Raw genomic sequence first — 144179 nt, forward strand, 5'->3', positions numbered from 1 at the left:
TTCCATGAGCAAACCTTTCCATGACAATCTGACATTATGGGTCAGATACATAGACGATGTTCTGTGCATTTGGAAAGGCAGTAAGTCACTCCTTCAAGACTTCCACACATGGTTGAACTCAAAAAATTCCCATATACAATTCACAATGGATTCCAGCAAAGCTCAGATTCCTTTTTTGGATATTTCTATTTATGTGGAGCAAGATCACCTTTTGACCACCCTATTTAGGAAACCCACGGAACGTAACTCCTTGTTACAATATGGGAGTCACCACCCTCGAGGCCTTAAAGATAATCTTCCTGTTGGCCAATTCCTTAGGATAAGAAGAAATTGTTCCACACGTGAGAACTACCAAAAAGAATCTGAAATCCTTAGTGAGCGTCTCATTTCACGTGGATACCCATCCCGAATGGTCAGACGGGCTAAGAAAAGGGCTTGGTACAATCCACGGGAGTCTCTATTAAAACCAGACAAGAAGGATCAATCAGAAGCAGATCGGATCATTTGTGTCACCACCTTCTCCACACGGAGCAATGAAATCAAACGCATCATCAACAAAAATTGGTCGATTGTATCAGATGAGATCATGCAGACCCAGCCCCCTCTTCATTCTTTCAAGAGAGCCAAAAACCTCAGGGACATGGTGGTACACTCATACCTGGAACCAGTAACCCAACCTACTCTCACAAGCCTCTGGAATTTACCACCATTACTGGGACACCACAGATGTGGCAACTGTACCGCATGTGAAACCACCATCCAGTTGAAGACCTTTGATTATGGTGAGCGGTCCTACAAACTAAAACATCACACCAACTGCAACTCTAGTTGCGTAATTTACATTATCCAATGCCCTTGTAGACAAGTGTACGTGGGACAAACACAACAGAAGATTAAGTCACGCATCTCCTCCCACTCCAGCAGGTTACGCTGCAATGTGGCTGGTGCTCCCTTAGTTGACCACTGGCAAAAGAAAGGACATGTTGTCTCCGATCTAAGATGGTTTGTAATAGAAAAGGTCTCCTTGGGAAGAAGAGGAGGGAATTTACCATCAGTGCTTAACACTCGTGAATCCAAATGGATGTCCCTCTTAGATTCAATTAAACATGGATTAAACGAGCAAGATAGCAGTCTAGCTCAGTTGGCAGCCCTGGGTTAACTTAATTTACCATATATGACCTAATTTAACTTTACATTATTGTCTCACTTTGGAACAGGTCTGGTCTATTCAAAACGTGTATGTGTAGAGCGCTTGTCAATGCAACTCCCTCTTCAACCTCATGCTTGAGAGTTGCAGGGCGTATACCATTTACAGTATCTAATGAGCGTACTCCTGTTTTCAGCACATGAGCATAATGGTAATGTTATTCCCCATCCAGCACTTATGTGCGACTTATGGACCCAGTGTTTCCAGCACACGAGCATAATTGTAATGTCATTCTTCATTTAGTACTTATGTGTGTTTATTAGCCATAGAGACCAATGAACCCGCCTTCAACCTCTTGTTAGAGAGTTGCGCGGTAAGCCTTAAATTCCAGGAGTTATACTGTTACTTAATTCATCCACCAATCCGCCTTCAACCTCATGTGAGAGAGTTGCGCGGTAGGGATTAACAGACTAATGCAATCCTTTTTATAATTTTTCCCAACTTTTCACTAAGATGCTTACAAATGTACATAGAGCTAACGTGCGTTAACAGACCAAAAATTTGAGTTTAAGTCATGACTCGTTCTGTTTGTCAAACTTTACCGTGGAGTACCTCTCCTGTTTCCATGATCGGCTTGACACTATGTAGCGAGGCCCCGCCCACCCGAACTCCGCGTAGCAGTTCTTGCGGAGTTTCGGACCTGCCAGCAGCATAAACGGTACGTGACCACAATGCGGCAAGGCGTTTCAGCTATTGGGTTATCTAATCGGCCCTTCCAGCCCCTCACCAGGTCTTGTACATCTCTTTCAGACTTTTGATCGAGCCCGTCGCCTCGGCCAACGAGCCCATCGGGCGTTAGACCCAGAACGCGTGTACCGTGTACCTGAAACGGACCGGCTTTTGTTTTTCCAAAAAGAAACACATAATAGGTATGAGATGCAGCCGATGCGCTGTTTGTTTCCCATAGCAGTCATTTTGTCTTATTGAGTAAGTCCCATTATATTGCGCTGCACGTACCCACAACGATTCTTCATGTTTTCCCCTTAAAGAATCTTGATCCGGGTTATCGACCTAACCCCGACCTAACATACAGCGTATTCAACTGCTGACGACTAATATCCAAAACTGTGGGCCATTACCCATCTGCTGCAATTCTTTATGCACAGGTATGCTTTTATCTCTTGAAAAAATGTTTGACGCCTACCCAGACTTCACGTCTGGGTTTGACAACTTTTATAGTCATATGTGATGCATTACCGGGTTCTCCTCCCCCATAGCTCTTACTACCCTAGTTCAAGTTTAATTTTAATCGTACATGGCTTCCACCCCGATGTACATATGAGGCTCTCTATCGCATACTCCCGCAGTGGGGTTATCCTTAGAGATCATCTTTTACATGGTTCCATTGGCTCCCATTTTGGTTTGGTCTTTTAACTACGTGACAGAAGTACAGGACCAAGTCTCATCTGACTGGTTTTCCTCCCTTTCTTTTGCTCCTCTGTAGCTCATGTTGAGATTCACACTCTCCTGGCGAGTGACCTGTGACCCAACCACAGTCCATCGCTGTTCCGCATCGCAAGCCAAGTAGGCCACGATTCCATGGTAACCCCTTTTTCATTCCTACTCCCATCATAGTCTGAATGCACTGACTATGTTGTACCACTATTTAATTCATTTAATTTATTGTTACTAATTTATCCAACAGGACTGCCCCACACTCCCCCCACCTTCCTAGTCCTGATGAAGACCCCACTTAAGGACTGAACTGAGCCTACTTATAGGGGTCGAAACGTCGACGGTGTCTTCTACTCAACTTCCGGCACTTGCCCTTTACAGTTTAGTTCTGACTTGGTGTCCGTCGAAAGTTTTGCTGTGAAAATCATTTATCATTTTATGCCTTTATAAATTATTTGGCTCTTGTTTTTGTAATTGTTTTGATCCTGTCTATATTGTGTGTACTCATCACCCACAACTGTGTTCATTCATTCCCCACTAACCCTTCCCTCGAGCACTCCCTTTCACCTCTCCCCCTTTCCTATCGGGGCACAATTTAGTGACAATTGTATGAAATTCTTCTGAAGTATCATTTCAGGGTATTGTGAATAAATTACAATACACACTTCTAAAAGTGAAGAATGTTTTTCTAGTTTTCCTTTCTAAAGTGTTTGAATTATTAATTGTTGGTTGTGCAATACAACCTTTCTCCCTGACGGGGACCCCCTTTGCATGTACTACTTACCGCCCAGGTCCCCGTGACTGCTTGGGTTAAACCCTTCTTCTTGTAATGTCCTCTGAGCAGGTGCTGACCTGCGAGGTTTTTTCTTTTGTAAATTTAGTTTAGATAGACCTTGGTTGAATCAGAATTATTGTCCTATACAGAGGAGTACATTAACCAGTTAACCAAAGACTTATCTAGCACCTTCCTATCTACATCTGTCCCTTTAATTGACCTTTCACTAAATGACAAGATATCTCGTCTAGTAAGATTAGAGAAAAAATTAATCAGAACACGACTGCATGGGCACCTATTCACAAGATACCTACAAGAAAACATAATACCTGTAGGTTTACAAATCAAGATCGAGCCAGCGATTTTTGTCGATGTGCCCAAGTTCAAAGAGGGGTTCAGTTACGTGGCCAATAACTGCTCCCGGCACTGGATGGTGCTGGGGGTTGAGACGGCCGCGGAACAAGTGGTCTCTCTGAGTAAGGAAATCGCTGATCTGAAAGCAGAGATTTTGGGTGACAACACCCTCACCAAAGCCAAGGAAGCCGTCGACAACTTAGAAGCTACTATCAAAGAATTTGATACCACAACCCAAAACAAAAAGTTGGAAAAGTTGGCCAGAGACCTAAGACTGTTTGCCAAAAAAACTGTGTATCCGTACCTGCAACCTGATTACTACAAGCAAGATAATCAGGGTCGTTTCACCAACCGCTCCCGCGGTGGCTATAGAGGACGTCGCAATTTCACGACTTTTTCAGACTCCTCTTACAGTTCAGGAAGTGACGCGGAAGCAGGTCCCAGCACTTCCTACAATTATCCACCACAAGAATTCGGATACCAGCAGTTTCCTCCCCAATTCCAGCAGCCTTTTTTATTAGATCAAGGCCGTGGGCAATGGCGGCCCCCCAGAGGTCGTGGCAACCAGTGGACAAGAGGCCAAACGCGAGGCCAACAACAACAGCCTGGCAGTTGGCAAGGGAACAGAGGCAAACCACAGAAACAAGTGACATTCCGCACCGAACCCCATGGAGAAATCTCGACCAGGCGAAACACTTACAGGTGGTAAACCACCCCATGGTACAAGAGCAGATTACGCCACCGGATTTGACCAGTCCACCGCCGAACCCAGTGATTAACATCTCCCAATATACTTTATCTGCTGAGGAAGTCAATGTTCTAAGCAGAGGCGTCTCTTATGTCCCCACTGCCCCACCCAACAAATTTCTCCTCAAAACCGAATTATACCGGTTCTTCCGAAAAATCAGACTTAAGTATTTCTTTCGGAACCAAATCATTCGACCACGGAGTTCCACCACAGGTCTCAAAGAACCTTCAACCTTTTTTCCACCCACGTACGCCATGAGCCATAAGATTTTGGCGTTTGAAGAAATAGTGACTTCTGCAGTCGATCAAGTTTTGGATCAACGCAAATTTGTTAGACAAAATTTGCCTATAATGGAGAAAAAAGCCCTCACAAACTTGTGTCAAAATAAAGAAGTTGTCATCAAGCCCGCCGACAAAGGCGGGGCTATCGTCATCCAAGATCTGTGCAAATACAAGGAAGAAATTTTCAGACAACTGTCGGATGGAGAGAGTTATCAGTTACTTACCACCGATCCTTCACGGGAACTTGCCATTACCATCTTGGAAGCTACCCAGAAAGGACTAGACGCGGGCTTTCTCAGCGAGCAGGAATTTAAATTCCTTAATCCAAAATTTCCCAGACTTGCCACTATATACACCTTACCTAAGGTACATAAGAACTTAGCCATTCCCCCTGGCCGTCCCATTGTGTCCGGCTGCGGTTCCATGTTAGAGCCTTTGTGTCAATATGTTGACTTCTTTCTCAAACCAATTGCCTTGAGCACTCAAACATACCTCCGAGACACAACACAAACCATAAAACTTATTGACAACAGACCATTTGATCCAGCAAGCGAATTCTTGGTGACATGCGACATTGTTTCGCTTTATACAAGCATTCCACAACTCGATGCCTTGGAAGTGATGAGACAAGTTTTGGAGAAACGACCAGCACCTGTCCAGGTTCCGACTGATTTCATAATTGATCTGCTCAGTATTGCCATGCGAAAAAAAAATTTCATTTTCCAAGATAAGTTCTACCTGCAGACCAAAGGGGTAGCTATGGGGGCTACTTTTGCTCCGAATCTGGCGATCATTTATATGGATAATTTTGAACAGCAACACATCTTTTCCATGAGCAACCCTTTCCATGACAATCTGACATTATGGGTCAGATACATAGACGATGTTCTGTGCATTTGGAAAGGCAGTAAGTCACTCCTTCAAAACTTCCACACATGGTTGAACTCAAAAAATTCCCATATACAATTCACAATGGATTCCAGCAACGCTCAAATTCCGTTTTTGGATATTTCTATTTATGTGGAGCAAGATCACCTTTTGACCACCCTATTTAGGAAACCCACGGAACGTAACTCCTTGTTACAATATGGGAGTCACCACCCTCGAGGCCTTAAAGATAATCTTCCTGTTGGCCAATTCCTTAGGATAAGAAGAAATTGTTCCACACGTGAGAACTACCAAAAAGAATCTGAAATCCTTAGTGAGCGTCTCATTTCACGTGGATACCCATCCCGAATGGTCAGACGGGCTAAGAAAAGGGCTTGGTACAATCCACGGGAGTCTCTATTAAAACCAGACAAGAAGGATCAATCAGAAGCAGATTGGATCATTTGTGTCACCACCTTCTCCACACGGAGCAATGAAATCAAACGCATCATCAACAACAATTGGTCGATTGTATCAGATGAGATCATGCAGACCCAGCCCCCTCTTCATTCTTTCAAGAGAGCCAAAAACCTCAGGGACATGGTGGTACACTCATACCTGGAACCAGTAACCCAACCTACTCTCACAAGCCTCTGGAATTTACCACCATTACTGGGACACCACAGATGTGGCAACTGTACCGCATGTGAAACCACCATCCAGTTGAAGACTTTTGATTATGGTGAGCGGTCCTACAAACTAAAACATCACACCAACTGCAACTCTAGTTGCGTAATTTACATTATCCAATGCCCTTGTAGACAAGTGTACGTGGGCCAAACACAACAGAAGATTAAGTCACGCATCTCCTCCCACTCCAGCAGGTTACGCTGCAATGTGGCTGGTGCTCCCTTAGTTGACCACTGGCAAAAGAAAGGACATGTTGTCTCCGATCTAAGATGGTTTGTAATAGAAAAGGTCTCCTTGGAAAGAAGAGGAGGGAATTTACCATCGGTGCTTAACACTCGTGAATCCAAATGGATGTCCCTCTTAGATTCAATTAAACATGGATTAAACGAGCAAGATAGCAGTCTAGCTCAGTTGGCAGCCCTGGGTTAACTTAATTTACCATATATGACCTGATTTAACTTTACATTATTGTCTCACTTTGGAACAGGTCTGGTCTATTCAAAACGTGTATGTGTAGAGCGCTTGTCAATGCAACTCCCTCTTCAACCTCATGCTTGAGAGTTGCAGGGCATATACCATTTACAGTATCTAATGAGCGTACTCCTGTTTTCAGCACATGAGCATAATGGTAATGTTATTCCCCATCCAGCACTTATGTGCAACTTATGGACCCAGTGTTTCCAGCACACGAGCATAATTGTAATGTCATTCTTCATTTAGTACTTATGTGTGTTTATTAGCCATAGAGACCAATGAACCCGCCTTCAACCTCTTGTTAGAGAGTTGCGCGGTAAGCCTTAAATTCCAGGAGTTATACTGTTACTTAATTCATCCACCAATCCGCCTTCAACCTCATGTGAGAGAGTTGCGCGGTAGGGATTAACAGACTAATGCAATCCTTTTTATAATTTTTCCTAACTTTTCACTAAGATGCTTACAAATGTACATAGAGCTAACATGCGTTAACAGACCAAAAATTTGAGTTTAAGTCATGACTCGTTCTGTTTGTCAAACTTTACCGTGGAGTACCTCTCCTGTTTCCATGATCGGCTTGACACTATGTAGCGAGGCCCCGCCCACCCGAACTCCGCGTAGCAGTTCTTGCGGAGTTTCGGACCTGACAGCAGCATAAACGGTACGTGACCACAATGCGGCAAGGCGTTTCAGCTATTGGGTTATCTAATCGGCCCTTCCAGCCCCTCACCAGGTCTTGTACATCTCTTTCAGACTTGTGATCGAGCCCGTCGCCTCGGCCAACGAGCCCATCGGGCGTTAGACCCAGAATGCGTGTACTGTGTACCTGAAACGGACCGGCTTTTGTTTTTCCAAAAAGAAACACATAATAGGTATGAGATGCAGCCGATGCGCTGTTTGTTTCCCATAGCAGTCATTTTGTCTTATTGAGTAAGTCCCATTATATTGCGCTGCACGTACCCACAACGATTCTTCATGTTTTCCCCTTAAAGAATCTTGATCCGGGTTATCGACCTAACCCCGACCTAACATACATCGTATTCAACTGCTGACGACTAATATCCAAAACTGTGGGCCATTACCCATCTGCTGCAATTCTTTATGCACAGGTATGCTTTTATCTCTTGAAAAAATGTTTGACGCCTACCCAGACTTCACGTCTGGGTTTGACAACTTTTATAGTCATATGTGATGCATTACCGGGTTCTCCTCCCCCATAGCTCTTACTACCCTAGTTCAAGTTTAATTTTAATCGTACATGGCTTCCACCCCGATGTACATATGAGGCTCTCTATCGCATACTCCCGCAGTGGGGTTATCCTTAGAGATCATCTTTTACATGGTTCCATTGGCTCCCATTTTGGTTTGGTCTTTTAACTACGTGACAGAAGTACAGGACCAAGTCTCATCTGACTGGTTTTCCTCCCTTTCTTTTGCTCCTCTGTAGCTCATGTTGAGATTCACACTCTCCTGGCGAGTGACCTGTGACCCAACCACAGTCCATCGCTGTTCCGCATCGCGAGCCAAGTAGGCCACGATTCCATGGTAACCCCTTTTTCATTCCTACTCCCATCATAGTCTGAATGCACTGACTATGTTGTACCACTATTTAATTCATTTAATTTATTGTTACTAATTTATCCAACAGGACTGCCCCACACTCCCCCCACCTTCCTAGTCCTGATGAAGACCCCACTTAAGGACTGAACTGAGCCTACTTATAGGGGTCGAAACGTCGACGGTGTCTTCTACTCAACTTCCGGCACTTGCCCTTTACAGTTTAGTACTGACTTGGTGTCCGTCGAAAGTTTTGCTGTGAAAATCATTTATCATTTTATGCCTTTATAAATTATTTGGCTCTTGTTTTTGTAATTGTTTTGATCCTGTCTATATTGTGTGTTCTCATCACCCACAACTGTGTTCATTCATTCCCCACTAACCCTTCCCTCGAGCACTCCCTTTCACCTCTCCCCCTTTCCTATCCGGGCACAATTTTGTGACAATTGTATGAAATTCTTCTGAAGTATCATTTCAGGGTATTGTGAATAAATTACAATACACACTTCTAAAAGTGAAGAATGTTTTTCTAGTTTTCCTTTCTAAAGTGTTTGAATTATTAATTGTTGGTTGTGCAACACAACCTTTCTCCCTGACGGGGACCCCCTTTACTTGGGGTTGATGTGGACTTGGAAGTGCAGGTGCTCGGCGGTAGCGAGGGTGTCATCGGTGTTGGTCGTGATGCGGATGGTGTTCCTTAACTTTACTTTAACCTTAACTTATACTTATGGCAGAGGCATAATAATAATATATCTGCGAATGACATTAAGACCTAATGGAATCAAAGAACAAACAGCAAGATATCATATATCTGAGTTTCAAGGCTTCCGTTTGTTTGAATGCCCAACAGCGGTTTCCATATCTTGTACCAGTGGTGTCTCCAGATGTCTTACTAGATCCCTGGGATTTGTGAAGTAGTGAGTCTTGCCATACTCGAAGATTCTAAACTGTGCTGGGCCAGCGAAGGAGAATTGGGTGTTTTTGTCTCTCAGTTTGTCTCTGAGGTGAAGAAACCCCTTTCTCATGTCCACCGTCTGCTTTGAGTAATCCTACGAGAAATTTATCTGGTGGCCTTCCCAGGTAACTTTGTGGTTCTTCCTTACAAAGTTCAGGATTAGCTCCGTTTGTTGGAAGCGTAAGGGTTTGCAAATTATTGGCCGAGACACTTTCCTGTTCAGTGAGGTAAACGTCGGAATTCTGTGTGCCCTGTCCATTTCCAAAGATTGAGGGAATTTAATGCATGTTATCATGGGTATCCAGGATTCTAGAAATGCTCCGCATGATTCTGCACCATCTTCTGAGCCCTCTGGTTTAGCGAAAATGCATATATTTCCCCTTCTGTTGCGGTCTTCCAATTCAGCTGTGTGCCTTTTAAGCTCGGATGTAGTGGCTCTGAGATCCTGTATTTCTTTACTGGTCTGGGAGGTGATATTCTCCACGTCGCTTATTTTCTGCTCTGCGTCTGTGAGTTTAGAGTTTATCGTATGCATGTCTGCTCTGATGGCGATGAGCTCCAATTGCAGAGTCAGTGTTTTGCTTAGTGAACTTTGCCAGGTCATGGACATCCGCTAGCTTCCTGAGGATCATGTCCATAGTGCTGTGTATATCCGCTTTAGCTTTGACCGGAGAGTCTGAGATCGCCAGGTCAGCTTTTGATTTTTTGTTCAGGCCTCTGGGTTCATAGCCTGCCATTTTGCATCTGGTTTTACACAAAGGTAAGGGTTGTGGCAAAGAAAATATGCACCTGCTTTAACCTGTGGCTTGAGAGTAGTGGTGATGGTGCTTTTGAATCCAAGGAACACAACCCTGTCTGTTCCTTCAAGGGTAAAACCCAAATCGCAATGAAAAATAAGGAATCAGCACCCATCCAAGAAGTATTTTTTTCATTAATTTCAAAGGTCCATAATGCATATGAGAGTAAGCAAACACGGCTCGCACGAAACTCCTTGCGTATCAGTTGATACACCGAATAATCGTATTTTCATATTCCTTACAGACGGGATGAAATTGTATAATTTTCTTATATCGTTCTTATTCAGAGCTTGGCAATAATTTATATCAAGACTCCAGAGAAATAGATTAAAAAAACACGAATGAATAGATGTCCAGCTTCACGTCCCCTTGACAATTATCACAGTAGACAACAACATACTTAATACTGATCCTCAAACTTCTCTTGTGTCCTGAAGTTACATTACGGTTTGAGACACATTTGTGATCATTGTTCCTAACCTGTTACAAGATGGCCGCCGTATTCTATACAGTTAACACAGCAAATTTTTGCCGCCTTCTAGATAACCAAATTGAATTCAGGTGTGCTTGATCTAGATAAGCATGGAGTATAAAAGGCAGGAGGTTAGACATATCACTACCGAGATGCTGTCCTACCTGTGATGTGTAAACTTGCGCTGGCCACCATGCCCTTCTCTGGTAAGTCCTTAGATACGTTCTTTTGGATATTAGAGACACATTAAATTACTTATGATGTGGTCTCTTCCTTTCTTTCTTGTATTTTATTACATGACTGAATCTTTTAACATTTTTATATGAAATAAAAGGGATTTCTGTTTAAACTTTAAATCTTAGGTTCAAATACATGCTTTGCATTTTAATATTGACTTACAACAAGATAATCACTAAATTTCTGTCCCTTTAGTTTCACTCTTTCTAGTGATTTCTTAAGTTTGGGTTAGCTAAGCACTCAGGGATACAGAGTATTCACTAGATATTATGAATGAAGATATTATATGCAACACTAGTGACCAATTATGTTTGTTATAAAAACATTTAAAAAAGTACTACTTGGCAGTTCAAATATACAGCATTTGACCAAAAAACTTTTTTTTAAAATTCTTATACATTCTATTAGACAGAACTGAATGACTATTGAGATTAATTGAACTATTATAAAGTAATGGGAATACAGATTTGGTTATTTCTCATTTCTTCTTTGGTTTATTTCCAGTTTAACAAGATCGAGTACGACAAGAACAGGTATTTTTTATTTAAGAAATGAGATATGGGTTAAGGGCCTATATGACTCCACAAGTCCATTACTTAGAATGTATGTATAAAGTTCACATTGGTAATACAAACATTATGTTTATCTGCAGCAGCACAGGCCCAAGGAGGTTATAGACAGGGACTACTGAACCTGCATGAGCTACATTTCTGTTAATTCACATCTCCAAGATATAAAGATAATAAATGGACGGTTTTTAGAATAAAGAGTTCAAGGAAATAAGACACTTGTATGCAATAGTCAGATCGCTTCTTTGGAATATATATGAGTAATGGTATATGTAATGGGATATGTCCATGAGCATGCCCAACACAGATTGCAATTTTTAGATTAGTAGTTTCCATATAAATAGATACTTACATGAAATATTAACAATGTGTGGTTTTAAAGCTGGAATTAAAGTTTATGGTTGCCTTTTGATCAAACTGCATATCAAATATAACTGAATATTATGTGTCCTTTTAAAAACTAGATTATTCTGCTGCCTCCAAGAAATGAGTTTAATCTACTGCTTTCAAGAAACAACAGCAAGATGTACTGACTGTTGACTATTACTCATTTTTGGAGGTATGAATCTGATTGATGTTCTCTGAAATTTTCGATCTCCCTGTTTCTTGGACCACCAATCTTCTAGATAGATTGTATTTAGTATCTAGAGTCTCCATGGTCTAGAAGTACTACTGTAGTTTAGTTCTTGCGCTTGAAGAACAGTGCTCCCTTCTGTTCTTTGATTCATTTAGAATTTATTATCCAGTCAGGTATCCTTTCTAATATAAGCACTGACCAACTTGGATTATTCCTGTAAATATAACATGTTTGGGTATTTTAATGTATATCCGATGTTTTTAATTTTTGTGTATATATAGATGTGTATTAGTGTATAATTGTTGTAAATGTTTCATCCTTAGCCCTGAAGAAGTCTCAATGTGTGAGACGAAACGCGTCGGCTAAGAAGAGAATCCATTTGTGTTCTTGGATTTTTTCCTGACCTGTATTATTAAAATAAAGAACTTTGGAAAAGAAAAATCTTACTGAAATCTGGATTCATTTATCACAGGACTCTCATATGCATTATGGACCTTTGAAATTAATGGAAAAAATACTTCTTGGATGGGTGCTGATTCCTTATTTTTCATTTTGCATCTGGAACTGGGTGGACTCACACTGACGAGGATCCCCTTACTCCTTCCCCACAGGACGAACAGAGTTCCTGGCGCTCAACCACGGGAGGAAATCAGAATGGCTCCTTTAACTGGTTGTATGACCCGGACGAAGGTCCCTCCCACCGTGACGTATGCTTTGGGGCATTGGATAAGAACCCGGATATCCCTGAAACAGCGTGTGACATCACCGGAGGCGGAGAAGGGAGGGCGGAATAGTACGCGAAGGAGAACTGGAGAGTGAGTGGAGTCGAGGACGCCGAGCAAGGAAGAGAAGCAGACGTGCCCCAAGGAGAAGTAGACGTGCTACAAGGCGAAGCAGACGAGCCAGGAGGCCAACAGGACCGCGCTGCGCCGTGCCACACTCCCGAGGGAGGAGTGTGGCTCAGACAGGTACGGGACAAGTTCGCAAGTTGGGTGGGACGTCGGGGTGTAGTCCCGCGTTAGTAAAAACACCTTGTTCCCTAGTGTTCCCGCACCTTCCTGGACCCTATAGTACCCTCCCCCTCACCACGACTCACAGCAGCGGTAAAGCGTCACACCAGAGGTGTCCCTCACATCCCCGGTTCCCTTGGGTAAAAAGTTACGAGGACAGAAAATAATCAGTCCCTTTCTTTTGTTTGTTTCCTTTCCGGACACCACAAGAGCCACCCCACCCGAGGAGCCCCATCCACGGGCGAGACAGACTCCTATACAGCACCTGTCCCAATAGGCACCACGGATCCAGCCGAATTTGCCAAGGAAAGACTGACATTTCGACAAAAGAAACTGTATATGAAAATAAAACCTGCTTTACCTAAATCTCATTCCCAGCCCATTACTGACTCCCCGTTACAGTCACGTAGCCGCAGAGTGCAGAGCTGTAGTGCTGTACTGACCTTATGCAGCCGCCATGTCTCGGACAACAGGTATCGTGCAGACTATACAGACAATATATTGGGCTAAATCGTCAGTTTTTGTTGGCTCTATATTGGCAATATGAGGATATTTCCTTTGTAGAGTTGGCTATGCATGTGTAGGTGTATTTAGAGTCGTAGTTCGAGATGGCAGCAGGATGTGAGGGCTGAGCTAGGTATGTTCCCCTTTACACGTGGATACCGGCCAACTGCAGCATATGAGGCACTGACATTGGGCTGACCTTGAGGTGTAAAATGTAGGTCTTCTTTGTAGCCAGGGATTTAGGGCATTACAGCTTCAGCTTCAGCCCAACATCATATGGGATTTCTTCTATCAGACTCTGCAATGTGGGCCGATACGGGCCGATTCAGTTAATTAGGCGCCATTTTGAGGGCATGCTCCGTGTTATAAGCCAACTAATTTATGCTCAGAGACAGTTATTTAGTAAGTATTTGCCACACACAATGCAGCGTGTTGTAAAGATGATGCAAACAGATGACAGGATACTTTGTGGTGGTTACAAATAGATTTAATGCAGGACACAGCCGAGTACAAACCTCGCCAGCTGACCAGACCACCAACTGGCACTAGTGGAATTCTCCAGCACATCTCCCTCCTTTATAGAAAAGAAAAGAAATAAAGGAAAACAACGATTACAATACAAGAGACTGCAACGACAACCACAAAGACAAAAGAGTATTCAGAGACACAAGATGAAGAGTGAAGAGTGAGATGAAACAAAACACTCAAACAACTAAACAACACCTACCCCGTGTTGTACAATAACAAGATACACAACACCAATTAAGTACCACACCAGGTATCCGAAATATCATTACACTCCATCCTCCTCCCTTAGAGGAACCGGGTAGAAACCCTATTAACCAAAGGTAGGTATAAACATAGACCCTTGGGAGAAACACAACATACCCCAAGAAAGTTAAAGAAACCAAAAGGTTTTTTTTCCGGACACACTGACACTGTAAAGATGACTTCTCAAAATAAGGAACAACACAAAGTACTAAGCCTGGTAAATAACACAACTTTCCTAAAACAGGGTACACCTCAGGATAGACAACCTGGGAACTGACATGGGCAATGACTAATAAGAACAGCACTAACACTACCACCCATTTCAGAAAAACTAAACCAGTCAACCTGAGAACTAATATAGGTATAGATTACTCACCAACTTCACACCCTCCAAAGTAGGCTACACCACACGACAGCACAGGATGGTTAACTTGGAGATTGACTAACTTCCAACACTATTTCTCCAAAGAAGGGTACAACACATAGTTCAAACCCTGAAACCAAACCTGCCCTACAAAGGGTATACCATGGGTACCAACAGGCCCCACCCCCTCCCCAAAGAAGGGTACACCAATGGGTAAAAACATCGCCATAGGAAAGTACAACAACAACAACTCTCAATACACTTTCCTCACTAGCCCCAATAACACACAACAGGTTGCACAGGGTTCACACCCTGGAACTTATACACCAACATGCCCTACATAGTGTATACCATGGGTACCAACTGGCCCCACACCCTCCCCAAAGAAGGGTACACCATTGGGTAAAAGACACTGCCATAGGAAAGTAGAGCCACAACAGCTCTCAAAACACTTTCCACACTGACCCCCAAAACGCTCAAAAGGTTAAACACACCAGGAAAAACACATAAGCCCTCCTAGATATAGTACATCGGGGGAAATGGCCCTGCAGACTAGAATGAGGCACCAGATGTCAGTGCAACCTCATAATAAAGAATCCAAAAGGAGAACAGACCCATGAAACCGTCATCACATACCTGGTGTTGATCAAGTTCAAGCATTCTCATATCACAATCATGCAACATTTACTAACAAATTCGGTGACCTAACTACCAACAACACAACAAAACAGGGTGACAACAAACATAGCACAAGGTTCACACCTTGGGATTTATACTCCAACACGCCCTACATAGAGTATACCATGGGTACTGACTGGCCCCACCCCCTCCCCAAAGAAGGGTACACCATTGGGTAAAAGACACCGCCATGGGAAAGAACAGCCACACACTTTCCACATTGACCCCTAAAATACAAGCTAATGAGCTGCCTAACAACAAGACACATCATTTATACTCCAACACGACCTACATAGAGTATACCATGGGAACCGACCGGCCCCACCCCCTCCCCAAAGAAGGGTACACCATTGGGTAAAAGACACCGCCATGAGAAAGAACAGCCACACACTTTCCACATTGACCCCAAATACAAGCTAATGAGCTGCCTAACAACAAGACACAACAGCTCGTAGTCCTGGTTCCTCTCAGAACCTCTCTGTAATAACTCGCTGTTGCAAATTCTTAGACCTGGAAGATCTTGAAACCCTTCAGTCTCAAATTTACCTCTTGGACTCGTTCCGACACAGAATCCTCAGCTTGCTTCAGTGACATGCTTCAGGACTCACAGTCCCAATTCAGATTTTACTAAGTTTTGAAGTCACCATCAGTACAATTTCAGTCCCGGCCACTTGACGGCAAACTTTGTCCTCTCCCAGCTAGACACTGAAATCCAACTGAAAAAGGCCACAATGCTGAAAAAAAACTGTTTGAAAAAGAGCAAAGGTGGGTCCAAAGACTAAAAACAGACAGCGAGGGGTTAATCGACAACATTCCCTGCTCAACCTGAATAGTTAAACATCGGATTACTGAACTGCTTGTTTGGACTAAATCACTGGCCCTTTGCAGGACATTTTTAAGGGACCACTCATGCACATTTGTAACTAGCCATTTAGGGATCAAACTGGGGAATCAAGCTTTAGCCTATGACTCTATGATAATCCCTTGACCCAACAACAGTAGGGCAAGTAGGCTCATGCACTATGAGGGAGGCCCAAAACGAGTGCATATAATCCATATGATTCTGCACGTCTATTTTTTACCTCCATTTTTACCTCTACTTTTCACCTCTGTAACAGAACTGAGCAAGCTAAAAATATCCGCCCTGTTATTGGCCATAATCAAGATGTACATGAGGATTCCTAAATTTGTGAATATGAATTAAGGCGCAATGACTAAAAGAGGAATGGTCACTCCCGCCATTTTTTAATTAGTAAAAACCTCTAGAACGCAAATAAAACAAAATATTTGAGCGTTTCAAAATACATTCTCTCCTTGCCATAATCGTATGTTTTAGAGACAAGACTGAACACAGACAGTCTGTCTTCCATTTCACACACACGCGTCTTAACAGAATCCGGAAGAACCTCCCCATTTCCGGGCCCCATTGGCAGTGTCAGCACAAGCAGTGACTCACGAAAGGACCGCAGGTAGCGAGAATCAAAAGCTGCTCACTGCGACGAAACCGTAATGTATCACCTACCTTTACTTAAACACTGTACATATTATTTCAGTAGGCTCCTAGAAATAATGAGGGCACTGATGATACACGATTTCAGAAAAACGAAGGTATGTGTTATTCATCATTGGGTATGTGGCGCGGCCATCTGGTAATTATACTCTAGTGTCATAATAGTTGAACGGGCAACCAGGGACATTTCCTGAGCCATTTTGGCATAATTAAAGTTGAAGCCATTACTACACCCTGTACCATCTAAACGCGCAAGAATTAGGAGAGGCATACTAGCACAATATGGAGCGTGATGAAAGGCTCACAATCATCCCGTCACACCTAATCCATACTACCAGAAACTATTTGGGGGGCACATAACCGCATGAGTGAGCAAGAAAGCGAAAAACCCACCTGACAGAAAATTAAGACACATATTGTTAGATGCTTGACCACGGCAATATGAATAGAGTTTAAATGACCCTGAAAATGAATCATAGGCGCATCATAACAGAACAAAGAACTAAAATGTACCTCTGAATGAGTGAAACATTTTTTGCCAATGAGAGAAGATACATAACTCGCACTGCTGATAGAAGGATTAACACATGGAATGAGTGAGTTTACCTTTCATGATGGTGGTGTGTGTTCAAAAAAGTATTGCCATTTTTCAGTTGCTATACAGAACTGTGCATCACAGCACAAGATGCTGAATGTATACGTTTGTCCTACAATTATCACCCCACTACCCCGCCCCCATGTATGTTTGTTATTTATGTATTACAGGTACCTACGAGACCTATCTAAGAGAAGGGTTAATATATTCATTCTCTCATTCCTTCACACGAACACACAGTCCTGTTCGAAGGAATTCACATGCACAGAGATACCCTTGGTCTCTACACTCACTTCACTTGGTCCTGAAGAAAGCCCATCTGACCCTACCAGGCGTACAAGGGCTGAAACATGTCGACCTCTTTTTTTAAATAATGATCATCAGTGTGTGAGATACTTAATTCATCTCAGTACACACGCCTCTAATTTTTTTAAAGAAGACTCGAACCCAGACTCATTAAAATACACTTATCTGGTTGTACGAGCGTATTTTAATCACCTTGACTTACCCAACCCATCACTGATCACTACTGCGGTAACCAGGGTGTGACGGGGCGGGTATCCTGGTAGAGGAACAAACACCGGAACTGGACTGGTGGTCCGCCACCCCACTTTTACCAACTTCCATTCCCTCCCTACAGCAGCCTGACTCATACCCACAGGAGGAGTGGGCGGTAAGAGACCCCGAACACTGGTGGCTAGACGAGGAGGTGGAGGATCCCTTTAAGAGGGAGTACACAACAGACGAGACCTCGCCCCTACAGAGCGTCACAGCGTCAAAAGGGGGAAGAAACCAGGAAGCGACGGACGGCGTTTCCCCGGAGGAGAGAGGAGTATACCGAAGCGCAGAGCAGAGTGAGTAAGAGACCATCTCGGAACTGACCCTGAAGTCTGGAGCAGGACCGGAGAAGCCAGGAGGCCACCGTTTCCACGTGCCGCCCCGCCACGCTCCCACAGGCGGAGCGCAGCTCCAACAGGTACGGGGCAGGTTGGCGGACTGGGTGGGACGTCGGGTCCAACCTACGGAGTAGCCTGTAAATTTGTATAGCCCCGTGTATAGTCTGCTGACCCTCTCCCCTATCCTCTCACCAGCACTCCTACACTTCGGCTGTATAGTATCACCAGAGCACTCGGTTACCCTCACTCCCGGTTTGTGTTTTTTTTCCTAGTCCCAAACCCTCCACTAATTCGTCCCTATCTTTCTCCTTTCCTTACGACGGCGGCAACTGGACATCTGGGGGAGGAGCTGCCACCTGACCTCATCGCAAGCTGGAGCCCCTACGGAAACCTGCCCTTGACCCGGCCGCCTTTGCCCGAGAGAGAATCACCAGCCAAAGAAGAAAGTCTTACATCAAAATAAAGCCTTCCCTTAAAACCTTCTTCAAGGTCTCAGACTCAGTTTCTACTTCCCTTACCCCTCCTGCCTCTCCGTCCGACACCAACCCGGGACAAGTGGTGTCAGATGTGGGATCACCATCACAGTCCGTCTGCAGCAGTGAGATGGACGCCCTGATACAGCACATGATTAAAGGGCAGAAGAAACTCGAGTGGGCTGTGGAACGGCAGCTGTCCTCGGCACAGGCGGATAGGGAAATGTTTAAGTCCACCATAACCGCCCACATCGAGAGCCTGAAGAATGTGCAGCCTCCAACCTTATCTACTCATGTAGAGACTCGAGTACACACCCCTTACCCCTCAGGCATTGCTCTCCTAAAGTACGGGCATGGCGAAGACCCAGATGCCTTTATGATGAACTTTGAAAGAGCCGCCCGCGCTTTGGGATGGCCCGAAGAAAAGTGGCCCTTCTTCCTTGCCCCCCTCCTCACGTGTGAGGCGCAGTCTGCCTATCAGGCCGCCAATCCCTTGGGGAACACCCCCTATACGGTAATCAAAGAAGTCATCTTGGACCACCTGGGGCTGGAACGGGAGGCCTACCGCGTGCGGTTTAGAAAGGAGAGAGGGGTACCCGGGGAGAACCCCAAAACCCTCTTCTTTCGCCTGAAGATGGCCGCCGATAAATGGTTGAAGTCGGAGTCTTGTAGCAAGGAGGAAATATTGAACAAGGTTTACTTGGAACAATTTATGGATGCCCTCCCCTATGCCTCTCAGAGGTGGCTGCGCCAACATTCCGGACTAGACATAGAACAGGCCATTGCAATGGCCGCTACATTTGCAAGAGCCCAGCCCAGGAACATTGTCTGGGAAAGCGAGAAAACCAGCAAACAACCCTCTTTTCCTAAAGCGGACAGGAAATTTAAACCAAGTGGGGAACAGACGCGACCCAGACCTCCCGGAATGATTATTCCCATGGTGAAGGGGCCCCATTGCTTCGAGTGTGGGGAATGGGGCCACATCGTTCGGACGTGTCCCCAAAAACGACCTACTGAGAAACCAATGGAAGTGGGGTACCTGCCCAAGACTGTCCTATACTCCGCCGAAATGGGTGCTTCATTTTATGTACGTATGAGGATGAATGGCTACAATGTGAGGGCCCACCTAGACTCAGGGTGCCGACAGTCCGTAGTGCAGGAGCGCTTTGTCTTCCCCAACCAGTATGTTCCAAAGACAATGGTACACATACGCTGCATCCATGGGGACGTAAAACCCTACCCCCTGGCATCAATAATCCTAACTCCCCCCGACAAGGGTCCTTGTACTGTCAGGGTGGGGGTGGTGTACTCCCTTCCCGAAGACGCGATCCTCGGGGTGGATAACCCCGAATTCCTCTCCCTCTTTCAAAACACCCTCAACCGACACAGACCAGAAGGAGAAGGGCCCATTCCGGCGTACCTTACCCCCGAGCCATGAACAGCGGACCGCAGTTTCAAATTCGCCCAGGGCGAAGACAGAACTTTATATAACACGTGGGAAAGTGCCCATGCTCACCAGGGGACACAATCACAGATCTATCCCAGGTTTATCATTAAGAAAGACTTGCTATACCGGTTATCTCAGGAAGGAAACAGCCCCCAGTTGTTAGTCCCCCTACCCTTCAGGGAGCAGGTGCTCTTCTTTGCACACACCCACCTTACTGCTGACCATGCCGGGAAAGAAAAAACCACAGAGAGTATAATAAGACATTTCTTTTGGCCCGGTATCTATAAAGACGTACAAGAGTACTGCGCAAAATGCGAAATCTGTCAGAGGCGAAACACGCTTCGACCCAGCAGCCCCGTTGCAGCCTATGCCAATTATAGGGGTCCCCTTTGAGCGGGTGGGTATGGATTTGATAGGCCCCCTGCCTAAGTCATCAAAAGGGAATCTTTACGCTCTTGTTTTAGTGGACTACGCCACAAGATTCATTGAGGCCTTTCCCTTAAGAACCCCCACCACGGCTGCCATCGCCGGAAAATTTGTAGAGTTGTTTTCCCGAGTTGGCTTTCCTAAAGAAGTGCTGACAGATCAAGGCACACCATTTACTTCTAGATTGATGAAGGAGGTATGCAAAACTCTGGACATAAGACACCTGAAAACATCGGTATACCACCCCCAAACGGACGGACTGGTGGAAAGGTACAATCAGACCCTCAAGACTACCCTGAAGAAAATGTTGACGTCCGAGGGTCCTGACTGGGATCGGCTGTTACCACTGGCCCTATACGTATTGCGTGCCCAGAAGCAGAGTAGTCTGGGATGTTCGTCCTTTGAGCTCCTGTACGGACGCGTCCCTAGATCGCTGCTGGAGATGACCAAAGACATGTGGGAATCGGAAGAGGCTCAAGACCAAACATCCGTGCTAGAATATACTTTGCAATTGAGGGCTAAACTAGGTAAACACCCCTTTGGTCTAAGCTGCAATAGACCAAAGAGGAAGGAGCTACTGTTGCGATCAGCGATGGAACCTTTGGAAACTGTGGACTAGCGTAAAGCTTCATGAAAGATTTAGTTTAAACGCAACGTGCAGGAGCGGCAACCACGGGCGATCATTCTCCCCTCCGGCACCGGTAGTTCATACGTTCAAGCAGCGCGATCCCAGAAAACGAATTGAACACGACATTAACAGCCTAAGAGCCAGAACCCCGGAACATTCTTCCCCAGTCCACCACCAGCCTTAGTTCAGCACACCCCTCAAAATATTTCCACCTTGGAATACAATTGTTTGTTGGAGCCACGACCCAACGTTAGAGTTATTGTATGGTCCTGAGGAGAACCCTGCCAGTCACAGGGCTCGAAACGCGTCGACCGACCAGGTCCCGTGTCATTTCCCTAATTTATCTGTAATTTCTTGGGGAACACGTGGAAAGACTTTTTTTGCTTCCAGTACAAATTACCACAATTAAGTGTGAGATAGGTCAAAGAACGGACTATTCTTTTGTTGAACCAAAAAGTTAATTTTGACACTGGGACCATTGTGTATGTGTTGCATGTGTTGTATGAATGGATGGCCAAGAATGCGTTGTATGTAAGTTGAGAATTCATTGTACATACCATAGTGTCTGTTTAATTGTTTTTCCATGTTTGTATATAATATGTACATAAAATGTTTTGTATTCCCGTGCACATAATCTCAATGATGCAGAACTAAAAAAGGCATATAAGTGTAAAATAAAAATTTGCAATTCATAAAGCAAGTGTCCATGCCATAGTCTTGTACACTACAGACTCAAACAGGTTGTGATAATAAGTTTCCCAGCACTGGCAGATGTGTTGTTTATTATAGTTTCTATTGGCTTAGCCTTGCTGAGTTTAGGAGCCAAGACCCTTTCTGTTTCCTAAAAAGTCAAGAGTGGCCTTTACTAGTGTCAACTATTTGGGGTATGTATTGGGAGACGGTACCATCGCACCCCAAAGCGAGAAAGTGAAGGCTATTGAAAAGATGCCCTTTCTAGCAAATAAAAGAGACCTGAGAGCCTTCTTAGGACTCATCGGCTATTACAGAAGGTTCATACCTAGTTTTGCTGAGGTGGCCCCTCCCCTGAAGGACCTCCTGCGCAAGGATGTGAAACCCCGAGAACTAAGCTAGCCATCCCAGGAGGTGTTAAACGCTTTCAGGAACCTAAAACGCACCATGACAACAGCCCTGGTTCTATTATCCCCTGTCTTTAGTAAACCGTTCATTCTCGCCACTGATGCTTCTAATGTGGGAATAGGGGCTGTTCTGTCTCAGATGGGTAAAGATGGGCTAGAACACCCGACCCTATTCATCAGTCGGAAACTGTTTCCAAGGGAGAGTAGGTATTCCACCATAGAAAGGGAGTGCCTGGCCATTAAGTGGGCGGTAGACAAGCTGCAGTGCTACCTGGAGGGAAGGCCATTCATCCTCCATACTGATCATGTCCCATTAAAATGGATGCACCGAAACAGAAGTCCTAATCCCAGGGTACTCCGATGGTTCCTGTCTCTCCAACCATACTCCTTTTCCGTACTTCACAAAAAAGGTACAGAAAACGGGAATGCAGACTTTCTATCAAGAGTCTTTCCTCTCCCCGATCGGGAGAATCCAGGGGGGAGGTGTGTGACGGGGCGGGTACCCTGGTAGAGGAACAAACACTGGACTGGTGGTCCGCCACCCCACTTTTACCAACTTCCATTCCTTCCCTACAGCAGCCTGACTCATACCCACAGGAGGAGTGGGCGGTAAGAGACCCTGAACACTAGTGGCTAGACGAGGAGATGGAGTATCCCTTTAAGAGGGAGTACACAACAGACGAGAACCCGCCCCCTACAGAGCGTCACGGCGTCAAAAGGGGGAAGAAACCAGGAAGCGACAGACGGCGTTTCACCGAAGGAGAGAGGAGTATACCGAAGCGGAGAGCAGAGTGAGGAAGAGACCATCTCGGAACCGACCCTGAAGTCTGGAGCAGGACCGGAGAAGCCAGAAGGCCACCGTTTCCACGTGCCGCCCCGCCACGCTCCCACGGGAGGAGCGTGGCTCCAACAGGTACGGGGCAGAGTGGCGGGCTGGGTGGGACATCGGGTCCAACCTACGGAGCAGCCTGTAAATTTGTATAGCCCCCGTGTAAAGTCTGCTGACCCTCTCCCCTATCCTCTCACCAGCACTCCTACACTTCGGCTGTATAGTATCACCAGAGCACTCGGTTACTCTCATTCCCGGTCCATGTTTTTTTTCCTAGTCCCAAACTCTCCACTAATTCGTCCCTATCTCTCTCCTTTCCTTACGACGGCGGAAACCGGACATCTGGGGGAGGAGCTGCCACCTGACCTCATCACAAGCTGGAGCCCCCTCGGAAACCTGCCCTTGACTCGGCCGCCTTTGCCCGAGAGAGAATCACCAGCCGAAGAAGAAAGTCTTACACCAAAATAAAGCCTTCCCTTAAAACCTTGTTCAAGGTCTCAGACTCAGTTTCTACTTCCCTTACCCCTCCTGCCTCTCCGTCCCACACCAACCCGGGACACAGGGGTAACCCTCCGGCTGGAGCATGCATAACCACTGACGTGATGATTATGCACACACGTGCCTAAGAAGCGGAGAATCAAGATATACCGCTCCCACCCTAGATCTGACACGTGCATGAGGGTTTTTTAATTGGGACATATCGGTACGCTACCTGCATACCCAGGTTAAAGCAGGACAAGTGATCCATCCTCATTTTGATTATTTGATTCTGATAACAAGGAAGCTGAATGGATGACGTTTTCCTTCTCCCTCTACAATTTATTATCTGTAGCCCTTAGAGACATCCTACTCAGAGCAGCATGTCTCATCCAGGGCCTGAAGAAAGGTGATGAAATCACTCCTATCCTGATAGAACTCCATTGGCGTCTCTTGCCAGCTCATACCATCATGTAAAAAGCCTTCACAGCCAGCACCTGCCCTTATCTTGCAGGCAAGCTCCCCATCTCTGGTGGTTCTTGGCTCACTTGCTGCGAGGATGCCATCAGACTACAGACTTAGAAGTGTAAAAAAGAAAAACAACAAAGCAGCAGATTACATTCAGTACACTGCAGCAAATGGATTAACACTCTGTAAATCTCAGAAGCAAGTTTTTAAGTGTGATGACAAAGTTTAGGGGTCTCTAAAAGGTGTGAGACCAAAGTAGTGTAACAGGAAATTGTTTGCAATAAAAGTGACCTATGTAATATGCGCATGCCTTAAAACATGTGAATTGGACTTATATGTTTGGGCCTCGTTTTTTTTCTGTTAGGGCCTCCAGATACATCACACAACAAGACAGGCCTATTGGTTGTATCCAGGCGCGTCCCATTCTTCTTCTCCATGCTTTCTTCCACAACCTCACTCTATACATAAATTACCAGTAGCAGCCCGTGCAGGTAAGAGCTGTGGGGCAGAGTGTGGGGGGGGGGAGAGGGAAGTCATCAGTCGCTGACGAGGTAAAATAAAATGTAAAAATAGAAACACGCTTACCTTGTGCTCATGACCGCAAGGTAAGTGGTTTTCTTTTTTTAAATTTAATTTTCCATGCCTTCGAGGTTTGGTGGATTCAAACCTCCCAATGTATAAGGGAGAGTGAGAATGTCCCATTACACCTGCACCTGCTTACCAGCCCATGCCAGGGCCACCAGCAGGGCATGCAGAGTCCAGAAAACCATACTGAGCAGTAGCATAGGAATTTTGGCAAAAAAAACAGGAAATGAGGCAGAATCACCATCTTCATGATGGTGATACAACCACAGAGGGAGAGGGGCAGGTAGATCCAATGAACTATTGCCTCTGTGAGGTGCTGCACTGCTGTTCCATAGTTTTCTTACATCACTAGCTCCGAGGCCATGTGGACGTGTATGCGCAAATATCTCACCAGATCTGTTGTCCACTAATGGATACTCCAGTTGTACTTGGCGTCGTGGTCACAGTTAGGGGAAATACAAGAGATTTATTCCAAGTGATTTGCAACCCAAAATGACCACCAAATAGGAAGTCCTCTCTGAGAACCAGGTAGAGGTTATGTTCCAGGTTCTGGACATACAAAAGTGTATTGTTCACATAGGCAAACCAGTGGTCGAAGTGGGTGGGATCGTCAGGGCATGGAGTGCACCTACTTGTTTAATTTAATAGATTCGGTTCCCCTATTTTTTGTATTTTAAACAAACGTCCCAGGACAGCAGCAATAGCCAAGGCCTATATATAAGGCTCAGAGTTAATGGCAGTTTGGGTACGGGCGAGACGGGCAGAGAAGAAAAAGGACTCTGTCTTTTCCTTCTTGCCCAGAGAAGACAAGGACCGCCTGCACTTCTCCTGCTATGCCGCTGGCAGCTGCCTCCCCCCTTCTTTCTTACTCTTCCTCCCTCTCTTTCTATGTCGCTCCTACTCACTTATTGAAAACCATGACTTCAAGAAACGGTTATTACTCCCTCTTTCCTCTGCTTTCGTTTGTGTTCCTCCATGAATTGGATCCCCTAAAAAAAAAAAAATTTTGGTGGACATGTCGTCTTTTTCTGCCATTTTTCTATTCCAAAGTGCAGCCTTGGGACGGAGAGAAATAAAAGGCTCAAAATGTAAAAAAAGAACTAAATAAAGCAAGATAGAGTGGTCGCAGAGTGGCCAGATTGATTTTATTCACACCTAAACAAATTAGCGCCAATTTACAGAGTTTGCTAGTGAAGTGCTACTTTTTTCTTGTCTGTCTTTAACCCTTTACTTGCTGCCGTGGGCCAATGGCCATCGCGAGCCCTACCTTGGTAGTGCTGCGCACGTCTGTGGGCCAACGCGGCCCGCCCACATAATGGAACGCCATGCACTGTGGCTAAATTACCGCCGCTGTAAACGGGTTAAACAAATTTGTTTTCCCTGGGCGGGGAAATGCACCATTCCTGGAAAAATTGTACAATACATGCTTGACGGGTGGATTGGAAAACAAATTGTGTGCAGCAGCTCAGTGTTCAGGGATGTGGTCTTTTTAAACCATGCTGCTTACGTTTTGTAAGAATATAAGCAATGGACATTAAAACGGGCCCCTTCTGGGCCCTTTAATCATGTCTTTAACTTTTCAGGAAAAGCACTCACTGAGTGAGTGAGTGGATGGATGGATGAGTGAGTGAGCAACGGTGGATGTATAGATGGATGAATGGATGGATGAGTGAATGGATGGATGGATGGATGAGTAGATGGATAGATGGGTGAAAGAGGGTGAATGATTGGATAAAAGGGCGGATTAAGGGTGGATAAGTAAAAGATTGGATGGATGAATGAAAGGGAGGATGGATGAAAGGGTGGATGATGGATGCGTGAAGGAGGGATTAAATGAAAGGGTGGATAGAATAAAAGAGTTAAAGGGTTGATGGATAGATGAGTTAAAAGATTAATGAATGAGCAAAATGGTGGAAAAAAAGATGGATGAGTGAAAGGCTGGATGGATAGGTTTGGAGATGGATGGATGGATAGGTTTGGATATGAAAGGAGGACAGACGGAATGGTGGAAAACTGAATGATGGATGAAAGACTGAATAGACGTCAAAATGTAAAGGTTAAATGGTGGACATCAGCAGGTAAATGTTAGGATGAAATGATGAATGAATGGATAGATTGATGGAAGAGACAACAGATATCCTCTGGGGAGGGTCATGATGATTTGCTTTATTTGCTTCGTGCTATAAGAGCTTTGGTTCAAAGTGGGGGTATTTTCTGTTTCCTCCTACTCACGTGCTCAAAAATATATAGTATTTTTTACAACAACAAAAATATATATATAGTATTGTGCCAAACAACAGCAATTAACAGTATGGCATTAAGAAGGTGCAACTATTGCAAAAAAAGGAAATGTTAACATATTAATGCATTGCTCTTTAATATTGTGTAATGAGGTAACCTGATTTGTTTATATAAGCATATTTATCATGTGTTTTAGTACGTGCTGCATCTAATATAGGAGTCGTTAAGTATCATCATGTCTTGCCCTTAGCCCCGCCCCCTCACTACACCTCTAGCTCATTTTAATGAGTTAATGAGTACCTGCACTTATTTTTTTCCCATTTAAAGCACTGGCCCCACTCAACAGGATCGATTTATTTTTCGGCGGCCTGAAAGGCCGCTGTAGCCCGCACGTCAATAAGGGACGGCATGCCACAGAGGGTCCAAAGATTGTATATAAGAGACCACCCAGGTATTAAGTCAGCCTACTCGGGAAGGGACCAAGAAGCTTCCCTAACAAGATATATCGTACAAAGCTTTGGCTCTAAATCCCTAGGTGTCATTCTTGACAAAAGACTCAACCTAATCTCCCACATCAACTCTATTGCCAAGAACGCACAATACCAGTTGTGCCTCCTGTGGGGGATCCGTTAGTACTTCCAGGAGAAAGACTTTAAAACTTTGGTACAATCGCTGGTTCTCTCAAGACCGGATTATAGCAATTCTCTCCTGACAGGCCTACCTAAATCCCACCTCTCCCCTCTCAAATCCATCCTCCATTCAGCAGCTCGCTTCATTTCAGGGTCTAAACGAAGCAACCACGTCACCCCTATCCTTTCCGCTCTTCGATGGCTTCCGATTGAAGCAAGATCCATTTACAAAACTGCCTGCATCACGCATAAAGCCTTACACACGTCCTCCCCTCATTACCTGGCAAACAAATTGAAATTGTCCAGAGGCTCTCGACTCTCTCGCAATGCGGAAAAGCTTCTGCTTGAGCCCCCCCATCTTCAAAAGGGAAAGATCGATGGCACAATCCTTCTCAGGCAATGCGGTGAGAATCTGGAACTCACTTCCTCCATTGCTCCGTGCCGCCTCCTCTACCCGGATCTTTAAAGCTCATCTCAAATCTCTCCTCTTCCAAAGACACTTTCAGAACTAATTTTTTCATTCTCAGGCCCGTAATGGTGATGTATTTATATTTGTATTGAATATGTAATGTTAATATAATGTTAATGATTCCTGTGTTGCGCAACTTGGAATGTATTCCGTTGCAGAATGTTGTCCTTTGAATGTTTGGAGTCTTCTTCTGTCTGGTGTTCGATGGGTTTCAGCAGTTGCCTGTTGGACGCCGGACTGAAGAGGTACTCCTCCTGTGGGTGAATCACCTGTTAAATAAAACTACTTAATTCAACTATATTTGGACTATTTAGGTGATCTTCTACATATTGGCGACGATCGGAATATTTTGGCAGTGTTTCACCCACCGACCCATGCAAAGCTATAGATTTTTGGCTGATTTCAATGGATTTGCCTCCATCTGGCTACTTCATTATGGCGTTGTAGGAACATTTTGGAGGATCTTTGTCTGTATTGTACACATTCAGACTCACTACGACAACAGTGTCACTTCAACCATCTCTCAGTGGGAATGTTCCGAGGTGGTTGTGATTGAGGCACGAAGTCTAGTGTTGATCTACCTGCATTCGGAAGGGACTTTGCCATCTGCAGTATTTTTTTTATTGTTTTGTGGTAAATAATTTATTACCCTGTCATAATTTCTATACATTAATAAGGATTGCTCATAAAATGAAAGGCAGAGTCTGTGGTGTCCGGTTCAAAAGGGCTTTAATACAATAGCTCGAGCTAATGGAGAATCTGGTTCCATCACCACTAAGGTTCAGGAAGGGTCGTCATCTAAATCTTTATTCACATAACACATTATATATAGTTAAACCATACAATTGCATTGAATAGAGAAGGCGGAGCGCTCCAGGCGGAGCAAGTGAAAGAGAGACATAAGAACACATAGGCGTAAAAGAAGGCGTGTAAGGAGGCGTATACGTGGGTGTGTTCACTTGATGAGTCATAGGTGTGTCATAGGGGGGTGGATGCATAGAGGAGGTCTGCAGGGTCAGCAGGAACCTTTACCCTACTTGTGCGCGCAAAACTAGTCATGACGTGAAATTGACGTGTAACTGGGGGAAGCTGGGGGGAGCTGACTTTAGCACTAGTAGAGGAGTCTGGGATGTCAGAACGACCTGCACCTTTGGCACATCTGATATCTTGTGTTTGGAGGATGTATTGTCTGAAGTAAAGGTCTCTCGAGCAAAGGCTGTTCATCACTAAATGCTAGTGTGTGCATATATTTCTTCGTGCATTGCGTGGGGCCATGGGCCTCCTATGGAAACGGGTTCTGTAAATCACTTGAATGGAGACAGAAAGGCTAGGCCCTATCTTCTGCAGGCAGAATATGTTTACCTCTTTCACTAGACTGGAATGTGTTTTTTGCGGAGCTGAGCAGATAACTGTAGGCAAAATACCGTCTTGGCAGGCCAGGCTGGGCACCTCTCGGCTGAGCAGGAAGTAAGGGAGAGGTCAGGGATGCATAACTAAACTGCAGCTTTCAGAGTCAGAAGAGGTTTGGAGCCTGAATTCGGGACCTGGCTCGTCTGTGCCACAAAAACATGTGCATCTCGACTTTTAAACGTGTACCATGTAAATGCATTGGCAACATAGGCTTCAGTGCAGAATTAACGTTTCATTCATGGAGGGCCTAATAATTGACATGCTAACATTGGACGGAAATGCAGAGGCATTATTATTACAGGCATGAGAAGGGAATTACATGATGGCTTGGACATACATGGGGCATAGGTACATGGATAGGGTGCGAGTGGGGGACACACTGGCCACGTATAATTTCTATTTCCTCATTCCCTCCTTGTCCCCTACTGTGCCCTTCAGGACAGATCTATATTCATGAGACCATCTATTTGTTCATACAACATCATTTGCTCGTCTTTTTTCATTTGTGCACGGGAACGTGAACGTGGACGGGGAATACAGGCCGTGGCACACAAGCCCCAAATCGCTGGGCCACACTGCAGACAGAGACAGCAACTGAACACTACGAGCAGTATTATTCCTAGAAATGACAGTACTTTCCATCCCCAGGCTGATATCACACTCCAGAGCCAACCGGACCAAGTCCAGGTGCCTGGATTCTGGTGTATCTCGTGAGCTATCTTATGGAGCCTCGTTATTGCTGCATACACTGATGGAGCGTTATTAGGAATAAACACACAACAACTGGAGCCGATCACTCTACAAGCCCCGCCCCTATCTGCCAGGATGACGTCAAGAACAAGGCGGTTCTGAAGAACAACAAGTCTCATAGCAGACTGCTCCTCGATCAAGTTTCCTAAGGCAGAAGTAGTCTCATTCACTACTGCTTCCAAAGTTCTTGTCAATCTGCATATTAATTTACTATTTTGGACAGGACCTATGAAGAAAAAGAATCCTTTATTGAAATCTGAATATTGCTCCCACGCTGTCTCAGTCTGATCGACAACTGGGGAATCGGTCTCCCTCTTGTGTCTAACATGTACTAGTCGTGAATCTCGATGATAATGGGATGGTGCTAGGAAGACAGGTGGCAATAGGAACGCTATATAACACGTCCCACCCCAGTCTAAAGGCAGACGTACATATATTGTCTGACCGCAAATGAAATAGGAATGACGGGAGGCTTTGAAAGTAGACTTTCCTTTATCATTGAATTCGACCACAGTATTACAATCACTGTGTCCCAAGTGCACTGAACCATTCTTTCTAATGCATAATTCACCTTTTACTGGTAAAACTGTTATAAACGGTGAACCTGTATTTGTCTCGGACAAAGATGAGTCATAAGGTTAAGAATCATAAGGTTAAGGGAAACATTCCCTAGTTTGTATACTTCATTTTCTAGATCTGTTCCTTTCCTTTGGGGAAAACCATCTTTGTCGGGAAAACATGCCTTATTCATTACTATATTCAGGTCCCCCCAAATCCGTTCACTCTGGGAGTCTGTGAACTTTCTGTCTTGTAATGATGACATTAAAGCAAACCATGCTCCGCACGAACCATTGTGCGAAAACGGATAAGGAAAGAGGGGCAGAACTCCCTGCATTTTCTGATACGGTGGGAGTCGGCCACATATCCAGCAATTTGTTACATTGCTGGTTTGGTGAGAATGGTGTAACATGCGAATAAAAGTATTGTTGCGCAGTGCTAGTCGATATGACAATTCATGGGGTGGCAGATCACTGAAGGTGTGCTCTACAGTGTCATTGAAAGAAGAAGGTATGTGTGAACCAAGAGGAGGAAAGAAGACATGTAGCGTCAAGCTTATACATATAATCGATATACTTAGAAAAAACATAATGATCAGAGATACTATGCATCTGCTGCGTACGTTTTTGCAGTATTTTTCTTTCATCTCTCTCTGCCTATCTCTCTGTCTATTTGGGTCTACGATCTTATACATGTCAGGAACCTGTCTAACCGCTTCACCCGAGGGGGACTTAAACAATTAAACGCTGTCTGACTTACTAGAGCGTAGTTTCAGCTTGTACTCCTGTTGCGGAGTCTTTTCTAGCAAAGGGGGTTTTGAGTCACTGATATCAGGGCAGTCCTTAGAGTCTTTTACCGATCCAAGTCCATGGAAGCATTTCACGTGGTGGGCATGGAGCCAGCCCTTCCTCCCCTCGACCTTGACGGCGGTCCTCGTCGTTAGTAATACCAGCTTTGGTGCGCGCCAGCGGGGCTCGAGAGGACTTGAACGATCAAAATTCCAGACAAACACAAGGTCCCCCGGGACAATCGAGTGGTCTTTCACCTGGGTGTTGTCGGGGAAGGCAGCTGCAACCTGTGAACGACAAGAAAGGAGTGCAGACATCAAGGAAGCCAGGTAATCTGTCAGCATATTACTGTCGACATCAGTGATCTTTTTTGGCATAGGCGTACCCCACATATTCGGCGGTCTACCAAATACCACCTCGTACGGGGATAGTCCGGTTCTGGAATGAGCTACCATACGCATGTAAAAGAGGGCAACCGGCAAGGCTACCATCCAATCCACGCCTTTTTTTGCACAGACCTTCGCTAGCTTGGTTTTAAGTGTCTGATTGTGTCTCTCTACGAGACCTGCTGCCTCTGGGTGTCGTACGCAATGGAATCTCCACGGGTACCCTAACAGAAGAGATACTTGTTTCATCAGTTCAGAAGAGAATGGCTGACCGTTATCTGAGTACACGACACGGGGCAAGCCGTATCGCGGAAAGAATTCTCGGACCAACTGCTTGGCAGTGGTCACAGCAGTGTAATCTGGGACTGGGTACGCTTCTGTCCATCTAGATAGTGCACATACAACTACGAGGACGTACTTGTATCCTCGACATCTGTCCATCTGAATATAATCCAATTGGAGGGCTTCAAAAGGGTGGTCAGGAGGATGAAATCCACCTTGTTCCACGGGAATGCCTTTGCTTGGACTGAACTGACAACAGATCATGCAGGTACGCACTTTCTGTTTTGCTGCTGCACGTAAATGCTTGTTGAACCAGATATTCTGTACACTGTCTAACATGGCCTTTTCTCCAAAGTGTGCTGGACTATGTGCTGTATTTATGATAGCTTGAACCATGGAGTCAGGGAGAAACCATGTGGCTTTGCCTTTTGTCATCCAACCCTGGTCTGTCTGGACCCCTCCTTGTTCAGTCCATTTCTTGATTTCGTCTGTAGTGGCATGTGTCTGTATGTCGAGTACATCTTGTGAGGGATCCCTGACTGTCATGCAATTTGTCAGTGATGGTGCTTCTGTCTTTGTCGTGTCAGTTGGAATGTCCGTTTGAGTCTGGGCTGTAAGTTTAGCTGTTCGATCTGCCAGGTCGTTACCCTGGGAAATGGTGTCAGTGACTTTAGTATGTGCTTTGCACTTCATGATAGCTATGGCTGTAGGCAAATGTATTGCATCTAACAGAGCCTGAATGAGGGGACCATGCTGAATTTTGGCTCCATGAGAGGTCAGAAAACCTCTCTCCTGCCAGAGGACTCCAAAGTCGTGAACGACTCCGAAGGCATACTGTGAATCTGTGTATATGTTTACTTTCAAGTTCTTGGCTCGTATACAGGCTTGGGTCAGAGCGATGAGCTCTGCTGCTTGGGCAGACAGGGTGTCAATTTGATGTGTCTCTATAACTTCTGTATCAGTGGTCACTGCATATGCGGCCACTAACTCTCCTGTGCTTGTTCTCATACATGAACCATCTACATAAAGTGTCAGGTCTGGGTCTGGCAGTGCAATGTCTGTCAAGTCTTGTCTTGGCTTCGTCACTGTGTTAATTACTTCCACACAGTCATGTGGTGCAGGGTCTGCTGTGCTCGGGGGTAAAAGTGTAGCAGGGTTCAGGGTATTGCATCGTCTGATCTCTATGTGTGGCTGGAACAATGTCAGTTCATATCCTGTCAGTCGTTCTATAGTCAGGTGTTGTGTCTGAGTCCTGTTTAAGAGAACTTCCACTGAGTGTGGAACCTGCACTGTCAGGGGATGTCCTAACACGATGGAATCGCTTTGTCTGATTGCTAGGGCTGTTGCTGCAACTGATTTTAGGCACGCAGGCAGAGCCTGGGCCACTGGATCCAATGTACTAGAAAAGTAAGCACACGGCTTGTGTTTTCCTGCTTGATCTTGTGTAAGGACAGATAATGCTGTGCCTTCGCGTTCAGTGACAAAAAGTGTAAAAGGTTTGTTGTAACATGGTGTCGCTAAAACAGGTGCTTGACATAGAGCTTTTTTCAATTCATCAAATGCAAGTGTATGTTCTTGAGTCCAAGGGAGGACAGTCGAAGTCGCTGCCTCCTGTGTTGTCAACTGTATGAGTGGTTTGGCTAGATATGCATACTGGGGAATCCATTGTCTGCAGTAAGAAGTGAGGCCAATAAAGGCCCGTACTTCCTTTTGTGTCTTGGGCTGTGGAAGGTGTGCGATTAACTGAATGCGGTCTGGTGTCAGCTGTCTACCCCACTTGGACTGCAAGTATCCAAGGTACACCACTTGCTGGGCACAGAATTGTAACTTTGAAGGGGACACTTCGTGCCCCTTTTCTGCCAGGAAGTATAAGACTGTCAGTGATGCACGTTCACAGTCTCGTTCTGTTCGTGCTGTGATCAAAAGATCGTCAACATATTGGAGCAGTGCAGTGTCAGTAGGCATGTGAATGCTGTCTAGTTGTTTTTTCAATGCTTGACTATAAATACTAGGACTTTCTGTGAATCCTTGAGGAGCCCTCGTAAATTTGAATCTGCGTCCATTTAAACAGAATCCGAAGAGGGACTGGCTTTCTGGATGGATTGGAACACTAAAGAAGGCGTTCTTGAGATCGATTACAGTAAAGAACGTCGCTTCGGAATCAATTGCAGTCAGTAATGAAGAAATGTCTGGGACCACTGGGTACTGCGGTATGATGCATTTGTTCAGTTCTCGGAGGTCAATCACTAGTCTGTAGACTGGTGGTGCATTTGGGTCAGTTTGTTTAAGAATCGGAATGATAGGAGAATTACATACATTGGAGTCAGTTTCTACAACCCCTCCCTGTGCAATGAGTTTGTCAACAATTTTCAGTAATGCTACTACAGCATCAGGTGGTAACTTGTATTGTTGGATTCGTGGCAGTACAACTCCTTGCTTGAGAGTGACACGGTGTGGCGTAATGTGCATGTAACCTACATCAGTCGGACCTTGTGCCCATAAATGCTGTGGTACATTCTGGAGCCTGGGATCAAAATCTCTCAACACATAATGTCCTTTGAAATCACGTAAAAACAATCTCACTCCTTCCGGAGAACAACAAATCACTGCCGCTAGTTCTTTCAAAGTCTTTATACCAAGCAAGTTTTCTGGACATGACTTAGTAAGTAACAGGTCTGTAGTGCGGGACAATGGACCGACTCCTAGGGAAACTGGCTTTGACACTTCGTTAACAATAGGCTTTCCTGAAAATCCCAGGGAAATATTCTGTGAGCCTGAGAGGGGTGCCCCTGGAACCTCGTCATGACTGATGGTAGTTCTGCTCGCCCCTGTGTCAATCAGAAATTGTCTGTCTTTTCCCAATACACGACTATGTACATAGGGACCCTCTTGATCTACAGGAACCTCAATAAGGGGCAAGCCAACCTCCCTCTCTAGGCTGTTTCATGAGTACTGTTGATAGTCTGGATAGTCTGACTGTGCGTACTGTTACATTTGTTGCGTGACATGTTGTGTGGCAGCTATTGGTTGGGGTACAGCTACTGTCTGTTGCGTGTTCTGTGGCATTTGAGTGTTCTGCGGGATGTTATCCTGTCTAGGAGGACGCGGTCTTTCTTTCGTTTTGCCTGTAGCTATATTGTGTTTCAGGACAGCACATTCATTTACATAGTGACCTGGTTGCTTGCAATAATTACAGTTCCCTTTGACAGGTGCCGTGCCCTTTTTATGGCCATCGGCTGGTACTGATTGTGCAACTAGTACTTTCATTTTCGTATCTTTCATGCGTCTCTTTTCGTGTTCCTGCTCCTCTCTAATTCTGTTCTGGTGGTACTGTAACATTTGTAACATTTGGGAAGGACTGTTTGCTTGCCAGGTACTCTCAACCTTCTGTACTCTATTTTTGATCGGGGGTAAGGAATTCTCTACTAATTTGCTCACAAAAAGATGTGGGTACGATTCACTATTTGTCTTCAGGCCACTATTAATAATAAAACATTTTTCGAATCTAGAATAAAAATCACAAGTGTCTTCATCTGGTTTCTGTTTACAGGCTGAAATAGCATCCCAATATTCCTTTTTAGTACCTAATAATCTCGGCAAGACCTGTATCAATAGTTCGGGTAGTTCTTTAGCTTTGTCCCCAAGACCAACACCAGGGCCTCGTCTTTTATCTTCATCTTCCAATTCCGTCCAACTTATCTTTTTCTCTCCCACCTCCCAGTCTTTTTCTTTAAGCTTTTCATAAATGCCTGCAGGCAATAGTACTTTCAATAATTTAATGATGTCAGCGTATGTGTAATCCCCTATGCGGAGAATGTCTTTTAATTCACGGAGGAACCCCCCGGGTCTTTATCATGACAGGGCAGCAATTTTTTCATCTCCAATATCTCTATTTTCGTCAAGGGTGTGTAAACGTATACTCGTTGAAGCTCATTGGTTGCATTTCTAACGGGATGTACCTCTCGTAAGGGGTTCTGTCTGTCTATGTGGAAGGTCTTTCTGTCGCGGTGTGGGGCAGGAATCAAGTGTGTGGTCAGAAAGGTCAAGTACTTATGTCGTTGATCTAGAATGACATTAATTAATTCGGTACCTAGGCCTCTCCATCTCGCTAGGAGTAAATCGTCCAGTAATTTATACAAGGGACCTGGATCAGAATGCTGGCTCTCGTACAATGTGATTAGATGTTGAACCATATAAATACCAGCTAAACGCTGTTCTTCCAGAGGAAGGCTTAAAAATGTTTGCGCCACTACGTCATCATTATATATGTTAGGATTACAAGCCCATTGTACTGCTGACCGGGCTAGTTCCTGTTCATGCATAGTACAAAGTTCACCGCCCCCTACTCGTTTTTTCAGTGCATTTTCAGTAGCTTGGAATAGGTGTTCAAGGGCATATCTTTCTGGTATGGGAGGGAGGGAATGTTTACTGTAATCTAGGCCTTTAGGCCTGTCAAACTGTCTCGCCCTGCCTACGTAATTCATTTTATCCATTTCCTCTGTTTCTGGCTCATCCTCATCTGTGGCTACTTCGTCCTCTTTCTCGGCTTGCTCTTTCTTGTGTATGTTCAGAATTTCTTCACGAATTTTCCTGTACATACATTCTATCTTTGACAATGTATCATGTTTACCGGCGGCTATGTTGTCACTCCAATTAATCATACCTTTAGTTACTTCTTTATTTGGCTGGTCTTGTTCCCTGATCAGGCAATTAATCAAAAATCGTAAAAGCATGCATTGGATCTCCACCTTTCTATGTGCCATGGCCTCATGTATACTCTCGGATCCCTCCCCCGTTCTAATGAAGTGGTATATTCTGTCTAAATGTTCCTTCATGTCTGGTAATGTGATCAAATAGTCTGCAACGCGTCTTAATCGTACTGAGTACAGGAGCATTGAGCTTCCACCTGGTACTGGATCATATATACAATTGGAAAGCGTCACAGTTTGTCTAAGAGGTGTTGTTGTCGTTTTTGGCGTTCGTTGTAGTGCTAATTCTCGTAGTGTTCGTGATGGTGGTGGTGTGTGCAGTATGTCTCTAGTGGGCCCCCCTCCCGTTGCCCCTTGACTTGAGTCGTCTTTCACTGTCATTGTCACTACTGGTGCGGGTTGATCTTGTGCTACGGGTGGTTGGCGAAAAGGATTGTTAGGGTTGTTGACAGGAGGAGGAGGTGGAAAATCTGCGTTAACATAATCCGGAGCGGCGTCTTCCAAATAGGAGGAAAGAAAAATGTCCGCTGCTGTCTGTTTATGACTATGGACTTTAGTCGGGATCAATGGTGGCAGCAAATTACTGGGTACTTCCGGGGTCACTTTAGGTAGTCCCACGGTGAGGACGGGATACATGCCTTTAATAAGGGCATTTCTTTGTCTATCTACTTGTTCTGCCTTAACCCGTTCACCTTCTTCCTTTAGCTCTTTTTCTCTGGCTTTTTCTGCTGCGTCTTTACTTCTCTCTGCTTTGTTTATTTCTTTCTCTGTTCTCCTATGCGCTTCTTTACGCCATAACTCAATGGCATCTTTCTGGGATTGTCTAGCTTTCTTTTTCCACAGTGCTTCCTCTACTCTCATGATGCAATCAGCATCCCATGTCCCTGAGGCAGGCCATCTATATTTCTCTTCCAGATCCTTCGTGTAATCTACCCATAAGTCTAAGAACAGTATGGCATCCAGCCCGTGCTTTTGGTACATAAAATGGCCAGGAGTGTCCCTAGGCGGGACGGGAACTGCTTCTTCGAGTATCCCTTTCCTGGTCCCTATCTGACGGTATTTCGGAAACAGGGACATGGTTGAACTAACTTGAACGAAAACACAATAAGCACAAGAATAGACTGAAAACAATCACTCATACCACGACATTAAAACATTAAAACCAGATACATCCTAACTAGTACATAGAAAAAACACAATCCTGAAAACTCGTTTTACTTTATGCACTGCTAGAACAATAGAGCCATACCGGTCTCATAAAGAGACACGTCTTTACCGCATCCACCTAAATGGACACCTCTTTACCGGATCAGTGTACCCAGACCCGTCTTGACCGGGCTCAAATAAATGAACCCGTCTCTATGCGTTCCCAATAACGGTACTCACCGGGAAGCAAAAACTGAAGGCCTCGGAAACTCGATACTGGACTGGACTGCTATGGCTTCTGGTACTGCTGCTGCTGCTGCGCATGCGCCTCGGAACAGGTGGGCCTCGGGATACCTCGGACCTTGCTCTCTCAGCTTGGGCTCTGGTCGGGATGGTCCGCAATCCTCACCGCCTCGTGTGGATGCCTGGTCGCAGTCTCCGTCTCCTCCGTGGGCCTGAGGGAGTAGGCAGGAAGTCCCGCTGTCGTGTACACTTGAAGTCCGTCACGGCTATAGAAGGGGTCAAGGGGCTGGACCTACATCGCCGGCGCGTGGGGAAGGGGACTAGTCCCTATTCGGGCGCCAGATTAATGTGGTAAATAATTTATTACCCTGTCATAATTTCTATACATTAATAAGGATTGCTCATAAAATGAGAGGCAGAGTCCGTGGTGTCCGGTTCAAAAGGGCTTTAATACAATAGCTCGAGCTAATGGAGAATCGTGTTCCATCACCACTAAGGTTCAGGAAGGGTCGTCATCTAAATCTTTATTCACATAACACATTATATATAGTTAAACCATACAATTGCATTGAATAGAGAAGGCGGAGCGCTCCAGGCGGAGCAAGTGAAAGAGAGAGATAAGAACACATGGGCGTAAAAGAAGGCGTGTAAGGAGGCGTATACGTGGGTGTGTTCACTTGATGAGTCATAGGTGTGTCATAGGTGGGTGGATGCATAGAGGAGGTCTGCAGGGTCAGCAGGAACCTTTACCCTACTTGTGCGCGCAAAACTAGTCATGACGTGAAATTGACGTGTAGCTGGGGGGAGCTGACTTTAGCACTAGTAGAGGAGCCTGGGATGTCAGAACGACCTGCACCTTTGGCACATCTGATATCTTGTGTTTGGAGGATGTATTGTCTGAAGTAAAGGTCTCTCGAGCAAAGGCTGTTCATCACTAAATGCTAGTGTGTGCATATATTTCTTCGTGCATTGCGTGGGGCCATGGGCCTCCTATGGAAACGGGTTCTGTAAATCACTTGAATGGAGACAGAAAGGCTAGGCCCTATCTTCTGCAGGCGGAATATGTTTACCTCTTTCACTAGACTGGAATGTGTTTTTTGCGGAGCTGAGCAGATAACTGTAGGCAAAATACCGTCTTGGCAGGCCAGGCTGGGCACCTCTCGGCTGAGCAGGAAGTAAGGGAGAGGTCAGGGATGCATAACTAAACTGCAGCTTTCAGAGTCAGAAGAGGCTCGGAGCCTGAATTCGGGACCTGGCTCGACTGTGCCACAAAAACGTGTGCATCTCGACTTTTAAACGTGTACCATGTAAATGCATTGGCAACATAGGCTTCAGTGCAGAATTAACGTTTCATTCATGGAGGGCCTAATAACTGACATGCTAACATTGGACGGAAATGCAGAGGCATTATTATTACAGGCATGAGAAGGGAATTACATGATGGCTTGGACATACATGGGGCATAGGTACATGGATAGGGTGCGAGTGGGGGACACACTGGCCACGTATAATTTCTATTTCCTCAGTTTGGAAGATTGGAAAATGGATTGTCACTGAGGATCGTAGCGGTTGTCGTTTGGTGACTGATGTGCTATGATTACTATCGAACCCATCTTGTTTTGATTTAAAACAGGCACCTTACCTGACTCACGACCCTCTGGATCTTTGGTGAACGTTCCATTAAATGGAAGACGCTTGAATTCGAGGAAACTGTGGACGCTGGGGTTCTTGGAATGCTCATCACATCTTCTACGTGATTGTTGTCAGCGTCATCACGCAAGATTGGACTCATTCGTCATCGGACGATGGAACATCTTCTACATAATTGTTGTCAACGGCAACACGCTTGATCTCATTCGTCATCGGACGACGGACTACAGACTATCTCTGGTCGAATTCAGAAACATGCTTTTTCACGCCGAATGCCATCCGGATAAGCGTAAATGTGTGACTCCATTTTGTTTTTTTGATTTCCGATTTTCTTTCTCTCTGGTCAGTCTGCTTGGTTCAACCTTCGTGTGTTACATCCCTTGCTTTATCGGATGATCGATTTGAGATTTATATTATTTAGTCTTTAAAATTTCAAGTAAGACTTCTTGGGTTTAATTCCTATTTTAAATTTAAACAGTTGAATACACATTACAAAGCTGAACTTGAGTTCTATTGGACACATTTAAGGGAAACTATTTAACGCCCATCTGTATGTGAGTGAAATCATATTGAACTCGATGAACTCAAGTACTTCTAGGTTTATTTAAAGAAAACAATTTATGATGCATTCATCTTTTCAGGCTGTGTTTCACAGATCTCTTTAAGGGCATTACAATTGAAGGTACTTGTTTTAAAATTAACAGTAATAGGGATTTTTTTCTTCTCTTTTATATCATAATGTGCTCTGTACGAGAAGTTACCCAACCACCCCCATTTTTGGAAAAACCAGGTGAACCTGTGATGCTATGGGCAAAATAGTTTGGTTTATTTGAAAATCACATTGTAGCTATAGATGCTGCGGAATATTCTCCTCCTCGTAAATTCCCATTATTATTTGGTAGCTTAGGTTTGGCCGCTCAACGCATTTTTAATAGTCTTACACCTATTCCTCCTCCTTCTGGTCAATCTGGGGACATAAACAAAAATAGAGGGAGAAGGAGGTTAAACCAGACCAGGTCGGCCTCCAGTCAGTATATGCAATACAGGAACCCTATGTGAAGGGTCCAGAGACCTGGTAGGTATTGTGTGGCTACTGCTTACTAAGTCAGTGTGTACCAAAAATATGTAAGAAAGAAAAATTTCTTTCTAGAGTCCCCTCACTCACCGGGGTTGCCCCACGGTGACATGCTTCATCATTGGGGCCATCCCAGTTCTCTACGAAAAGGGGCGTGCTGCGACAAGGCGACTACGCTGGAGCACTGGTTTTTGTGAGATGACTATGTGTGGTGCAAGTGTGGTGATGGTGGAGTGGGTGTGGAATTAAAAATACCGTGCTAGTGGGCCTCAACAATTTATTTTGCTCCTAGTGTGGTATAAAGATTAAAAAGGGGTAACACTGTATTCTAACTTTTACTGAGCTAGATCAGTGTTATGGTCAACATGTTTCAAGCTCCCCCAAGCTTTTCTTCAGGACCATACAGGGTCCAGCCCTGTATTGCCACTCCTGTTTTCAAATGAAAAAAGTGTTCATAAAAACTAATTATTTATATTAAACGCAGCTGTTAATAAAACATGCGTGTAGTTGTACATACGGTTTGTCTTTTACTTGGAACTATAAAAGAGTGTTTGATTACACCCCATGGTCTTAGGCAAGGGCAGGAACGCCTCGTGGAAACATTGTTCCTATCGGCAAACCCGCTCGGTACTACCTGATGCTTCCTCACCCGACCGCATACTGGTTTGGTTTATTTGAAAATCACATTGTAGCTATAGATGCTGTGGAATATTCTCCTCCTCGTAAATTCCCATTATTATTTGGTAGCTTAGGTTTGGCCGCTCAACGCATTTTTAATAGTCTTACACCTATTCCTCCTCCTTCTGGTCAATCTGGGGACAGACAGTGGAATGTTTATCTGGAAGTTATCGCCAGATTGAAGAAACAATTTGAAGAATCTCCCAACAGTATGTTAGAAAGACATATATTTTATGAAAGGAAACAGAAAGAGGATGAGAAAGTAGAGTAGTATATTTCTGCGTTAAGGGTCTTGGCAATTTCATGTGATTTTGGTCCTCTGTTAAACAATTATATCAGAGATCAATTTGTTTTCAATTGTGCTTCACCAAAAATTAAGAAAAGGATTCTCAGTTATAAAAATCCTTCTTTATCCGAAGTTATAGATTTGTGTTCAAGTATAGAAAGATCTATAATTTCTACTAAGGTAATGATGGCAGATTCTGCTCCCAAAGTCAACATGGTTTCTGAGGAAAATGAAGACGAAGGATTATATGCGTTGGGTTGAAAGGATAAGCATGATAAATCCTTGAAGACAACTCAATCCAAAAGTCAAAGTCAAAATTACTGTTATAGGTGTGGCTCTAAATTTCACATTGGGAATTTTAAGGGGTGCCAGCTTTGAGTAAACGTTGCACCATGTGTAAAAGAATTGGTCATTTCCAGAAAGTTTGTAGGTTTCAAAAGAAGCCAGTAAAGGTTAATTGCGTTGATATGGATGAGTGTTCAGAATCTTTTGACAATCTCTTATTGACTCTAGATTCTGAAAAGGATCCAATTTTTATTAAGGATCCTTTATGTGACGCTACTATTAATGGCACAGAAATTCAAGTGATGGCAGACTCAGGATCTCCCATCACCATTCTCCAAGACATAGCATTTTATGAAAAATGGGGCAAAGAAGTTGAATTGTGTCAAATGGATGTGAACCCTAAGGCTTTGGGAGAGAAAGATATTGGCATGGTAGGATTCTTCATGGGAAATTTACAAGTACTAAAGAGATCAATTTATACTAAGATTAACGTAGCAATAAAAGGGAAAAATATTGTAGGTTGGAAGGACTTAGCGAAAATGGGTTTGTATCTAGTACCTGGGGATGTCAATCCTATTAAAGTAAGAGAATTTCCTATTTGTTATGTGGAAGATGCAAAAATTGATCTTTCAGATCTCTTAAATGAATTTTATTTTTTTTTTAACATACATTTTTATTGAGATCATTGCAGAGTCAAAATCCAAGTACATTCGACATGGTCAAGCAAAGTCAAGATACATTTACAACATAGAAAAATCATTGCACAATTCTATCCAGTTCTCTAGTCCGGTTCATGGTCAGTTCCACCGTGGGGGATTCACAAAGTTCACCCCGGTAGATGTTCCAGTGGCTTAAAAATGTTTTTGATAAAGAGATTAGACTGGTGAAAGGCATAGAACACAGGATTAGATTGATTCCTGGTGCAATGCCTGTGGCACACAAAGTTTGCCCGGTACCTTTGAGTGTGAGAACAGAGTTAAAACATTTTTTAGATGATTTATGTGACCAAAAAATTATTCAAGCTACTGAACCTTCTCAATGGGTCGCCCCCATTGTCGTTGCTCGAAAAAAAAATAACGAGATTAGGTTGTGTGCGGACCTTAGAGGTCTTAATAAGAACATTAAAGTGGACTGCCATCCCTGCCCCAGGATCCATGAGATGTTGGCGAATTTAGGTGTGGCTAAATGGTTTTCTTTAATAGACTTGAAGTCTGCTTACCATCAAATTCCCTTGTCTAAAGAATCCCAAGAACTGACTACCTTTATTACCCAGTTTGGTGCTTTTAAATTTCTGAGACTCCCTTTCGGGTTAGCATCGGCAGCCAGTGTCTTTCAAAGACCTTGTTCAAAGACCCTTATTGGAGTTCAGGCTTACTTGGATGATATTTTGATTTTTGTGAAAAACCTAGATGAACATAATATTGTTTTGAGAAAAGTTCTGTCTATTTTAGGGGAAAGAGGTATGACTGTAGGAGAGGATAAGTGCAAATTTGGTGTTTTCTGAATTAGAGTACTTGGGACACACAATTTCTGTAGCAGGGATTAAACCAAAATTCTCTGTGGTTAGGGCACTGAAAGAAGCTAAACCTCCTGGTGACAAAGACACTTTACGTTCGTTCTTTGGCCTAGCTGAGTACTATCCCAGGTTTGTTGTGAACTATGCGTAAGTGGTGGAACCACTTCGCATGTTACTCAAAAAGGGTAAAGAATGTGTTTGGTCTAAGGAGATGGAAGAATCGTTTCACAAGGTGAAAGAGCTGATTATGTCCGCTCAGGCACTCCATGCTTTTAGAGATAATTGCATTTCTACTATTTATGTGGATGCAAGCATGAATGGTTTAGGGGCAGTGCTAAGTCAAGAAGTGGATGGCAAAGAACAGACAGTGGCTTTTGCGTCTAGGTCACTTAAGCAATTTGAAAAACATTATAGTACTATTGAGCGGGAGGTGTTGGCCTGTGTTTGGGCGGCTCAAAAATGTTAAATGTATATTTGGGGAAGGAAATTTGTGATTTTTTCAGATCATAAGCCTCTCTCCTTTATTTTTAGCAAAGTTGCTGGGAATAACAGTCTCTCTCCAAGGTTAACTAGACTTGTGTCTAAACTTCAGGAGTACAATTTTGAATTGAAACATATTGCGGGAGGGAAAAATTTCCGTGCAGACTGTTTATCCAGAATGTTAATGAACAAGGATGATGAAGATGATTTGGTGGAAGAGGATGTGGAATGTGTGACTATAATTGACGCTATTGAGGAACGGAGTTCAGTGATCTCAGAAATGGAGTGGAGAGAAGCATGTTTGAGAGATCCCATTTTAACTAAAGCGGTGGAATTTTCATCGAAGGTTTGGCCTGATGTTAGAGATTTATCTGGGGAATTGAGAAATTTTGCACAAGTTGGTGACAAACTTTCAGTTAAGGATAATATTCTGTTGAAGGGTGATAAATGTGTACCCGCAAATGATCTAAGGTATACCATTGTGAAAATGACTCACAAGGGTCATTTGGGAGTAAGCAAAACAGTGATGAGAATCAAATTTCATTACTGGTGGCCAGGTTTAGACGTTCAGGTCAGGTCAATGGTAAACAATTGCGAAGAATGTTTGGTATCAGACAAACATTGGAAAACTCATTATTCTCCTTTGCAGCCTACCCAATTCCCTGGTTCAGCTTGGGAAAAAGTAGGGCTTGATTTTTCTGGCCCCTATAACGTATTACCAGAAAACATGAGATACTTAATTTTTGGCAATTGATTATTTTTCTAAATGGATGTATTACAAATTTGTGGATGCTCCAAACTCTGATAGTACTATTTCATTTTTTAAAAGGGTGTTTTTATTGGAAGGGGCTCCACAAACGCTAGTAACAACCAATGGTACACATTTCGTCTCGGATAAAATGCGTAGGTTTCTGGATTTACAGGACATTAAACAACTTAGTTGCGCTCTACTCCTCATCTTCTAATGGATTGGTGGAACGCGGTAATAAAATTATGAAAGAAGGTATTCAAAAGGCTATTGCTTCTGGGTTGGATGTGAGAAAGTTTTTGGAAGAGGTAATTTGGAATGACAATACTTCCCCACATTGTACAACCTCGGTTACACCTTTTGAATTGTTAAGAGGGAGGAAAGTACATTCAAACGTATTCTCTTCCTGGTTGGACAGGAGGAATCCTGGGGATAAAAGGTATGATGCCTTGAATTGTCAAATACAGTTAAGCATAAACAAGAAATGATGAAAAGAAATTTCGATAGAAAAAGCAGTTTGAAAGATGTGCAAATTTCAATTGGAGACTGGGTGATGAATAAAAAACCTTTTAAGTTTTCGAAGGGCAACTCTATTTTTATATACCCAGTTCACGTGGTCAAAGTAATGTAAAGGAGCTGTGTTTTGGGGGGAGAAGGGTTGGTGGAATTTCAGACAAGTGGTAAAAATGTCAGATGATCAAGCCAGTTTGGTTAATAAAGTGAAAAACAGGTCTAGTCAGGAAAATTGTGGTTGGACACACTGGTTACAAACTGAAAACAATCACAATAGTGAAAATTCATGTATGTCTAATTCATCTATTGCTTCTTACAGCCGGAGTGGGAGAGCTCTGAGAACTCCTGCGAGATATAATGAATTTATTAGATATTTACTTTTTTGGGGTCCTTTATGAAAAGAGTAAGGTGATGTATTTCTATTTGTATTGAATATGTAATGTTGATGATTCCTGTGTTGTGCAACTTGGAATGTATTCCTGTTGCAGAATGTTGTCCTTTGAATGTTTGGAGTCTTCTTCTGTCTGGTGTTCGATGGGTTTCTGCAGTTGCCTGTTGGACTCCGGACTGAAGAGGTACTCCTCCTGTTGGTGAATCACCTAGTGAATACAACTACTTAATTCAACTATATTTGGACTATTGAAATGATGTTCTGCACGGCCCCTCTTGGAAGTTCGCTCCTCATTGTAAAATGTTGTATATTTGCCTGTATATTCCTCTCTCCTGCGTACTTTTTCGGAATTTGTGTCTATGTAACCTTAATTTTTAGTCGCAGTGTCGCGCAGGTGAAATCTTTTGATCTCCAGTATGGCGCTTTAACCCGCGTCTCTCTTCCATTGGCTAGCTCCATAAATAGAGGCTAGCCATTGGAAGAGATGTGTGTAAATTACTCTTTTCCCCGGCTTGATGCGATCCGTGGGCGTTTCTGTCTCTTTTTTTAAATCCCGCCCCCCACACCCTCCCTCTCGCCGAGGAGTTACACCCCTCATTGTCTGCGTTTTCCATCCTCCCGCCCTCCTCCCGTTGTCAGGGATCCATTTGTTCCCGCCTCCTCCCTGTTGCCCATGATGTCTATCCTCCCCTTCCCGTTGTTGTGCCTTGTTTGTACCCTGCACTCCAAGCTGTTGTCCGTGCCTTCTCCCTCCCGCCCGCCCACTGTCCGTGCCTCCTCTCGGAAATGCCAGGGACCCACTCCACCCCTGCCTCATGCTAGCCATTGCCTCTCAGCACTGAGGTAACACACGCACACATCGTAGGCACAGCAGGCGAGTACCGGTGCATGGAGGGGCTGCGGGGCTGAGCACGCCCTGTGGTCCGAGATGGCTTCCCTGAGCCTCAACTTCTGCCGTACCAAGAGCATTAGCAGGAATGCGACGTGGAGTGGAAGAACCTGATCATAGTGTGCAGGGTAATACCGGGGCAGGGCGAGCTGAGGGGTGGAGGTCCACGTGGGGCGCACAGCTACGGGGAGCAGAGGCTCCCGTCATTGCGGGCAGAAGCACCGCTCTGTCTGAAGATGACTTCATATTTGCGCCCTTGTATCTGTAATGATGAATGTCAACAGTCCTTACCATAACTCTGAGTCTGTGAGGAGCGTTGAGGGGTGATGTCACCCAAGCTTGTTGTTTTTTTTCTGTTCTCAAGTTGTGCCGTAAATTGCCGAAATCTTTTTCACTTTTTAAGAGCGACCCGTACTTAACCGGAAAGAATCGAAAAGACTCAGTAACCGACATGTGCCGAAATAGACGAAGTGGGCCGAGGTCTCGAAAGTTGCTGAAGTGTGTGTGTGTATGGGGGGGAGGGGCGGGCAGCCATGTTGGGGAGGCTGGGAGGTGGCCGTGGTACCAACAGGAACGTGTGCTCGAGCTGCGGGGCAGTGCACGAGCCTGGTCGCGCGCCAGCGGTGTAGGGCGAGCGCGCGGACACCTGTGGAAGCGGCACGCAGAGGCCGGCAGTGATGGCCGCGGTGAGAGGGAGGCGGCACCGCCATGAGGGATTGAATCAGGGCCCGTATTGCAACCCCAGCACCGGAGACCCGCTCAGGGTCCACTGCAAACATGACGTCTCCTAGGACTCCGCTAGCCACCGTGAGCGAGAAGGATACCCCCGAGCAGGTGAGCTGGTAGCGATATTGACTTCCGGGCAGGAAAGGGTGCACCTTCCGACCTGTCCCCTCCCCCTTGTGCTCTCTGCCTCTTTCTGTACCTCAGTCCTGACGAACCTTATGGTTGGTAGTCCCCCTTCAAATCCTGGGCTTTGACCAGTCCTGTATCATAATGTAAATCTAATATGTTGACGTAGGTTATGGATGCTATTGTCCATTCCACCCACCATTCTGTTTGGTTTTACTTCGCTGCTTACATCCTCGTTTGCTAACCTCCATTTACACTATATTTTAAATGTGAAACCTCTTTAACCCCTTCACTGCGACGGCTATTCCACTGCAGTGCTAAGGGGGTGGGGGGGCTGCGCGGCGGTCCCGTGGTCGTGACGGAACCGCTCCGTCACGGCACACCCGGGTGAGCTGGGCTTGTGACGGAACGGTTCCGTCACGGCCCCACCCGCGCTAGAGAACGTTAGCGCAGCCGCGGAATTCGCGCCGCACAGGCGCGGCGAGAGGGCCGTGACGGAAGCGTTCCGTCACCAGCACAGTCCACCCGAGGCTCGTGACGGAACGGTTCCATCACGAGCATGGGAAGGGTTAAACATGTTTCTCGTCAGCCAACCTTCATGTATTTTTCCTTTTGAGAACCATCTCGTGTTTCTTTCTCATCAGTCACCACTAGTGGTGTACCTACCTGCCTCTTCAGACCTCCTCCCTTGACAGTGGTGTCACTATTTGCGAATTTTAGGATGGTACAAACTGAATCACAGATAAACAGTGTGTGTGTGGGGGGGGTCTCTGTGTGTGTGTGGGGGTCTGTGTGTGTGTGGGGGGGGCTGTGTGTGTGGGGGGGGCTGTGTGTGTGGAAGGGGGCTCTGTGTGTGTGGGGGGCTGTGTGTGTGGGGGGCTGTGTGTGGGGGGCTCGGTGTGTGTGGGGGCTCTGTGTGTGTGTGGGGGGGCTCTGTGTGTATGGGGGCTCTGTGTGTGGGGGGGCTCTGTGTGTGGGGGGGCTCTGTGTGTGGGGGGCTCTGTGTGTGGGGGGCTCTGTGTGCGTGGGGGCTCTGTGTGTGTGGGGGGCTCTGTGTGTGTGTGGGGGGGGCTCTGTGTGTATGGGGGGCTCTGTGTGTGTGGATGGGCTCTGTGTTTGTGTGGGTGGGCTCTGTGTGTGTGTGAAGGGGCTCTGTGTGTGGGGGGGGACTCTGTGTGTGTGGGGGCTGTGTGTGGGTGGACTCTGTGTGTGGGGGGGCTCTGTGTGTGTGTGGGGGCTCTGTGGGGGGCTCTGTGTGTGGGGGGGCACTGTGTGTGTGGGGGGCTGTGTGTGTGGGGGGGCTCTGTGTGTGAGGGGGCTCTGTGTGTGTGGGGGGATTTGTGTGTGTGGCTCTCTGTGTGTGGCTCTGTGTGTGTGTGTGGGTAAGGGTGCAAATGCAATAGGTCTCGCATTTGCGAGAGATTAAGCTATTGACATTGTAAATGACATTGCCATTTATTTATATGTTTTCAAAACCAATACATAAATAAAAATGTTGTCTTTTACAATGCCAATAGCTCTGACTTTGGCAAAGGCGAGACCGTTGCATTGTTAATGCTTGGTTTTCTTTGCAATCTATTATTGTGTTCCACGGTTCTTTTGTATTGTAACTGCCCCATTGTAATGCGCTCTGACACCTTCAGGTAATGTCCGCGCTTTATACAATTGCACAAACAAATTAAATAAATAAAGTGATCAAATGCATATACTTCCAAACATGTGCCCACGCCTACGGCGAAGAAAACATCGATCATTCTGACATACACTCCACCATCCAATCAGCAAGAGGCCTTCAAGACGTCAGGGGTGACATAGGTCCCGCCCCTTCGGCACAATATAGCAGCTGAAGCGCGCACGCGCTTGAGACGCAAGAGCGTGAGTGGGTGAACGCGCAACGTGGAGACTATAAGGCACAGATCCATCAACCCCACCGCTGTATAGTCAGTACGACAGTCCTGCCGGCGAGTATCTACCTGTTCTTCCACCATGTCGAAGCGCATCATTGTAGTGTTTGGAGCCACAGGTGAGACAAAAGTTAGGGAAGAGAAGGAGACTCCGTTTCATTTCCAAGCGAGTGACGCTGTCTAATTGCCCGCGGCCCCATGTTAAATGAGACCAAACAGGTTTTTGCATTCTGGACATGTGCGTTCTCTTTTGCTGTTCTACGTTTTAAGCTACCAGGTTCCAGCATGCACGCTGCTGTTGCCAAAAAAGCAAGGACTGGAGGATGCTGATTAAGTTATGCGTGGTTTAAACCCAGCGGACGAAACTTTACATGTTCGGTTGAATTAGTGTCACTTAGCTGCGTGGCTGCCCACAAAACCATATTTGGCATTTATTAAAAAATCCAAATCTCTGCATTTTCTATTCTGACAGTCTTTTGCTTGCTATAATGTGAGAAAGATGGTCGTATCGAGTTTGATGCGCCAAGTTTATTGACACTTTTATTGCAGTTTTATGCAATGCGAACCTGACCCGAAGGTATCGGAGCGCTTCACATGAGCACTAGTAATCTTCCTTTTTTAAGCGCGTGGAGATTGATGCCGTGACTCTAACCTTGAAATGATCACCACCTTCTCCTCCATGCAGTCCCCACTCCAGCTTCCCACGCAAAACTCCGTGGCTCGCCGTCTCCATTCTACCTCCATCCACGCGCGTACATACACTCCATACCACATAGTCGGTTCTCGGAAACGAGCTAATGCTGTTTGTTTCGCTGCCTCTAGATCCGCTCTTAGCGTGAGGTGTCACCCAGACTCGGTTAGATAAACCTGTGACTGCTTGTTCTCGATACATTCGTTCGCTTGTAGGTAGTTTTGTTTTGGCCAGGGATTAGTACATTTAAATAAAACCGGTGCTTTAAATGGGCCGGTACTGAGTACCGGCACTTCCGAATTTTTGGGCCGTCAGTACGGGCACTTCTCTGTAGACCAGGAAAGTACAGGTACCCTGATCGACGGCAGGCTCAGGTTAGTGATCTCCTCCAGCTCGGGGTAGGGCTTCCGAGCATTTTGCAACTAAATGAGCCGTGAAGGAGTCCCTCTTTTGCAGAGTTGCTGCTGAAGATTAGCAGCGCCCATTTCAGTCTTCTCAAACTGCAGGGGTTTGAGTGGGCTCTTGTCACGCTGTGATTAACAGGGCCTCTATGCAGACCCTGCACTGTCAATGTGGTGTGCCGCAATGAAAGTGCTTTAGCGCCCCTACACCCTCCCTCAGGTGTGAAATGAGTTGGGCCTCCAGCCACTAATCCAGCCCCATTTACGCTGTGGCACGTACTGGCTGTAGTGAAGTGAGTGGCAGCGCATGATAGTCCTCCACCTTCGGCAAAGTCGGGTTTTTTCTTCATGTTTTTGTTCAGCACTGTAGCTGCTTCCCTTTGTGTGCCCCTCCAACACTAATCGCTGCATTTGGTAATGGGTGTGAAGTTAGCCCTGACCTCAGGCAGTGGTCGAAGTGAGCAGGACCGTTTCTAGGTGTTTTGCCGCCCTAGGCGAGAATTGAAAAATGCCTCCCTCTCCCTTTTACTACCATCACACTCATCCCCCTGTCATCCAGGCTAGAAGACATGTGGCCTGCAGAGCACTATAATGAGAAAGAAATGAGACAAACAAGGTGGCTCAGTGGGCTACTCCAAAAACAATTGTTTGTCGCTCTCTCACTAACATCATTTGATCTTGGTCAGACCTAACCAGGCTCACTATAGCAGAGAATTAAAGAAAAACCCAAAAAGCCACATCAGGAGTTGCAAACAATATTCCAGTACACTTCAGTCATGATAGTGGTCATCAACTGCCATAACTGAAGCCAGCTTGGCCTTTGTAATTTACATTACACAGTTACTCTAGCAATGTCAAGATCTTTTTTTTTGTGTTGTTACACAGCTAATATAGTTACATCGTTTGTGTTGTCATACAGTTGCATAGAGTATGATGAGTTGGAGTATAGTGGCATAGTTTGTATCAATATACAGTTAATTATATTGTACATAAGACAGTATTGTTACACAGCAAAGATCCATAGTTACCGTAGCTACATCTACTTACTCATACAGTTCTGTAGGTGATGATATACAATCATGTGACATATAGCTAATTAGTATTGTTATACAGTTTCATATGTATTGTATTTCAGTATTTTCTTAGCTGTGTGTATTCACTAGTTCTTTGGTTCTGTCCTATAGGTACAAAGCAAATCTATTAAAATGGTATAGTCATCAAGTTACCAGTGACCACAGATACTGGGTGAGTCACATGTGCCTGGGACAGAGATCCACCACTTATGCTAATTATTTCATCCAACTCTACAAGAACCAAAACACCCGGCGCTGTTGGAAAGCACCTCAACTCCAGCTCAAGGATGAGTCTCTACAACGCAAACGCAACTGAGCCATCCACAGAGCCACTTAACCCCGATTCGAGTAATACCCTTCCGTACTGAAGATCTTACGCAGGTATCTGTTCAGATAGGTTCAACCGTGCACGTAAATGTATATGGAATAACAGATTGCACAGGGGAGTCCCTCTTTGTGGTCGCATAGTTAGTCCAGTTAACACGTCCCTGAGCTTAACCTGCACACTCAGTTTCCAATCTCCGGGGCCCCAACTAGGTTTTTGTATCCTTCCAATCGACAAAATTAGCATTTCTCAACAGAGTAATAGGCTAAACAAAATGCTAATAACCGCACCAATGTAATCTGCTTTCAATGGGCTGTACACATTGAGTCTTAACTAATTTTTCCTATAAGTTTAAGAAATGAAGGTTAAAGAGTGGTTTAAAGGAGATAAAATGCAGGTTATAAGTTTCAAAGCCACTTAAAGGTCTCACGGGGATACCACATATGGCTGGGTCTCCGCCGAGGAAATCTTAATTAGCCCTTCATATGTTTCAAGATCAGTTATATTGCTTGTCTGGCTAATGCACCAGCTGCAGACATGTATAATCTGGAGTTGTATAGTGTGTCGCGTTAATGTACCTGCTGCAGAGATCTGTGCCAGTGAGATCGGTACAAGGGAGCATGCACGTGCTGCAGAGACTTGGTGATATATTCAACTCCAAGAAAAATCATTTTAAGGGTATTGTAAATTCCTGAGATGAAATCTGCAGGTCACATCTCCCCACCTACAGTAAGATATTGGCTACCCTGCAAGACTGGGTACCGTGTTCTGCCCCAGATAGATGCTGAGAGGCTTGGCTTGCAAATCATAGCTGTGCATCCCCGGAGGACCCTCTTGGCCTTTTCCTCTTCAGAGTGGACACGCGGGATGCATGTAAATTTAGTAACACTAGGGGATGTGACAACTCAAGAGTGCATGTACAAGATGGACACACATTCCATATGCACGTTACACAAACCCAGGACCTTTTCTTGAGGGATCGATTTCTGAAGTTTTATGAAGGGCCTCCTCCAACAACAGCGTCCCAGGCACCCACCACCCGCAGCACAAGAACTTTGAAAAACAAATGACAGAGAAGTGAAACTGCCCAGGAGAGTGCCAAGTGAACGATCTGCAAGGTGCACTTTATCTTCCCATGCTGGACTCCGCTCCACGGGTGTGCAAAGGACTGGCAGGGAGGATGAAGAGTTGGGTGACCATGCTTGGCAGAGAGCTAGGGGTCTGTGTCAGCTGCCTATCCTGTCCCTCGTATGATACACACAGAGGAGGAGAAGTTTCAGTGCTCTGGGAGGCAAAACAAGATCCTGGACCCGCCAGCGGCATCAAAAGCAAGGTTCTAATTTGTCTAGACTGCATACGCCTGTGAGAGCAGGCGACGTAGCAATCTGTAGTATGGCAGATGGAGGGTCAGAGCCCAGACGAGCCCAATACACCCCAAAAATAGCTGTGATTTGTTTTTTAACAACGGAATGAGGACGATTATCTTTGCTTGCATTAGAGTCCATGACAACTTTGCTAAGCCAGGTTTGAGAAAGGAGGTCTCAACGGTATAAGGAGGTGCAAACACAAATACTTCCCATCTCACCCCTTTGGTACCCCCACCTCCCTTCGCATCACACAATGTCCAAATAGGATCATAAAATATACATACCGAAGTAAGACTCGTAAATTCGGAAGCACCTGCCACACAAGATGAAGGTTAGTGTTGCGCACACAGATTTGCAACCTGCGTAAATTCCAGTTCACCAGTACAAAAGTTTTGTTTCTACTTGATGTAGCTGATGCACGTGAGGCGCTACACACACCTCGACTACACAGAAAAATTAGCAGTAGCATTTCCTCATCCTGATAATATTAGACACTGGAAGAAAATGAACGGCAATTGCACTGTGCTCATAAAATTGAAAATGCAGTACAGTCGTCCTCATTTGCTTAGAGAGAGTAGGTGCATGCCTTTTCTTACAGCACGAGCAATCATACATCTACACTCTGACCTTATTGGTGGGCACTGTTACAGTAATAGGGCCAGTGTAGGTTCTTTCTATATTTAATATATTTACAAGTATCATAGCCACTGAGTTATGTATGTGGCATAATCACCATCTTAATTATATATGTATACCTGCTATGTATTTGTCACGTGTTTACTCGCGAGTTTCTAACACACTTTGTGTCGTTTTACAGTTATTTCAGGAGGCTGAGAGTCAGCCACAGAAAATAATTTCGCTGAAAGAAAACATTTTATAGAGTACATCTTTCTTGCAATAAAACCTGCGCATTTGCCTGTCAGTTGAGACATCAGATATGAGTAAAACAAGGCGCCAAACGTGGCCTCACGTGATGTTGAATTGTAAAAGGTGCTATAAAATGTTTCCCCCTTTTGCCGCCCTAGCCCTTTTGCCGCCCTAGGCGGCCGCCTAGTCTTGCCTAATGGTAGAAACGGCCCTGGAAGTGAGGAATAAAAAGTAGGGGAACTGTGGGTGGAGAACCAGGGGGTGGGAATAACTGAAGATTGGATCAGTGGGCGGAGTCAGGGGTGTGGCTAGAAATCACAAAACATAACAATTTTTTGTACGTTTAGCATTTCACTGACCAGTTACAGATTATAACGTTGTTTAATTCAAACAATGGATAACCATTTTTATTTAAGTCCCTTTTCCTGCCCCCTTCGCTGCTTTTTGCCCATTACTTCTCCTTTCCGGTCTCCTCTTTTGCCACTTCATTGCTCCTGCCCAGTTCACTCTGTGTATAACATTGACAAATTTCACATGGTGGCCAGTTCCCCACCGTACTCTGGGAAAGCTCCTCCGTAATCACTAACTCAGCATGGTATGCTAAAGACAGAGGCAGGCGCATTGTCATTCGAAAGGGGATAATAAGCCACAATCAGAATGACAATGGGCCTGCCCTCAGTCTGTGAGAGCTCGGGGAGGGGCTGCTGCAGCCTCTGGAGTTCAACAGAGAAGTGAGAGCTGCCCCTGAAAGCTGAAAGAAAAAGTTATCGTTTTTAAGTTGGACTATTCTTGCTGTCCCCCGGTGTCCCGGGATGTTTTTTTGAAAGAAGTAGGGGAACGGTCTGAAAGAATTTTTAGAAGTAGGGGCACGCTGTGCACTTCCGATCCCACCCACATCTACCACTGACCTTAGGGTAATGAATAGCAGGGAACCTGCAGCGCACCAGGAATAAGCTCCCATGACTGGTGATGTATTTTGTTTGTTCCACTAAGGTCCTGTTTAGTGTTGTGAGGGGGCGAAGAGATCAATAAGCATGCTGTGGGGTGCAAGGCTTCGCTGAAGGCCATAAATGCTTCACCCGGAATACACTGGACACAGCTGATGACCAGTTGCCTTAAAGTCTGCATGAAGATTGTGAACCAAAACCTACCCTCAAGACCTACCTAGAGTCTGCTTTTGGCTCCTGGATGTAGGGAATTTGGATTTGCCCTGCACTCCGTGCCAGAAAGGGATACCTTAAGGCCATGTTTAGGGTGCAGGAACGTGGGCTGGACATGGCCGCGGTCCATGCCTTGCAAGCTCTGGGATAAAGGTGGCAGGAATATTGAAGGTATTTGAAGTAAATCATTACAAAACTATAAAAAATACCCCCAAAATATTTCATAACGGAATTAGGCTTGTTTCTTAATTATCTATGATTATCCTCCAAGATTGGTGATCAGTTAATGTAATAACAAAAAAATGCTTATGCTGAAGCCCTAGTTAACTGGATGAAGCACAGAGGAAGTTAACACTCAATTGAACATTTTTTAAACCTATCACAAAGATACAGATGGTTACAAATACAATTCAGTATTCTTTAAGGAAACCCAGATTTGCCTCATTAAGCAGAAATAAACTTTAAAGTCCAAAAAGAATTTAGGACAGTAGAAATCATCTACTCTGAATTAGGATAGGGATGGAACTAAGCATTGGTCTCTAGAAGGCTCGGGAAAATGAAGGAATGTGTCCACATTGCAGAAACCTCTGTATATGTATTCTAAAAGTGAATTTGAGTTAGCATCAATGCTTAATTTGTAAAATATGAAGTCCAGGTGCACAAATGTTTGTCGAAGGCCACACCCATGTTTACCAGCTCCACCCACTTACTCTATTGGCTCCACCCACATCCTCCACTGGCACTGCTGAAAACCAGAGGTAATACCCAATCTGAATTTCAGCAAGGGAACCTTCCTCAACTAAGGTTTTGATCAGAGTTAGTACCCCTGCCCCGTGAACTTTGAAAAGGATGAAATCATAAGTGCATTTAAAGCACACTTTTTAAATAAATTAGCTAAAATGACGGATGCATTGAAAAGGGACATGACTCGTGACGTAAGGACTTAAGACCGTAATCAGGAAAGTGGACAATGACGTTCTCTTCTTGCACAGACTGACTAGTCTGTGTGAATAGGGCTAAAGTGGGATTTAGTTAATATCTCTGTGCTTCAGTTTCCTGGTCTGCTAATACTCTAAGCACTTCCATACTCACTAACAGTATTTACAATGTCTTCTGTTGCATAATGTGAATGCAGGTCCAGCGTAAGGATTTTCAGAGCCACATCGACTATTACATGTTGCCAAACAAGCCCTAGTTACCCTGGTAACAAGGCACTATAGGACTGTTACGTTTGCTGCCAACTTGTTTGTAGCTGGGCATTAACTTGACCGCTGTAAGATAGCGCCCTTCGGATGTGCAGATTATGTTCGTGAGCGATATCTATATTAATTACATGGATCCCCACTTTACTGTGCCTGGTACAGATTAATGAACAGATCAGGTTGCTCTCCAAAGGAGGGAGACACAGTGGAGATCCTCTGCCCTAGCAGCATTACCACCTGTATCTGGAAAGCTTACGTTTTTTCAGAAACTCCAAGAAACCACTACAAAAGCATGGTAGAACCCAGCCCGCCTGCGGGTGGCTGACCCCAGAGAAGCGTCACTAAAACATACAGTACCCGGGATACTGGGCAAAGCAAGTACAAACTCTGCATATTGTGGAGTGTCATCGTGGGAGGATGTGAGAAATGTCCGTCACCAGACTTGCAAATATTGCAAATCCCAGTCCAGTTCCTCTTAAACGTGCATCTTATGAAAGTTCTAACTCTAGCATTAAGTTAAGTATATATAATTGCTCTGTATTTGTACAACATCTTCTCGTGAGGGGAGTACAGCAGTGACCTTCCTCACAGAGATCAGCGATGACATGAACTCTTGGTGCACACTTTCATTACTGCACTCAGCCCGCATGTGATTACTTTATAGGTTAACGTTTCTGGGAGGACCAACTAACTCTCTGCCTTTGTGTTTACTTTTACTGGAAAGGTTATGTTTACAGTTTTTTTACACTATTCCTATTTTTGCTAATTCACCACAAAAATAATACCTCTATGCAGTACTGGAATTTTATTGTGAAGTCCAAGAGATGGAGGCAATTTCGCAGTTTTAATTGCACATTGTGTATATTTATGCATGTGTCAGTACCATAATATTGTGCAATTGCACATTAAATGTTTTAGTTTTTTTTTTCTCAATATGAAAAACAGCTTTCCTCGCTAAATCCCATACCAAATGCTGGTTCCATTCATAAAACTAGTCATTTCCATAAGTGCAATTTAACAATTAGCCTTGGTGTGTATCCGATGGTGACTACCATCAAATCCATGGTAAAAGTGAAACACCATCCAGTATTCATCTTGCTCCTTTATTTTCAAATATTTACCTGGCCTTCAGCGCTCCTTTTTATTAGGTCTTGCCTATGCAGCGTGCATTCGCTGCATAGGAGAGACCTAATGCCATCGGCAAGGCTTTTCCAGCAAAGAAGTGCACGTGGTGCGATGCGTGCACGTCTGGAGATTTCCTTGCGGGATCGCACAGCGCCATCTGGTGGCACCATATGGTCGCATGCACCCGCAAGGACATCGCACATGTCCCCTCCTGTGCTGCTGGGGCGTGCTCGGGCTGGGCAGCAAGCTTTTTTAAAGTTTACATTTTTTTTTTTTTTGCTGTCAGTTTCACCCGGGGCACAAGCAGGCATCCACTTCTGTCTTTTTGCTAAAATCAGCTGTCCTGACAGAAGTGGATGCCTGCTTGTACCCCGGGGGAACTGCAGGACTACTCATCAGTACAGAGTCTCTTGGTTTTTAATCATTGCTTGGAGTCGAAGTTCAGAGGAGGCCTGTGATGGAAGGACTGGCGTGGTGGGCTCCTCTGCTCTTTTGATTAGCCGGCTGCCTCTCTGAAGAGACCCCCCCCCCTTTTGAAGGACAGCTGGCGAATGTGATGGATTTATCGTCTTGAGTTGAGCAAGCATGGGCGAAATCCAGTTAGTCAAAAACTAGAAGATCAGAAGAAGGTAGGGATACCCGGGTGCTTTGCTTCAAATTACTTTTGAAGAGTGCTTCAATTATACTTGTGAAGTAATTGCAATGTGCACCACGCAAGGCCACCGCCGTTGATCCTGGATCGATAGTTGGTTCCAAATTGGCAATTTAAAGTAATGGGCATTGTGCTGAAACCACGACCTGCAGTTGTTTGTTTCATTTGTTGATTTTCTAAAGCGCACTTAGTGTCCGAATTGTCTTCGCCGGGCTGTTGGATCAACCAATCGAGAGAAATGGGCAGCGCTAAGTCATTCATCTGGTTTGTTGCTGCCTGGCAGCTGGTTTGTAATGCGCCTTTCTATATTGCCAAGTGTGTTTTCAAGGTCGCCTCTAAAATTTGCATTGCCTCATTAAGTCTGTTTGTTTTTCATTAAGTAAACGTAAAACAAACCGATTAATCAGAGGGTCCCAGGGCAAGTTTTATGACCCAAACTAGGTACATACCCCAATATACATACTCATTACACAAGAAATACCTAGGGGTCAGTGAAACACTGTAGCTCAACTGCAAAGATAGATCTTAAAAACACACGGGCAACAGGGTGGAAAGACAGACCATGCAACCAAAGTGAAATAAAAGTGAGGGTTCAAAAATATGGGCTGAGAATTCCCATCAGAAGCCACTCTGTACCGCCCATTGTTACATCATTTGCGTACTCCTTGCCCAGGAGGTAGGTGAGAACAGTCTGTTAGATGTAGTAGTGACTGTTCTGAGATGTAAGATAAGAGTGTATCAATAAAGGGTGGTTTGAAGGTTTTGAAATTAGGTGTGACTACTGAAAAAAGCAGTGTGAAAAGGTTGAGTGATAAAGATAAAATTGGATAAAGCTAGGTGGATGTAAAGTTTTATTGTGTTCCCCTAGTTGTCCAAGATTAAAAACAAAGTGAAAACAGATTTGAAATAATATCTGTGAGTAGTAGCGGTCAACATGATTCAGCAAAACTGGAATACTTCCAATGCATTCGTCAGGACCAGATGTATGTTCAACTACTGCTTTGTAAAAGTGAAGAAATGGTAAAATCAAGATATCACCTGTGTTTCCAGGTCATACGTTCAACCACACACTGTTGTCGCAGTGTGAGCCCAGCAATGGCAGGAGCATAAAAGTAAAACAAACAAAAAAATGTTGTAAATGACACACTATGTCACATACTACAGAGAATGTCTTTATCCATAAATCACATTCTTTTGTGGGCAGTATGCATTTTGCACTTTGTTTACACCACTCACCCATTAGTTGTGGTTGTTGTGCCTCACCCCACCTGGCAGCAGCTCAGGTTTATGGAGCACCGCTCTAAACCAAATTTAAAAACAGAAGTGACAGTCCTAATATTTCATTCATTGTGAGCAACAATATCTATACTTGCAAGTATATAAATGCAATTAAGCGTTTATCATTGCTTAGTTCATTATCAAATATACCAAAGTGTTACATACCATTTAATAGAAGCAACTCTTTATATAGTGATATGTTTTTCTTATAACTATAAGGTGCAGTTACTTCAAAATGGTTTTGATGGGAACAGCCAAGCGAGTGTTCCTTTACTTTAAAATTAGCAAATTCATTAGATTACCCCATCGAATGTGAAACGCTGCTTATTGGCATATAGACAACAAAGGGGAGAGCCGATTAGATAACAAAGCGGAGAGCCGATTAGATATAATGCGTAACCATTGGATTACATGGCAGTTAGACGGCAATGTCAGTTTTTGTTTTAGGCGTAATTAAACTTCACAGGCACGCCGAAATCCCACACTAAATCTGAGTGTCACAGGCCATAATGTTTGTAGGTAATAGGGCTCCATTATAGTAATATTGTCAGGAGCCAGGCAGTTCATCAAGACTAGCCCTCCAGTGCTCGGATATCACGAGCACACTAATGTACAGCGCTACGATTTCATGAAGTAAAGCCTTCCGCATAGGTTTTTGATGGTGCTGTAAGGAAGTACGCTGGAAAGGTCCATCCTGACACAGGACAGCACCCGAGGTCCGCTACGGTCATGGCAACAAAGAACCTACAGCAACACTTGCTTTAAATCTCCCAGTACTTAGTTATAGAAACTATTCTTGGAAAGTTTGAAGTGGGTGGGAACTCCTGTGATTAGTCGTCAGCGGTGCCTGAATAATATAAAATTCATCTGACATTCATTAGTAATATCTTTTTGCAGGTGTGCAGATAGAAATCGACATTTCCGCAGAGCTAATGATCACTATTCATATTGTGCTGCAGTCCCCCTCAAGCAGTGAAATGAAGAAGTCTAAATTTATTGCAGCTGTTCATCTAAATAGAGTAGTCCTTGGGATTCTGATGTGCTATGCATGTGTCAGATAGCCAGGTAAGATGTTGTCTATTACATGCATTGCACAGTTAACTGTTGTGTTGGAAGCATCATGATTTGATGAGATTGACTATTAACTTAAATAGGTTGAAGGGGTGACCTTAGACATTATTGAAATGTGGGGTTGTACCAAACAAATTGTGTCTTTTGCTGAAGTGCTATGGTTAAGCAATCAGAACAGTGGTCGGTGGTTTAAGGTGTAGTTGCTTCAGTAAGAAATTTGACTTTTACTTGCTTAGCTTATGATTTATATATCTCAGTTGCATTTACAGCCGTTTAGTGCAGTTGTTCACGGATATCTGGAAAGCAAATTCTTACTAAATACAAGAATTAGTTTCCCTCAAGCTATGGAAACCTTTGTAGATGCATATATCTGTAGATATGGCTCATCTTTACGCCTCGTGTTTTCATGGTGCAATGAGTTTTTTTGTGATGTCATTGGAAATGCTTTAATTTGTAGTTATGACACCTCTTTACATCTAATGCTTTCAATGTGCAGTAACCCCAACAATCTCATTGTTTCGGTGGGCAGTCAGGGAAATCTCACTTTCAGCTAGACATAAACTATCATAGACTAGACCGTAATGTAAATGTCTGCATTAGTCAGCTGAAACTGCAGTGTTTTGTTTGCTTGTAGGTACTTCCATGCCATCTTAGAAGGAGCCTGGCTCCTGGTGACCCACCATACTTGAAAGGCTATTTGCCTCTTTATGCTTGTTTTATGTCTGTTTACACCTTAATTACTGCTATTTGTTTCCAGTATTCTCACCACACAGGGCAGCCTTTGGAGTGAGGAAGAGTTGCTGGACCCCAGTTAGTGCATTTTAGACGCCCCCCCCATTGATTACTGAAGTTTATAGTCCCCCCTTCGGAGCTTGGCCTCACCCCCAGTCATGCCCCTCTTGCGGACGTCCACATTAGTCGGCTGAAACAGTGGAGTTTTGTTTCGTTGTAGACTCTTCCATGTCAACTTAAAGTGCCTGGCTCTTTTTTGTACTTCTATACTTGCAAGGCTAGTCTCCTCTTTATACTTGTTTTATGTATATTTAAATGTTTGCAGGTTTTCTTTCAATCTTATTTCTTGCCAGTATTCTTACCACACAGGGGAGTTTGTGTAGTGAGGTGTTGTGTAGTTCTTAAAATTCTGGACTCGTGCAACAAGCTTTGTCGTAGCATGACGATTATTATATCAAAAGACCGATAATGGCTAGTACACCATGTACAAGCATTTGCGTCATATTCGAATTACTATTTCACCTCTAAATCAGCATTCTCGTCCTGAACCCTTGGCATCCATTTTACACTTGGCAGCCATTTTGTTAGTTGCCCTTCACATAGGCTTGTAACTACAGCTGAATTCGATATCAAACGACACATACACCTTAATTGACTTTTCTGTGACCTGGGCAAGCTGAAACCATTGCCCCAAGCCAAACCTGTTTGGTCAGTTCCTCTCCCAGTGGCCGAACGAGATAGCATCAAAACACAACAGGCCATAAACTGTTCCCATCGCACACACCCCCGCCCAAATCTTGCTCACACCTGTCCCTGCTCTTTTCTCTTCTTTTGCTTTATGATGAGGAGGAGCCCGGTTTTATTGGGGGTACACCGATATCTGGTGAGAATGTTAGGCCTTGCCGGGTAAATGATCACGAACTGGACATACTAAATGTGTACTTGTCGTCATGACTCTGCTTATTCTTTTGTAATGAAAATATGTGAATAGCTCACTGTAAATCCAAGAATGTTTGCACTGTAAATCTAAGAATGCTTGCCTGAAGCTTAAAAATCTGTATAAAAGGAGAAGCCAGGCTTTGTAAATTTGAGCAGTCTCCTGAGAACATACATGCTGTTGTACTTCTAGGACGCTTGTTACTTGGTTGCAGCCAATAAATCCGATCTTTGACTTCACCTAGAAGACTCGTGTTTCTGTGGTCTGAATCAGGAAAGTATTTGAGGTCTTTGGGTGTTGCCCTGACACCGCTGGGTTACCGGATCAGTACCGGTTCTGAAAAACCCAGTACCTCAGTTGTTGCTGGACCCCAGTTAGTGCATTTTAGTTGCCTGCCTCTGTTTGATTGCAGAAGTGCAATTTGAGTCTTTGCCATGCCCTCTGTCATGCCCTTAATGGCACGCAAATGGCAAGCCCATCTGCACACGTCTGCGGCTGGACTGCGCCCAGCGCTACAACCCCTGGCAGCTTTACTTTAACCCCAGTTGTATTCAAGGGAAAAGCTCTTGGAGCTCAGCAACCAAGGCAGGAACAGTCCCTGCAATTATTTTAAATTTGATACTAACCTTGATTGTTTTGGCTACAAAAATTGCAGATACTCATTTAAGGTAGATACTGTGTCAACAACAGAGGCACAACTTACCTTGCACCCCCTTCTCTTAACCCTTGAGAATAACCCACCGATACACATGCTCTTTGATAAAAAATAAATATATTTGGAATGAGGGTCTACGTATATTCAGAATTTGGCTCCTCACTCTGCAGATCACCACAATTTGAGATAGGATAAACCAATCTTCGTATTCTCTTCCAACTGCATGTACCATTGTGGTAGGGTTATGTTGAGACAGGATGATTTGTGCAAGACGTTAAAGCAAATATTTTATAGACAAAAAATGTTACTGAAATTTTTATACAGTCATAGCATTAGCTTGCTCATGAGATACGCAGATTAGTCGGACGAATGGGCGCATTTGAACTATTTAACAATCAGACAGCACGTCACCGAGAGGGAGCCAGTTAACAAAGAAGTACAGTGAACAAAAGTACAGCGAGGCTTGTGAGTGAAGAACAGTGTCAGGATTATTTACATGACTAGGGCATTATTTACAGGAGACCACGGCTATGGAGTAATTGCATGTGTACGAGGATGGTCAAGTATTGTGCTATCTTCTCCTTACCTGACCACATGTGCCTGCTCCTGGACTTCCTCAGTGCTGCTTTGGGATGGTTCTTGTTGTGCATTTTGGGTGAAAAACATATATACCATATCTCTGGTACACATAATATTGTGTGATTTTTCTTAACTTGTGTAGGTCTACTGTTAAGCCTATGACTGCGCTTTAGCATATTGCACAATACCGGTTTAAGAGATACAGGCAGGGTGCAAGGGGTCTTTGGAACGGATTTTGGATCAATTCCTTTGATTTGTTCCTACCATCTGAACTTAGTGAAAGTTCTATTACTGGAATAGTAAAAGGTGCTGCATGTCAGATGTGAGGTGCGTTGGTAGTGCTGGGTGCGAGCCAATGTACTGAAGTAGATGAGGGAGTGCTACACTATAGGATGGTGATTTGGGAGAGCTCTAGGTATGGAGGTTTGTGTGTATGCATAACTTATCACATCACCAACACACTTTTGTAGCCATGCTTAAAACATAACATCACACCTTCACTACTATCACACAAACAAACATTACACACCTTAAGACTGTGAGTGAATCTTGTCCTGCTGATACCCCTGGGGAATGTGTGCTTTATGTGGGGAAAGTGCTATGTTCATTCATGACTGTACCTGTTCTCTGTATTTGGTGTTTCTGTGTCTGAGGGAACCTCGATTTGCAGTTGCTGTACCCTACCAGCTGTATTCATTATGTTAATACATGCACTACTACTGCCAAACTCGCTATTTTGTTCTTTGATGGTGAAGCTTTGTAAAAATGTATTTCACTTTACAAATGAACTGGCAGTGTCGAAGCTCGTTTGAAAATGTATATTTTTATTTATTTATATATATCTATATATCCAACAGATTTGCCCCAAGCAAAGTGCACTCTTTAACAGCAACATTTTCATGGGAGCAGCCACGGTGAGTCACATGACACAGCAGTTCAAATGCCTAACGTGTTTGGGAATACGATCCCTTTCTCAAACGCAGAACATACTAAAATACAGCAAATATTTCCCACCAGTATGTCCCCAAGTAATCGTCATCATGTTCAGGGAGTCTATGCATCCTTGTAAAGAGTTTCAAATTTTACCCATGTTGGTTTTGCCACACAATTGAGAATGGACTCTGTCCATTCTGCCCCTCCATGTTGTGGTCTAAATATTTTTTCCAAAATTGGGGCTACTCTGTGCCCAAGAGACTCTGGAAGCACCCATGTATAACATGAAACAACCCTAAATAAAAGTATTGTACATTATACATTTATTGCATTAAGCATCCTCGTATGTAACATGCTAGTATTAATGACGCCAGACCTTGAAAACCATGCCAAGAACATAGGGAGAGGATGTGGCATAGCGTCAGTTCCCACAGTTTACTTTATGCACATATACTGCTTCCTTGAATGCTTGCAAAATAAACGTCAATGGATTACCTGTTTATTTCCCTATTATGGGGACACAACTGAATCACTGTGGGAGTCTATTTTTCAAGCAGGGTTATATTCAGATGTTTCCTTGTCGGGAGGTGTCCATACTCTTCTGTGCTTAAACCCTACTATATTTCCAATTATTAACCCCACCCCCCATATCTGGGTATTCAAGCTCCCAAATCAAATTCCCCAGCTTTCTCTCATATCCATTTTTCACTAGTCTCCTCTGCCCAAACTTCTTTTTTTTCTCTGAGTTTTATATAGTGTTGACTAGACCCGAAGACATCAGAGCGCTTTATATGAACACCAGCTACGGTACACGAGGACACATTCAGTTTTGTTAGGCACAGGGAGATTAAGTGATTTGCCCAGAGTCACAGGATGCTGATCCAATGCCTATACTTGAACCTGGTTCCCCCAGATTGGAGATCGACCACCCTAGCCTGTTAAGACACATCCTCTCATCAAACTTGCAACTGCCTTGTGTTTCCCAATCCCTCTCGTATTCCTTCTCCTCTAAACAATTCTTCACTAAACCATCCCTCTCTCCCTGTCACTCATGCACACTCCTCTCTAAATCTTCTTTTGCTCTTTGTGTCTGACCCACATATCCTGCTCCAGTATCACGCTCTCTCCAGTCATGCATCAGCCCCAACCCTACAGCAACTCCTTCCCTATTTTTTAAATCTTTTTCCATTGGTGTCATTTTCTACCTCTTGTAACTGATTTCCCATTTTCTGGTTCTGCAAATATAATCACTCCATTGCAAACAAAGTAAAAAACATTGTAATTTACACCTCCAATAGCTTTCACAAATGTCAGACCGGTTGCATTGCAAATGCTTGTTTATATTTTTGCTACCGAGGTCCCATGACATACAAAATTACCTCCTAATTAATTTACACCATCCCTTGTCTTTAAAATCGGCAAATGCCCAACTGAGGTCTGCTGCTGCACACTGCTGCTTCAAATGATGGTGCCAGACTACCAGTGCTGGCGGTGCATGTGTCCCTCTAAATATGATTCTCGGGGGGCGTGGCCAAGATAGCGGTGAAGTAGGACATGCTTCTCTGTTCCTCCGGCGCCGCCTGACATTGCGCTTTATATATCACCCTGGCTAGTGCCCTTCTGCGCTGGCGACTGTGCGCGCCTGTGAACCCATGCTGTCCTGGGGGCCTTATTTTGGCGAGCGTTGCGAGCTTTGCACTGCTCGGTACGGCCTTGACTGGCTCCGGGCCGAGCAAACCTCGTGGTGGGAGGAGAGTGGCGGCCTGGGTCTCCCGGAGCGGCGTGCCGTGGCTGAGCGCTGCTGGCCCCGTGCACTAGGTGCGGAGAGTGGCGCTGAGGCTATAGCAGCAGAGGAGACTGGCCGCTGCAGCTGAACCCGGAGCGGCACCCGCAGGAGTGTGGAGCTGCGGCCTGACCGGGAGGAGTAAGGGCGTCCAGTGCGACTGCAGTGGTTGAGACGCCCGCAGGGCGGGCGAGTGCTCCCGCGCTGCGAGGCCCCGAGCAGAGGCTGACGGCGCCTTCCATCCCGGCCCAAATGGAGAGAGGTGAGGAGCAAGGGGGCGGCCCCCGGGAGAATTAAGGCTCGGTCCGCAGGCTGGCAGACTGTGTGGGGCCTGCACCAGGGAGCTAGGCATTGAGACCCCGGTATTGCGAGTTCATCAATATGAGGGAAGAGGAATGGTTGTCCTATCTGTTCCCCAGAACTAGGTAGAAATTATCAAGAGTGGATAGGACACTTGTAACCACTTATACCGAGAAAAGTATTGAAAAACCCTCATAAACGTTGTGTATAACGAGAAGCGGTATATCTTATTCTCCGCCCCACACAAACGTTATGGCAGCAATCATTGGGTTTGACAAATTGTATCTTGCCAGCCTCGCCCGAGGCGTTCTCTGGTTTTTTCGTGGCAGTCTCCAGAGAATTTCGAGTCACCCCACAGAAAAAGCACAAAAAGGAATAAAATAGTTTCCAGCCGATATGGGTACTCTTTATTAATATCGCTGAACTATTAGGTTAAAAAGATCGGTATGCTCACTGGAAATTTAGGGATCCATAGCATATATTAATAGCACTGAAAGAACGTCGACATGTTTCTGCTCTATTGGCCCGTGGGTCTAAGAGCATTCGTCAGGACAAAGACAACACTAAACATAGAAAAAACTACATTTCACCATTTGTGATGTAGAAGGGTAGAATTTTAAATTTCAGTCTTACCCTTATGAGGTTCTATGGAGTCCAGGAGGCAGAGTCAGCACAAGACGCAGAACACGCTTCTGTTGCGGCCTGGGACAATTTGTCCATACCTCCTGAGGGAACCCTTTTTTAACATATTTAAGGTTCATTAATTCAAAGCTCACCCAACTTAGAGGTGACTCCATAGAACCTCATAAGGGTAAGACTGTGAAATTTAAAATTCTACCCTTCTACATCACAAATGGTGAAATGTAGTTTTTTCTATTTTTCTATGTTTAGTGTTGTCTTTATCCTGACGAATGCTCTTAGACCCACGGGCCAATAGAGCAGAAACATGTCGACGTTCTTTCAGTGCTATTAATATATGCTATGGATCCCTAAATTTCCAGTGAGCATACCGATCTTTTTAACCTAGTAGTCCAGCGATATTAATAAAGAGTACCCATATCGGCTGGAAACTATTTTATTCCTTTTTGTGCTTTTTCTGTGGGGTGACTCGAAATTCTCTGGAGACTGCCACGAAAAAACCAGAGAACGCCTCGGGTGAGGCTGGCAAGATACAATTTGTCAAACCCAATGATTGCTGCCATAACGTTTGTGTGGGGCGGAGAATAAGATATACCGCTTCTCGTTATACACAACGTTTATGAGGGTTTTTCAATACTTCTCTCGGTATAAGTGGTTACAAGTGTCCTATCCACTCTTGATAATTTCTACCCCGGTATTGCGGCCTGTCATCTGTGATCCCGGTGGCCCTTGAACTTGGTGCTTTGCTGTCTGGAGGGGATCGGCTGCCTTGGAGGTCAGCGGCGGGCCCGGCCAGCAGCGGACGGCTATTCCTTCCTCCCCCCTGGGCGCCTGTGCACGGTGCAGCTGTGGGCATCCGGGAGAGGCCTTGCCAGGGGGTGTTTGGCTGATCACCCGCTTATCGACCCGTGTTTTGGCGGTGGGGCCTTGTCTCTTGGTGGCGTTTGGAGCAACTGCTCAGTTGCGTGGGCCTGGGAGCACCTTGGGAGTCGCGTAAAAGCTTGGCCCTCAGAGCTGTGGGGCAGCAGGAGAGAGCTGGTGAGGGCAGAGGACAGGCTTTATCCCTTTGGAGTGACCGGCTGTCGGGCAGTGAGGTTGGGGCCTGGTTTTCGTCGGATCCCAGCAGCAGTGTACCTCTCGCCCTTGCTTTCGGACCGGGGACTGCAGCTTTAGGCGGCGGAGTGCAGGGGCCCACCCGTGGCTTGTGCCCTTGTGCTGGAGGATCGCTAGTGAGCTGGCCTAGTATGTGCTACCCCTCATCCCTGTTGACAGGACAGTGGCCTGGGCGGAGCCCATGGCCTTTGGGACACTGACTGATCTTCCGGACACTGGGTGGTCCGGCTTTCTCCTGCCCCTCCTCTTTGGAGATCTCTAGTGACACTGAGCTTGTGTCTGGGGCGAAAGCGTGGGCTCTTGGTTGGGCCCTTGTCAGTTGGCTGCGCCTCCTTCATAGCTCTACGTGTTGGGGCACGGACCCCCTCAAGGGGCAAGATGGCTGCGGCCAGAAACCGAAAAGATAAACCCCTGAAGGATATGCCCCAGAAGGTGGCGGGGCAGCCTACCTCACCGGTGGCTGACAAGTCACCACGCTCTGACGATAGCGAAGCACCGGCGACCAAGGCCTTCATGCTAGAATTGTTCTCAGCCATTAAAGAGGACATTTTAGAGCTTCACTCACAACTTGCAGGAGGGAGATGAGGCGCAATGTGGACGCTGTGGGGGAGCGAGTGGCGACTCTTGAGGAACATGACCTAGGCACCGTGGAGGATATCCATCAACGCCAGCAAGATGTGCTTCGCCTCACGGACCAGAACCTGGACCTTCAGGTGCACACCGAGTACTTAGAGAACAGGTCTCGGCGGAATAATATTCGGATTAGGGCAGTCCCGTGGAAAGGAGAGGGGGATGATCTGCGCGAATATGTAGGACCCCTTTTCCGCCAGATCCTAGATGAGGAAGACCTACAAGGTATCCAATTGGACCAGGTCCATTGTGTGGGGCTGCCTCGGATGGTGGGGGGGGGGGGGGGGGGCAGGGCCCCTCCCACTGACCTATTAGTGTGTATGATTTTCAGCTTAAGGAGAGGATCCTCTGGAAGGGACGTGATCTCAATCCCCTCCAATTCCGTGACCACCACCACCCGGCACTCTTCCAGGACTTGGCGGCCTCTACCCTTGTCAAGCGTAGGGAATTCAAGCCCGTCACTAACCACTTGAGGGAGCAGGGTATTCCCTATTCCTGGGGGCACCTGTTTTGGCTCATCTTTAAACAAGGGAAAGCTAGTCCAGGTTCGCTCCTTGGAATCAGCCTTTTGACATTTTGGGGCTAGAGCGGCCTGCTTCCACACCTAGACTGGGTGGGTCGCCCAGCAGGCAGCGCAGACTATCTGCAGAGTGGCAGCGGGTCGGGGAACCTTCTTCCACGGCAAAACCTGATCTCTCAATGAGCCTGCTGGAGGGGGGGGGGGCTGCGGTGGCCTTGGTAACGGACACGTCTGGGGACGCTTGAGACTCAGCGGCATGGCACTGGCTGGGCCTGTAGCTGGCGCCGGAGGCGGACAGTTCTCTGTTGCAGTGTGGTAAATCCCTTATGTCCTTGGACGGTGGTTTGTCCTGTATCAGGAATTGGCAAAGTGAGATGTTGGGGTCATGTTTCCCTGCTATTGGGGCCTGTTTAACAGACTGTTTGTTTAGGTCTCGTGGTGTTAACTGCGGTCTCGCCAGAGACCTATAGTCAGCGACTCAGCTTTCCAGGGGACAGGAGCTGGCCGCGCGCATCTTGAAGGCGATCAGAGCGGGCCACGCGCACGAATGCGCTCACTGTGGCCATCTCCTGTCTCCTGGGAAGCGCAAACACACGCATGCGCAGACACACACACGAGCGCCCATGCGCGCACACATACAGAGACTCCCCCAATCCCCCCGCACACATACACACGTGCGCACACACGTACGTACCGAGAGACCCCCCCCCTCCCCCCTCGCCGCCTAGAAATGTGAGCACCAACTAAAAAGGTCTCCCATGCTCTTGCCGTCTTGTGCCCTGATGGCTCTCTCGCTCTGGGCCCCCACCGCTCCACACCAGTTCTCCAAATTGTTTTCTACTCTCTGCAGCAGAGGGAGGTCAAAATGTCATCGCCGGCCGCTCGATGTCTAGCGCGGCTCACAGGCCGCAAGCGGCTCATCTGTGCGGGACGGGTAGGATATTGCGGATTTAGGATTTACAGCAGGATTGTGTAGGATTTTATTGGGCTACGTGAGCTGGGCTAAGACACGCCCCCCCATGCTGGTTGTCATTGCACGCGCACGTCTTGTTTTTCAAGCGATCGCATAAGTGAAAGCGATCGCTTTGTCTGCCGTGCCTCCCGGGCTCGCTGCGAAAGGGAGCTGTGAATAACTGCCTGCAGCCCTGTGCGGAGGTGCATCATCAGAGCTGTGTGAATAACTGGGTCAGCCCCGTGCGTGAGGTGCATCATCAGTTGTGTGAATAATAACAGCTGTGAGCAACAGCATACTCTTGCACACACTCACTGCTCACCAATTCAAAGTTTGCTAAAAACTTGATGCAATGCATTGTCATACACAATGCCAATAACTCAAACTTTAATGCTGCAAGACCTATTGCATTGTAAATGCTTGTTCTTCTCTACTGTGAACTTTGCGCCTTTTACTTGTTTGGGGTCTCAAGTGTCTGGGAGGGGGGGTCTGGGGTTGTTCTGGGGGCTCCGCATCAGCTTTCGGGGGCATCAGGCGAGGATCCAGGGATCCGTTGGGACCATGCAATCCTTTAGGGGCCTTGGTGCTGGGTCGCGCATTAGCTAGCTATCTCCTCCCTTGGTATGGTGGGTAGAGACCTGAAGGTGGTGAGCCTCAATGTTGGGGGACTAAATAGCCCAGTGAAGTGTGCTGCTATTCTCTCCCTTCGGGAGAATGCGGAGGGTGGTGTGTGCCTCTTAGGAGACGCACCTCTTCTCTAAAGATGTCAAGCGCATGGCAGACAAGCGCTTTCCGCTTCAGCTCTGGTCCTTGGGCCCGAACAAGAAGCATGGGGTGGCTATTCTGTTTAGCGTGTGCACTGCAAGGTTATCTCGCAGGTGGTGGACATTAAGGGCAGATTCTTGGCTTTGCGCGTACAATGGGGAGATGCCCTTCACAATAGGGTCCATTTATGCCCCCAATGTCAAGCAGGAGCCCTTCTTACGCGCAGCCCTCTCGCCCTGATTCTGGTGGGGCGAGACCTGAATATAGTGATGGAGGGTGGGGTGGACAGGTCGGAACAGATCACATCAGGCGGGGGCAATGTCACAAGGGGGGAAACAGTGGCTTCTAGAGGGTGGGTTGCATGATGTATGGTGTGTTCAGCACCCCCAGGAGCGCGACTACACCTACTACTCAGCAGCCCACTATACATATGCGCGTTTAGACCACTTCCTGGCCATGTCCTCCTTCTTGCCTCTTTTGTCTGCGGCAGATATTGTGCCGCGCTCCCTATCAGATCATGCTCTTATCTCTGTGCTAATTACCTCCAGCGGTGCTCAGCCGCCACCGGCCTGTTGGTGCCTTCGCTATTGCATGCTCCACTCTGAATCAGTGGTTGCGAAGACACGTGACGCTATTACCCACTACCTAGTGATAAAATGAGGTGGGGGAGACTCCCCTGGCGTCGATCTGGGAGGCCTTGAATCTGGTGGTGCGAGGACAATTTATAGCACTTGCGGCAACATATTCTCGCCTGCGCAAAGAGAAGCGCGCTGAGCTGGAGAGGGAGGTTAGTGGCCTGGAGGCGATCCATAAGCGGACTGGGGCTCCGAGGGTATGGAGGGAGCTGGACACGAAAAGGCGCATGCTCCAACACCTTGACCTCGACAGGGCGACGCATGCCTTATTGCTCCTACGGCACAAGTTTTACCTCTGCGGGGATAAAGGGGGTAGGATGCTTGCACACTGATTGCGGGTGCGCACTCAGTTAACCACTATCGAAGCCATCAGGGACCCTGAGGCAACGGAGCAAACCACTGTTGCTGCCATTGTAGGCGATTTTCGCCAATTCTATTAAACTCTACATAAGAGGGAGGAAGCGGCTTCGGGGGAATAGCGGAGTATCTTGAGTCGTGTGGTATTACGCCCCTCAGGGCTCGACAAATCCGCCCGCTCGCATTTGCGAGGGAGAATGGATGAGGACGAGCAATTTTTAGGTCCTACTCGCCCTTTCTGGCGAGTAGGAAGTCAAACTAACTTTTGTCCTCGGTCTTTGAAAACAGAGCAAAAGTGACAAGATAACATGATTTAAAGGCATTTTTATTGCTCATGAAGGGAATGAGCAATAAAGATGCCTTTAAATCTTATCTTGTCACTTTTGCTCCGTTTTCAGAGACGGAGGTCAAGTGGGTTGCAGTCAGGTCGAGGGGATTTTCCATGGTACTAGACCAGCAGGACTAGTACAATTTTTCGGATTTGTCGAGCCCTGCCCCTCTATCGGGAGTCGGCAGAAGCTTTGGATTCAGCGATACGCATCGAGGAGGTTAAATCCGCTATTGTGCGGCTGAAATTAGCTAAATCTCCTGGGCCAGACAGCTTCTCAGCCATATTTGATAAAACTTACTGTGTGGAGCTGGCTCCTCTTTTAACGTGCCTTTTTTAAATTCCTTTCTTGATACAGGAGCGGTGACTCAGTCCATGACCGAGGCGGCAATCGAGGTCATTCTCAAGCCCGGGAAGGACCCTGCAGAGTGTGGCTCGTATAGACCTTCTCGCTCCTCAACATTGATGCCAAACTATTCGATGGAGTGATTGAGCCGATCAAGTGGGATTTATTTCAACGCATCAGGGTGGGGAGGACAATACTAAGTGGCTGCTCCATCTTATGGATCTGGTGCACCGCTCGAGGACGCAGGCCTTCTTGCTTTCTATTGACTCGGAGAAAGCCTTTGTCCGCGTAGATTGGGGTTATCTGTTTGCGGTGCTGAGAGCTTTCGGGGTGGGGGACAATTTCCTACGATTGGTTCAGTGCTTCTATGCGGCTCCTAAAGCAGCGGTGCGGGTGAATGGCTGTAGGTCTGCTCTTTTTCCCATCACCAGGGGAACTGGACCGGGTTGCCCCCTCTCCCCGTTGCTTTTTGCTCTCTATATGGAGCCTTTCGCCCTGCCCGTTCGGTCCCATGTCGGTATCTCCGGGATCATATTCGGGGCAGATGTTCAGAAGATCAGTTTTTTTATGTACTTTGTATGATTTTAATCAAATCGAATAAAGTTAATTTGACTGACTGATCAGTCTATATGCAGACAACACAATTTTAGCGTTGACTAACGCGATGCCTATCGGCAGAACTCCTCTCATTCCAAAAGGTGGCGGGTTTAAAGTTAACTTTTCAAAATCACAAATCCTTAATATCTCCATCCCTGAGGCTGACGCCTTGGACTTGCGGCAGGACTTCACCTTCCAGGGGGTCCAGTCGGACATTACGTACCTGGGTATCCGACTGCCCCATCCCTTACTAAAACTTTGTCCTTAAATTACACCTTGCTTGTTGATCATGTTACCAAAGCCCTTTTGGATTTGTCCCGTCTCACCGTGGCCTCGTATGGGAGGCTGGCTGCGATAAAAATGACTGTACTCCCCCGTATTTTGCATCTCTTTCAAATGCTGCCCTTGAGTTTCCCCACCGGGTACGCTGAGGAAGCTACAGGGGCTTCTCAATAGGTTCTTATGGAATAATAAAAGGCCGCGACTCGCGTTAGCCGTCAATACTACCCCGAAAGCGGCAGGCGGGTTAGGCTTCCCCTTACTGACAGCATACTGTCAAGCGTCTAGCCTTCGATACATCGTAGAGTGGAATAAACCACTGTCTAGTAAACATTGAAACTTTATGGACCAGACGGTGGCGGGGTGTAACATATGGCGGGAGTTGTGGTTAATGCACAAGCGCAGGGCATGGGGTTTGTATTCCTCCCCAGTGACTTCCCCGACACTTAAGGCATGGGACCAACTGGCGCAGCGTAAGGGGTGGAACACCTTCCCCCTATCCAAGGACTCCTATCGTGGATAACCAGGACTTCCCGCCGGGATGCGCGTCCGCTGTCTTCCATCGCTGGCGAGAGGAAGGCTGTAAGATGGTGGGCTCTCTTTGATCTGGAGGGTCTGATTCTGTTCCCTAGGTTGTGTGCAGAATACTTCTAGCTGCCTAGGGCTGATGCCTTTCATTATGCACTGGTGGCGCATTGGGTGACCCAACCAGCCAACGTGGCCCTTATGTCTCGGCCGCTGACGGTTTTTAAAAGATGGTTTGTCTGTAAAAAGGACGACCGGAGGCTCATTTCGGAGCTGTATGCGATGGACAAATGTACAGGAATTTTATAATACGCCATCCATGAAAGCAGCGTACGAAAGCGCAAATTCGCTGGGAAACAGAGCTGGGACGCCCCCTGACGAGAAAAGTGGGAGTTTTCTATTGTGCCCAACATACGGCCTCTAACACTGCGGGGACCGAAGTAGCAGCATATTGGTACTATACCCCGGCGCGTGTCAAGGCTTGGCATTACACGAAATCAGGCCTCTGCTGTCGGTGGTGTGGGCTTTCAGGGACACTGTTGCACTTGCTGTGGCCTGAAACTGGAGCGCTACTGGAATATGATCTTAGGTGAGCTAGATGCTGCATTTCAGATTACACTTCCATGGATGCCTGAGCATATGCTGTTGGGGCTTCCCCATCCTAAGTTCTTTCCTTTGCGCTTGCTAAGGGGCAGACAGATTGCATTGACTTTGTTAGCTGCAAGGCAGGTCCTCTTGGCACACTGGGGCTCCCTGGCGGTGCCTGACCCCCGAGATTGGATCCAGCTGCTTTGGCACATCCTAGCCATGGAATGGCTCTCGTTAGGCATGGAAAGGAAAGGCTCTGAGTATACTAAGCTCTGGGGGCCGTTCCTACAGCTCCCGTCTCAGCACTCTGAGAGTTGACATGCCTGAAATACTTGCAAATCTTACAACTTATCCCTCTGGAACCTGCGGGGGCTACGTCTGCTGTTTGAGGTAGAAGCTGATGCGGGGTTGGATTGGGTGGAGGGTTGATACGGGAGGGTGGTGGGTAGGGGGGTTTTGATTTTCATGTTTTGCTTTCCATGGTTGTTTCCTTATAAAAGCGGTGGTTATAGCTCAAGCGGGGCGGCGGAGCTCTTCATGTGCGCGGGGTCGACTCCGGGGTGTAGGCCCAGACGCTGTCATTGCTATGCGAATACGCCCTGCCGGCGAGTTGATGTAGGCAGCTGGGCTGTGTATCAAGATGCCTTCCCGCATAATACAAATGATTGACTCTAAATATGGTTCTCGCCGCTGAGGCTAGATGAACCCTGCTCATCCATGAATCCAGCCTTAACCAAACTGATGCGGCTGCATGCCACAGTCACTTAGGGGGTGCCAAGTAGTGTGTCTAGGATCAGCTCAAACAAAACTAATAGCTACAAAATGTCCAGGAGGGCGACTGGAGTCCTGTGGCTCTTGACGCTTCACAGACCTACTTCTTGGAAGTTTTCTGAATCCAGAAAATTATAAATCTGCATCCATTTGGGTATGGCAGATATGCCTACTACCTGATGCATGCTGCGGCACACAACACGTTGCTGCTTCAAACAATACTGCCGCCGGTGCGTCATCCATGTGTGCCTCTTAATGAGGGTATCAAGGAATTTTCAAAAGGTTTCACATGCTGCTGCCGCATCCACACGGGACGAAATTTAGGCCAATCAGTGGCCTGTCCACCGGCCACACTGACTGAAGGCTTGATTTTATTATTGGCACTGCGCTCAGGCTTGGCTCTTTGCCGGGCAAACCGAATGAGAGTACGGAGCTTGTGAACAGTTGTACTCGTTATTTTTTGTCACACGTATTGCAGTGTAGACCAGACCTGAGACATAAATTCTGTGCAAAGCACCAGCACAAATTAAGCCTTGGTTGGCATAAAGCCACACTTGGAAAAGATTAGGGAAAGCGTAGAGGTATGTACGGCTCAAAGTCCAAAAGGAATCTGCTCTTCCGTGAACTGTGTGAACACCAGGATATGGGGAAAACATGAGATTTAGATAGTGCTATCTCAATCACAACACCATCATTCAATGAAAAAACAGTGTTCAGGTGCTTTGCAGTATAGCTCCCAATATCACTACCAGCCATTTTCAGCCTTGAACAACTTGTCCCTACTGGTGCTTGCTGAATAGTAGGCTTTCTTGCCATATGTCAGACCATTATGTTCTTGTCGAGATTTCTTTCCCAGGCTTGCTAATACATTGTCCTCCTAACTCTTTCTAATTAAGTCACGAGAAGGCACCTGCAAGGGAAAAGTTATATCAAGCAGAAAAAGACCACTTCATGTTAAAAGAATGCAGGCCTAGTCAGGCTAACTATAACATGAACACTGAATGTCAAGTTTAATATGTGACAATGAGTCCACATACAACTACAAATAAATGGAAACCTTATTAATAGTTCTAGATCACACTCCTCTTATACTCAAAATTCAGAGTTTGTTACTAGAAGAGTGAATGAGAAATAAATGTTGCACACTATTTACCTATATGAATGAATCTCTAGCTTCTACAGGGAATGTTTCTAGTGAGAGGATGGTTTCGAATAGGGACTACATGTTACATATTACATTTAATGTGTTAAGGCACACAGTATATATATTGTCTAGTACATGAGAATAATACACTGTTGGTGACGTGCAATGAAGGAGCCAAATTATGCTGCTCTAATTAAAAAATAGCATTGAAGAAAATGTGTAAGTCTTGGTGAAACGTATAACTGATTTCTCCCCACCTTAACCCTTGATTCAGTGCCCAGGATCTCAAACATGCATCACTGTCGACCTCATCGCATTTTATTGGTATCACAGAAGTTGCAAGCTGTCCCGTTGTTGTTGTTGTTGTTAGATCCTTGGCAGTGCATGATTGTTCTGTATGTGCTCATTGTGGTTAATTCAGTATGTTGAAGGTGAGACTATATGCTTCTAATTATAAAGAATGTACTGCTAGCTAGTTTATTAGCAGTATTTTTGAATTTGCTGCTTTCTCTTAACAATTGAAATGGTAATGTAATCAGTGGTCCTCGAAGATCTCTTGGTGACGTTTGGACAGTGCAATATGAAAGTTAAGATGACATAGCTCCCAAAAGGGTGTGTGAAGGAAAAACCTAGTTTGGATCTATCTTAAAAGGATTTTGGTCAGCCTGAGTTAGGACTGAATGAAAAGGGCTGTTGGGTACCTTTTTTAGGTCTAGCTATTATAGCTCTGAACTATTGTAGTTGAAACAACCCTCTTGAACAAGCGGATTTCTCCCAATGCATGATGTCTACTGAATTGTGAAGCTTCTGCAGTCGCGCGCTATGCTCGTTCCCTCCCACTCGCTTGCTCCCCTGCTCCCCCCACCCGACTTGAAAGGAAGCCTCGCACACCAACATGTCTCCAACACCACCAGACATCAAAGGCTGCTGCTCCCCGCCCACCCACCCCCCACAGCAATTCCCATATGCTCTTGCCTCCTGTCTCTCCCCCTCTCACGCTCTCTTCTTCCCTCCTCATTTACTCTCCCTCACACACTCGCTCATGTTTACTCTTCCCCCCCCCCCCCCCAAATATCCTCTCCCTTCAAGCCCGTGGCCTCTCATTAATGCCCACTTATCTTCCCTTGGCCTGCTGCTTCTTAATAGAGTGCGCTTTTTTATCTGATTTTTCTCACTTGCCCTTTCGCTCTCTCCCTCTTCACAGCCCTCTCTCTCATTAATCTTACGCTGTCTCTCAGTCTTGTTGATAAGACATGCTGCTGTTTTCTTTTTACCCTCCTTTTCTCTTCTCTTCTCTCATTTTTGTCTCCCCTTCTATGTTTTCTCTCCCTCGCTAGTCCAGACTCCCTTCACCACTTTTCTTTTTTCCTTCATCTCATCTTTCGTTCTCGGTCTCGTTATCTTCCCTCATCTCTATCCTTCCCCTTCCGATTGTGTAATTTCCTCCGGTTTCTTTCGGTCTTGTTTGTGTTTTTTGTTTTTTTGACACGGAAAAATGAAGTGATTTGCCCAGAATCACAGGGCGCTGCTCAGTTTAAAATCTGCGGCTCTGCGTAAAACATCCTACGCTTTTATGCAAGAGAGCAGAATCTACTACAGATTAGACAGGAACTCTTTCACTTGGCTATGATTTGTCGCTCGCTTCATTTTTTTCTCCCATGCAATTCAATTTGAGAATGTGAATTTTAAATGCTCAGGCATGGTCAATAAAGCAAATAAGGGTATACTTGGCATCCGATTTTAACAGCCCTTTGATGCTTCAAACTGGAAGGTATTTCACCTCTTCCTGCCTCCCTTGAGTTCTTATCAAAAAGTAGACTGCTTTGGATTTACGAAAGTGAAGGCTGGTGTCCCCGTTCTGCTTGTACTCTGACAGGATGTTGAGACGCCTCCCGGGATGCCTGGCTTCTTATTTTTTTCTTTCTCACACTCATCACTCTATCACACCATTCAACAACACTGGTTCAAATATGTTCTCTCAATGTTTCAAGATTTATTACAAATGTCACAAAGATGTTAATATTTCACTTCTGTTCTTGGATTTTCATCACAATAAAATACACTGAACATAATCTTCCCAAAAGTTATTTACTAAAGTTTACACTATTGCCATTATAAATTACAATAACTTTTAAGTATTCATTATTAAAATAAAAGCCATTGTTATTTGTAATATTAATACATCTAAGTCATGTGAGTACAACACATATTGCATTAGAAATGCTATAGGTGTCACGTTTGCAAAAGTTTACACTATTGGCATTGTAAATGACAAAGCTATTAATTTCGCTATTTTCAAAACCAACACATAAATAAAATATTTGTCATTTACAATACCTCAAACTTTCCTAATGCCAGACCTATTGCATTGCAAATGCTTGTTTGATTTGGTGTTTAAAATGGGGTAGTATACAGTGCTCCACCCCCTTCAGAATAGATCTATTCCCCCAAAGACCATTTTCTGGGTAAGAGAAAACGCTGTTGGGTTCGGCCGGGCCCTGCACTCAGACCTACACAACTGTGTGGTTGTAAATTGAGACTTGAATCCTCTGTTCTAAATCTTCTTCTCTTTGGATTTTTCCCAAGGGGCCCAGGGTGGCTCAGTAGCCCGAGCTCTAATCAGTGATGGCACCTTTGCTGTGAGGACTGTGACTCGAGACCCCAATAAGAGTGCTTCCCAGGAACTGAAGAAACTTGGTGCTGAGCTATTCAAAGGAGACCTGGATCACATTGAGACTTTAAAGCATGCCCTGACTGGTGCCTATGGAGCCTTCCTTGTTACCAACTACTGGGAGCATTGCAGTAAAGAGAAGGAGGTTGTACAGGTGAGACCTACCACTCTTATCAGGGGTGAGTGCAAGGAGCTGCCCAGCCATCGGGAGTAGCCCTCTCCCTCAACCCCACCTTGTTATGGGCTGGGCATGGAAGCACTGTACATAGCAGAGCATCTAATATTGGATTGATGTCAGATTTTGTGACAAACCATGAATCCTACATGGTAGGATCTTGAGTTTCAACACCTGTATTTGCTAAATCGATCCTGGTTTTGGTGTCTCTTATAGGGTAAGGCTCTGGCTGACCTGTCCAAGGACACAGGCTTAAAACACGTGGTGTTCAGTGGTCTGGAGAATGTGAAGAAGCTGACGGAAGGCAAGCTGGAGGTACAACACTTTGACGGCAAGGGTGAGGTGGAAGAGTATTTCAGAGACATCAACGTCCCTATGACCAGCATCCGGTTGCCTTGTTATTTCGACAACTTTCTTACCTTCTTCCGACCTCAGAAGGCCCCAGATGGCGATGGCTACTTGCTTGGTAAGAGGAGGAGTGTGGTTATGTTAATTCAAGCTGTGTAGCTGGTTGTCGTAGGTGTTGGCCTTGCTTCTGGAAAGCCATATACAAAATGCTTTTATGTAATTTATGTATTCCAAATGAAACAGAGAATCGCTCTAATTGTTATGTTTATTTGTATCCTGTCAAGAAAAACAATAAAAATACATATTTAAACAAAACATTGTATAAAAAATGAAAGCATATCAGTGCTCATCTGCTTTATTCACAGTGAGCCAGATTACTTTGGGTATATCAACTTTCAAATGCTAAATTCCTAATATATAAGCCCGTGACCTCCAGATTTTATTGCTACCATAGCTGTCGGGCTTAGTTTATTTTGTGTCCCATCCTGTTTTTTTAGCTGTACCAATGGGAGACATTCCAATGGATGGGCTAGCTGTAGATGATCTTGGTCCTGTAGTAGTCAGTGTCCTGAAGGCCCCGGAACAGTTCATTGGGCGGGACATCGGACTCAGCTCGGAGAAACTGACTACTGAACAGTATGCAGCCATCATGACTAAATTCACTGGGAAGACAATCAAGGATGCTAAGGTGAGACTTGCACCTTTTTCCATTGTTCATAGCTTCCCTAGCAACACTTGTTTGTACTTTTTCAGGTATGTATACAGCAAGGGGCTTGCAGCCCACCCATTGCATAACATATGTTTGCTTCATTGTCACTTTCATTTGCTTGCTTCTGATTGGCCATCACATGCTGGCCTCCATTCCTTTTTTTTTTTCTTTTTCGGTTGGAGCATAGACCAAGTACTGATTGCTTCAGCTTGATTGCTGTCCTTCCGCTGATCACGCTTTGATTGAGGCACTTCTTTATTTGTATTCCACTTGTCATCCTGGTAGAACCGTCACAATTTGTAGCTATGTTTTACTATGCTACACACTTCAAAGAAGCCCTTTTCTCCTTTGAACTGGATGTTTATCGTGGCAAAAGATGTTATCTGCTTCCAAAAGTATTACTAAGGCATCAACATGGGTGCAATTGCTTTCTTTTGGTAGGATTTTTTGCCAAATGTCGTCCTATTTTTTTAATGCATGGGGAGAATAGCCGATTTGCTCAGGATCATAGCGGTGTTCTGCCAGACCTAGCAAGCATTGGTATAGTCAATGGATATCCCCATTGAGATATTGGCCCTGCCATTGCCCTTTGATGCATCCAGCACTAATGCACTTAAAAAAACTCATTATTACTGTCGGTCATAGCGCTTTTAAAAATTGGTTTTAGCCACACTGCAAAGCCTCCATGCTGCTGCACAGCATGGCTACAAATCCTTGCCAAAAGCCAACCGCTCTCGTTGGCAAGACCTGTTGGATTTGCCAATGTTTAAGTGTGGTGCTTTCTGGATCTGCTGCTGCTTGCCCCGGTCTACCCCGCTTCCCCACCTCAACTAGGTTTTGAGTCCGTCTAGATCTGCATCGGTCATTGAATTTGCACACATTTTTGACCATGTATGATTACCATTCTCTTTCTTGGTTTTGAGCTCTCTGATTTGCATTCTTGGAATACTAGGTTTGGTGGCTCATGTGCAACTCCTGTTTACCACGTCACTGTTTTTTACATTAAATTGCTTGTAGTACAAGTGTTAGTTGCTACTTAACAGTTGAGCAAACTATTGTGGAAGAGGCTACAGCCTAGTTTTTGTTACAACCTTTTATAGTTTTACTTTTCATTGTTCATGTTTTAATGAGCGATTCCCAAGGGTGTTATTTTTCTTCACACAAGGTAGATTTATGATTGTCTAATCCACCTGTAAAATGCGCAGTACTTCAAAGTCTAAATCACTCTTTATGTAGAAAGTTCTTTTAATTTTCCTTGGAAGTTCAGCAGTGCACTCAAGCCTGTTAACATCTGTGGTTAATTCTGTACTATGCGGCTCCCCAAGTGGTACAGACCGGTGCAAGAGTGGTACAGACCGGTGCACGAGCAGACACCGTTCTGTGAGCGCGCGTGCGAGCCGCATGTCCTCCCGCGGCGCGCTCCAGGCCGACTTGTTTTTGTAAGCATTGGCTGAGCGCGCACACAACTCCCGCTTCTCCTGACCTCGCGTGCAGCCAATGCTTGTTTCAAATGTTGACATGTATGCGTAATCTCTATATTATACTCTGTGTAGGCCTGGATCAGTGACCGGCCTCAGTGTCGTGTTAGCCTGCCGCCTGCAGTGTTGGATTGTGTTTGCGCTCTTCGTTTTCATTGTCTCTCTTCATGGCTCCATGACAATCACCTGGAAATTCATGGCGACCGGAAGGTAAACAAGCTACTTGTGCCAGTGTGTGTGTGTGCGGCCCATATAAAAGGCGATCGTATAATCATCCGATCCCTAAACCCGTCTATCGAGGAACGCTGCACTTCCAAAACTGAGACTCCTTAAAAGGGGACCCCCCCTTTCCCAGACCCTCGGTCCGAACCATGACTAACTCTTGCGCTGCGGGACTTATGTCCATTCTGCAACGGCTGCCCCAGGGACCCGTCCTATCATCCTAATCGTACCCTCCGCGACCTCGGCCAAACAAAGTCCTGCCCGTTGCAGCCCACTCCGTGTCTAGCATCTGCCCTCTGTAGCTCAGGGGTCACTGCCCCCTGCCTTCTCCAGCGCCTTATTTTATACGCCACGGCGCCCGCGATTCTTCATTATCCCCCCTGAGGTCACCTGCCGGTTAGAATCACCCTTGTAACCAAGAGCTAGCGGCAAGACAACATGTAGAATCAGTTTGTTGTAGAGCCGATTACTGAGCCTCACGTTTAACCTATCAACCTCTGTTATAAGAATGAATGTATGTGGCACAAAACTGGTCACTCAATGGCTGACCAGGCAGAGAAGCCACTGTACTATTCTTGGAACTCTCACCGTTGAAATGCTGAGTCCTGGAATGTCACTGCAGCCCAGGAGGCACTCAAGGGGATTAGATCTGTGAACCTGGGAATAGTCTCTCTGAAGGGGGTCTTGGGGGGCAGCCGAGCGTAGAGAGGTCTGCCCCCCGGGATGTTTGGGGATTGGGAGCGACACAGGACTCTGCTCCCCCTTCCTTTTGGGCTTTTTGGGCTGGTTGGGCTTTTTGGGCTGGTTGGGCTTTTTGGGCTGGCTGGGCTATTTTCTAGCCCAAGGGATATTTATTCCTCCATTTTGTGTTCCGGTCACAATTTTGAGCTTTCCCGGTAGCTGGTCCCCATATTTCTAGAATATTTTCTTTGGTGACCTGTTGGCTGGGAGCATTTAGTCAGGGAAATTTTTGTGCTGAAGTTTAGTTATTTTTGGCTTGTTATGGCTTCGGTTTTTGGACGGAGCAGGTCACAGGACTTTATTAATTGGAGACATAACAGCGGCGTTGGCTGCTTGCACGTCGTAAACGCCTAACCATGAACCCGGTTTTGGAGCAGGACCGCCTGCGGTCTAGAAAAGCGGCCCTGGTTTGGCATGTCATGTTCGGTGGCGAAGGCAGTGGGGGCGAGGTAAGCGGGGGGTGGGGTGGTGTCAATGGGTGGCAGTATTTGTAGGGAAGGGAGAATGGGCACAGTTTGGGGGTGGGGAGTTTCAGCCACGGGAGTGTCTCCTTAGCAGGTCCTGAATGGGGGCGAGGGTGAGGTGAGGTCTTTTGGATTTTCAGAGGGGGAATTGGTTCCGGTGGCAGGGGTGTACGCTTGGGAGAGCATAGTTCCTTTTTTCTTGGGTGAAAGGGTTTAGGGGCTACGGGTTTGGGGGGCTACAGGTACCTTAGTACCCCTCCACCAGAGCGAGCCCCCCTTAAGGAGCGCAGTTCAGCATTTCAGTCATTGTGCTGAGGAAGTGAGGTTGGGGTCTTTTGGGGTTGGTTATGGTGAGTGGGGAGTTCGTCACGCAGGGCCTCACCCGCGTCTGGTTTTTTTCAGGATGTTTTGTGTGGAGTGGGGATGTGGCGGAGGGGGACCCCTCTCCCTCCGCCGCCCTCCTGGATAAGTACGGTGACTTAAGGCTCAGGGGGGCAGGGTGCTGATCGGTTTTTTCGAGGGTGGTCCTTGGGCCAGGGGAGATTGCAGGCTTGTTAGTTTTTGGGCGCTCCCAGCACTCCATTCCTAATTTGTTTTTCATAAGTTGAGGAGCGTCGGCAGACTCGGTAGGGTGAAGTGCGGCCCCAATGCACTGAGAAGGCAGGGTGGAGCCTTGCGCGGCACATTCCATTCTGGCGGGGGAGCCCGGTGCGGCCAGCACACTAAGGTCAGGCGCGGCCTCGCTGGCCCCAACGAAAAACAGGACTCCGTCAGCAGGGCGAAGTGCGGCCCCAATGCAATGAGGAGAAAGGGGGGGGTGGAGCCTTGCGCGGCACATTCCGTACTGGCGGTGGCGTGGTCAGCAAACTAAGGTCCGGCACGACCTCGCTGATCCCAACGTAAAACAGACTCTGCAGTCACTGCAGGGGGGAGTACCGGCGTGTACAGCGGCTCCCTCGCCAGGAGTATTTTGACAGGCCGCTAGGGCTGGTGTAGGAAATGTTGGGTCGGCTGAGGCCCGCAGTGTGGGTTTTATGATGGATTCTATACAGATTGAGGAATAGTTTGTACTGTATTATGATGACTTCCCTGAGGGAGTGGAGGGACAATGTGGAAGGGGTGCCTTCTCACATGTCTTTTAGAATTTTTCAGGCACCGGAGGCGGTGCAGCCCATGTGGGCAGTGGCGTTGGGGCCCGGATGAGAGTGCGGCTCTTGGTGAGGGTTCCTCTGACGGTGGACCCGGTTGAGCAAATGGCATGGAACCAATGGTGTCAGTGGAGACAAAGGGTGAAGTATTTTTGGGAGGAGCTGGGTGGTAAGCTCCGTAGGTGAATCGGTCAAAGAGCGGAGTGAGAAGGTGGTTCATGGGCTAAACCAAATATGGTGTCGGAGGCAAAGGGTGACGATGTTTGGGAGGAGACGGGTGGTAAGTTCCACATGGGTAAATATATTAGAGACCGAGCGGAGTGAGAAGGTTCTTCCATGGGCCAATCCAAAAATGGTGTCGGTGGAGACACAGGGTGACGATGTATGGGAGGAGCCGGGTGGTAAGCTCCACATGGGTAATTACATTAGAGTCCGAGGTGTGGGGACTGGTGAAGTGGTGGCATCAGGCACTAAGTGGAGAGTGGCTTGAATACTGGACGGAGGGGCTAGGTAAAGAGCCTTGCAGAGTAAAGAGCTAGTTTAATAAAACCTCCTGTACATGGGTGTAGCAAAAGGCCCCCAGGTGCGCATTTGATGTTGGCCACGTAAGAGCACGTTTGAAGAGGGGGGGAGAACGTTGAAAGGTTGAAGCTACTTCACAAGGAGATACGGTCCAAGGAGGGTCTAAGGAAGAGAGGTATGAGCTGGCCGAGCGGCTTACGGTGCCGTTGACAAATGTAAACTGGAAGGCCTATACTTACCGTAAGTGGTTACCTGTGGGTGCCAGACTTTCAGGGGAGGATAGGACAATAGCTACAGTCGGGATCAGGAGCGTGAGTGGAGTTTTTATGAAGGCTTGGGCACAAGGGAGTATGGTAAGTTCATACCAGAGTTCTCTCAGTGCGGAAGGAAACACCGCTCGGTTAGGTGTTGGGGAGGCAGGGCGCAAGGAAACCAGCAGGGGACCCGGACAGGTGCTTGCACATCTGGGCCTCCACAACAATCCCCGGGTGGTAGGGGCGGTAAGGAATTTCAGGGTCACGGGCCCAAAAGCTTCTACACCAGTCGGACTACAGCTTTGGCGTCAGGGTCTGGGGAAGATGAGGGTTTGCAAGCAGAGCCGGTCCTGTTGGAGAGTTTTGAAGAGGGGTTTTCGTTGGGTTTAAAAGGGGCCTCAGCGGAGGCGGTGTCCAAACACTTTCGAAGTCAGCATTTTAACATATGGCAGGGGTGCAACACAAGTTGGACAAAGAAATCCGTGAAGGAGGGTTGGCAGGTCCTTTTGATGGCTGCACAGTGGATGATTTGATTGGTTTCTTCGATTGGGAGGGGTGTTCTCAAAGAAGAATGGGGTCAGTATGGACTAAGATGACACCTATCGTGGCTTGAGGAGTTTTCAGTATATATTTGCATGGATGAGGAGGCAGCCCCAGTGTCATATTTCCCAGTTTAAGTTGCTATGTCATTGGTTGTGACTGCAGGCGCACTTATAGATATGGCGACAGGGTCATAAAATCTTCATTTCACATCCTTCCCGTACATCCGGTTGATTGGGGTCTTCTTGGATTCCAGTTTGAGGGATGGTGGTATGTGGATAGGGCATTTCCGATGGGTTGTTCAATGTCTTCTGCTTTGTTTAAGTGTTTCAGCACCTTTTATCAGGGGTATTTTACACAGCACACTGGTCCGAGGCTGGTAACACACTATTTAGATGTCGTCTTTCGTAGGTTCCCCGGGCTCCACGGAGGGCCAGGTAGGACCAGACACTTTCCACGAGCTCTTGGGGGAGCTGGGGTTGGCCCTTGGCACCAGAGGAACAATGGGGCCATGCCAACCATGTCATTCTTGGGCATGGAAATTTACTTAGTAGGAATGCAGGCACGGGGGTCGATTGTTAAGAACCCGAAAATGTTGGTGGTGTTGGAAGGAAAGTGGGCAAGCATAAATTAACACCGAAGAACATCCAGTTTTTGTGGGGCTATATCCATGCTGCCTGTAGGGTAGTCGGGGCTGGTAGGATTTTTGTGCAGGAGATTGGGTATGGCGTTGTCAGGTCATTAGCTGCCTCTACACTATATCCGCTTGTTGGCTGGTGTAGGTGGACCTGCGCATGAGGTAAATTTTACATTCCTTTGACAGATTACTATGGTTTCAAAACTATGACTTTCAGTGGGATTTTCAAATATTTTCAGGACCGGCAGGTGGTGATGGGTGTGGTATATTCTGACAAGGCAGTTGGTTTTAGGGGTCGTGTCTGAGCGGGGGTATTTTGGTGGGAGGGGCTTTGACGTTTTTGAGCCTTTTTTCCTGTGCAGGTGGCTGTCGCCGAGGGGTGTGGAAGCGGCACATTAGAATCTTTGGTTCAGGATTTACATCTTGGCAGCAGTGGAAATTCTCTATAAGCAGGCGTCTAGGGTAGTGCAGTTTGTGATTTGGTTGCAGGTTTGTTCTTGGCTGCTTTAGGCTTTATTTGGTGTTCTGGGCATTTTTTTATCCCTGGTGTGAACTGGGAATTTTGCCGCTGCTTGGTTTCATTCGCAGTGGAGGGGTTTTTCTGTATCTGGCCATTTAGGTGGTTAGGATTCCGACCGCAATACCGGAACAGCTTTGGTATGTAGATAACGCAGGGTCTTTCAGCTGGTGGTAGGTTTTTTGTCAGCGCCTACTTGCGCAGTTCTTTCTCGGGCCTGAGACAATTTATGGCAGGTGTTTGTCAGCGGGAGGAGTCATGGGGGTGATCAGGGGATATTTTTCAGTTTTAGGGCGTTGCCTGTATTTTGCAGGGAGGGTGTTTGATGTACGCTTGTTTTATGAACAGGCTTGTTTTCTTCTGGGGCCTTTTGGGCATCCGAGCTCTTAGGTTATATTTTTCACCTAGGTGTCTCCTGGCAGTGGGTTTTTCTTAGACTTGTTCATGTCTGGAGAGGGTTAGGTGGGGCTTCAGTTCGCAGGTATGTAGTTTTTTGTTGGCTTGGGCTCTGGGACGTGTGGCTCTTCCCTGTGTGTAAGTTTTCTCTGGGCAGGGGTTTGTTCTGGCTCATTGGGGTGGCAAAGGGGTGAATTGGTCCTAGGTTAACCACGTTGCTGTGGGGTTTCCTGGCTCTCAGGGTACAGGGTATTGGAAGGCTGCCCATGGGTTCGGGGCATAGCAGGCATTAGATGTTAGGGAGTCGGGCATGTACTGTTAGCAATGTGTTCTGGGGGGGCGGGGGGCAGCGGGGGGCAGTGTTTCTAGATACTTAATTTCCTCTACATATTTTTTGGCACATGGCTTTGTGAGGAGAGGGGGGCCTGGGGGCGAGGTAGCTTCTACCCTCTTAAGATAAATTGTTAGGATTTTACGTTCAGGTGAGTCATTCCATCGGTTGAGCGGCGGCCAGGTGGGTTGTGGACTGGCCATTTGGGACATCGATTGGGTCTGTACACTTGGCAATTGGAAGACTTGGAAAGGGTTTGTGCTGCCAGGACTTCTTTTTTTCGACGCTCATGTGGCTTGCATTATTCCTAAATCGTAGGATGGTTTTTAAGGCTTTTACTGGTTCCCTTTTCTCGTCGGATCGGAGTGTTTGGTGCAGGTTTCTTTTGCAGTTTCGATTGGTGCCCCGTTTTTGGGGGGGCAGAAAAAAAGGGGAGTTTACCCCCCTTTTTCTGGATGGCGGTTGGCACTCATGTGTAAATGTTTTTGCCAAGTTTATTTGTTATTGACTGAGGCAATCCAGGCTGAAAGGGTACAGGCAGACAAGTTCACGAGGTAGGATCTTTAAGGTGCTTTAGGAAATTAGGTTAGTGGCACCTTAATAGTCGTTAAGGTTGAAGGGTCAAAGGTAAAATGGTAAAGTTCAGTTCAAAGGGAAAGGTTAAAAGGTCACACCAAAGGTTCAAAGGTCAAAACTGAAAAGGTCACAGTAGATGGTACTGAATGGCAGGTTTTAAATGTTGTGTGGGAGAACCTTGGGGGTGGGGGTAGCGTAACATAGGTAACAGCTTGTATAGTGAGGTTGTAGTTTTGTTAGGCATTAGGCCAAGGGCCTTGTAATTGTGATGTGCACCTGTTTCAATAAAAGCGGCCTTTTTCACACTATTTCGGTGTCCGTGTGTCGATCCCCATATTCCCCAAGTAAAGTAAGTGGGCATGCACTAAATGTCCTTGCCAGTGTTAGCGAGATGGGTCTTCTGTTAGTACACGTCGCATGCTCCATTCCTCAAGTATAATGGAAAAGGGGGTGGTGGGTGAAACGGAAGGTGGGTTATAAACAAGGGAAAGTGGGAGGAGAACCAGGGCTTTAGAAACCACAGAAGGTGGAGGTGAGTTAAAGGGGAGAGGATTTAGCCTTCTGGCTAGAGCGGTGGACCTCTAAACTCTGCAACGTGGGTGGGTTTACAAAATGGGGACTTGCGGGTGGGGGGGGGGGGGAAGTCGCAGTACCAACTGCATAATTAATATTCATTAGGCAGATCTCTATTTACGATACCCCCCCCCCCCCCTATGATTGGCTCCAATTACCGGAATGGTAGCCTGCAAGAGACCACAGGACACCTTCCTTGTGATTGTGTTGCAACACTATCTTTTTATTTTTAGATCTCCGTCTAGATCAGAAAACTTAATGGGGAGCAGGCAGTGGTCCCAGATTCAGAAAGCAATCTGTAAGGAAAATCCATTTCAAATTGCGATTTGTTATGGTTTGCCAGCCCAGTTTTGTGATTTTGGAAACATTTTAAAATCCCAAAATAGAATTCACACATAAAGGATTTTGCAGTTGCATGATTTTTCCAAATCGGGTTTCCAACTACATTGTAGCACGTCTGACCTGAAATGCCGTCTCCTGTTCTAAACTGAAAACCACCAGCAGTTCAAAATTGCCTGGCTTCTGCTTATAAATTGATATCTTTCGTCCCTTGTTCCTCCTGCAAAGATGCTTGGCTGAAGCCTTATCAATCATGGAAGGATATCACGTAGTCCTGTGAGATTCCTACAGCCCACCTTGCCTGGAGAAGACTCCTCTCTTGGGGTATGGAACTAGAGAGATACTTCCCTTCATCTCTGGTGCTGCCCATGACCATATCTATCTCATTTCTGGTGCCAGAGGCACACAAAGTCCTTTCTTTCAAACACTGCTATTAGTGCCACTTCAATTTGTTGGCCAGGTTCCTAGATACCAAAACAGTTGAATCACATTTCCAGTTCTTTCAGTTCAGAATCTGTAACTTGTTCAGTGTTTTGATGAGTGGGGGACAACCTTCTCACCGAAAGCTTTAATAGCTGAACTGCAATGGAACATTTCTAAGATCCAGGGCCATGAAGTCCAGTCAGCAACCCCAACAAGAATAATTTGGTTATCCTATCGAGTGCAATGGAATTTAATTTATAAACCTCCGTACCGACCCAAGCTCCTGGCCTGTAACACCCGATTACCTTAAGCCTTTGAGGAAAAGGCATTGCAATGACCATTTACATTTTTTACTGTCCTTGACATGGAGCTAGCGAAGTGCTGGCGGTGCCCCAGGGACATGGTCTGTTCATCTCAGCCCTACAGTGAATTTTTTTTTAATGTCTTGCAGTTCAGATTTTTTTTTTTTTAAGAAAATGGAACAAACAAAACAATAGCATCAGAGGAGTAACATATAACCTCATTGCAAGGTTTGAATTGTCATTCATACAGAATCATAAATTACAATATGCAACATTTTTGGGGATCATTATTTGTCTTGACGGGGGTGTACACATCGCCACAGTGACTATTCCAGGCCCCCCAGATCTTCCCCACTTCGGACAACCCCCTAGTCACATACACAGCCCTCTCCCTAAACATACATCAGTCTAGATCCTGGGCCCTCTTGGTATGTTGGGGTGACCGGCTGGCTCCCCCCAATTGAGCAATGTTACGCTTTGCCACCATACACTCCGTCACCCACTGTTTCTGATATCCATTCAAATCCGTGGGTTCCCATACATTCAATATACATCTCCGGGCTTCCGGTCGTATTTCCGCCCCCAACACTTCTGTAATCACAATGTATTTTCATCCAATTTTGTATCTCATCAGTGTCATAGGATATGCATGAAAGTGCCCAGTTCTCCACAACCTCTCCTACAGTCTCCACTTGTCGCTCTCCCCATGTGCATCAGTCTAGTCACTGTGATATATGATCTATGTAAGATCTTAAGTTGTACCAACCTAAGCCTCAGAAGAAATGCCACCACTATGGGGTAGGAGATGGCCTCCACCCAATCTTCATCCAACTCCAATCGGTCCGCTCCCCACTCTGTTCTAATGCTCCCAAGTGGGTCCTCCATATTATATTACAAGCTTCCTATAGATTAGGGAAATGTTTTTTTTCTGAGAGGTGACAGTCAGGCACTCTGTCTTCAAGGGGGGGAAGCCTCTGGAAGCTCCGTGCCTCTAGGTATGCGGGCGGTAAGGGCATGCCTGATCTGCCGATACCAAGTGTTCATTTTCATGTAGGCTGTTTTTGTAGAGATTCGAAAGTCCGTACACAGCCCTTCCCCCATACATCTTTAATCTGACAAATTCCGGTAAGGTCCCACTTATCGAACCCCTTAGACTTCCACAAGCTCCATAGCCTCTCCGAGCTAAACAGGGGGGTGGCCATTGTCAGTTCCCCTCCCATCCCAAACCTCTGGTAGCCGCGTGCCAGACATGCGCCGTCTGGCCCGCCAATGTGAATTTTCCCGGTTTGGCATAAAGCTTTAACAATATCCCCACCTGGTGCCTGTCCACGGTCCATAGCATAGCCTGGGTCCCCTGGGGGGCCATAAATCATGATTCACCGCTGCAAGGTGAGAGTCCCAGTAGTATTTCTTCAAGTCTGGGAGACCGATGCCCCATCATATCACGGGAGAGTCAGCTTGACAAATGCTATGCGGGCTCTGCCGTCCCAAAGAAGTTGCAGTTGGAGTGTCTCAATCTCCCTGAAGTTAGCAACAGGCACTGGATCCATAGTGTTTTGAAGTATGTATAGGAACGCAAGGCCATCATCTTGAACAACACCGCCCTGCCAAGTAATGTCATGTAGATAGGGGTGTGTTACCGCTACAACGCATCTTTTACAACGCGTTCCGTTAACTCGCTATTTTTACATCGCAAATACCATTACAATGCATGCCATTACAACGCATGGCATTACATAGCAGATGCTATTACAACGCATGGCATTACATCGTAAGTATTGGTAAGTATTTAATTTTTTTTTTTTTTTATTTAATATTTTATAATTGATTTAATTATTATTAATTATTTAAAAATATTTATTTCGTTTTTAAATATTATAAATTAAATATATTTAAGTATTTTTTAAAATAAGTATGAGTATAGGAGTATATGTTTTGGGGTACTGATGTATGTTTTGGGGTGTTTGGGTATTTTTAGGTTTTAGGGCAGTGTTTGGGTTTTGGGGTACAGGGGTGTTTTTAGGTTTTAGGGCAGTGTTTGGGTTTTGGGGTACAGGGGTGTTAGGTTTTAGGGCAGGGTTTGGGTTTTGGGGTACAGGGGTGTTTTTAGGTTTTAGGGCAGGGTTTGAGTTTTGGGGTACAGGGGTGTTTTTAGGTTTTAGGGCAGTGTTTGGGTTTTGGGGTACAGGGGTGTTTTTAGGTTTTAGGGCAGTGTTTGGGTTTTGGGGTACAGGGGTGTTAGGTTTTAGGGCAGGGTTTGGGTTTTGGGGTACAGGGGTGTTAGGTTTTAGGGCAGGGTTTGGGTTTTGGGGTACAGGGGTGTTTTTAGGTTTTAGGGCAGGGTTTGGGTTTTGGGGTACAGGGGTGTTTTTAGGTTTTAGGGCAGGGTTTGGGTTTTGGGGTACAGGGGTGTTTTTAGGTTTTAGGGCAGGGTTTGGGTTTTGGGGTACAGGGGTGTTTTTAGGTTTTAGGGCAGGGTTTGGGTTTAGGGGTACAGGGGTGTTTTTAGGTTTTAGGGCAGGGTTTGGGTTTTGGGGTACAGGGGTGTTTTTAGGTTTTAGGGCAGGGTTTGGGTTTTGGGGTACAGGGGTGTTTTTAGGTTTTAGGGCAGGGTTTGGGTTTTGGGGTACAGGGGTGTTTTTAGGTTTTAGGGCTGGGTTTGGGTTTTGGGGTACAGGGGTGTTAGGTTTTAGGGCAGGGTTTGGGTTTTGGGGTACAGGGGTGTTTTTAGGTTTTAGGGTTGGGTTTGTTTTTTGGGGTACAGGGGTATTACGACTTTATATAAATTAAATTAATTAAATTAATTTTATTTAATTTAATTAAAATAATAACTATATTTACAATTAATTTAATTGTATTAATAAACGATTATAATTAAATTATATTATTTAAAAATGTTTAATTAAATTCTTTTAATTTTATTAAATATAATTATATTATGTATTTATAACTTAATTAAATTATAATTATATTTATTGTTATTAATTACATTATATTATTTTCTATTTATAAATTTTTTATATATCATTAATTATAATATTTTAATTATATTAAATTAATATCATTTTTAATATTAATTAAATTACTATAATTAAATTAATTACTGTTTTAAAAATGTTATATTATTTTTATTATTTTAAATTAATTTAATTAACTTTATTACATTTTTTTAAAAAAAGATATACTTACGATGTAATGCCATGCGTTGTAAAAGTATCTGCTATGTAATGCCATGCGTTGTAATGGCATGCATTGTAATGGTATTTGCGATGTAAAAAACGCGTTGTAATACATCGCGTTGTACTGACACCAATCCGTAGATAGGCTTTGCCTTTACACTGTGTTAAGTTAGCATGAGCTTTTTAGAAGTTTAAACACCATTTTACCTCTCTGCTCCTTTTGAACACAGCACATATTTTTATTAATGCTTTGAGCCTAGTGGAATATTTTGCTTCACACGAGTGTTTTCGTATAGTATCAGCTTTGCTTGGTAAGCTATGCTGACTCGTTTACGTTTGGGGACTTTTTTTTGCATGGTCACCTTACCTACTTGCAATGATTGGTCTATCACCAAACTAATATGCCCTTGTGATAGTACCTCACTTCAATCAAACATTCATATAATGTTATTCTGCAAGTTTTATACGAGCCCCAGGAAACAATTTTTGATACCTTTCCTTAAACGTTGGGGGATTCGTAAATGCAGATGAGCATACATGAAAATGCTACAGCTAGAAGATAACCATGTAGTTTACGCTGTCTCATGCTTTTTAAAATCTGTCATAAACTTGAGAAAATCCATGTATTAAGCTACTATTCTACCCTGGACTGATGACGCTCTTTAATGAAATGCCGGTTTTTAGCTATTTTTAATGAATTTTTATGTAAAAGGTCTTAACGATCAAACAAGCTATTCTTGTACTGTACTGATTAACTTTATGATACTTTTAAGTGTTTTTTATGTATATATGCTTTTATGATTTTAATTTAAAATCTAATAAAGCTTGTTTTGAATTTGAATATGTCTGAACAGTGAGTGCTGAGGCCTTCAAGGTTATTTTAACACAGCGGTTGTTCGGTCTGATCTTAGACATAACACGTAGGCAGCTGTGGCCAACTCTGGCTTTTGGCGCGTTTAATAATGCACTGCGCAGAGCATGCACACGCACTTGATGAACATTCGCATGCAGAGAACTGGTGTAGAAGATGTGATCCCTTTCTACTAAGACCAGAGGTATGGGGCCGCCCTTCTAAAACCCAAAGAGACCTTCTGTAATATAATATACTAGCAAGGGAGGGTAAGACAGAGGTTCTATTTAGACCTTTTCCCTTTAGCATTTTAACATGCTTTCACCCTTTGTATTTTATGAACTAGTAACTATGCTGATAACCTTGGTGCTTATAATATGTTTGCTTGTATTAGCCAAGATACTGCGCTTGAGAACACTGAATTAGAAATAAATATTTCAAACTTGCACGTGTCCTCATTTACTCCTCGTTCTGGACTGGTATGATAGTATAACGAAAGAGTGTTCATGTGTTCCAGGTGACCTGAGGTGTTCCAAGTTCATGTTCTGGGTTGTCTAATCATTGGTGTGTAAGAACCATTGAGATGCTGATTGCTAATTTGGTAGGGGATTTTGGATACGAAGGTGAGTTTTGGCACACCCTACTACACTGAGGTTCCAAGTCTCTATGCACAGTTCTGTGTAGGAGCAGAATCCCTTCGACAGTTATGACGGGGGGAGAGCCCTCCAACGTTCCACATTTTCTGAGCCGACCCAAAGGGGGTTCCAAGTTATTAGCTTATATCGCCTCTGGGTCTAGTGTTATATACATGCCAAGATACTTAAATCCCACCAGTTCGATCTTTATAGGGCATGACTGCTGGACCACGGGCGGCACACCCGATATAACAAACATTACCGACTTCATCCAGTTTATTGCAAACCTGGAGTACCTACTAAATATAGTCAGGACATCCAAGAAATTACTCGGGGATGCCCTGGGGTTAGTGAGATGTAACAGGATATCGTCCCTGTAGAGCGAGATTTTATCTTCCCACTCCGGTGTCCACCGCAAGCCACGTATCGACCAGTCCCATCGGATCCATGCCGCCAGTGGCTCAAACGCCAGTGCGGAAGTAAGAGGGGACAATGGACATCACGGTCTTGTGCCCCTCCCAAGGGCAAAATCGTCGGATTTACAATTATTTACAATCCCTCTGGCCAAAGGAGCGACGTACAACCATCTAACCCATCCGATAAATTCCGAGCCAAAGCCCATCTTAGTCAAAACTGCAAACAGATAAGCCCATTCAACCCGATCAAATGCCATAGTGGCATCCAAGGACACCAAGACCGCCAGTTCCAGTATTTTCCGGGAGCCACCCAAAATCCTGTGGAGTCTCCGCAGGTTCAGGGCTGTGTTACGACACGGCATGAAGCCAGATTGATCGGGGTGTATCAGGGTTGTAATGAGCTTGACCAACCTAGTGGCGAGTAACTTCGCCAATATCTTGGGCTCAGCATTGAGGAGTGAGATGGGTCGATATGAGGAAGGGGACGTCCTTGTTTTGCCCGTCTTATGAATAACTACAATATACGCCACCCGCTGGTCGTATGGGAGTTGTCCCGACTCTCTACTTTCTAGAAACATGGCACGGATATGCGGAGCAATTTTATGGGCATTCAATTTATATAGCTCTATAGGCACTCCATTAGGACCTGTTTCCTTCCCAGACTTTATGCTTCTAATAAATTGCGCAATTTAATCATCCGTGATGGATGAGTCTAAATATTTTCTATTGTCTTCGGAGAGGCTCGGCATAGCTATATCTCTGATCATTTTGCCATTCTGTCTCTGTAAAAACCATTCGCCGAGGTATATACTTCTTTATAATACTCTGAGAAGGCGTCTTCTACTGCCTGCGGATCCGTGATGCTATCCGATCCCGACCCTTCTAGCTCAGGCACCAAATGAGGCCTGCTCTCCACGTTCTAACCAAGCAATTAACTTACCAGCCTTATCCCCATGCTCGTATACTTGACTTTGTATGTCATTGTTATGAGACTGCCTTTTCTCTGGAGAGGCCCTTGTATTCATCTGGTTTCAATTTCAACAGATGCAGGTCTCCCTGAGCAGCAGTCTCAGCCACCCATTTCTCAAACTCCACAACTTCCGCCTCTACCTGGTTACCTCTGCCTGGTGTCTTCTTTTTGCCTGCAATAAAGGAGGACCTCACTCCGCAGTACTACTTTATGTGCCTCCCATAGAGACTGTGCTGAGTAGACTGTGCCCACATTTTCCTGAAAATAGTGTTCAGAAATTTGGCATATCTCCCCTACTTTGTGGCTGGGTCCTTCAAGTGCCATGCATTAATCGGAGCCACTCTGCCAACCACTGATAGCCCGATCTCGACCTGTAACCACATCGGGGAATGATCTGAAATACCCCTCCCCAGGTATCTTGCTTCTCTAATTGTGTCTGCCATAGCCGCCGGCACCAGTTTGTAGTCTAATCTAGACATGCTATTATGTGCGGCGGATATATGAGTGAAGTGTCTCTGGGTCGGGTTATGCGCACTCCAGCGATCTACTAACCCCAGCGATTCAAGAAAGTCAGGGAGCCACTTCTGTGATTGCGTATGAATATGCGCCGGGAACCTATCCACTCCCTCACTCCCTCACCAAGCACAGCGTTGAAATCTCCCCCTAGCACCAGGAGACCCAGGGCAGGGTTGGAAAGACCACACTCCAATCTTTAAAAGTATCGGATTGAAGGCCCGGTGGTAAATATATGGATAGGAAGGTAACCGTCCCACCTGCCCTGAGACACCCACAGATCTGCCCCGACCATGTAGCCTTTAGATCGAACTGAGAAGGAATTTTATTGAGGATGCCAACCCCCCTAGACCCGGATGTAAAACTAGCATGTGTTACTAGTTTATATCCCCCACTATGGAGGGCCATGCACCAATTCCCAACAAAAACTATCTCCTGTAATAGTGCAACTTCCGGGGAGTGTCTTTTAATTAGCGATTCACCATCCCTCTCTTGATCTTGTCACCCAGACCGTTGACATTCCAGCTCAACACTCTTATCCCCGATCCCTGATTAGTACGAGACATTTACCCCACACCGCTAGCATTGAATAGCAAAACTCTCACCTGATGCGAAAGAAATTTGTACACATAGTGAAACACCAAGCACCCCACAACTCTAAACCCTCCTCCCCACCCTGCACCCATGCATATAGTGAACGCTCATCCCCAACTAGCAGTGTGCCTGTCGCCCCAATCTACTCTACAATTAACTAAAAGTAGGAAACAGAGGAGGGCCCTCGGACAGACCCCCCCCCCATCGCTACCCTTGTGTTGATCAACCCACCAAGATATCTTTCAGAACTCGGCAAGTCGGGGGATCAGTTACATATCCGCCCCAACCCTCAACGACTTACTACAATTTAAGCCCATTCAGTCCCCATTGTGTACTAAATCATTGTCCATCCGCCTTTTCTCGGTCTTGACTCTGGCATGTGGGTACTGTCTAACCAATCCGCTACCACCTCAGGATTGTCAAAAAACTGGCTTTCCCGTTTAGTTCCACCTGGAGGCGGTCTGGAAACATGATGTCATATTTTATACCCTTGTCTCTCCATTTCCTTTTCACCGACAAGAAGCCTTGACGTTGCTTTTGTACCGTTTGGGTAAAATCCGGGAAGGAGTCATTTTCAAATCTCAGTGGAACCCCAGCTCGGGCCACCTGGAGGATCGCATCTTTGTCCCGAAAGTTCAGAACCCTTGTAATCCTAGGACAGGGGGCGCCCCCGGTCTAGGCCTACCTCCCGGGACTCTGTGGGAACGTTCAACCATTAAGTAATTACTAAGACCTTAAGGTTTGAGGGGTTTGGCCTTTTGACTACTCTGGCACCCCAGTATACGAACGTTGTTGCGCCGTGCCCTTCTTTCATTATCATCCAGTTTGCGATCGGTAAGAACTCTTGAGGCCTTAAGATCACGCACCTCTTGCTTTAACAGGTTCACATCGTCTATTAGGCTGGCTGTCTTGAGTTCCAGTGTTTTGACCTTCTCACTTGCTTTTGTGAGATCCACTCTCATCAGCCCCACCTCAATTGTGACTGTATCAAGTTTGTCTAGGGCCTCCATCTTCTGGCCCCAAGGATGTCTGAACTCCTGTGATGACCGCCATGAGATCTGTCAGCGTTGGTTCATCCCTGGCAGAAGTGGCATCACCCCCCCACAGGGCCCCCTTAGAGGACCGGTACTGGGATTTATCCAGGTCGGTTTTTGTCACCATCTCAACGGGCTGTCTCTAACACCTTCAATGCTATGGCTTTTCCCGTCCTGTGCTGGAAAAGCTTGAAAGGCATTATTTCATCACCTTGTCATAAGCACAGCTCCAGTGTGCTTCATGACTAGCTGAGCTCGTCATGAGCATGGAAGGGGCTAATCTCGCCCCACTCTCCTCTACCAGGCTTCACCCTGTCGCCCAGACAGTCGCTCCTCGCACACTGCTCAACTCCTGGGGGGGGTATTTCACGACCTAGGGGTTCCTCGCTGCTGTTAAAATCTCCCCTCCGGTCAAGATATCTTGCTGACTACAACACAGTGGATTTAACCCCCTGGCAGGGTCCTCCGCTTCACGAAGCAGATGTTATGACCAGCACTTCCTCCGAGATCTCCCCATAGTTTCAGCCATCGTCCCCAAAACTCTCCTGGGCGGCTCCTTACCACTCTGGGAGATATGCTCAGCAACACCTCACAGCTCTTCCTGGCTGCATCTACCGTCTCAGGCATCTCCCCTGCAGGGTGGACTTTGGGGGCACCCCCTGCGACCAATTTCAGCCCTTGGCCACCGACAAGATTTTAAAGGGGTCTTCCCCCACCCCCGTCAGCCACACCAATATTCCCTTCTAAATGGGCTTCCAAACCACCTCTGGTACCTGTGTAACTCCACTGGGTAACTCCACCACCACCGCAGGCAGGCTGAGCAGGTCGTCCTGTGCCAATGCCCCTCCTTTACAGTCCAGCCTCTGCATTCATGCTGTGGGGCCCGCCAAATGCCCCGGGCCAATAGCAGCTTTCCTCCAGATCGGGCCAGCCCCACCAGGCCCGCCGATGTTGATGCACTACCAGGCGGACGCGCTGCCACCTGAGGTCCCGGTTTCTCGAACTGACCAGGCCCTAATCTTCCCGACGGCGTATCTTCGCCGCGGGATCTCGGGGCAGCCCAAAACACTGCACGCGTCTTCAGTTCCCCTGTATGGGTGTGGGGTTGGGGCTCAGGATTAATGGCAGGATGTTGTGGCAGGAAAGGGAGGTCGGCGGAGCAGAGTCCCTAAGCGGCCATCTTGGTCGCCGGCTTGATTCCTGCCCACCGCAGTTTGCAGATTTAAACATTTTTTTTTTTAATATCATGTCCAGGCTTCTGTTTTTTCGTACTGAAGATTGATGTTTAGAGGAGTTCAAGGCATTGAGGCAATGAATACAGTAGATAATTGTTTTATACTGCAAGAGGTGACAACAGATTTTTCTTTGTGATGGTCCTAGCAATGTAGTGATTGGTTCGTCTGTAGAATGAATCCAAGCGTAACTTGATGGGATGGAGTTGTAGGCTTGGTAAAGGTGAGATTACGCCCAGCCGCTCAAGTCTTGGTTAATTGATCGAATGTTCTGAATAGAATAGCTCCCCTTTTGGCTGCTATTCTGCAGGCAGCTGGCTTGTATCCATTGATCAGTTTAGGCCAATATTTAGTCTGTGAAAATGTTTTGTTGCTGAACAGTTTTGAGCACTAATTATTGATCACCTGCATACAATGGATATTTCAGATGGAACAATAGTTTTTTTTCCAGGCAATGCTTTTGTTAAGCACATGAACCCAACACAGGGCTTTGCATGTTCATTCAGTGTCTGACAAATAAGTGAGTTGCGATCCGCAACTTGGGTGACATTACACCACTCAAGAAGGATTAAGATCTGTACAAAGTCTACATCTACTGATCATGGTCTGTCTAATGATATTTATGGTATTGACCACTACAAACTCATAAGACCTGTAAAGTCACTTGACCTTTTTCTGCAGCTTCAAAGACAATATGCCTCCTCTGTTTAGAAGTGGAGGGGGTTTATGTTCTCAATTTGGGTTATAACACTGCCACCCTATATCTTTTGTAATTAAGATCCGCTAATCAGGTCATCAAGAAGTATTGTTGGCTTGGACAGGTGGCCATTTCTTAGCTCTCCTTTAGCACCAGCTTACCTAACTTATTTGGGGTTTCTGATCTGCTGCTCTCCCTAATATCCTGCTTCTGGGGAATGGCTCAATCTCCCAAGCATGCATATACCTTTCAATTTGAAGTTCATTCTGGATGGATGGCTTCACTCGAAGCCATCCAGTTTTTGGCAAGAGGTTTTGAGTAATTCATTTATAGGTATTATCCACTTCTGTAGGAGATTAACCAGGAGCCCTCGCCTATCGCAATTGAAAGATGCAGACCTCGATTCTTTGGGCAGATCTTCCAAAATGTTACCCTTTTCTTTCCCACTGGCACCACGTCACCTTTGATACCTCTTAAGCTAGTGGGCTTTGGATGCCAGTTCGATACTGCTATAGGTCTGTGGCCTGTTATTGCAAGATTCCACAGAACTATTTTCCCATGAAACCTCACCCTCTCGCATGAATCTCCCACCTCTCTTACACATTCGTTGTATGTTTTGGCCTGTGGCTGTTTGCTGGACCACAATTGCATCCTAAATGTAAGTAAGCCTTAAAGTACAAGTCTACAGTTCAATTTGAGTTACCTACTTTATTTTAATTGATTTTAGACTACAGTATTGTGTGTCTGATTAACCTTAAGTGACTTATTGAGATTTGTCTTCAAGACTGTTATCAGACCTAGTTAGATTAGCTAATAAGTGTGCTTAAATCCATCTTGGCTGCTCAATACTACATTTATTCTATATTTTGAACAAGAGCTTCAGATATGGTTTCTCTTTTCTGGAAATTGACTCTAAATTTAAGTGGAAAGGAAATTCTCATTCTCGGAAGGAAGCATTTCTAAACTATTAGTTTTTTTTAATCTCTTGTGTTTGCTATTTTACAAGCATTAGTTTTGATTTGAAAAGATATTTTGAATTCCAGTACAATTAATAAGTGGCAACACCAGTAGAATGGTGCAATTTTGTAGTTTATTACTACCAATAACACTTAGGGTAATGCAGGTCAGATTTGGAAAACTCCTGTGTCCATTATCACTTTTTTTCCAGAAGGCGCATTAACTGTAATATACACAAGAAATGAATCAGTGAGTTTCTTAGGTGAGTTGGTTTCTGCAGAAGTTGCTGAAATTCTTTTGATGTAAATTTGGCTAAATTCGGTTAGAGGGTCGAAGGGGTTCCTGGAGCTTCTTAACCAAAAAAGTATTCTAAGCCATTTTGGATAAGAGTGTCATCTCAGTTTATCTGGCTTGCACTGCCTGACCTAATTGAAATAGTTTTGCAAGTCAGTCAAAAAGTACAGATTTCAATCCAACACCTTATAAACATTTTACCCAGAATGTGCTATTTTGTGTGTGTTCTGACTTGTACAGTAAAGGTGTTAAATTCCTTGGTCAATCTCCTTTATTCTTTATCTGTCTTTTTTACTTGAACCAGTGGTTGTATTTTTTGTTTAATTTTTTTACTGCATTATTTTGTAGTACTGCTTTACAAAACTCCTCTGGCGATTACCAGTAGCTGATTGTTCACACATTCCAGCCATCACATTTAAAAAAAAAAGTATTTTTATTGGGTTTTTCACAAACACATACAATTGACATTTAAGCATTACGCGTAGTCCATACAGGGTGACGACCCGTTAGGCTTAGGAGCTGGTAGCATGAGATGCAAAGGCGTGGTCATCCTGTTAACACCACCATTGTCATACATAAAACATATACCCAGTGGCGTTTTGTGCTAGGGGTGTCCGCAGCGTCGGTTGGGATGCAGAAGTCCAAGGACTTAATCAGGCACCTGTCTCATAGACTACTCTGGTGGAAGTAAGAAAGGGGGAGAAAAGATTCTAAGGGGGGGGGGGTGTCCTGCTCTGAGTAGGGGAAGGAGTTGGGTCCTGCCCCTGGTATTGTGTGCCTTCACGGTGGTTCATACGGGTCTAAACCTGTCCAGGGAAGCCCACAGTCCCCTATTAGGGTTTCTCCATGGTGTGTTGTGTAGGGCTGCTCCTCTGAAGAATGCTACCCAATTGAGCCATCCCTTGAATGTGGCTTTGGATGTGTCCTTCTAATTGGTAAGGACTATTTTACCTACTGCAGTTAGTAAGAGGTCAAGGAAGCTTCTGTCATGTTGCGAGTCTAGGTCAGATGTTATGAATGCGGTGGTGAGTGAGGAGAACTCTGCTTTAAGGGTGCACGATAGGGCTTTGTTTATGAAGGAGAACATTTTGCTCCCAAATGTTTTGACTTTTGTGCAGTGGAAGATGAGGTGTGCCAGGTCCCCCTGTTCTATGTCGCAGTTCCAGCATCGGTTGTGTTCCCTCAAACCCATGGCCGCTAGGCGAGCCAGGGTCCAGTAGACTTTGTGTAGCAGCCAGAATTTTGTCTGGGCAAGCACAGGAGAGACCATGTTTTACTAGGGAGCCGAACAGAGGCGTCTGGGCCGAGTCTAGTTCTGCCTCCCAGTGGTTGGTTGTTTTGTTAAGCGTGGATGTGTTGGGGGGGAGAGCAGTTTGTAGATGTGGTAGACCTGATGGCCAATTTTGTTAAAGTTCTCCATATACTGGAAAATTGAGGGAAAGTGTTTGGCTATGCTAGATTTGGTTAGGGCAGTTTTCATTTTAAGAAAGTTGTAGAGTTCTATGTCTAGTAGTTGATGACGTTTTTGTAGCATGTTGAAGGTTAGGGGTGCTCCCTCTTCTTCCAGATGGGCTGGGAATGAGATCCCTAGGCTTTTCCATGCTTCTATTGTAAGGCGTTTCCTTCTATTTCATTTTTGAGTTTCCCCACAGCGATTCCCATTTTGAGTCTTTAATGCTGTATTTTAGTTTTTGATCTACCTTAATCGGGGCAAGTCTGGTGTTTTTGAATATGGGGCTCATGTTTTGTGATGGTTTGTGGTTTGTAGCGTTAGTGGGTCGAGGTTGAGTATGGCCCTCTCCACCGTGAGCCAGACCGGCGTGTATCTCTGGTTGGGACGGATCCAATAGATCCCCTGTCTCGCCATGAATGCAGTCTGAAAAGTTCTGAAGTCTGCCAGGTTCAGGCCCCCTAGTTTCTTCTCTAATCGTAGTTTCTTCAGGCTTATTCTCGTTTTTGTCTTGCCAAAGGAATTTGTTTAGCAATTTGTCAGTCTTGCGGTGGAAGTCATCCAAGTGTAATTGGGATCATTCCGGCCAGGTAGTTGATCACCGGAGTGATAATCACATTAATTGTGTCTGCTCTGCCCCACCAGGATAGAACTTTTGGAGACCAGGACTCCAAGAGTTTTTTATTTTTTCAAGGGTTAGCTTCTCGTTGTGTTAAAGTGTGGATTTAAGGTTTTCGCCGAAATGGATCCCTAGGTCTTTAAACCCTGGTTGTCATACAAGACCTGAGTTGTCGAGTAACCCTATGGTGGTATGGATATTGAGAGGCATGCATTCCGTTTTGTCTGAGTTTATATCCTGAGTGGACTGAGTACTAACCGATGGTTTCCATGAGGGCAGGGATGGAGGATTTGGGGTCTTCTGAGACTGAGGATGTCATCTGCATAGGCTGCTGGTTTGGCTGTGGCCCTGTTTATATTGACCCCTGCCACACCTCTGGTTAGGATATCCCTTATCAGGGGTTTGAGCGCCAGCAAGAAAAGCGTGGGGGACATGGGGCAGACCTGTCTTGTCCCTCGCTGTAGCGTGAGTTGTTCTGAGGCCCCCCCGTTGATGGCTACCTGGGGTTTGCGTATAGTGCCATCACTGTCTGCGTGTATTTTTCTCCCAAGTTGTATGACCTCATGCATTGTTCTAGGAAGTGCCAGGACACTGTCGAAGTCTTTCTCTACGTCGAGGGTGATTGCCACCGCCTGTTTACTAGATATGGCTGACTGTTCGAGAACTTGGCACAGGAGTCGTGTTGTCATGTGACATGCATGTCTTCAGGAAGCCTACTTGTGAGTTGCCCATCAGCTGTGGGAGGATTAGGTTTAGTCTTGTGGCTAGGATTTTGGCATTGATTTTGTTGAGCGATATGGGTCTGTAGTTCTGGGGGTGTTGCTTTCCTTAGGGATAATTATGTTTGCTTCCGCCATAGTATTCGTCACCCTTCCCCGCGCAGTGGTTGAAGACCTTTTTCATGGTTGGGAGTAGTTGTGGCCTGAAGCTTTTGTAGAAGGACGCTGTGTAGCCGTCCGGGCCTGGGTCCTTTTTGTCTTTAAGCGAGTTAAGCACTTCCAAAATTACGTTGGAAATTATCTCCCTACCTAGTGTGATTTAACCTTCCTAAGATAACAAACGAGGAAGCAGTCTGTTGAGGTAATCATTAACTCCGTCATGGTCTAGTGAGTCGTCTTTTATAGAGTTCCTGGTAAAATTCACAGAACGTACGTAAGATGTCTTTGTGCTGAGTGTGCGTGTTGAGTGAGTCAGTGATGGATGGTAAGGTATGTTGCCTCTGTTTGTGTTTCAGATATGTCGCTAAGGATTTCCCTTCTTTATTGGCCTTGTATAGATTGATCTGTTTGTTAATCCACAGTCCTGCCCTTTCACTCAGAATCCTGTTGTATTCGTATTTTTTTTCGTCAACTTTTAGTGAGGTTGTGTTCCTTGTACCTTTGATATGGGTTTCCTCTAGACTTTTGATCATCTGTTTCTAACGTGTCTAGATATAATCTAGCTACCCTGTTCCGTTTAGCCATGATGATTAGTGTCCCTCTGACTGTCGCTTTTAGAGCGTCCCACACTATGTTGGGTTCCATATCGTTGTGTTTAATGTACTCGTTAATGGCCTGCTTTATTTTAGCCTTGTTTTCTTGGTTTGTCAGGACAGAGTTATTAAACCTCTACTTGTGTGATGTGTTCGTTGTGTCGGCCCGACAATTGCAAGCTGATGTATGAGCGATCTGAGATGGTCCTAGCCGCTATCTCCAAGTGGTCTATTAGGTGTGTGAGTGCCTGATATTAGGATGTAGTCTATTCTACTGTAGGAGTTGTGTGGGTTGGCGTACAAATTATAGTCTCTGGTGTCCAGGTGTTGTAGTCGCCATGGATACCTAAGATTTATTCTGTTGCATATGTTTTTTTTAAATGTTATGTGAGGCTCGGGGGAAGGGTGTGCGCTTGTGATATCTGTCCAGGGTGTAGTCACAAGCTGAAGTCGCCCACCAACACGGTCATGCCGTTTTGGGCCCCTGCTTCTAGTCTCTTGGAGACCTCTTCCCAGTATGCGGTGTCATCTGTGTTTGGGGTGTAGATGTTCGCAACTAGGATTGTTTCGCTCCCTCTTCAACTGTTACTAGTAGTCTACCTGCGTCATCGTGCAGTTGGTCTTCTATGGTGATTCTAGAGTTCTTGTTTATGAGTGTGATCACTCATTTTTTCCCTACCGCTGGTGAGCATGCAGTCTGTCCTATCCATCTTGCCTTAACTCTAGCCGTGTCTTCTAGGGATAATTTGGTTTCTTGTAGCAGTATGACGTCCCCTTTAATCTTGGCTGAGCAGTCTAGTACCTTCCTCTTGACTGGGTGGTTAAGGCCATTGACATTGAGGGAGACTATCTTCAGATTATTTGCCAGGGAGGAGCTGTTGTTGTGTGACATGTCTTAGATTGAATGCGTGCCGCGCATCCTCCCAGCACCCCATTGTGGGTAGCGTTCCCTGTTTTTGGTTTTGTTAGTCAACCTTGTGCACCTTGTGCACCGTCTGCATCCCTCCAGGGTCCCTCTCTTTGGTTAGGAGCTTCGCTACGATAAGATCCCATTCCCGTGCATCTGGTTTCCTTTTAAGCAAGTGTTGAGCAGGATGTAGAAAGGATTGTGTGTAGTAGGAGTTGACATAGTAGTCCAGAGACACCGGTAGTTCGGATAAGACCAACAGGACGAACTAGACCACCTGGACGAGGCAGGCCGACAAAACCAACAGTCATTAACTTTCCACTCACTCTCCCCCCTCATCCCCACCCCTCCCAGCTCCCACCCTCTCCTCCCCCCCACCCCCAAAAAACCCTGTTCCTAGCATGCTGAAAGTGCGACGGCAAGATTCTCGATCCGCCTCCCTGAGATGGACTCGTTTGGCTCCCCATCTGTCTCATGGGTGGTGCCCTTCGTTAGACTTTATTGGTCTTCCATATTGGTAGCACCTGGTTAGGGCTGGCAGATTGTGTTGGACTGTCCTTTTGGAGCAGGGTCATGGCTGATATGCTTATGGTTGGGTCCAAACTGGCGTGGCATGGTGTGCAAAATGATGGCCTGGGATGCAGCTTGAGTAATCACCAGTGGATTCCGCATTTTCTGACTGCTTTTCTGCTCTCGTCTGCCCAAGAAAGGTGAAATAAACATGTGCACTCCCGGGCATTCCCTGCTGGCCCCCTCACCAAAGAGCTTTTCAGTACCATTTTTTAGTAGAGGGGGTAGATAGATGACTTCCAATAGTTAAATTTTCTTAATACATATTGTTTTTCTAGCCAGATCTCCTTTCCTTCGCCTTGATTCAGAGTTCTCACTTTCAAATTTCATGTCTTTTAAGATTACCCCACTGCACCTCCCATAATTATGAAGTGGCCGTAAATATTATGTTAGTTGATCTAACGATCAACCGAGCCGGACAGGATTTGAATATGCGATATTCATATCCTGTCGGGTAACAATATTCTTTCTGCTTTAGTCTATCTTTCACTTTCAAGATTACTGCTTTTTAACTTTTGGCTGTTCTCCCTACACGTGATCAAGTCTTTCTCAACTGGTGTCAGTTAGTTTGCAGTTTGTTTTTGTTTCTCTTGGTGCCTGGCTTGTGTTTGGTAAGCTTCGGAGAATGTATCTTGATCCCAATGCTAATCCCCAGGTTCAAATCAGAAAGGTAAATACTGTTCTAGAGATGTTACATGATTTTCCAGAAGTGTTTTTTGAAAAAGTGGGTGGCATTAAAGGTTATGTGCATTACATTAAATTCAAGACGGGTGATATCCTTGTTGTGTCTAAGGTTAGGGATATATGGTTTATCCTGAAGTTTGCAGTCCAAGATGGAATTGTATCGATTAGATGAGGAGGGGATAGTTGCACCTGCAGTAGTTGCCACCCAGAATTATGGTGAGATCAGACTTTGCAGGGATCTATGGAAGTTCAACAGTGAAGTAGTTGAGGACAGGTTACCCCTACCTAACATTTCTAAGATGGTACGCCTATTGTGGGATGCAAAGTTCTTCACCACTTTGGCTCTAATCTCTGCTTTTCACCAGGATTGCTTGGTTGAAGATTCTTGGGATCGAACTGCTTTTTACACCAGTTGGGATTTTCTGTTTAGCAGGATAGTGTTTGGATGCTGTTCAGCAGCGTCTGTCAACTCCTGGAGTGGCTAGGACTCCTGCATCGTTCACTCCAGCCCCCTACATTTATAACAGTTCCCACCTCAGGAAACTAAATAACCCCCCATGAACTAACTGTGGGCAAGTCTTTTCCCCTGACAAGATCTCAATCAAATGCCCTACATGTAAGCATGACCTTACCCCACACAGGCTAGACCACACCCACAATAAAGCTGAATTTAGAATCCTCCTCCTCAATTGTAGATCCCTGCCCAAACATAGGGCAGAGATCTGGATGCTTCTCAGAGACCAAGACCCTGATCTACTTTTCCTTACGGAAACATGGCTCACCTCTAGCTCAGAGCCAGATATTGTGCAAGCTCTTCCCCCTGGCTTCGTGCTACAAAGAATTGACCGACCGACGGGTCGAGGTGGTGGGATCGCCATTGCCCATAAGGAACAGCTTACCTGTCTCCTCCTGGGCACCCCGCTCAAAGACTGCGAGAATGTTCAGTTTTCTATTATTCTCCACACTTCTCGTCTTCACAGGCATTTTGATTTATCATCCCCCGGGGCCAGTGGGGTAATTTAATAACTCACTGCTCGAGGCCACGATCAATTTGGCAGCGCAACAGGCAATTTCACGATCCTGGGAGATTCAACCTCCATTTTGATGAGCTGCAAGTTCTCAATGCATGTGAGCTATCCAGAGATCTATGATCTCTTAAATTCTCCCAAAAAATTAGTAAGACCACTCCCGCTAGAGGACACCTTCGCGACCAAGTGTTCTTTAGCCTAGCCGACCATAACGGAACTGACCCTATTCCATTACCATGGACGGTTCACTTCCTGAAATCTTCTTTGGTCACCCCAGACAACCAGGCCCATGACACAATCATCCTGGACATTTGGTCGCCCCTGGAACAAGCTCCCCCAGGGAAATGGTCCCAAGAGCTGTAAAAGACAAAACCTAGCTTAAACCAATGTCCGGTACAAGCTAATGAGGATTTCCTTGGCTGGATCGAGGAGTCACTCAATGCGGTCCTCCCAAAGAAAAAGATAAATAAGTCTGCAGGGCCCCATAATGCCCAATGGTTCACAACGGAATTACGCACCTTAAAGCAGCAATGTAAAGTGAAGGAAAGACATTGGAGGAGAGATTTTCTTCCTTCTAAAGAACAGGACTATAGGCTAGCCATTCTTGCCTACAATGCAGAATTAAGGAAAGCTCAAGCATCTTATTATGAGAACAGATTCTTAGCAGCGTCCAACTCGCCCATAAAAACTTTTTAACATTATCAAAAATTAACTTCAAGCCCCCCCCCCCCCCCGATCAGTCCCGAAAACCTTGGGCAAACTCTGCAATAAACTTGCCGAGTACTTCAATAACAAAGTCCAGCTTATCCTTGAATCCCTCCCACCTAAGATTGAGGACGACCCTCCTCCCCTCCCTCAGACAGATTTTAAATCTGGGCCACCTGAATACATCCTTGAGGACTTCCTACCCGTGACTCAGGAAACCATCACCTTGCTGTTGGCCAAGGTAAAGAGCGGCTCCCCTACTGACCCAGCGCCACTGAACATTTTGAAACCGGTCATTCCAATAATAGCCCCTAACTTGAAAATCCTGATCAACGCCTCGCTTACCACTGTAATAGTCACCTCCAAGAGGAAAGAGGGGAGGTTAAAGCTCTACTAAAAGTCCAATCTGGACCCGGTTGAATTGGGCAATTATCGCCCCATATCCCTTCCGGCCATAAGCAAGGTAACGGAGAAACACGTTAACCTAACTCTCTCTAGCTTTCTTGAAAGCAATAGCCTGCTCCACCCCTCCCAAACCGGTTTCCGACCGCGCCAAAGCACCAAAACGGCTCTATTGACTGTGGTAGAGGAAAGTAGAAAAATCTTGAACTCTGGAGGTTCAGCGGCCATTCTACTCCTGGACCTGAGCTCAGCTTTTGATATGGTGAACCACTCTATTCTGATCTGGCGACTCGGTAACATAGAAGTGGATGGTACGGCCCTCCAGTGGCTATCCTCTTTCCTGGAGGGAAGAACCTTTCGGGTTTTTGAGGAAAATATTATTTCTAAGCCCACACACCTTTTGAGCGGGGTGCCTCAGGGCTCCTCACTCAGCCTGACTATTTTTAATGTTTATGTCCTCTCTAGCAGCCAGAATAGCTCCACATGGAATCTGGATAATCACCTACGCCGATGACACTCAACTGGTGGTCTGGCTCAATCAAGCCGAACAGTAAATCCATACCCTCTACTCCTGTCTAAACGATATCTCAAACTGGATGGACGACTCCTAGCTTAGGCATAATGGAGTAAAAAAAGATTATGATTTTAGGCAACTTTCTCCGCTTTAATCCCAGCTTGGTGTGGCCCTCTTGCATGGGCCAGCCCCAATTCCGAAAGCAGAAATTAAGAGTCTTGGTGTATGGCTGGACCAGGACCTCAGTCTTAGGACCCAAGCCAGGAAAACAGCAGCTCTTTGCTACAGCTTACTTAGAATGGCCCAATATGTCATGCCCCTCCTTCACTTTGCGGCTAAAAGTACTGGTCCAATCATGAATACATTCCAGACTGGATTACAGGAGCACCCTGTACCTGGGCGCTCCCATCTCCGCAGTCAAAACTTCAATCCGTACAAAACAGTGCTGCAAAACTGTTGATGGGAACCACCAATAGGCCATCGGCCAAACCGGCCCTCTGCTCCCTCCACTGGCTCCCAGTTCAGGAAGGAATTAGGTTCAAGGCCTTGTGCTTAGTACATAAGGCAAGGCAGGGACTCTGCCCACCTATGATCTCCATCATGATTCGTCCATATAAAGCCAATCGTAATCTTCAATCAGATCTGTACTTGGCAGAGATCCCTAGGATGAAGAGGTCTAGGAGCGGTGTTTTTTTCCTGTAATGCTTCCAAACTCTGGATTTCCTTGCCTCTCCACCTTCGCTCAATCCCTGACCACCTGGCTTTCCGGAAGCAATTAAAGACCATGCTCTTTCCTTCGCTTTTCTGGTCACCTGTCAGTTACTAGCGCTAGGATGCTTCGGGGTAGCCATGTGCTCTATAAATGTCCTGCCATTCCATTATGTGTTCTAAGTCTTACAGGTATTCATTTGAAAGTCAACAAATTCAAGTTTTTTCAACCTTAAACAGGTTTATTGGGTCATGCTATCATAGCTGAAGATGTTAAACCCAGAACTGATATTGTCGTAACCATCACAGATTTGCCACATCACTCCAAGGAAGAAGAAATGCAAGTTTTTATGGGTATGGCTGAGTTTTGTAGCAAGTTGATTCCTAATTTTGCTTGTCAAACTGCGCTATTTGGCAGTTGCTCAAGAAATGGTCGATGAATTGGGCCAAAAAATTGCAAGAAGTTTTATAATATCAAAACAAGTTAAGCTTCCGCACAGTCTTTTTGAAGAGAGCTTTGTTACTGGTTTGCCTTCTTTTCTTGTGACTGATGCGAGTGAAAAAGATTTGGGTGCTGTATTGACAGTACTATGATGGCCGTGACGTTACGATTGTACTCGACTCTTTGAAAGGAGCAGAGAAGGAGGCTTTAGCAGGGCAGTGAACTGGGCAGTAAGGAAGTTCAAACAAGTTTTATGGGGTGTGAAGTTTGAAACTGATCACAAACCTCTTCAAGAGGCTTTTGGCAAAAGGTTTGATCATGTTACTTTTTGCATATATAGATTGTTGGCTGCTTTGCAGAATTATCGTTTTTCTGTGTCCTGTATTCCTGGTATTAACAAGAAGACAACAGTGTTTATTGAATTTGATCAGAGTATTTAAGTGCTGGGGAAGATGCATAGTGGAAAGATGAGGTCAGGGTATGTACACTTTCTGGTGGAAGTGTTTGTGAGTGGTTGAGTGAAAATGACCAGGAAGAATTGCCCTCAAAGGTCAGGGAAGCTATCAAGGGTGTTAGTGAGGTTTCAGTTAGCGGAATGGATTTCATGAAGGTTTGGGTGAGCTTCATGTTAGCTAATAGTCCAATGTGGAAGGTTATTTCCTCAGTGTGGTGTGAAGTCAGTTGGTGCAGCTTGCACACGAAGGTCATCAGGGCTTACGCAAGACTAAGTAATGATTACAAGATCATTATTGGTGGCTTGGTATGGACATTCAGGTGGAAAATATTGTAAGATATTGTTATGACTGCCAGGTGAGTGATCAGACACAGAAAATCAAATTATCTCCTTTAATTTGTCATGAGATTCCTGGAAGTGAGCGAGGAATTATCGTTGGATATCATGGGCCCTTTGAACTTTGGTATGTTTAAGTATTTATTGGTACTAATGGCCATGCATTCGAGGTGTTGAGGTGGCCTGAGGTCAGTGTAGGGCAAGAAATCTCTAAATCTTTGCTGATCAGTTTTTTCAACCAGGTGTTCTACCTCAAAAGAGATGAAGTTTCTGAATGAGAGAGGTATTCTACACTAGAAGCGTGCCTTGTACCACCCAAACACAAATAGGATGGTGAAATGATGCAATGGAACGCTCAAAGAAACAATTCTAATTGCAAAACATGGAGGACATGATTGGTTCCGAGTGGTGAAGGATATGATAGTGGAATATAGGTTTGCTCCTCCCTGTACAACGGGCATTTCTTTTTTAATTGCTTAAACAATGCATGCACTATGATGTGTCTGCCCTTGGTAAGCAGGTATAACACGCGAGAGGGTTGAGATGAGGAAAGGATAGAGAACTGTACATGCAATGTGAAAGGAAAAAAAACTGACCGCCGTAAAGCAGTCCAGTCCCTTGGTGTTAAGGTGGGGTGGATATGGTAAAGGTGAAACTAGCAAAGGGAAATGACTCAATTCTTCTTGTTTTGTAGACTTTATCGAGTGACAAGTATTTCATGGGGCTGTAAAGTTGAATGATATGATTTGGAATTTTAACAAAATTGTCCATAATCCCATCTGAAATGTTTTCATTTTCCTATCCTTAGGGTTTTTGGTTTGTGTGATGTTTGTTTTTCTTTGGCCGTGGGGAATATGTGGTATAGTTAGCAGGTGTATTTATTAGAACGTGTATTTGGCATCTCCTGCATGTTTCCCTTTGGCCTGTGTTATGGTATGTGCTTGTGGAATGTTGTAATGTTTGTACTTTAGCGGGGAGTTTTGAAGGCATTCGGACTCCCTCCGCTGCCTCCTATGGTTGGAGTTTCTTTTCTTGCAATAAGCTTACAGATTACTTTGATGCTGGAATTATTTACTGTCCACTTCTGTTTTGTCCACCTTTCATTTTCAGGATTACTACTTTTTACCTCTTGGTGGTTCTCCCTCCATGTAAATGAGTCTTTCAGAAATGGTGTCAGATGAGTAAACCTTTCCTGTTGGTGTGCACCTTCAAAACATACAAAATGATGACGAAGCTGTACAGTGTGGCTACTAACAATTGGCAAAGTCAGCAGGGCTCAAAGACCAGACTGATTTGGCTTTGCCAATACAGAATTCTGGAGAAAAGATGTCCTCTGTTCTTTTTTTTAATGCTGTGCTTCCACAGTACCTTTTTCAGTTCATGCCCCCGTGGCTCAAAGTTTCTTGCAAGGTTGTCTTAAAGCCCTCAGTGTGTTAGTAACACACCAGACTATCCCCCAGATTCATCATGGTCATGTTTTGCGAGTCCTTAATAGTGAATTTTAAGGATTTGCCATTAAAGACTCGCAAAACGGGATGCATGTAGAAATCGCAATATTTTATGCGATTTCTACTGCTTCCTTATTTGCGATTCGCTAATTGCTAATCTCAAATAAGAAATGGCTTTCCCATTCATTCCTATGGGCCTACTACAGCATTTAATACACATGAGTTAATGCCCTATCTCGAACCAGCCCTTCGAGGAAAGAGCCTCAACCTCGTGCAGACACTTCTTTTATTGTTTGTGTATTACATTTGTGTAATGTTTGTCCCTTTTTAATGCTGCTGTTTCCTTTCACCTTTATTCAGATGACTCCCGAAGCTTATGAGAAACTGGGCTTCCCTGGTGCTGTAGAATTGGCGAACATGTTTCGTTTCTACGAAATGAAACCGAACCGTGACATAAAGCTCACGTTACAGCTTAACCCCAAGGCCAAGAAGTTTGCAGAGTGGATGGAGCTGAAGAAAGATGCCTTCAAAGACCTGTAGTGGCTGGATCATGCACATTGATTGAGCTGGCACTCTTTTCTTGTGCTTTGTTTCAAAGAACCACATTCTCTGAAATGTCTTCCTGGACCACATAAAGCTTTCAAAGTTGATCTTTATCTAAAGTGCTGGATGCTTCCTTGTGTACCATCGGAAGCTTTGGATTAGCCCAAGTTAATGCAATGCATCTTGTATGAAACACCTCTTTGAATCCCAATTTGTAAACAATTTGTTTGTTCAGCTGTGCTTGGAAGTTATTTCTCAAATACAATTCACCAAACTGTTTTTGTTTCTGAACTTGTGCCACCTTTTGCCATTGACCAGGAATTTACTTCTTAGACAAGTCCATTCAAAGATCATGATGGGACAGATCAAGCCTTCGCATGTACCACTTGTTGCTGACAAAAGTTACGTTTTAGTAGAGGCTTCTCCATCTGTGTTCTTTTGGAATGTGGCTAATATTATAGATTGAAAAGCTGTCCAAATGTCTTGGATTAATAAATGTTTCCAGGATTACTTCTGGAGAGCACAGTGTAATCTGCATTCAAGGCAGTTGTTTGTGAATTCATATCAACTTTATTGAAAAAATATTTCTTTATGCTTAAATACATAGTGTGCATTCAAAAGTGTAGTTGCATCAATGTAGTTGCACTTGCTCTTTTCCACACTTGCTCTTTTCCACACTGGTAAATGTATTTCCTTGTGGGGAAATACTTTGCCCTCCAACCCTGCTGTTATTTTGGAGGTGTTGCCTTCCTTTTTCCACTATGGGAAGGGGTTTACACCAACTCTTGAAGGGAGTAAGGGACAAATGTACGACCATTAAGTTTAGCGAGTTGTGACGAATTGCGACTCGCAATTACGGACTCACTAAACGAATGTACTACAGAGTCTTGGACACTGTTTGCGATTCCCAATGGGCTGGGGTGTAGCTAGCGCTTGTGGCGCGCGGGGCTATCCCTCAGATTGCCGCCCCTTGGGGCGGGGGGGGGGGTGTTGCTGGGGTGAAGGACGGTGAGCACTTGAAAGATGAGGAGTGCTATAATGCATTGCGTGGCGTGAGGTAGTGTCTGCACCTGTGCAGTAATGTACCCCAGCCCAGGCTGTCCTGGAACTCATTCTTAGCCCAGCTCTCATCCTATCCACCCTAACCCTAGATAATCCCTATTTAAGCGCCCATGGAGTTAGTCATTGAGGGGAAACATCCTGGGTCACCCTTCAGCGTTCCTTCCGTCCCCTTTCTCTTCCTTCTTAGCACCCAAAGACAGAGCTGGGTGGCCTAAGCGCTACAACAACAACCAAATGGCTTGACATGCTCCCACTTTTCCTTCGTGCTTACACCATTCTTTCTCCTCATTGGTCATCCTTCCACCCGGCACCCCTCAGCGCGTCAAAGCAATCTGTGTGGGTAGAAATGGCTTGTGAGAGGGAGCACAGGAGAAACCAGAGAAGGATGGAGATGAAGAAAGGACAACGAGTGAGAGTAAAAGAGAATATGCACTAGGTGGGAGGCAGTGAGGAGTAAGCAGGATGCCAGAGGCAGCGGAAAGTAGAACGAACGGAAGAGATGGAGGTGACCGACATTAAACGCGAGGAGATGTGAATGAGGTAGAGAGGGAGGGTAGGTGGATAAACGACTGCAGAAAGGCCTGGTGTGCGAGAGAAAGAAAAGTTGGAGAACTCTTGCGGGAAAGTGAAAACTAAAGCCCACGAAAAAAAAGATATGCAAAGAGTGTAAGAGAGAGAAAGTGATAGAGGGGGAAAATGTATGTACATGGGTGCAACACAGCCCTCTCCCTTTAGGGCACCCCTTATTAGCAGAAACCCAATGAATGTTAGTGAGTTACTGAGTCTAAGCCGGGTGTGACCCCCTACCAGTCATAAGGGGGCAAAAGAATCCTTGATTGTCCTAGGGAGGAGCTGAAATCGCACCGCAGCCTGACAGTCCCAGTCAGGACCGTGGGGCGCGGCTCAGCCTGAGGTCAGCATTCACTGAAGCCTTCATAGTCACGGAGTGGAATCGGACCTACTGGCACTCTACTCCACCTCTTGCCTGGTGGTGAAAAAGAACAGGGTGCGAGTACAGGGGTGGGGAGTGCTGGTCTCCCTCTCTCATCAGCGGCTGGGGAGTGGGGAACATTGACAATTTGGCAGGCCTGAGTTCTCACGGTGTTGAGCTGGTCGGACCTGAGGGATGCTGTTTGGAGGCACCGTCTGTCCATCCGAGGTCTTGCGGACCATGCTCCCTTCCACATATGAGACACTGTCGTCCCCAGTGTAGCCTCTCCCCGGTGTAGCCTCTCCCCTAAGGCATAATGCATGCAACGGACCATGATGTCACTAACACGGTGGTGGGACTTAGGCCGCGCTGCAGGCTGCACACACTCCTGACCTGCTTTTAAGTTTTAACTGCAGCAGGCAGGCACAGTTGAAACGCGGGACTTAATTTTTTTTTTTTAAGTTTTAATGACAGGGAATTTTTCAGCATTACAATGCAGAAACAATAAAAAAAAACAATTCAATTGACATACGTTGCCACATACAATAAATATGAATAAAATAAATAAATCAGAAGACACGAACGACTAAATCATAGCATTTCAATTAATCCATTCTACTACCGGAACAATTCTTAAACAACAAGGGACCCCAATCAAGTCAAACAGGGACCTCGGGGAACAATTTTATGGAAACAACAGTGGTCCCATGCTTATGTGATGCAACAAACAAAATAAATATAGACGAAATCGCTTCTATATTTTCAGAAGGACATGTCCAGCCGGACAGAGGTCTTCCAGGTTTACTTAATAAACACAGTATTTCAACAAATAAGATGTCAGGAGTACCTTCCACACTGCCCCTGTGTGGTACACAGCCTGTGCCCGACACTAACGGGGTGAACACAAGTGGAGATAGTAGGAAAGGTTCAAGGCAAAACAAACGTTTTTTCTGTTTACATATAAATTTGTACAGAAAATATCACGCTGCACCATTACATAAAATCAAACAATCAGATTTGTATCGGGTGCATAAGCAAGTCGACGGCGTTTCGGTTTCATCAAAAAATCATAGAAACCATCATCAGGACATTTAAATACTTTGCCTTTAAATTAAACCTCAATTTTGCCTATGAAGAAGAAGATAAAGATATACTTTAGAAAACAGAATACATACAAGAATAAGTGAAGTGACTCTACGTGCGCTGTGCACATGCTAAATCGTCAGGGAGTGATGTTATACATAACCTTGCTATTAAGGTAGTGACACAATTACCAAGTGTATGGTCATGCGTCCAAAATTGCTATAATGTGCCTATAGGGCATTAGTGATTACAAGAGGATGTTGACCGCAGTGCTAGTGACCTAAATTCGTGGTGATATCGTGTATCAAGCACTTGCCGGAAAGTGGGGCTATTTCAGAGTGAAGGGCGCCTTGCAATGCTTACCGAGGTATAGCATGTTTGGGCATCGAAAGTCAGTACCGTCAAGATGCCCGTTTTTAAACTTGGCCAGTCACCCTAAAAAACGAAGGAATTAAATTAGAGCAGGCCGAAGGTTGGGGACAGCCCGGCGGGCGAAAAAGGAAATAGTCTTACCACAATGGAGCGTCAGGTAATGCCGGTTTACACAGTCGTAAACGGGCGACGCCAGGACAAGCCTAAGAAAGGATCAAAGTAGCGTCTATCAAACACAGGTCTTTAAAAATTAAAACGTGGCAACAGATTGAAGCCCGAGGACAGAGCAGGACGCGGAGTGAAAACTTACCGATAGTTACGGTCATGGAGTGTGTCCCTGGCGTGCTCGTGTCTTGGAACCAGGAAGTAATGAAGGGAGTAGGGAGCGCTGTGATTGGAGCAATGCACCGGAGTGAGGGGCATAAGAATAAAGGAAGGACTTAGTTCCAGGGGCCATATTAAAGTGAACCTTAAGTGAATACCATGCAGAGTGACATTTAAAATATAAAACCATTTCAGCAATTTTAAAATAATTCCAAGAAATAATTATAATTAAACATCAATTTCTGAATGGCATGAAAGAGGGGTTATTCCAAGACAAATAGTGTTTAAGGAAACAATAACAAGGGAGCACTTGTTTTTGAACAGCATGTAGAGGAGAAAAGGTCAATTCAGATTAATGATGTCCAGTCCTCTTGCAGGTTCAGCCCGGAATTCAGGCTATCAGTCTTTAATATCCATTTTAGTTCCTCCTTGTTGAGCAACCGGCTCAGGTCACCACCTCGAGGTGGAACGATAACCTGTGTGATGACAGTCCAACGGATATCATTCTCAGTGTGTCCCTTGTCCAGAAAATGTTCGACCAAGGGAGCGTTTGGGGTTTTACATCGAATGCGGCTCCGGTGTTGGGAAATCCGTAATTTGATCTTTTGCTTTGTCTGACCAACATAAATGTAATTGCAAGGGCATAAAATAGCATATACAAGATTACAGCTATTACAGTTAGTAAAAGTGCATAAAACATTTTTTACATCCCTATAAACAAACTCTTTTCCTTCTATTGTATACTCACAGACTATGCATGAGCCACACTTAAAGTGACCCCTTACAGGTGGCAATGACCAGTGGTCATGTAGTGTTACATTCTTTCCAGGTGTGGCAGGTAGTGCTGCCCTCACTAACTGGTCCTTCAGGCTTTTATTCTTCTTGAAGGCAAAGAGAGGGATTTCCCAGTCAAGGGGGCCTGAATTCAAAATGTGCCAGTTTTTTCTGATGCACTGCGTTACCCGGTGAGAAATGGTAGAAAAAGTGGTTACACAAACTGTTTTCACATCAGTGGTTTTCTGTTTAGGTTCTAACAGGGTGTCACGGGGGCAATACCAGGCCCTCTTCATAGAGTTCTTAACCAGGCGCTTGGGGTACCCTCTGAACCTAAGTTTCTCTGATAAAGTATTTGCCTCTAGAAAATAGTCCTCTTTCTTGTAACAGTTTCTTCTAAGCCTAAGGAACTGTGAGTAGGGAAGGCTGTCCCTAAGAGCTCTCGGGTGACAGCTCCTGTAACTGAGCAGAGTATTCCTCTCTGTGGGCTTACGGAAAAGGGATGTGTATAAAGCCCCTTCCTGATGTTGGATGTTCAAATCTAGGAAAGGGATACAGTTTTTATCAGAGGTTAAGGTAAATGTAAGCCCATTGCAATTATTGTTGAGCCAGTGCGTCAGTCCTGAAAGATCTTCCATGGACCCACCCCAGATCAACAAAATGTCGTCTATGTAACGTTTCCAAACCTTCGGCCTGCTCTAATTTAATTCCTTCGTTTTTTAGGGTGACTGGCCAAGTTTAAAAACGGGCATCTTGACGGTACTGACTTTCGATGCCCAAACATGCTATACCTCGGTAAGCATTGCAAGGCGCCCTTCACTCTGAAATAGCCCCACTTTCCGGCAAGTGCTTGATACACGATATCACCACGAATTTAGGTCACTAGCACTGCGGTCAACATCCTCTTGTAATCACTAATGCCCTATAGGCACATTATAGCAATTTTGGACGCATGACCATACACTTGGTAATTGTGTCACTACCTTAATAGCAAGGTTATGTATAACATCACTCCCTGACGATTTAGCATGTGCACAGCGCACGTAGAGTCACTTCACTTATTCTTGTATGTATTCTGTTTTCTAAAGTATATCTTTATCTTCTTCTTCATAGGCAAAATTGAGGTTTAATTTAAAGGCAAAGTATTTAAATGTCCTGATGATGGTTTCTATGATTTTTTGATGAAACCGAAACGCCGTCGACTTGCTTATGCACCCGATACAAATCTGATTGTTTGATTTTATGTAATGGTGCAGCGTGATATTTTCTGTACAAATTTATATGTAAACAGAAAAAACGTTTGTTTTGCCTTGAACCTTTCCTACTATCTCCACTTGTGTTCACCCCGTTAGTGTCGGGCACAGGCTGTGTACCACACAGGGGCAGTGTGGAAGGTACTCCTGACATCTTATTTGTTGAAATACTGTGTTTATTAAGTAAACCTGGAAGACCTCTGTCCGGCTGGACATGTCCTTCTGAAAATATAGAAGCGATTTCGTCTATATTTATTTTGTTTGTTGCATCACATAAGCATGGGACCACTGTTGTTTCCATAAAATTCTACTACCGGAGCCACAATCTTTGAAGCCTTTAATCTCCTCCTACCCCCTTTACATGAAAAAGCTGAGAATTCCAGCCTGTGAATGGCTAGTAATCTAACTCGCCAATGCGAAAAAGTGGGAGCTTCAGAGGACAACCATTGTGACGTTGTACACAAACGGACCTGTGACATAGCTATAAACATGAGAGCAGACTCTTATCGCGTATTCCTACCGTCAACATTTTTACATACATCAAACCCGAAAATCACCAATGCTGGGGACAGAGTGCATCTCATCTTGAGTGTACTATTAATAAAACCCTCAATATCTTCTAAAAAACTAAAGAGCGGGGCAGGAATAAAACATATGAATGGCATCAGCCGCAAAAAGTCCACACCGTGCACAAGAATCTCCCTTTCTACTACCCCATTTTGAGATTTTTGCAGGTGTATAATATAAGTCCAGCATTGCCATATAGCTTTGAGATCTAAGTGTTCCTGAAACAATGACTTCATTGGTGAGCTCTATCACAGGTGATAATTCAATGCCTGTCTTCCCGATCTTGGCTTCCCATTTGGCACTTTGAATTGTTAAATCATCAGGAAGAACTGACAATATATATTGATAGAGCGAGCTGATTATACTTCTTTTTTAATCAAAAATAGCATAGGCACTTGATCCGACATACCCGGTATTACCTTCACAATGTTTATAAAGAAAACTATGAATCTGTAAATATTTAAAGAAATCCCGTGATGGCAGCTGGAATTTATCTTTTAAACCATTGTAAGATGGCAATTGCCCATCCCCCACCAGATCCCCTAAGACCCTTAGCCCATGGATTTGCCACCTATGCATAGTTTGATCTTGAAAAATACTAGGCAAGAGACGAGCAGCTTTAAAAGGTGTGTATAGATCAAGATTTGGAATATTTAATTTCCACCTTATTTTCTGCCAGATTGAATATGCAGCAATAATAACCTTAAATCGGGTTCGCTTGTAGTAACTAGGCTCCAGCACTTCCAAGAGAATACCCTTAGCCGCAGTACCCAGGAGAATACCCTTAGCCGCAGTACCCAGGCCTATCTCGAAGATAGTAGGACGATTACATATTGGTACTACCGCTTTATCACCAAATAAGAGCACTCCCATTGATTAAGCCATGGCTGCCCAAAAGTAAAGAACCAGATTCGGAACAGACCAGCCCCCATGATCACGTGGAAGGCACATCCACTTAGCTGCCCTATGCGAGCGTCCATAGCCCCACAAAAACCTATCACAGACCCTATCAGCCTTAGTCAAACTTCTTTGAGAAAATAATAAAAGGATAGTCCTAAAAAAATATAAACTTAGGAAGTACTAACATTTTAAGGACACTAGAGCGTCCAAATAAAGATAGGTGCAAATGATCGAGTCGCTCTAATTTAGTATTCACCACTTCAATTGCGGGATGGATGTTTAGATCCGGAATAATATCGACTGCAGTAGTTATCCGAACCCCTAGATACACGGCCTCTGTAACCACTGGGGCATCTGATAATTGCATGTCGGGGGTCTGAACAACCTGGGTTTTCAGTACATTCAACTTATATCCCGAGACTGCGCCGAATTGGCCAGCTAAATCCTTAAGGGCACTGAATGCAGATGAAACATCCGAAGTAATAACAGCTATGTCATCTGCATACGCTAAAATATTATGGAAAGTGTTACCAGCTCTTATAGGTACTATAGCCGGATTACCCTCCCTTCTGCTCAAAAAGGGATCTATATAAAGGGCGAACAAAGACACCCTTGCCGCATGCCCCTACTGATAGAAAAAGAAATGGTCTGTTCAGAAATGCGAAGTGAAGCTCTTGGTAAAAAATACATTGCCCTAATCGCGTGTATAAATTCTGTGGGAAATCCCTTCCACTTAAGTACTGCCCACAGGAACCCCCAGGAGACCCTGTGTAACGCCTTCTCTGCGTCCAACAGGATCACCCTGAGGGGAGAGATCGTAGCATGTGCCCAATCTAATAGGGCGATGACATGCCTGACATGGTCTGAAGTATCTCGTCCTGGAATAAATCTGAGCTGATGCAATTAAACCAGAGGAGTGATCACTTGAGCAAGCCTAACGGCCATAATTTTTTATTATATTTTAGAATCACTATTAGTGAAATTGGCCGGAAGGAGGACGGAAGCAACTCAGGTTTACCTTTTTTTTAAACCGCGCTATCGTAGTATCCTGCCATAATTCAGGGACTAAACTCCTCTGAGCAGCTCCAAGTACCTCCAGTAAGTCCCGCCGAATCTCAGCTAAAAATACTTTATAAAACTCAAGTGGGACTGCATCTGGGCCGCAAACCTTACAATTCGCTAAGGATTTTACCGCAAATTCAACCTCGTCCCACTGAATAGGGGCAGCCAAAAATTCACACTGCTCCTGAGGCAACTTAGCAGCTGAGGATTTTTTTAGCAGATATCGACACCTATTTCTATACCCAATCTAAGAATATCCTCAGTATATAAGGTGGTGTAGTAATTCAAGAGCACATCATTAACACCCTGAGTGTCATGGATTGTTGCCATTTGGTCTTGAATTTTTATAACCCGCCTCTGAACGCTACGCTGGTGGAGCCGCTTTGCAAGCACCCTGCCCGAATTCTCCACAAACTCTAACATCTCTGTGCGATATTGTAAATACTTTGTGGCCAGCTCCTGTCCAAAAGACTCCCAACAGCCTAGCCTTCAAAATTGCTACATCCTGTTGACTAGATTCAGTCTCATGACCTTGTTTAATTTTTGAGGCAAGTAAAATTTCCGCATCCCTTAACTCCTTTAAGCGGATCTTAATCAGCTCTTGCTTCCTCTCCCACCTATAGGAGGAAACATTTTTAGTCTCTTCGCAACCCTGCTTTCAGAGTATCCCAGACTATCTGGTCTTTTGCCGAGCCCCTATTAACATTAAAAAATTCAACTAACCATATTTTGATGTGAACACAATAGACCTCTTCTAATAATAATTTCCTTTTAAATGCCCAATACCTAGGAGGTCCACTGCTACGCGGCCAAGGGCATTCAGCGATCAGAGGATTATAGATAGAAGAAGCCGCTGCTAGCTGCTCAGACAAGAAAACATAGTCTAACCGAACATTCTTATTGTGGGGGATCGAATAATACGTATAGCCATCTTCCGATTTGTTTTGCAAAAACCATAAGTCTATAACACCATGTTCTTGAAGTAGAGCCTGAAGTGCTTTAAATACTTTTGGCTTCCTACTGAAGTAGTTTAAGTCCTTGACAAGATTAACATTGCTTAGCGTATTAATATTCAAGTCCCCACAAAACAAAAGTGGGCTGGGCCAAGCGGCCAATTCAACATTTAAATACCTAACCACCTCAGGATCGTCTAGGTTCAAGCCATAAGCTGTACTAACCCTTAATAGTTTACCACCTATAGACAATTAAGCTATGGCCCATCTTCCCATTCGATTTCCAAGAACCCTTTTACAAGTCCCCACCCCCGCTTCATAAGTATAGCTACACCTCTAATTAATGACGATTGTTTGGAACATACTAGCACCTCAAAGCCAGGAAACCTGAGGCAATCCTGCCTTGCCCATTGTATATGCGTCTCCTGTATGCATAGTATGTCTACCTGCATAAGATGTAAAATTTTAGAAAATAAAGACCGCTTCTTTGCATCATTAAGGCCACATACATTCCATGTTACGCAAACTTCTATAGCGCACAGCTGCCCCAGCAAAGGGGCATCCCGGCACTTAGGATTGGCAGAAACAACATAACACTACGCAGAGCGACAAAGAAGGCAGACAGGAAGGATCCTAGCACTCCGAGGGGAACGGAAAAGTTTTAATCACCTTCCTAAACTTAAATAGGTCATTACAAGCACGAATGTGGCAAGGGAGAGAATTCCAGAGTTTTGCAGCCAAAACACGGAAAGATCGTCCACCTACTCGACACAGCTTGAAGTGGGGGACAACAACCTAATTCTGCCCCAAGGACCTCAGAGCGGGACGGGATGTAAGGGATGAGAAAGTCCTTGAGAATCCAAGAAGACCTTTTCAAAATTTTAAAGGAGAGACATAGCGTCTTAAAGTCAATACTTTGCCTAATCGGTAACCAATGAAGTGCACGGATTGTACCTTTTGCGGAACAGAACCTTGGTAGACCTACCAAGGCCCTGGCAGCAGCATTCTGTACACGTTGAAGCCGGGAGAATTCCGCTTGATTAGCCCCTAACAAAAGGGAACTAGCATAATCAAGTCGGGACAGGATGGTTGCCTGAATGACCAACTGCCTAGTAGGGGCATCAAAGAATTTTAATACGGGCCTAAGCCCACGTAAAATCCCAAAGCAGGTCTCAGCTACTCTCTGTGTGGCCACAGAAAGAGGGGGTCGGATCCAGCCAGACACCTAGGTTTTTTTTACCTCCAGCGTCTGGATTGGAGTGACGCCTAGCTCTGGAGGCCACCAGTCATCGCCCCAAAGGTTGCTCTGCTTGCCCACAATCAAAACCTCTGTCTTCTTAGCATTAAGCTGAAGACAATTAGCTGTCATCCAGCCAGCCACCGCCAAGAGACCATTACGGAACCTCAGGGCATCAAGGTCAGAGTTCCCACTAAGCGCAACTGCCAGCTGCGTGTCATCGGCGTATGAGACAAGTCATACCCCAGAGCTTGGCGACAGCAGCCAGCGGCTGCACATAAAGATTAAAAAGGGTGGGACTCAGAGCGGAACCCTGAGGCACCCCTAATTCCAAAGGGTAAGGCTTCGATTCAAAAGGCATGATGGCAACCCTAAAAGTGCGATTATCCAGAAAGGATCAAAACAAGTCAAGTGCCAATCCGGAAACACCTGCGTCTCCCAACCGCTGCAGCAGTATCGGGTGGGTGACTGTGTCAAACGCGGCACTGAGGTCGAGTAACACCAGTGCCGCCGTTTGACCAGAATCCACCACCGTCCGCAGGTATTCTGTCATCGAGTAGGGCCGTCTCAGTGCTGTGACCAGCATGAAACCCATTCTGGGATGGATCCAGAATGTTGATCCTCTGCAAATGCTCCGATAAGATGTTTACATGGGCCTCAGCAACCTTCGCTGCCCATGGGAGAAGAGATAGGTCGATAATTCTCTAATTTGAGAGGATCTAATGGGGGTTTCTTCAGAATTGGAGCGACATAGGCCTGTTTCCATTTAGATGGGACTATGCCTGATGAGAAGGATACTTTTATAAGATGACGAAGGTGTGGCAAGCATAGGATGGAAAAATCTCTCAACTGAGCTGATCTAAGAGGGTCTGCAGGGGATCCTGATTTTACCCTGATTGCCACGCTATCATATACTTCCCCCGTCATCTCAGGGAAAGCTGAAAGAACCACATCGGTGGAACTGCTAGGCCTCGGGGCCTCACTCCGCGGAATGGGACTAGGAAAAGAGCGATAGTTGGTCTGAATTTTTTTCAAGGAAGAAAGCCGCTAGATCTTCACAATGTGCCACAGAGCGGATTTCGGCTACTCTGGCTCTCTTAGCGGTCAAATCTTTAAGAACCTTAAAGATCAATTTCGAGGGATTTGGGGAGGTTTTGAACTCTAGCGCGTAGTAGGCCGCACTGGCTCTACAAATAGCTTTGTGGTAGATTTTAACTGTAGCCATATACAGTATCATCTTCCCAGCCTCATAGGTTTTCCGCCAACACCTTTCCGTCTGTTTACAGGCTTTTTTCAGAGGCAGCAAGGTGCTGTTGTACCAAGGGCTGGGCTCTTGGGAGCGACATTTACTCCAGGTAGATGGAATCAAAAGATCAAGAGCCCGAGTGATCCAATCACAGAAGGAATCCTAGCCGGATACCACATCATTAAGGGGACCCAGAGGGTTTTCAACAAGTAATCTGTGAATCTCTGGGCTTAAGTTTTTTCCATGGGCGTTTCCACACCACTTTCTCTAGAGGTTTGAGGATAGTCCTCAAGTTTAAGATGACATTTCATGAGTAAGTGATCAGACCAAACTACTGGGCTAGGCCGGAATACCTTAACTCCTGTGTGAATATAGGGTCCAGGATATGTCCACCCTCATGCGTAGGGTGGGTTACCAGCTGGCTCAGTTGTAAAGTCTCCAAGTCTTCAAGAAGGCTGCTAATAGCTGGAGTGTAACCAAGATCAAAATGAAGATTAAGATCTCCGAAAACACTAAAGTTAGCAGGGCTTAACACAAGGGAACTCAGCATTTCATGCAACGCCTTCCTAAAGGCAGGGTCAGGTCCGGGAGGACGATAGACCAGGAGGCCCGACAGAGATAAGTGATTAACCATTATGGTAAAATGAGCACACTCCCACCCATCCACCTTAAAAGGCTTCCAAGTACAGGGAAAGCAGGACCGAACTATCACAGCTATGCCCCGCCCCTAGAAATGTGATTATAGGTATAGATTGAATAATCTGAGGGAATAGCAAGATTTACTATAGATGTCCCCTCGTCCTGTAACCATGTTTCGGTTAGGAAGAAAATGTCTGGGCCCCCCTGAGTTAAGATCATAAATATCTGAATGATGTTTCACAAAGGATCGAATATTGAGACTCCAAACTCGAAGGTCACAAGGGGCCACCGGTTCTGTAAAGCTGGATGCATCCACCGAGAGTCCATTTAAAGCAGAGATAGAGGCTGGAGCCTTAACCTCTTCAATGCTAATGACAAGGGTAACTCGTCATGCACTGCCCATTCATTTCAATGGAAATCTCATTATAGCTGCTGAATACCCTTAGCGTCCAAGTGGTTAAAGGAGAAATTACCACCAGCGCAAAGGAAAGGACCACATAACGGAACAACTAATCCCGAGGAGCAATGTGGAGTCAAATACCAAATACGTAAAAGCTCATCCCTCGAATACCTACCTCTATAGGTAGGAACAGAGTTCCTGGCACTTCCTTAGCGCTGACGGGCTCAGACGGGCAGGACTCTGGCGTGATGACGGCGCTCCCGCTGCACGTCACCGCTGCGCGTCTCCATGTCAGGTTAAAGTAGGGGACTCGCCTGCAGGGAAGAGCACTGGAATGCTCACCAAAATGGCGCCAGCAGTACGTCCCTACCTACCCCCAAGATGTCGGCAAGCGAGTGAGGCTGCCTAAAGACCCGCGAAAACAGCGGTGAACATAACAATTATAGTGCAAGTGTGCTCTAAATTTAAAAACGGGGTATAATAACGAAGTACAAAATAATAATTGGACACAACAGGAGAAATTACTTTAAAAAGCCGCGCTTGCTATTGCAAACTGTGCCGCTCAAAGCGTGATGTCAATATATCTAGCGTTACCTATAACAAGTTTATCCTGTCCCATCTAAGCATCCCAAAGTGCACCAACCCTGTGCTTTCCCTGACCTTTTTAGTCTATAATAACAAAAACATATATTCATTTGACAATGCTTTAATATAATTTCTGCAATATAATTCTTGGACCTACTTAGTCTTAGCCCTGACATGAGCCCCTCTACCCCAACCCCCCCACCCACCGCAAAAGTGCCCCCCCCCCCCCGAACTACCCCATCCCTTACAACACCCTTAAGTGGCAACAGGACGAGTGTCCTTGTGATGGAAAGAGCTGGAGTCTCATCCCACACGGGTTCCTTCACCCTCTCAACATAACAAAAAAAAAGTAAAACACGACTAAGGGCAGAGACACAAGAAAAAGAAAAGGAAAAACACTGCAGAGATAGCATCACATATCCAAGCTTAACAAAATTACAGGAAAGAAACCTAAATGTGATAAGCCATCCGATTACCGCCTGCCCCTTAACCACTTGGCTGCTAAGGCAATATTTTACTTTTCATTGAATTTCCATTGAAATCAATGAAAAGTGCATGACGAGTTACCCTTGTCATTAGCGGCGAAGAGGTTAACAGACTCTCCTTAATCCTAAATATAGCATTAAACAACCCAAGGCTACATTCCCAATGAACCACAGAAAAAAAGGAAGAGACACATATTGCATTTAAATTGAGGAAAGAAATTCCTTTGCCAGGATCTCAGATGAGAAAAATTTAGTTTGACCATGCTGTGTAACTTTTAAATTTGAGGGGAAAAGCAGAAAGGCCTGTGCTCCTTTTGCCTGGAAAGGGGTGATCAGCTGACGGAGCTCCACCTCCTTTCAACCATCGCTGGGCAAAAATCGGGACTGACAAAAAATCGCAGCCTTTGTCCTGACTTTTCCTATCTGGCCACGCTAAATCATATAGCTTTTCCCTAGCTAAGAAGTTATTCAGACATATCAAAATCACACGGGGCGTACTTGCGGGCAAGATGGCGACCACTGGTCAGGACGAGTGAGCTGGCGTTCCTCCTCACAGCGAAATCACCTGTGCATCCCCGGTGACAAAGACTCTGCAAGGACTCTGGTACGATATCTGTGTGATTACGGACTGTTATACAGAGACTCATATTGCGGGTTATCAGCGGTCAGCAATTTCGTCATCCGCTTACCTGGTCCCTGATTTCCGTCCTGCATCGGATTCACGCCGGCTCCGTTATGGCACCAAAAGTCGTTTTGAATGCAGCGCTAGCTGCGAGAGCGCGGTCAGCCGCAGCGGCGACTTCATTGAACAGCAAAGAGGCAGGGAGCGAGGCGGGGAGCACTTTAAAGGATGATCGGAACGGTGAGCAGAACTGTGGATCCGCTCGTAATGGCTCGAGCAGGAAAAATTACCTAAAGACTGTACCTGCATTATTTAATCAGGCAATTATTAAATCTAAAAACAGTGTGCCTGCAGCAAGACCAGTTTTAGATGGTGTAAGGAAAAGTAATGAGAGAGAAAGAGGGACCACCTGCTCTTCAGACATCGGTGGCAGTTTGCTCTGGTAGAAATAGCAGTGCCCCCCCCCCCCCCCCCCCCCCCCCCCCCCCCCCCCCCCCCCACTCAAGAAAAATCCCGAATCTGTCAGTGCCTGGTCAGGGCTCCTTGGCAGATAAGACGGTCTCAACAGATAAAAAATAAATTTCTAGCACTGCTGTGGAGGGGCTATCGAATTGCATTACGGGGAATGTAGTTCAAAGAGAAGCATAACAGAATGAGGCTCCATGCTCTTTGGGTCCCTGCATACCCGATGGCAATCTAAATGGTATCCCGGCTACTGATGACATCAGCCAACTTTCTAAGGATCTTGAAATCGAATTTTTTTTCCCTTCTCCTAGCACATTGGATCATCGGCAGACGCTGAGGAGTATGACCCTGAATGGCTAGATGATGACAGTGAAAATGGAGATTGGCGACGGAATGGTATTCTGAATAGAGGTCGCAGTCCCCGATATTAGAGGATAGTTCGGAAGGGTTTGGCTCAAGAAGGCAGGGGCTTGGTAAGCGAGGACCCAGAGATACGAGGGTTTTCATTACTTATCAACCAAACGGTGCTGATTTCAGAGGGTGATTTAGCGGATATAACCACCAAGCAGCTCCAAGAATCTGAGCCACTGCCCTCTGAGATCACCCTGTCTCTTATCTATCAAACGATGATGGTCCATTGTGAAGAAGCATGGCAGGGCAGTGCTGGCACCCAGGGGGTGTCGCAGAGTCCAGAATTCTGTTTGCAGAGTCGCAAAAACATGTTCTGAAATTGCAGCTAGAATTACCGAAGCAGAGGAAAGGATTTCTAGTCTTGAGGACGCACTTCGCACAGAAGAGTGCCAATGATTTGATCAGGGCTCAGAAGGAGGACATAATATGGAAATTGACTGAATTGGAGAATAGAATGAGAAGGACAAATCTCAGAATCTTAGGGGTTCCCGAAGGTTGTGAAGGTGGCGATGTGAGACAATTCGTGGTGGAGCTGTTTAAGGAGGCATTCCTGGAAATTGTTCAATGGGACTGGCAGCTCGAGGTACTCCGGGCACACCGATTCCCCTTCAAACAACGGCAAACGTGGGACTTTAAATTAAATTGCCAAAAGTAAGTCCAGTGTTTGTGTGTACTGTGCATGCAGTCTGCAGTTACCCACTGAAGCAGGTCACGTCCGAAGGAGTGCAGGCTGGAGCGCGGCTTTGCATTGCATATTTTTACCGCCTTAATAATTTATTTGGGATTCTTGGGAACGATTCGAAAGAACACAGTGTGTCCCAAATAAATTAAGGCCTCCGCGGCCGTAATGGGCCTCCAGTGCGGCGTGACTGCAGCCATCTCAAAAATGGTGCCACCTGGGGCGGACCCCCCCCCCCCCCCCTAGGTACGCCACTGCCAATGGGGTCCCAAATTGCATGCCTCATCACTATTCATGAGGCAAGCACAATTTGCAGCCCATTGGGAATGGCTAGAACGCACCGGGATGGTGGCCTGCTGGGGCCACCATGTCTGTGACTGCTTTTTCAATAAAGCAGTTTTTTTTTTTAAATAGAGCCCATTTTCCTTAAAGTAAAACGGGCTACATTTAAAAAAAGAAAAATGAAACTTTTCAGTTTTATTTTTTAAGGGCAGGCAGTGGTTACTGGGACCACTGCCTGCCCTTAAAAAATATTTTCACACCCATTCCTTCTAGTTTGTGAGTGGTTTACCACCTACTTGAAGTAGGTGGTAAACTTTTATTGTTTTGGGGTCGCAAAACAATCATAAATTGGTGTTCGACTCGCATTAGGAAGGGACTCCCTTGGCACACCGTTTCCTAATACTGAGTCGTAAACCATATTTTGTGCTTCGCTAATAGGTCAGCAACTTACAAAATACGGTTTGTGCATGGGACAGACCAAGTACATCTGTCCCATATCTGACAGTCTCAAGCATAAGAATAGACTGAAAAAGTTTAAACGCCCTCCAACTACACCCGTATAATGTTACTCAATAATAGGATGAATATTACAAGTGTGTGAATTAAGTGCAATATCACTTTTTGTGAATTACAAAGTGAATTTGTCCCCATAAATCCAGCAATTTGCTGGTGTACATTAATTTCCACCTGTAAATCGCGTAAATTGCCCCTTTCCTACTGTGTGTTCACAAGCAGAGAGACTCATGTTGGGGCCTCATTTGACCTTCTTTGTACCACTCTCGTTTAGGTGAAAGTATTTTGTTCAAACCATAGTATATGACTCTATGGCCATTAGGCTTAAGATCAATGAAGCTTAGTGTGGGGGTGTCTGCTAACAATGCAAGAGTTGGCTAGCCTTCAGTAGCTCACAATGATTTTCACAGATCAGAAGTAACTCGGACTAAAGAAAAGGTTGGAGACCCCTGTTTTAAGCTGTGCAGCTTGAGTTTGTACCTCTCATGCTAAATTTGTGTTAATTGTATCTTTCCACAAACTTGTTTTTCTGTAATAAGCCAGCCTTTAAATCTTGTTCTAATCTCATCCAATTTGATGGGCATTCAAAGACCGAGGTGAAATGTCGAGCTGTGTTTTTGTGGGAGCCTGGCATTTATTTTGCTTCTGGGTGACTTTTAAGTGAGAGCATTTATAAGAAAGAGGATTGGAGCATGCTTTCGCCATGGAGCCAGCCTGTGCTCTTTTTTAAAATGTTATTTTAGACATAGCCATGTTAAAAGGTATCTCGTTGTTCATCAGCACAAAACAGTTTTTTGCCTAATTCCTCTTCTTTGAGTCCATTTAATTTGGGAAACTGCCTTTTATAGGAACAAATTACAAAACTGCATATTATTCTCAGTGTCCGCCTTACATAATGCGATCTTGGGCAATTTTCACTATTTATGGCCCATTAACTGTCATGCAGAGGATAAGATCTTTTCACAGAACGTGCTAGGCAAATTGTAACAATTTATCAATGCTTAGTTTTTGCATTGATATGTAAAGCATATGCTTTATTTATGACGTTTGTGGCAACTTATTTTGGAGAGTTACATACATTTAAAGAAAATGTCCTCATTTGTTTTTGCAGACACTAGGGTCATAATTTGAGTGGTGCAGTGGCACAGGCTCAAAATGTCCGGGAAACCCACTGATCACTGGTTATTGCAATATTTTACTACTAAACAAGTAGTCACAGGTGCAATTACTTTGCAGGCACTAGGGTCATGATATGAATGGTACAGCAGGTATAGATGCCAAAAGATCTGGGAAACAAACTGAACACAGATTATTATTGCTGTATATTACTATTGAACAAGCAGTAATAAGTGCAGTTACCATGCAGGCACTAGACCATGATTTGAATGGTGTAGAAGGTGCAATGGCACTGGGGCCAAAAGGTCAGGAAAGCCGCTGAACAACGATTGCTTGCTATATTTTACTACTAAAGAAGCAGTCACAAGTGCAATTACCTTGCAGGCGATTGGTCATTATTTAAAAGGTGCAGTGGCATAGGGCCCAAAAGCTCTAGGAAACCCACTGAGCACATAGTATTGCTATATTTTACTACTGAGCAAGCAGTCACAAGTGCAATTACCTTGCAGGCACCGGGGCCATGATGTGAATTGTGCAGCAGGTGCACTGGCACAGGTGCTCAAAGGTCTAGGAAACCCACTGAACACTGATTATTGCTGTATTTTACTACTAAACTTTGTTTTTGGTTGTTTTGTAATCATTGCACCCAGAGTAATTCCCAGCCTAAAGCATCACTGAAATAAAATCTGTAACCTATTGGACTTTTCTGTCTACCTACAACGTATGTTACTTTCAGCGCATTTATACGGTATATTTTCAGTTTTTGTATGGTCCTAAAATGCTTCTGAATCTGGGGACACTTAACACCTTGGCAAGGGCATTCTCCATTCTGTAAACATTAGCATTTCACCGTTTGTAAACATTATATAAACACTTATAATTTACCATATGGCATTCCATACCACGCATTGGCATAACCAATAGGTCTCGCCTAAGCGAGATCTATTGGCTTTGTCAATGTTGTTTAGCAATCTTATACAGCAGCGCTAGCTTCAGTGCAGCATAACAGAAAAGAAAAAAAGCACTATAACAGACAACTCTGCCGAGCTACCGAATTCTTGTTTTTACATTACTTACAGCCATTTGCATTTTGGCTAAAAACATTAGCAAACCCAATAAATCTCATGTCAGAACTGGTAAAATAACCGTTGCGTTCCTCAGGAGCAGTACCCTCAAGAAGCCCACCTTCCAGCAGCCTTTACTCAAGCTTAACTGCACTGAGAATCAAAGTGGCTAGACAGGGGGGAGGAATTAGGGAGGGTACTGCGGGGAGGGAGACCTGAAACGAGACATTGTCCTTGATTAGCTTTCCTTTTGTGCTTGGTAAACTCTGTGACTATATTTAACATGGGTTAAACGTGGCAACATACCTGTAAAAGAAAAGCAGGTTATGCATAGAACAGTCGTTGTGTACGTCTTCTCAAGCTTCACTGGCGATTTCTGTTCCTATAATTCTTAAGGATACAATGTTATGGCTAAACAACTATGTTTCAAACTAAAGCACACATTCATTTAAAGAGCCACTTGACTTTAGACACAATGTTTCCGTAATGATGTGCTTTAACCACTGTTAATTATCACAGTGGTACTTCCAACAACCTTCTTGCAATACACAACACATTACATATGCTAATGAGGCAGGTTAATATTCAAATGCCCAAGGGAGCACTTCAGCGCTATGTATCAGTTAAAAAATGTAAAAGTCCAGGAAGCCCATCAGCACGATCCACTGAGTCCAAATATGCAAATGTTCAAAGAGCGCTTCAGCGCAATGTGACACAATGCCACAGTCATCAGCTATGAAAATCCCAAGAGCACTTCAGCGCGATGTGCCTAAAATGCCAAAATCAGCAAACCTGTAACAGACCAAAGAGCACTTCAGCGCGATGTACAACAGTGCCAAAGTCACCAAACATGTAAATGACCAAAGAACGCTTCAGCGCGATGTACAAAGTGCCAAAATCACCAAACATGTAAAAGCTCAAGGAGCGCTTCAGCGTGAGATGCAACTTTCTTTCAAATGCAAAATAACAAAAATAGCATGTAGTACCTTTCACGATGCTGTGGGTTAAAAAAGGAGCGATCCTACCTGGTTGTAGCTGAGACAGGATCTACAACCTGGGAAAAGAAAACAAGTCTCCTTGCTGCAACTGGAATCTTCTTTCAGCAGCCGGAGAACAGGAACAGCTGCTGTCCAAGCTCAGGGTTCTCAATAACCAGCAATGAGAACAGGGTGTGGCCCCTATTTAAAGGGCTCAGGAAGAAGCTTCCAGATTCCAGCTCGCAGGTAAACTACTAGAGCTGAGAAGAGACAATAGGCCTTGATAACATCATAGTCTGCAACAAGCACTGGCACAGACAAATGGCAAAGTCACAACAAGCATTGGTAAAAGCAATAGAAAACAGTAAACATGTGCCAGACAAGGTGCACCAGGAAACTGACGTGGCAGAATCATGACAGTCTACCCCCTCAAAAGTGCTCACACTGCCTGTCATATGGGAGCCTCTGGATGCTGTCTGTGAAATTTAAGTATCAAACTTGGTACATGAATAGCATCACATGGTTCCCATGAGTCTTCGTCTGGACCATAGCCTTTCCATGAAACCAAAGACCACAATTTTCCTTTTATGCGTTTACTACCCTTTATACTGTGTACTTCATATTCTTCATGATCTCCTATGAGGAGAGGTGCTGGACCAGCTTGTCATTTGGTCTTTGCTGGTTTTAACAACTAAGTGTGAAATACAGGATAGATTTTCATGGAGCTTGGAAATTTTAATTTAAATGATACTGGATTTACAGATTTTTCGATCTCAAACGGTCCAATAAATCGTGGATGGAATTTATATTTCTTTTTGAACGAAGTTACCAGTCTTGTACTTTGGTCCTATTTTTCTTTTTCTATCAGCAAATCTTTTATAGTTTGTTTTTGCTTTCTGTACGTTTCTTTGCAACTGTTTTTTAATAGCAGTCATTCCTCCTAATTCAGAGTCCAAAGATGGTATATTAGTTTGAGGTTGCGCTAACAGCAACGGAGCGTAATGTGAATGACAGCCATGATTCGCGAAGAATGGTGACATGTTCGTGGGAGCATGCTTTAAATTATCGTAGGCGAATTCAGCTTCCCAGAGGAGATTCACCCATGAGCTTTGTGGTTTAAATAAATAGCATCATAGATATCATTTTAATACCTGGTTCACTTCGAATCTGGATGGAAACTTGTGGACACGCTTCTTTTTATCTGTAAAGTGTCGCACCAAGCTTTCCACATTTTTGATGTAAATTGTGCCCCTTGATCATAAATAATAGTGCGAGGCAAGCCATGCTATCTTACTATGTTTTTGAACCAGTAAGGTTACTAACTGAGTTGAGATTGGCATTTTCTCCTTCGCAATAAAGTGAGCCATCTTTGACAGTCTGTCGACCATCACTAAAATGGTGAGTTTCCTTTGATCCTTGGGTAAATCCATAATAAAGTCCATGGATATATCTTCCCAGATTCACGTTGGAGTAGAAAGGGGCTGCAATAATCCATTTTGATGATATGATCGTCTTTAGCTTGAGCACAAACGTCACATTGAGTTATATATTGGATAACATCTTGTCTCCAGGTTGGCCATCAGAAATGTCTTTGGACCAGCTCTTGGGTTTTTGCTATTCCTGGTTGTAAAATGTAAATGTTAATTGATACTTGTATAGCGCACTACTCACCCGCAAGGGTCTCAAGGCGCTTGTACGAATACCGCTGTGGAACCCTTCCTGGCTTTCCCTGTGAGGCGTCCACTCCTGGCACCCCAAAGGTGGAGGCCAGGCATCCTTAGCGTTGTGGGGTCCGTTGTGGAGATTAAGCAAGCTATTGCCCAGAGTTGCAGAGTGGGACCATGATTGGAATAGGCACCGAGGCGAGAATTATCAGGTCCGTGGAATCTTTTTTTGAGCCCAAAACCCGCCAAGGCGGGGAATTGAACCATGGTCCCGGGCTAGACCTCTGCATCAGGGTCTGCCACTCTAACCATTGAGCCACACTTCTCCACCTGGTTGTCCAGCTAATGGTTTTGTGTGACACCACTGTAAGACTTGTTTTTGTAATGATTTTGATGGAATGTATAGGAGTGTTTTTTGAAACGGTAATCCTTGAATAATAGTTCTATCTTTGTCTTTTTTTTGCCAAATTAAGATCTGTTTTAACGGCATGCTTTTTCTTATGTCTTGAAAAAATTGTTCCGACATGGCAACTCCGATAATTTGTTCTTTTGGAATTCTGGATGGAGATGTAATAGCCTTTTTTGTTATTTCTCTTGCTGTTTCTTATCGAGATAAAGCATCTGCTTTGTTATTTATTTTGCCAGGTCTGAATGTTATTACAAAATTAAATTCTGCAACAAATAAGGTCCAGCGTAACTGTTGAGGTGTCAAAGCTCGAGCACATCGTACAATTTGGAGGTTACGATGGTCTGTATAGACAGTCACTGTATGTTTTGCACCTAGAAGATAATGGCGCCATTCTTTAAAGGTGAGATGAATAGCCAACAGTTCTTTTTCTGCCACTGTATAGTTAATCTCAGCCGGTAAAACTTTTTTGGATAGGAATGCAATGGGATGTAATTGGTTAGTTTGTTCATCCTTTTGAGATAGAATTGCCCCACTTGCAGTCTCTGAAGTATCTGCTTCAATTATGAAAGGCTGATCGATGTATGGATGATTTAGAACAGGGGCTGTGGTAAATGCAGTTTTTAGGGTTTGAAAGGCAGATTTAGTTTGTGGCCTCCATTGGAACGGAACAGGTTTCCTTAGCAATTTCGTTAAAGGACTTGTTTTGCTGGAAAACTGCTTGATAAAGTGACAATAAAAATTTGCGAATCCTAGAAATCACTGGCTATCTTTCACTGAGGTTGGTTCTGGCCAGTCTAATATCACCTGAACTTTTCTGGGTGCCATTGTGATTCCTTGAAATGACAATAAGAAACCTAAGATTTCCACCTTGTAGGTGTGGAGTTCACACTTCGATAGTTTACAGAACAGGCTATGTTGGCGCAGGGTGTTTAATACCAGTTTTACATGTTTCTCATGTTCCGAGACATACTGTGAATAGATAAAAAAATCCTTGATGTAAGCGATGATGAACCTGTCAAGAAAATCTCGCAAGGCATTATTTATGAAAAATTGAAATGCCGCAGGGGCATTGTATAAGCCAAAGGGCATTGCGCAGTATTCAAACAAGCCAAAACGAGTTTGAAAAGCGGTCTTCCACTCGTTTCCGGCTAGGACACAATCAAAATGGTATGCCCCTCTCAGATCCAACTTGGTGGAAATAGTTACTGATCTTACCTTGTCCAAGAGAATGGGGATAAGTGGCAAAAGATATCGGTTTTTAATCGTAATGTTGTTTAAAGCGTGATAGTCTATGCACATGCGTAATTCCCCATTGAATAACATCATAGTCTGCAACAAGCATTGGCACAGACAAATGGCAGTCACAGCAAGCATTGGTAAAAACAATAGAAAACAGTAAACAGGTGCCAGACAAGGTTCACCAGGAAACTGACGTGGCAGAATCACGACATCTCACAACGCAAGACCTATTGGCTTTACCAATGTTTGTTAATTACCAGTGCAGAGGTGTGCACTAGCGCAAATCACCCCCACGTGAAGCCCTACTTATGAAGATAACATTTTTTTATCTGTGCATTACACTGAAAGTGCACAAGAGCCTTATTCATTCAACTACCTTCCTAGTGTCGCAGGGATCCTGCTCTACCACAGAACTGTGCATAGAGACTTGGAACCTAAGTGAATTAGGCTGTGCCAAAACTCACCTTTGTATCCAAAATCCTCTTACCAGACTAGCAATCAGTGTCTCATTGGTTCCTACACACCCCCAATGATTAGGCAACCCAGAACATGGACTTAGAACACCTCAGGTAACGTGGAACACATGAACACTCTTTTGTTATACTAACATACAAGTCCAGAACGAGGAGTCAATGAGGACACGTGCAATGTTGAAATGTTTATTTCTAATGCAGTGTTCTCAAGCGCAGTATCTTAGCTATTACAAGCAAACATATTATAAGGAACAAGGTTAACAGCATGGTTACTATTCCATAAAATACAAAGGGTGAAAGCATGTTCAAATGCTAAAAGTAAAAGGTCTGAACAGAACCTCAGTTTACCCTCACTAGCTAGTATATTATATTATATCTACAGAAGGTCTCTTTGGGATTTAGAAGGGCGGGCCCATACCTTTGGGTTCAGCAGAAATGGATCACATCATCTTCTGCACCAACTCTCTGCATGCGAAATATTCATCAAGTGTCTTTCTCATGCTCTCTGTAGTGTATTATCAATCGCGCCTAAACCCAAAGTTGGCCACAGCTGCATATATATTATGTCTACTCAGTGCGCTGATCAATCCAAACAACAAGCGCTGTGTTGAAATGACCTTGAAGGCCTCGGCACTCACTGTACAGACATAGCTTACCAAGCAAGGTTGAAAGTATAAGCAAACATATTATTCTTGTGTGAAGCATAATAGTCAACTAGGCGAAAGGCTTTAACAACAAAATGTGTTGTGTGCAGAGGCTGCAGAAAAGGAAAATGGCGTTTAAACTTCTAACACGATCATGCTAACATAGCACAGTGCAAAGTAAAACCAGACCACATAACACTAGCAATCCCAATTAGCCAGAAAATAATGTGGGCAAGATGGGCCAGTGAGCTAGCCATTCTACAATACATTATTATTTTATCATTAGATTGTTTTTTCATCCTGCTACAAACGCACACAACATGTAAGGCGCATGCTTGCAATAAGTATAACCACTGCCAATTGCTCACTGCAGCACCCATCCTTTTGCCCACCATGCTACCTCATCTTCGACCCAGCCAGTGCTTAATTTGAGCTGGTGTTTCTGGTGCTCCGCACCGGCACTTAATTGTCAGCACCTGCTCTAGTGACAGTCCACCACATGGTGGCGCTGTCATTGTAAGTTTGAGATGAGCACAACATGTGTGTTGAATAATTCTAAATGTACAAAAAAATGGCTGAATAGTACCATTTGCAGGGTTCTAATGGTTATTACTAGTTGGTATTGTCATTGGCAGCACTGACAGGGGTAATGGGTGGTGCAGACTGCAGTGGCCTCTCCATATGGGCCCTGGCACTTAATTTTTTCCCCCCACAAATTAAGCACAGGACACAGCCATATACAAATTAGTCTTGACCCTGCTTCAGCAGGAACAGGCCAGCCTGAAGTAAATACCAGAGGCTGAGATTAATTCAAGCATTCCATCCATCACTTTCTGTATACTTCAATGTATCGCCCTAAGTGGGATTGGTATGCCCAGAAGTGGATCCCGTGCACACTTCCATTGGAAGCAAGCTGTACCCAGGTTATGAGCCCTACTCAGGGTGAAACTGGCTCTAGGTTGCTTGTGTTTCACTTCAGGGAGGTTTGGGCAGGCAATGCGGGCTGGACTGTTACAGCAAGGTCTCGACTGATTCCAACATTTCTGGGTCAAAACTGAGGTGGCATGGTGTGCAAAATAGCGATGGACTGCGATGCAGCCCCAGTAGTTACTAGTGGCTGAGAATCATTCAAACATTGAATTCATCACTTTTTGTATACTCTATCCTTCTAGGGTCAATCAAACCAACTTATATTATTCATACTGCTAGCGCTGAAAAAGGGTGTATCACTTTTTCACATGAGCCATCCAAACTTGGCAAAGATTACGCAGAAAAAAATCTCAATGTTTTTCAATTCAGTGTGGGGACACCCTGCAGTCACATGGGCGCACAGGGCGCCGAATCCCCAAACTCCTCAGTTGTCAAACCCGTCTAACCAGCCCGAAGATGAACGTTAGAGGGCGGGGGGTTTAGCGCATGCAGGTGCCCTATGGGATACACAGTGCGATAGCAGCCACCCGGAAAACAGTAGGCCTTCCATTTGCACCAAGTTTCCCTTTCAAGCTATATCATAAAAAGCTTTAATAATTGAACTCAAGTGCTTCCAAATGTCCGTCTGCTAAACTACGCCGAAGGATACAATCGATAATTCTCACACGCCACACTATTCAATCAACAAGCTGCCTGCAAGATGTTGGAGGGTGACGTAGTTCCCGCCCCCTCAGCATATTAAGATTCCAAGCGAGTGAAGCGGACGTGGTCTAGCTGCCCGCGGCCCCACGCCAAGTGACAAAACAGCATTTTGCATTCTGGACATTTGCGTTCTCTGTTGCTGTTATACGTTTGAGCTTCCAAGTTCCAGCATGCACAGTTCTGTTGCCATAAAAGCACGGACTGGAGGTTGATGATGTTATGCGTGGCCACACTTTACATGTTTAAGTATGAATATTGGTTTTATTCTGTGTTTTTGCTGTGGTGTCTCTCAAACAGCTGAGTGGCTTCCTATAAAGTATATTTGGCATTTATTAAGAAATCCAAATCTCTGCCTTTTCTATTCAGACAGTCTTCTGCTTGCAATAGCGTGAGAAAGATGGTCATAATGAGTTTGGTGCTCCAAGTGTAGTTAATTTACATTTTTCTTGTGCAGGTTTATGTAGTGGACCTGACCCGAAGGTATTGGAGCGCTCTACATGAGCACCAGTAATCTTCCGTTTTTAAGCATGTGGAGATTGTGTTTTGCTCAGAATCACTAGACTGGAAACTGACGCCATGACTTAAATCTTGTTCAAAATTATGTTGATGTCCTTCTCCTTCCAGTCATACCCTCCAGCTTCCCAAGTTGTAACCTACAACTTTCTTTCACATTCCACAATATGCATTCTACATTCCACCTACACCCACTCACCCCAAGGACATGCACTCGATAGCCCAACACCATACCACAGTCTGTTTTCGGAACCAAGCTAATACAGTTTCTGATTTGCTGCCTCTCGATTCCGCTCTTAGCAGCGCTTGCCTCATCATCCGAGAAATGTCACTCAGATTCTTGATGTTTAATTATGGTGGTTGCTTATTCTTGATCCATGCGTCGACTTGTAGGGGTAGCGCCCTACCCAGGCTGGGTACTCGTAAATGATTATGCCACACACAGAACTTGGTCTTAAACATCTTTATTGCTGTGTGTGTAACTGCAAACTTAACATTCTAAACATAAACTCTATTCACAATACCTCAACACTTAGGTCACAGTTCTATGGAGTCCATCAGGAACCAAAAAGGCCCAGTCATAGCTAACTCATGAGACACTGCACATCAGGGTGGCAGGACTTTCACCTGTTGTTGAATAAGGAGTCGACAGGTAAGCTCGAAGAGCAGCATGTAGAGCTGACGTCAGATCAAGCTTCTCCAAATTAGCACACTACGCAGTCTTAAGTGTGTTCATAAAGCGTTCAACAACACCGTTTACTTGTGGCCGAGGAGGTGTGCTTTTACTAATGCTTCCCATTGAGATGATCAAGAAAGTCTTTGAATTTTCGACTGTTGAATGGTGGGCCATTGTCAGACTTTAGAATTGAAGGAACACCCCATGTTGCAAAAATGCCATCTAACCTTTCAATGACTCTTTCTTAAGTGATCTACTAATGGAAAACAGGAGTGTTCATCAATTGCCACCATTCGGTGATGTCCATTGTTGAGAGGACCAAAGAAATAAACAGCGATTCTCTCCCACACACGTTTTGGTAAATCAGACGTGTTCAAGGTATGTTGAGTGGTTTTGGGAGATAAGCAATTGCACAAATGACAGACCTTTAACGCTCTTGTCAAGACGAAGAAACCAAACTCTGTCTCAGAGACCTTGTTTAGTGGCAATAATTCCACAATCTCCTTCATGAGCCACTACAACTACTTGTTGTCACAGGCTTTCAGTTATGACAATTCTCAAACCTCGTAAGACAAAGCCTTCTTGAGTAACTGACAGTTCATCTTTTGTAATTTTTGAACTGATATTCGCTGACTCGTGTGACATGTCGAGTAGTTTGTATCTAGGTTTGATGTGCAATAATGTCTTTTACTATCAACAGGTCTTTGCTTGTTGCAGTAATGATTTGTTCTAATGAAATAGCAGCAGGGTACTGGACTTTACGACAAAGTTACTGTAGGCTTCTACTGATTTGGAAGGAGTATCATGACACTGAACTGGCACTTGTGAAAAGTAGTCCGCATGGTTTTGACCTTTTCTTGGATGGTGCACAATAGTGTAGTCATACTCCTGTAGTTGCATGCCCCTATCTCAAATTCTAGGAGGCATCTTGGTTTTTGGAATCCAACGTGGTTAATTAATGCTTGATGATCGGTTACAAGAGTGAAAGGTTTTCCATATAAGAATCTGTGGAAATGTTCACAAGCCCAAACCACTGCTAAACTTTATATTCGAGGCATATGAGCTGCAGATTACACACCGCGCATAGTTCGCCATCTGGTGTTGGGCTCGGATGTTTGCACTTTGTTATTGTCCTGGAAAAGTCTTTGGAAGTCACGAGATAGGTGACTCCTCCTGTGGACCATAGTGCGCATGGGCATCGGCTCCATCTTCAGATTGTTTTTTCCCGCCATCGGGTTCTGATGTACTTGTAGCGTTCCTGTTCGGAACCGTTACCGATTCTATTTTCGACGCGCAAATCTTCACCCTTTCGACGGTATTGTCTCGATCGCGATCTCAGTCGACACGCATCTCAACAAATTTGAAGTTCTCGATTCCAATCTTCGACCAGGGCCTTTGGGCCTACTTGGGCCTCGGTATCTGGCTCATGGAAAGGACTCCTTTCACGAAGTGTCCTCAATGTGGTTCGAAGTTTTCCCGCACCGATCTGCATGAGGTGTATATCCTCTGCCTTTCACCGGAGCACGAGGCCAGAGACTGTGAAGCTTGTGCCTCCTTCCGCTCCAAGAAGACCATTTGAGATCGTCTAGCACGAAGGAAAATGGCTCACTCCTTGACTCCAATCCCGACTATATCTTCCAGGAGGGCATTGATGTACCGGAACAGGAGACCGTTGAACAAATCCTCAGCAGCGAATCCAAAGCAGGGGAATTCAACATTGAAGAAATCACTCCTGCACAGCGGGTCGTAAGTAAGATCGTCGACCCCGGCCCTCTCTATACAACATCGAAAAAGGCTTCGGTCACACCTTCTCCTTCGGACTCAGGTGCACACGACACACTGCTTCCCATGCCCCGCCCCCGGGCCCGGAAAAGAAGCCTATTAAGCCTTCAGGCGACTCAGGCCAGCCTGCTGTCGGTACCGAAACACTGGCACCAAAAAAAAGAAACCGTCTTCATCCTCCTTGTCGATCGCTGCTTCAACATCCAAGCACTCTGCACTGAAATCCACCTGCACCGAACCATCCAAGCATTCGGTACCAAAACCCACAGGCACCGTACCATCTACTCCGAAACACCCGGAGCTGAGTAAAAAGCCAACCCCTAAGACTTCAGATCCACGTTCTCCGAAGCCGAAAAAACCCTTGGTACCGAAAAAGCAACCAGCTCCAAAACCAACCACAGAGCCGGTAACGCACCACAAAACCATTGCGGAACCGGTGCCTCGTAAGTCTACAGCACCAAAAAAGTTGGTGCCGAAAGAGCAGCCTACGCCACACAAGCTTTTATACCTGATCCAAAACAAAAGACTCCTGTCAAGGACCCCAAGACTGGTCAACTCACCCTCAGCTCGAGGAATAGACCTTTGGATACGCCTGCACCAACCTCACCACCTAAAAAAGAGGGATATTGCTACATCTCCCCTCAAGGTCCCTTCACCACCTCCTCCACCACCTCCTTCACCTCCTCCTCCACCTTATCCTCCACCTCCACCACCACATCATTCTTCACCATGGAATGATGATGACCTTTCTGATGAAAGAGACGGGGCACATGAGGAACGACTAGGGGTTTATAGTCCACCTTCTTCCCCTGACCCCTGGGATGATTATAATACATCCAATGTTCCTAATGTTCCACAGGAGGACATATACCCCTCTAGGCCTTCCCCTCCAGAGGATATAACTGTTTTTAACCAGCTAGTTCACAGAGCTGTAGAAGAGGATTTTCTTATGCACGCTTTTGACACCTCACAAAGGTCCACCTCTATTTTAGATCCTGGTGTGCTAGAGTTATTAACCCCAGGATCGACAAAAAGTATAGACCCAGCCTATATTAAAGGCCCGTACCATTAGACTCACTAGTAGTCTCTAATGCCAGAAAAAGGGCCAACTCCCAAACATCAGAAGATGCTCCACACCCTGATAAATAATCCAAGCTCTTAAACGCCTCAGGCAAAAGAACAGCAATACAGGCAGCTAATATTTGGCATATCGCCA

At 45.2% G+C, this 144179-nt stretch overlaps 1 protein-coding gene across 1 annotated transcript; it reads left to right on the forward strand.

Moving 5' to 3' along the window:
• Window positions 1–49549: 49549 nt before the first annotated feature.
• LOC147672004 (nmrA-like family domain-containing protein 1) lies at window positions 49550–114838 on the forward strand. The gene is made up of 5 exons (XM_086948062.1): window positions 49550–49710; window positions 79498–79736; window positions 79974–80223; window positions 80603–80793; window positions 113747–114838. The coding sequence occupies exons 1-5, from the start codon at window positions 49674–49676 to the stop codon at window positions 113924–113926; spliced, it is 897 nt and encodes a 298-aa protein (XP_086804188.1). The 5' UTR covers window positions 49550–49673; the 3' UTR covers window positions 113927–114838.
• The last annotated feature ends 29341 nt before the right edge of the window (window positions 114839–144179 follow it).

This window comes from Lissotriton vulgaris, unplaced genomic scaffold (genome assembly GCF_964263255.1).
Source record: "Lissotriton vulgaris unplaced genomic scaffold, aLisVul1.2 SCAFFOLD_764, whole genome shotgun sequence".
In the NCBI taxonomy this organism is placed as follows: domain Eukaryota; kingdom Metazoa; phylum Chordata; class Amphibia; order Caudata; family Salamandridae; genus Lissotriton; species Lissotriton vulgaris.

Coding starts and splice junctions, on each gene's coding strand:
- LOC147672004 (XM_086948062.1), top strand. CDS start 49,674: ATGTCGAAGCGCATCATTGTAGTGTTTGGAGCCACAG. Junction 49,711..79,497: donor TGTAGTGTTTGGAGCCACAG/GTGAGACAAAAG, acceptor ATTTTTCCCAAG/GGGCCCAGGGTGGCTCAGTA. Junction 80,794..113,746: donor AGACAATCAAGGATGCTAAG/GTGAGACTTGCA, acceptor ACCTTTATTCAG/ATGACTCCCGAAGCTTATGA.